The sequence below is a fragment of the Pseudopodoces humilis genome, chromosome 26, assembly GCF_049639895.1.
Source record: "Pseudopodoces humilis isolate 2021_Gansu_Grassland_sample_001 chromosome 26, ASM4963989v1, whole genome shotgun sequence".
NCBI classification, from domain to species: Eukaryota; Metazoa; Chordata; class Aves; order Passeriformes; family Paridae; genus Pseudopodoces; species Pseudopodoces humilis.
This window is the reverse complement of record NC_142225.1, coordinates 1,800,919-1,938,511: the sequence shown is the minus strand read 5'-3', so window position 1 is coordinate 1,938,511 and position 137,593 is coordinate 1,800,919. Positions and strand designations below refer to the sequence as shown.

Here is a 137,593-nt window from a genome sequence, read left to right as displayed (position 1 = left end):
GTTTTATGAATTATTGTGGGGGTTTTCCTGAATTTTTCCCTCTCTCTATTCCCATAGGATCCATGGGATGAAAGCCCTGAGAAAATCTTTGGCTCTCCTCCGAGGTTTCGGAGGGATATGTCTGAAATTAATTTTTGATTCCTCTGAAGCCCTTCCTTGTGTGAGCAGAAGGTGCAGCATCATTAAATCTTCTTCCTGGAGCATTAAATGGATGCAGGCACAGGGATGCTCGCTCCAAGGTCAGGATGCTGCTGCTGAACCCTCCTGGAGCAGGATGGCAGCAGCTCACTGTGCTAATCCCAGTGAGCTGGAGGTTCTCACCCAGCAGAAATCTCAGCTCTGGGGCAGCTCTGGGGGATCCACTCAGCTCCTCCTGGCTCGGCAGAGCCTTTCTGGCTCAGTTTGTGGCACTGTGGGGCGTCCTTGGCTTCCAAAGGGTGGGCAGGGGGCTCCACCCAGCTCCCAGCCACCACCCACAGCACCCCCGGGGCATCCCCAGTGTCCAAGGCCGGGCTGGATGGAGCTCAGAGCAACCTGGGCTGGTGGAAGATGTCCTGTCCATGGCAGGGGGTGGACCTGGGTGAGCTTTCAGGTCCCTTCTGACCCAACCAATCTGGAATTCATGATTTAGGATGGCGAGGAGAGCATTGCCAAAATAATTTAGAGGATGAAACCATCTAGTCCAGCTTGGGGACCACCAGGATCCTCACCCCAGATCCTCACGAGCCCTCAGCACCAACCTCCCCCTCCATGCCAGGGATGAAGAGATGCAGAGACCAACAGGTCTGGGGCTGGACTCCTGAGCAGTTCCCAGCCAGGAACAGACCCATTCTCTGTCCCAGCTGCCTCCTCATCTCCCTCAGCACTTTTTCCTTGGAATTCCCACTCCAGGAGCACTCAGCAGCGCTGGTGTCCCGGGATCAGCTGCACTCCCAGCCCCTGAGCCCTCCTCACTCAGGTTTGGAGGAGCTTCCCCCCATGTGAGGGGCTCTGGGCCCCCTCCCCAGGGCGGTGCCTTGAGGCTGGAGGGGGGCACTTGTCCCACTCCCACCCCAGGGGTGCAGAGGAGCAGCCACAGGCTCACAGCAGCTCCTGTGCTGCTCACAGAGCCTCGGATCCACAGAACCACGGATCCATAGAGCCATGGTTCCACGGATCCACAGAATAACAGATCCATGGAACCACAGATCCACAGAGCTTCAGATCCACAGAGCCTCGGATCTACAGAACCATGGATCCATAGAGCCACTGAGCCACGGATCCTCGGATCCACAGAATAACAGATCCATGGAACCACAGATCCACAGAGCCTCGGATCCATGGAACCACAGAGCCTTGGATCCACAGAGCCTTGAATCCACGGAACCACGGATCCACGGAACCACAGAGCCTCAGATCCACAGAATAACAGATCCACGGAACCACAGATCCACAGAGCCTCGGATCCACGGAACCACAGAGCCTTGGATCCACAGAGCCTTGAATCCACGGAACCACGGATCCACGGAACCACAGAGCCTCAGATCCACAGAATAACAGATCCACGGAACCACAGATCCACAGAGCCTCGGATCCACGGAACCACAGAGCCTTGGATCCACAGAGCCTTGAATCCACGGAACCATGGATCCACGGAACCACAGAGCCTCAGATCCACAGAATAACAGATCCACGGAACCACAGATCCACAGAGCCTCGGATCCACGGAACCACGGATCCTCTGATCCAAAGATCCATGGATCTACTGATCCACAGAGCCTAGGATCCATGGAATAACAGATCCACAGATCCAAGGAACCACAGAGCCACAGATCCACAGAATAACAGATTAATGGAACCACAGAGCCACAGAGCCTCAGATCCACGGAACCACGGATCCACAGAGCCACAGATCCATGGAACCAGAGTCATGGAATCATGGATCCATGGATCCACAGATCCACAGATCCACAGAATAATAGAACCACTGATCCACAGAACCACAGAGCCTCGGATCCACAGAATAAGAGATCCACAGAACCATGGATCCACAGATCCATAGAATCACAGATCCACAGACCCACAGAATCACCAGGTTGGAAGAGACCTTCAAGACCATCGAGTCCAACCCAGCCCAAACACCTCAACCAAACCGAGTGCCACATCTGTGGGCCTGATTTTCTGAGTCTGACAAGTTTTCAGCCTGCCAGTGAAAATTCCTCTTCCCAAGGGAAAATTTCTTGAGAAAGTTTCTCTCTTAAGGACTGTTTTTGTAAAGAGTTTATGGTTCTCAAAACAACACCGTACAGCTGTGTTGAGTGTTTTCTCTTGTTCCACAATGGGACTCGAGAGGTGTTGTTTCCTTTACCAAACATGTTAAACCTGTATGGGAACACTTTATAAAAGGGGCCAAAAAGTTCTAAATCAAACCCTTCTGATCTTCCTCTGGCTGCTGCATTGAACTCCTTATTTTGTGTCCAGCAGCAACAACAACCAGTCCTTTTCTAAACACCCCCAGGGATGGTGACTGCACCACCTCCCCAGGCAGACCATTCCAGTATTTTACCACTCTTTCAGTGAAGAACTTTTTCCTGATGTCCAACCCAAATTTCCCTTGGCACAGCTTGAGGCTGTGTCCTCTCGTTCTGCCAGCGCTGCCTGGGAGCAGAGACTGACCCCAGCTGCCCACAGGCACCTTCAGGAGCTTGTAGAGAGCCATGAGGTCACCTCTGAGTGTCCTTTTCTCCAGGCTGAACAACCCCAGCTCCCTCAGCCGTTCCTCACAAGGTTTGTGTTCCCAGCCCCTCACCAGCCTCGCTGCCTCCTCTGGACGCGCTCAAGCGTCACTGAGGGTCCCTCTCGCTGTCCCCCTGGGCAGGAGCAGCAGGGAAAGGCCTCGTTATCCCTCTTTTTGTGGGGTTAATGGAGGAATCAGCCCCGAGTTGCTGGGGGCACTCAGCCCCTCCTGGGAATGGAGCAGAAAGGATCCCAGCGTTCCCACTTTGGGTTAAGGGGGGCACGGTGGGGGCCGGGTTGGGGTGCTGGGGTTTGTGGGATGAAGGGGAAATCCCTCGTGGACACAGGGATGAGAGGGACAGAGGGAAAGTTTGCAGCTGCCCAACTTAAAGCCGTGCTGGTGCCGAGGGAGAGCAGAAACAGCGCGGGGGGAACGCAGTGTCTGTCCTCCCTGCAGGGATATCACCAGCTGAGCCGTGAAACCTGCTCAATATCCCACATTCCCAGCGCTTTTACTTCATTGTTAATGTGGGCAGAGGAATTCCAACAGCTTGGTCTCTCCCAGCCCAGGCAGATGGAGAACTCTGGGGGGCGGGAATGGGGAAACTGAGGCACAGATGCAAACGCTGCCCCAGCTCATAACCTCACCTGGAAAATGGAGATGCTGGGAAGAGGTGGGTGGGGGCACTCTGAGCATGAAGCAGGCCCTGTTCCTCCCCCCAGGATGACCAGAGGGGCTCCTGGCACCCCCAAACCCCTCTCTGACCCATCTGCCTGGTGCTGGGATGGCAACACAAGGGATCCCAAACCTTTGGGATTCCCCCGAACTCCCCCTGCTCAGGGCCTCTGTCCCAGGAGCTCCCAGCACAAACCCATCAGGGATGAAGAGCTCTGGGAATTACAGCTCAAAAAAAGCACCAAAACACAGCAGAAAGCAAAGTTTTTGGGGTGCAGCTCTAACAGGGTGGCAAAAATGGGATTTTACAGAGTTTTCCCTTTCCTGGATCCTCCTTGAGCATCCAAATCTCCTTGAAACCCCCAAATTCTGTTAAAAAACAGATCCCAGGAATGATGGACCCTCACTGGAAAGTGCACATCCAACCTCTTCCCCATGGTTACTCAGAAGGAGCCATTTCAGCCTGGGCAATAATAAAAATAAAAATAAAAATAAAAATAGAAATAGAAATAAAAATAAAAATAAAAAATAAAAATAAATAAAAATAATCCAGTTGCTGGATGTGTTTGGCCCTGGATGGAGGTGGATCCCACATCCCAGAGGGATCCAGCCAGAAACAGCCCAGGCTGGCAGGAAACAGCTCTGGCTGTCAGGGAAAAGAGGAGCTAAGAGCCAGCTGAAGTCAACAACAAAATTCCCACTCGCTGGGAAAAGCTGGGAGGCAGCAGGATGGAAAAGCCCTGCCTCGGTTTTAAACAGATTTTTCACTGCTAGAGGAAAAAGGGGGGTTCAGGCCTGCTGAGATCCTTTTGTGGCTCCTGAATCACCACAAAAAACTGGATTCTGCTCCCAAAATTCACTTTTAGCATCACCTCGATGGAATGCTCACTTGGGAACACCAAATCCATGGCCAGGGGGAGCAGCCACCTCCCCTTGGTATTCCAACAGATCCCACCTCTCTGAAATATTTAATTTGGGAGGGAGAAAGGAAATTTGAGGTGTTTGAGCCCTTGGCCCAGTTGGGAAGATGCTTGGGGAGCTGCCAGTAAAGATTTATTCAGTTTCCCCTGCTGGAAAACTTCCTGGAATCCCACATGTTCCCCAGGGGAGAAGCAGAACGAGCAGCTCCAGGGTGTGACTTCACCCTCCCGGGCTGGGACAGTCGGAAAAACGAGCAATAAACTGGGGAAAAAATAGGGGAAAAAATAAAAGAGAGAAAAGCACGAAGCAAAGAGCACAAGGCAACGACCCCCGCGTTCTTCCCGAAGCGAGGAGGTGAAAAAAGGTTCATGTATTTTTATACAGAATTAAAAAGTTTAATAGAAAGACAATTAGGAGATAAAAATAAAGTAAAATATGCAGATACAGGCAGGTGTGTCTGCATTCAGCCAAGGGAGCTCACCTTACTAAGGATTGTCCCTTAAAAACAGAACCCTATTGCACATTCAGAAATTCTCCTGCATAATTCAGAAATTCTTCTAAAGTTTTCCGTGTTCTTTTGTTTAGTTTTGAACTTGCCCCCTTCCCAATTGTCACCCTGGAAATAAAAGCCTTCTGATTCTCTGGAACATTGTTTGTTCTCTCTGTTATTTTCCTTTTCCTTTTTTTAAAGACAAAAAGGGTGAGATGTCACCCCGAAAATCAAGTTTTCTGACATTGTTTTAATAGTTTCTAAACAGTTTTCCAGCACAGTAACCATAAACAAAAATGTTTATACATTCCATTAAAGAGATATTAAATATTAAATATTATTCCCTTATATTAAATATATATAAATATATTACATATATATATTATATAATACATAGTATATCAGAAAATATATATAAATATTAAATATAATTCCATTTAACTATTAAATATGATTCCATAGTATTAAATATCTTAAAATATCTAATATATCTAATATGTTATATATAATATATCATATAATATAATTAAAAATTAAATATTATAATATTAAATATGTATTAAATATTAAATATCATTCCATTATATTAAATAAATGCAAATTTATAATATATATAAGCTTTAATATAAATAACATATAATTACATATTAAAGATTATCCTATTAAATATATATTAAATATGAAATATTATCCCATTATATTATATATGTAAATATATGTAATATATAATTAATTTTTAAATATTATGCCATTAAAGATGTATTGAATATTAAATATTATTCCATTATATTAAATATATAAAATAGATATAATATATATCACATATATGATATATAATATATAATATATAATTAAATATGAAATATTATCCCATTAAATGTATATTAAATATGATATGATATGATATGATATGATAATATTATATTATATTAGTTTATATTATATTAGTTTATATTAGTTTATATTATATTATATTATATTATATTAATATTATATTATATTAATATTATATTATATTATATTTATATTATATTATATTATATTATATTTATATTATATTATATTATATTATATTATATTATATTATATAATATTATATTATATTATATTATATTATATTATATTATATTATATTATATTATAATATAATATAATATAATATATTATATTAATAAAGCACCAAGAAGGGATAAAACCTCCCTCCCTCCCACACTTTGCTGGAGTCTGAGGCACAGAGAGCTGCCCTTATCTCTGATACCTGGCTCTGACATCCAAGAAAACTCGGAATTTCACAGAACACCATGAAAACAACAGTTAAAGTTAAATGGAAAAGCTAAAAGTGTGTGTAAATTAGAGTTTTCTTAATTCACTGGGTGAAAAAGTTAAAATTTAAACTAGCTTAGAGAACAGAAGACAAAATAAAAGATTTAAGGTGTTGCTTCTTGTCCTTGTTCTTTCTTCATCATCTTCTTCATCTTCTAGAAGTTTTTAATAAAAAAAAATTAATAAACTAATAATTTAAAATAAATAATTAGTAATTGAAATAATGATTTAATAATTTTTAATTTTAATAAATAATTAGAGAATGCTGCACTGCAGCACACAAGTGTTAAATCATTAAATCACTAAAAAAAAATTAAAAAAAATAATTTACCTGTCTATTGTTAATTAAGTATAAATTAGTATAAAAATAAAAAAGCTGCATATTTCAAAGCCATTTTGGGCCACTCAAACCAATTTAAACCAAACAATAGTAAATTAAACTTAAGCAAAAAATCTGAAGAATAATATAATATATTATAGTTTAATAATATATTATAGTTTAATAATAGTTTATAATAATATAAATATAAATATAAATATAAATATAAATATAAATATAAATATAAATATAAATATAAATATAATATAATAATAGTTAATAATTTAATAATACTATAGTTTAATAATATATTAATAATATATTAATAATTTAAATAATATAATATATTATAGTTTAATAATATATTATAGTTTAATAATAGTTTATAATAATATAAATATAAATATAAATATAAATATAAATATAAATATAAATATAAATATAAATATAAATATAAATATAAAATAATAATAGTTAATAATTTAATAATACTATAGTTTTATAATATATTAATAATATATTAATAATTTAAATAATATAATATATTATAGTTTAATAATACATTAACAACATATTATTAATTTTAATAATATAATACATTGTATTTTAATAATATATTTATATAATAGTCATAATTTTAATAATATAAATTTATTTATAATAATTTTATTATATTATTAGATTATTTATTATATTATATATTATATTAAATATTATGTATTATATAGTATATATTATATTATATTATATTATATTATATTATATTATATTATATTATATTATATTATATTATATTATATTATATTTATTATTTATTAATATTTATTATATTATATTATTAATAATTTTAATAATACATTAATAAACAAAAAAACCCAAAAACCTAATAAACCTTTAAAGTATTCTTCCTAACACAAAACCAAAATAAACAAAACTCCCATAAAAAAAAGAAAAAAAAAAAAAATTCAACCCTAAGAAAACCCGAACCCACCAACCCAAAAATCCCAGTGGGAATTTTCACCACATCTGGATTTTCCAAGCACGCCTGGATATCCATATTTATTCCTGACGGGTGTAGTGGAGAATTCCATGGAGAGTTTGTGGTTGTTTATCTGAAAGAAAAGCAAGGAATGAGGTTCAGTTGCTACTCCCGAGCCCAGCGTGTAAAAATGATGAATATCCCACAGAAAGAGAGGCTTGGCTGAGTTTATTTGGGAGCATGAAAGGAGGCAGGGAGGGGAGAACGAATTTTTTAATAACGAGGGTGTGTTTCAATTTGAATATAAAGTGTAAATGTGTTGATTTATGGCCTGAAGAACAACCCTGGGAACACAAGGGAATAAAAAAGGCTGGAAAACCTGGAAAAATTCAATTTATTATTTTTAAATTTGCTCATCCTGGGAGGTGCAAGGGAGAACAAACCCTGGAGTGCTTGAGGGGCCTCCAAAAACCCTCCCAGCGCTGCCCAAAGTCACATTCAGCAGCCATGGGGTCACTCCTCACCCCCTCCCCATCCCACAGAGCCCCTCAGCAACAAAAACAGCTCAAATCATTAAACTATAAAAATATAAATATATATTATATAAATACATAAAATATATAAAATACCCTTGCATGGACCTGGGTCTGGATCTGGCTGGGGCACAGATTGTACCTAAAAGCCTTTTCAGGAATATAAAACCTTTTTCAGGACATAAACCCCATTTTCAGATAAATAAACCCCATTTTCAGATAAATAAACCCCATTTTCAGATAAATAAACCCCATTTTCAGATAAATAAACCCCATTTTCAGATAAATAAACCCCATTTTCAGATAAATAAAACCCTTTTCAGGTACATCAAACTCCATTTTCCCCCAGCAAATGCAGCTGGGTTTGTGGTTCTGCCCCTGCAGGATGGATTTGTTTGTTTGATTTTGGTTCGAGTTTTTGCTTTCTTTTTTTTGTTGTTGTTGTTTTTTTGGGGGGGGGGTTTATTTTTTTTTTTTTAAATAAAGAATCTGGGACTAAATTAACAATTGAAGGAGTTTAAAGCAGCCCCAGCCCAGGTTTTGCTGTGGAGCTGCAACACTGAAATCTCCCCAGACCCGAGCCCGAATTTAATCAACCAGAAATCTCTCCCTGCAGAAATGCTGGGAGTGGCTCGGGAGTGGTTTTATTCGGGAGGTTTCCTTGCCGAGGGGCTGACAGGACAGAGAGGGTTCATCCCCCGCCTCCAGAGAGCGTTTGTATTTCTATTTTTATCCGTATTTCTATTTTTATCCGTATTTCTATTTCTAACCTGTATTTCTATTTTTACCTGTATTTCTATTTTTACCTGTATTTCTATCTGTATTTCTATTTTTACCTGTATTTCTATTTTTATCTGTATTTCTATTTTTACCTGTATTTCTATTTTTACCTGTATTTCTATCTGTATTTCTATTTTTACCTGTATTTCTATTTTTATCTGTATTTGTCCCCTGTGTTGCTTCCTAGGAGTGTAGAGGGGGAAAAACCCCACAAATAAAGGCAATTTCGGTCCAAAGCGTTCCCTTGGGATGGGATGCAGCAGGAAACCCCTGGAGATTGGGGATGAGGCTCTTTGTGCTCCCAGCTTGACCAAAGAGAAAGAAAATTCAAATTTAAAAAAATATTAAAAAATAAAAAAATCCCGTTGCACTTTTCTTCCCCCATCAATAACATTTTAATTTCCTGAGCCCAGATCCATGGCCAGGTGCAGCTGGGAGCGCTCGGCGGTGCTTCATTGCTGCCGCGAGCTCCAGATATTAATTATTGATTGATTAATTAATTAATCCCTGCTGCTCCAGAAACCCCCTCCCACCTCCAGCACCACGGGACTTTGGGGGGTTCTCCATGGAAAACCGCTCCTGGTGACACTTTGAATAACTCTGTGCCCCACGGGGGTCCCGACCCCGGCCGTGTCCTCGTGTTCTGCATCCCAAATCTGCATCCCAAACCTGATCCCCAAATCTGCATCCCAAATCTGCATCCCAAACCTGATCCCCAAATCTGCATCCCAAACCTGATCCCCAAATCTGCATCCCAAATCTGCATCCCAAACCTGATCCCCAAATCTGCATCCCAAACCTGATCCCCAACTCTGCATCCCAAATCTGCATCCCAAATCTGCATCCCAAACCTGATCCCCAACTCTGCATCCCAAATCTGCATCCCAAACCTGATCCCCAACTCTGCATCCCAACTCTGCATCCCAAACCTGATCCCCAACTCTGCATCCCAAACCTGATCCCCAACTCTGCATCCCAAATCTGCATCCCAAACCTGCATCCCAAATCTGCATCCCAAACCTGATCCCCAAATCTGCATCCCAAACCTGATCCCCAAATCTGCATCCCAAATCTGCATCCCAAACCTGATCCCCAAATCTGCATCCCAAACCTGATCCCCAACTCTGCATCCCAAACCTGATCCCCAAATCTGCATCCCAAACCTGATCCCCAACTCTGCATCCCAACTCTGCATCCCAACTCTGCATCCCAACTCTGCATCCCAACTCTGCATCCCAAACCTGCATCCCAACTCTGCATCCCAAACCTGCATCCCAACTCTGCATCCCAAACCTGCATCCCAACTCTGCATCCCAAACCTGATCCCCAAGTCTGCATCCCAACTCTGCATCCCAAACCTGATCACCAACTCTGCATCCCAAACCTGATCCCCAACTCTGCATCCCAAACCTGATCCCCAACTCTGCATCCCAAATCTGCATCCCAAACCTGATCCCCAACTCTGCATCCCAGATCTGCATCCCCGCCGTGCTCCAGCTGCCAGAGGATGCTCTGACCGCGGAGAGGTCAGGATTAAACCTCACTGAATTTCCTTCTGCTCTGCAAACCGTGTCCGGTGCTGCGGGGAGGGAGGGATCGACACCGAGCCACGCTCAGCAGGGTAAAGTGGAGAAAAAGAAAGAAAAAACCCAAATATCGCGACTGTGCCGCGTGTTCTGCGGGAAAACAGACCCCCGGGGAGGGCTGATTTGGGGGTGAGGGTTTGCTGCGAGTCCCCCCGGGCCCGGGCCCAGTACCGGGGGGAGGTGGCAGCGCCACAGGGGGTCGGAGAGGGTCCCGGCACCGGCGCATTTTGGGGTGTCCCCGGGGCACCCCCACCGAGCCGAACGCGCCCCGAGTGCTTTTGACCCTGCGGAGCCACCGTAGCGGGGGGTCACGTGGTTGACGGTGCTACCCGGAAGTGGCGGCGCGGGGCGATGGAGGGGACCCTGGAGCAGCACCTGGAGGAGACGTGCGGGACACGGGGGGACACCGGGGGGACACCGGGACACGGGGGGACACCGGGGGGACACCGGGACACGGGGGGACACCGGGGGGACGGGGCAGGGCCGGGGGGGAGGGGAGCTGGGCCTGGGCCGGGGTCCCGGCTGTGACCGGCGCTGTCTCCCCACAGCATGAAGAGCCCGGCCGTGGTGGGCGTGCTGTGCACCGACTCGCAGGGGCTCAACCTGGGCTGTGAGTGAGCGAGCGGGGCCGGGCCGGGCTCTCTGTGGGCTCCTGGGCTGGGGAACATCGCGTCTTGCCCGGGCCCTCCAGAGGCTCCCGGGGATGGGGGGCACCAGTCCGGGGGCTCCTGGCGCTGCCCGGTCCCTGCCGGGCCCCCTGGGGCTGGGGGCACCGCCCGGGTCCGGTAACGGCTTCCGAGGGTGGGGGGCGCCGCATTCGGGGACACCAAGCCCTGCCCAGCCCCTTTAGGGCTCCCCGGGGGTGGGGGGCGCTGCCCCACGGGGGTCCCTGGGCTGGGGGGCTCCAGACCCGGCCCTACCCGAACCCTCCCCGGCCTTGTCCTGCTGTCCTGCCCCCACCTCGGGCTGTCCCCAAGGGCCACCACCTGCCTGTGCCTCGGAGGAAACCGCAGCCAGCTCTCACTGACACATTTCTGTTGGATGGAGAGGAGACATTTGGGGAGGGAATTGGGCCGGGGCAGGACCAACCCCCCGTGGCCTGGGGGAGGCAGACGGGCCTTTCCCAGAGCACTGCCCTGCACACGGGCCTTCACCATCCCCTCCCACCTCTGCAGGCAGAGGGACCCTGTCGGACGAGCACGCCGGCATCATCTCTGTGCTGGCCCAGCAGGCGGCCAAGCTCACCTCCGACCCCACCGACACGCCCGTGGTGTGCCTGGAGTCGGATAACGGGTGAGTTCCCAGCCCCGAGCTGCCGCTGGCCCTTCCCCCAGCCCTGCGAGCCCCCTGGAGTCATCCCTGGAGCAGCTCCTCGTCTGGAGGAGGAGGGGGAGGCGGGCACAGCCAGAGGCAGAGTAATTGTATTAAGGGGATTTGAAGAGGCAGGAGGTGCAAAAGCAGTGGGAAACCTTTCGGGGGATGGTGGTTACTGCAGCTCGGTAACTCCTCCCCCCTTGGGATCCCTGTGGATATCCAGGGATGGATCCCTGTGGATATCCAGGGCTGGATCCCTGTGGATATCCAGGGCTGGATCCCTGTGGATATCCAGGGCTGGATCCCTGTGGATATCCAGGGCTGGGATCCCTGTGGATATCCAGGGCTGGATCCCTGTGGATATCCAGGGATGGATCCCTGTGGATATCCAGGGATGGGATCCCTGTGGATATCCAGGGCTGGATCCCTGTGGATATCCAGGGCTGGATCCCTGTGGATATCCAGGGATGGGATCCCTGTGGATATCCAGGGCTGGATCCCTGTGGATATCCAGGGCTGGGATCCCTGTGGATATCCAGGGATGGATCCCTGTGGATATCCAGGGATGGATCCCTGTGGATATCCAGGGATGGGATCCCTGTGGATATCCAGGGCTGGGATCCCTGTGGGTATCCAGGGATGGGATCCCTGTGGATATCCAGGGATGGATCCCTGTGGATATCCAGGGATGGATCCCTGTGGATATCCAGGGATGGATCCCTGTGGATATCCAGGGATGGGATCCCTGTGGATATCCAGGGCTGTCAGAATCAGTGGGGCACAGGGATGTCTCCATCGCTGCTCAAGGAGTGGGGAGAAGGAGCAGCCGAGGTCTGGGGTGGGGATGGGGCTTGTGGCTGCTCAGTGATTCCCCTGCCCATTTCCCACCCCCAGCAGCTTCTCCTGTCCCAGCTGCCCTCCCTCAGCACTTTCTCCTGTTCCTGCAGGAACATCATGATCCAGAAGCACGACAGCATCACCGTGGCAGTGCACAAGCTGCTGTCCTGAGCCCAGGGAAGCAGCTCCGCTCCCAGCTCCTCCTCCCTGCACTGCCACGCTCCCTTTGGAGCTCCACACCCAGGATGAAGGCTCTCCCTCCCCTCTCACCAGCTCCTGGGCAGCTCCCGGGTCTCCAGCTCACATTTTAGCCCTTGTGCTGCTGAGGGTGATCCGTGGGCACGGCCCCAGGCCCTGTAATGAGCAGATCCTCCCTGCTGTATGTGGGGGGCCTCGTTTGTCAGAGAAATCAATAAATGACCTGTAAAAAACCTTCCTTCCTTCTCTGTGCTCTGGCTGGGAGAGCTGGGCCTTGTGCTTCATTTCCAAAGGCAGGCAAGGTAACTGCTCCCACTCCCTTCATTAGCATTCCTCTGCAGAAAGACTGGAATTTGTGGAAGCTCCTCCAAGAGAAAAGGTACAAATGCTTTCGGAGGAATTTCTCCTAGGAAACATTTCACCTCCTCAAGTTAAACATTCTGTGGGAGTTACACGCTCACTGTGCCCTGGGTTGAAGTTCAGACCTGTGTGTGCTGGCCCTGCCAGGGCCCTGGGAGCTGGAGAGGGATCTTGGCAACATCCTCAAAAATCCAGGCCCCCTCTGCCTCCGGCAGGTTGGAAACGCTGCAGGGAAACAATCCTGCAGAAAGGTGGGAATTGCCACACCCCAAGTGGTTCCTGTGTGCTGGGGAGGGAAAAGGAGCTGGGCTGCAGCTGCAGGAAGGGGCAGTTTCAGAGCAGAGCATGAGGTAAAAGCTGGGCTGAGTCAGAGTGAAATGGCATTGCCACTGCTCAGACTTTACTCCTCGGAGCAGCTCTGCTGGGCAGTGACAGTCACAGGCTCACACAGGAGTAGCCCCTGCCTGGCCAGGCTCCACGCTCCCTTCCAGCTCAGTGTTCATCTGGGGTAAAGCCCTGATCTTGGCATGTCCTCTGTGCTGGCCCTGGGGAGTCCTTGTCCCTCCCCCTCCATCCCTGCAGGAGCAGCTGGAGCTGGAGTTTCCCCCCGGGCACCCAACAGCTCTGAGCGCTGGTGCCGCTGTTCCTCTGCCCCCTCCTGCAGCCCCTCAAAGCACACGCACTACAAATCTCATCCTGCTTCAATAAAGCTCAATGTACAGATGGAAATTCCTCCTGTAGGGAAAGCTCCTCCAGGGGCTCCCATAGATCCTGGGCTCCACGAGCAACGCAGCTCTTGTGTTCTTTGCCAAGGGAGAGCAGAGAGCACCGCTGTCCCTCACTGCTGCCGGTTTTCTGTGATGATTGGGGTGACAGGTCAGCCGGGGAGGGGAGGGAGCAGCAGGGCTGTGTTTACCCGGGAGTCTGGGCACATTTACAGGAGCCAGCGCCGCCCCGGGGCTGTGTCCAGCTGGAAATCACCGAGTTCTCCAGCCTGTCCCCTCCTCAGTGGTGCCGTTCCCCGGGCCGAGGGCCGTGCAGGATGGGCAGGGACAGGCCTGGCTCCAGTCCATCACTGCCACCCCAGCTCTGCTCTGGAGACATCCAGAGCTTTCCCCGGAGTTAGAACTTTGCAGGCTCCCCCTCCTTTTCCCTCCCAACAGGATTTCTGCTCTAAGCGCCCCTGGTTTCCTGTTCCCAGCTGGGGAAGGGGAGGGACTGCCGGCCTTGGGGCCTCAAGTCAAGCTCTGCCTCCAGAGAGGTGGAGGAGGAGGAGGAGGATGGGCTCCGTCCCCCCAGCGCTTGCCAGGCTCCATGTCCTGCTCAGGACAGACACCATCATCCTCAGCGGATGGGAATGAGGAGCAGACTCTGGCGTGCCAAGTCAGGAAGGGGGGATTTCATCTCTGGAGCAAATGAAGAGACTCTGAAGGGATTTCTCTTCGCTGTCGACTGCTCCGGGGAGGATTTTGCAGCATGCAGCAGCAAGGCGGTAAGGAAAAGTTCCAGGATCGTCATCCCCAGGTGCTGTAGGGTCCAGCTGCCCCCTCGGGCAGGATCCTGCCTCTGCCACAGGGTGGGTGGGTGAGAGGATGGAAGGGAGACAGGCAGAGAAAGATGGAGTGGGAAGAGCTTTCCGGAGAGCTCCGAGGTGGATCCAGACTGACACTGACCCCCGGGCTCTCGGCACAAGCCAAAGCGCTACAGCAGCACTAAGGCACCCGAAAAGCTGAAGTGGGCACAGTAATTTGGTGGGAATGAGAAAGAATATTAACCTGTTTGCAGACAGGGAGAAGGTAGAATTGTCAGAAAGGTTGGAGAAAGCATCACCCAGGTGAGTGCAGAGTGAGGTGCCTGCCCCACGGCAGCACTGTCCGCAGGGAATGGCTCGTGGGTGGAAGAGGAGCAGTGGAAGGTGTTGATGTGGCCTGACATTCTCACCAGCAGGGCACAGGAAGGAGGATGAAGAGGCTCCAGAGGCTCCGTCAGCCGGGAAGAGCCGAGGCACCGCAGCAGCAGCCGGAGGGTGGGCGTGGGGAGTGGTGTTTCACTTCTTCCTGGTGAGCAGGGGATGGAGCGAACCTTCCCGGAGCTGGGGCAGGGGGAAAGCTCCAGCCTCCCTCCGGACAGGACAGGCTGATCCCACCCACGGCAGGGCACGGTCCGGCCGCGCCATTCCCTGTGGAATGCCTCGGGCTCGGGGATGAGGAGGGTGCCCTTGCCAGGATAAATGACTTTTCCCTACTCAAACACTTCACCACGGCGGTGTCAAACCCCAAAGGGCTGTCCTGTCCCTTCGGCAAGGGCGTGATCCCACCCTGGGCAGGGAGCTGGGAGCCAGGGACCGACTGGGAGCAGCACAAACGCTCGGGTACTCTCTGGGAACCTCAGCACCAGTTAAAGGCACCAATTCTCTGTGGCCCAGGCTTTGTCTTCCCACCAGTGATCAATCAAGGAATTGTGAAGCTTGGAAATTACCTTTAAGGTTACTGAGTCCAACCTTAAAGAAAGCACCATCCCCCGAGCTGGGAAAGCTTTCCTCACTCCAAATCCACCCCGAGTAACTCCCTGCCAATCATTAAACACCAGGGAGACAACAGGAGTTAAAATTAAGGTCACAAACTGTCTGTCCTTTGCCCCTGTGGCAGACAAATCCTGGGAAACTGCCCCAGATGATGTCCACTCCTGCTGCCCTCATCCCCTCATCAACTCCCAGCCACCTGCGAAGGATCCATTTCCACTGCAGTACTAAAAAGTAACTTAAAAGGTGAAAAGTATCCTCCGAGAGTTGAGCTCCAGCGTTACTTTGTTCCTTTCCTTAGGAAAGGCAGTTTGGAGAGGGTTTCTGAGATCAAACTGCAGCATGGCCAGGACCCACCCTCCTGGTATTCCCCAACACCGGTTCAGGTGTCCCAGTTTGCTTCTCCCACACCACCACAAAAAGAAAAAAAAACAAAAAGCAGAAGGAAAAGCTTTTCTCCCTCCCGATCCCCTGTGGCACCTGACCTTCACCTCCTCTCAATCCAGGTCAATGTGCTCGTGATGGGGATGCTCAAGACCTTTGGGATTTTCTTTGTGGCTTTCCGAGAGGAGATGGGGGGATCATCTGAGCAGGTCAGCTGGATCGGCTCCATCATGTCCTCCCTGCGCTTCCTAGGAGGTGAGCTGGAGTTCCCGAGGCTTGGAGCACTGCTGCAGCCTCTCTCTGACCTGGGGGCACTGAGGATGCTCTGTGGACCCAATTCCCATCCCACACTGGACATGGCTGGCACCCACACGTGTCTGAGCAGGAATGGGCTCTAAACACAGGGCCCTTCAGATGGGATGGTGGCAAGAAATTGGAAATTGGGAAGAAATCCTTCCCTGTGAGGGTGGTGATGCCCTGGCACAGGTGCCCAGAGCAGCTGTGGCTGCCCCTGGAAATGTCCAAGGCCAGGCTGGACGGGGCTTGCAGCAGCCTGGGATGGTGGAAGGTGTCCCTGGCATGGCAGGGGGTTGGAACTGGATGAACTTTGAGGTCTCTTCCAACCCAGACCATTCTGGGATCCCCTGAACTTGACTGTAGGTTTCTTGTACAGATCCAGAGCAAACAACGCTCTTGTGCCAGCTGTGGAATAATTTGGAGCTGCTGGGCACGCTGTGACTGAGGAAGGAGAGCTGAATGTTTGGGCTTTGCCTCCTTCCCTGCCCCTTTCCCGAGCTCCCAGGGTACAGCAAAGCCCCTCTCCTGACCATGAGCCCATCCCAACCCCGCTGTCACCCCCTGCCTCCCAAGGACCACTTCCCAATGCTCCCACCCAGTCCCCAAGCCCTGCCAGAGCAGCTTTTGTCCCCCTCAGCCTGAGCTGTGTCTGTTTCCCTTGCAGCCCCGCTGGTGGCCGTGGTGTGCCGGCGCCTGGGAGAGAGGCCCACCTCCATCCTCGGGGCCGCGCTGGTGGCTGGGGGCTGCCTGCTCAGCACTCAGGCCACCAGTGTCCCCTTCCTCTGCTTCTCCATGGGATTCCTGCTGGGTGAGACAGCACCACCAGCTCCTTCAGCCTTAAACCTGGGAAGGGGCTGGAGAGGGAGCAGCCAAGGGTTTGTTCAGCTGGAGAAGAGGAGCCTGAGGTGATCAGGGACAGAACCAAAGGGAAGGGCTGGAGATGGGCCAGGGGAGTTTAGGTTGGATCTCAGGGAAGTTTCTTCCCCCAGAGGGTGCTGGCACTGCCCAGGCTCCCCAGGGAATGGTCACAGAGCTCCAGGAGCATTTGGACACTGCTCCAGGGACAGGGTGGGACTGTTGGGGTGTCTGTGCAGGGCAGGAGCTGGAGTGGATGATCCTGGTGGATCCCTTCCACCTCAGGATGTTCCGTGAACCTTCAGTGCCAAAGCATCCCCAGCTCCTTTCTGTGCGACACTGAACTCCCAAAGCTTCGTGCTCAGAATAAAACACCACTTTCAATATTCCAGTCCCAACTAGGGCTGATTTTTTCCCCGGACCCACACGGATCCTGGCCTTTAAAAATCCCTTATAAAAGGGCAGAGCCTCCAAGCCCCACCCACTGGGACAGCAGAAATCCCCTCCTTTCAGCCTGGGCACGCTGCAGAGCCAGGGACTGCGAGCTTGGGATAGCAGGACGTGGAATTGGGCACGGAATTCTTATTTTCACCCTTCCCACAGGGATGGGGTTTGCCTGTCTGTACCAGGCGGCCGCGGTGATGACGGCCAAGCGCTGCCGGGCACGCCTGGCCTTCTCCAACGCCCTGGCCCGCTCCGGGATGGGGCTGACATTCCTGATGGCTCCCTTCACTCAGCTCCTCATCGAGGTCTACGGCTGGCAAGGTGAGGCATCTCCTGCTCCTTCAAACTCCTCGGCTCTGAAAGGGCATTTGGGGAGATCTGGACAGGGTAAGAGGCTCTTTTTAAAAATTCAACACACTGAGGAACAGCTCTGCCTCTTTTACGATAGTTTGGGGATATCTTGTTAATAATTAAACACTTAATCATTCATTAAAATCAGAATCAAAGCACAGAGCTCAGAAATCCCTACTTTAACTGTAATGTTTCAGGACCATCTTGAAGGTCCATCATGACTTTAAATGAGGAAAAGCAAAACAAGCTCCAGATCCCAGAGGAAGCTGGGCATTTGTTCTGTGCCTCACAGCAAAATGAACTTCCAGCTAGAAAAACAGGAATATAAATCCCTGCTTTGTTAACTGCTCCATAAGGAGAAGGCAAACTCCCTTCTCACAGCAGAGCTTTCTCCATGGTCAGTGAAAACCACACCCTGCTCTACAAAGGCCATTGCCCGCTGCTCCTCCCTTTCCACTCCAAGAAGAAAACACCTTTTGCCTTCCCTCAGGTACCCTCCTGATTTTTGGAGGCATCATGTTGAACCTGGTGCCTTCCAGCATGCTGCTGTGGCCTGTCAGCGCCCAACCGCCTCAGAAATCTGCCAAAAATCAGCACCGGGGGTCAGAGGTGGCAAAGAAGGATCCAGAAACTCTGGGTGGATGTTTGGATGGAAGCACTGACAGGGAATTACAGCAGGCTTCCACCACAGGGAGACTCCTGATGGCCCATGGCAGAGATGGCTCTGACCCAGCCTTGGAAACGCTCCAGAAACCCAGCCCAGAGAGCTCCTCCTCAGAAACAGCCACCGAGGCCAGGAGAAGCCACAAAGCCCTTGCAGGCACCACAAAGGAACCTTCTCAGCCTCTCCTGGACTTCTCCCCGCTGAAGGATCCCGTTTTCTTCATTTTCACGTGGTCTTTCCTGTTCAGCCACTTGGCCTACTTCGTGCCCCTGTTCCACCTGGTGGCGAGGGCCAGGACGCTAGGCATGAGCAGCAGGGACGGCTCGTACCTCATCGCCGTGGCTGGTAGGCAAAGAAACAGCACACCAAAACACACCAAACACACCAAACCACAGCTCATGGGGCCCAGAAACGCTCCCAGACACGTCCTGGGATGGCTCCTCCTGGCACAGGTTTCACCCTGACCACTCTGTGCACACACAGTCGCCTCCTGCACCTCCCTGGGTGCTGGGTGATCCCAACAACCCCCAAATTTCCAGTTACACGGTGCTCTCTGTCCTTCTGGAGCCTTCCCACCACGATCCCAGCTGTGCTCAAAGCCACCAGAATCCACAGGGGAATCCAAAACCCTCCAGAGTGTGACCCAGGAGGGGAAAATTCAATATTGGAGGAAAACCCCCCATATTAATGTAGATCCAGGCATTTGGATTTGGATTTCCACCTCCAAGTGGGGAAAAAAAAAAACAAGGCCCACTCCCCAGAAACCAAACCCATGCCCGGTGATAAGCCAGGATTAACACTAAAACCATGCTGGGATAAGAAAGTGGCTCCAGCCTCAGTCAGCAGGAAATATTTTATTGTACAAAAATACATTTTATTTCTGCAGTGCTGGGGAATATTCAGCAGTGAGGGGGTGTCGAGGTGTGAGGAGAGCCCAGGAATTAACGGGACAGTTGGAATTGGGAGGGGAGGGACACAGGGGTCAGTGGGGCACGAGAGCTTCTGGATCTTTGCTTCATAAAAATGCACCAAGAAATGTAAAAAACAACTCTCAAAACCCCAATAACTGAACGGCTGCTGAGCCTCTGAAACGCCTGTGTTTCTGTGCTCTTTGGTTTTGTAGAAAAATTAAAATCTCAGGTGCATTTTTCTTCCTAACATTCAGCTTTTTTCTCCTTAGCAAGTTCATCTTTCCTGATTTAGGGCATTTCAGAGGTGTCTGGGCTGCAGAGCCCTGAAGGGAATTTTTCCAGAGCACTTTGGTGCCCTTGGGAACAGCAGCACAAGGGAAAAGGAGAAAAAAAACCCCAATCCAAGGATTTTGCAACAGCCTAAAAACACCTGGAACTTTTTGGCATTTTAGGCCTTTGTGGTGATGTCCTCACAATGAACAGGGAAATTGGGGTGTGACACAGGCAAATAATAGAAATAATATGGAATAATGGAAATAATTAATATTATAAAAAACAGTAATAAATAAGAAATACAATAATTTAAAACTATATAAATAAACATATATGAAAATAATGTATATGATAATAGAAAATAATACAAATAATTATAAACCAAAATAAATAAAAATATATTTATATAAATACAAAATAAATCTAAAAATAAATTATATTAGGGTTAATTTAAATAATGAAGTGTAATATGCATAATGTATAATAATATAAATCATATAACAACATTAGAATATATAATATGTAATAGCATACTGAATATATGAAAATATATTAATATATAGTAAAAATATAAAAATATTAAAAATATGCAAATACTAATTAATAAATATAGTAATCTGGAGATAAGAATAATTTAACTAAATGAAATAAAGTTAATTATATAAAATAATACAGACAATATGAAAATATCCTATGATGTAATATATTATAACATACTATACTATAATAACTGTTCAAAGAAAAGAGACTAAAGAATGAGAGAAATATGATACAATATATGATTATGATATATTATGAAATTATTTTATATTTTTTGTATTGTTTTCTATTATTTCTATAATATATAATATATAAATATATATAAATATAAATACATAAAAAATATAAATACATATAAATATATTAAAATATATAAAATATATAAAAATAAATATATAAAAATACATATAAACATATTAAAATATATTAAAATATATTAAAATATATATAAATATATATTTTATATATATTTTATATATAACATAAACACATAAAATATATAAATATATAAGAAAATATGTAAATATATAAAATATATATAAATACATATAATATATAAATATATAAATATAAAATACTATAAGTATCAATAGAATACATATGCTACAAATAATATAATCATAGAAAATATTATAAAATATAGCTAGATTTATAACATCCCATCTATTTACATGAAGTAATAATATAAAAAAATCTCTAGGAATAACAGAATTTAAATCTTACACAAAGACAAGTCTCCCCTGAGGCTCCTGTTCCCTCAGGCATCACGGAGATGCTGAGCCAGCTGCTCTCGGGCTGGGTGGCCGACCACAACTGGACCAAGAAGTACCATTTCCATGTCACCTACCTGCTCCTCAGCGGGGTCACCAACCTGCTGGGGCCGCTGGCCACCACCTTCCCCCTGCTGCTCGCCTACACCGTGGCCTTTGCCATCTTCTGTGGAGGCTTCATGGCTCTGGTGCTGCCCGTGCTGGTGAGTCCAGCGTGCTCAGCCAGGCCTGAGCTGGGGGTGAGGCTCCTGCTCCCAGCCCACCATCACCTGGATCACACAGAGAGCTCAGCAGGTCCTGCTGGAGAGCTCGGAGCTGCTGCCAGGGCTGGAGCCTCTCTGCTCTGCAGCCAGCCTGGGAGAGCTGGGAATGCTCACCTGGAGAGGGGAAGGATCCAGGGAGAGCTCAGAGCCCCTTGCACGGGCTCCAGGAGATCCAGGGGTCCAGGAGAGCTGGAGCTGAAGGAGGGATGGGACACAGGGAATGGCTCCCTCTGCCAGAGGGCAGGGATGGATGGGATACTGGGAAGGAATTGTTCCCTGTGAGGGTGGTGATGCCCTGGCACAGCGTGCCCAGAGCAGCTGTGGCTGCCCCTGGATCCCTGGAAGTGTCCAAGGCCAGGCTGGATGGGGCTTGGAGCAGCCTGGATTGATGGAAGGTGGGGTGGAAGAGATGTGCTTTGAGGTCCCTTCCAACCCAAACCATTCCAGGATTCTCTGATCCAGGTAGGGAAGCACCATTATAATTTGGCATTTCTTTCTGGAAGGCATTCAGAGTTTAAAACTCCTTCCCCAAAGTGTGGGCAGCTGGAAGGCAGGAAAAGCATCTCCCATCCCAGTAATTTCCATGCCTGCCTTAAGGAGGCTGGATCCGACCTACAGGGGCAAAGTCCTTCCAAAGCTGCAGCTGCAGAGGAAATTCCCCAGAAAAAGAATCCAATCATCTCTTGTGCTTAAAAAAAAAATAAATCTCTTGTTCCTATGCATTCCTATGAACCCAATCACTAATTACCCATTTTGGTTTCCAACCAGGTGGATCTGGTGGGTGTGGAAAAGCTCCACAGCTACCTGGGCTTTGCTGCCTTCTTCGCAGGGATAGCAGCCATGGGAGGACCCCCTTTAGCAGGTGAGTGATGCTGTATAAAACACACCCCCACCCCAGAAATCCAGGGATAAAACACACTGCTGGTTCACTCTCCTGAAGGGATCCATCCCAAGATGGGTTTTCTGTTCAAACAGATTTAAAAAAAAATCCTATTTCAGAAATGTACTTTTATGGACAGGCAACATTTTGCTTGGGAATTTGCAAAATTCAACAGTCAGCTTGGAAAATTCTGCCTGTAATATTTAGAAAATGCTGCCTGGAATATCTGGAAATGCAGGGAAGGCCCAGGTGCAGAGTTTAGCCCTGGCCACAGCAGGAGAACGAGCACATTACCACGGATTTTACTCCCAATGGTGTTTAAGTAACACTGAACTTGAACTGCAGGGGAAGCAAGGAGAGGAAGGGAAAGCAAGGACAGGCTCAGCACATTCCCACCAGGCAGAGGCACTGAAACATCAGGACTAGGCTCAGTAATCTCTTGTTTTGACAGAGATTACACAGCTCAGCCACCAGAGCTCTGGGCCCAGAGATAAGGAGCGTGAAAAGCCTTTGCTCTTCTCCCTCTGCCAGGAAACCAAGGCAGCTGTGAGGATTTGGGAGATTTCAAGTGCTTAGAAATGAGTGTCCAGCCTCTGCTCAGGAGCAGGGGACTTGTTCTCCTCTAAACAGCTTGGCCAGGACAAAGCTTTTCCTCCCTGCAGCCCAACTGTCCCCAGGCTGAGCCCCCAGTGTGGGCAGCAGGGCAGGGGAGATTCTGCTCTTGGCCCTGCTCAGGTGAGACCCCACCTGCAGAGCTGCCCTGGGGAACAACATCAGGACCTGGAGCTGCTGGAGCCAGCCCAGAGGAGCCACAGAGCTGCTGCCAGGGCTGGAGCCCCTCTGCTCTGGAGCCAGGCTCAGAGAGCTGGGGGGGCTCACCTGGAGAAGGGAAGGAACCAGGGAGAGCTCAGAGCCCCTGCCAGGGCCTAAAGGGGATCCAGGAGAGCTGGAAAGGGACCTGGGACAAGGGATGGAGGGACAGGAAAAGGGGAATGGCTTCCCACTGCCAGAGGACAGGGATGGATGGGATAATAGGAAGAAATCCTTCCCTGGGAGGGTGGTGATGCCCTGGCACAGGTGCCCAGAGCAGCTGTGGCTGCCCTTGGATCCTTGGAAGTGCCCAAGGCCAGGCTGGATGGGGCTTGGAGCAGCCTGGGATAGTGGAAGGTGTCCCTGCCCATGGCAGGGGGTGGAATGGGAGGAGCTTTTGGGTCCTTCCTAATCCAAACCATCATTTTTTGTTCCCTACCCTGAGCCTGCAGAGGCAGCTGGCTGGAAGCTGCCAAGGATTCTGTAAATTCCAGCTCCATTCAAAGTTTCAGCAACGCTGCTGTTCCACCAGCACAGGAGAACATTTATATTCCTAATCAATACCCCTGGGCTGGTTGTGCTGCTCTGCCTGTGGATGCAATTTCAAAGAGCAAAACACATTTCATTGACAGTGAGCTTTCCCCTGTCAGGGTGATGCCCAGCCTGGATTCCAGATCTCTGCTGCTGGTACAAGGTGTGCATTCAGCACAAAGCCATCCCTCAATCCCACTGGATCCCCTGACAGAAAACACAGCAGGAGCTGAACACCTTGGCTGTCTCATCCATGCTCACAGTGCAGTTACATTCCCATCCTCTTGCATTATATTTTCAGTAATGGGAAGCCTTTTTCTCTCTGCAGTGGGTTTGTAAAGCAAGCAGAAAAAGCTTTCCATAGAAATCAGGCTTAATGCAGGTGGGATAAATAAAGGCTAAATAAAGCCAAGAAGCAAAACACTTCCTGATCCATCTCCTTACAGGCAGAGCAAGATGGAAACAATCAGAGCTCAGGATCCAGGTTTGGGTCCATGATAAATTCTGCAATTTTCTCTTCCAATGCACTTTTAAGTGTGAAAACTGAGTGAGACCAGAAACTCCTGATGAAGTGTCCAAAACCATTTGCTCCTTGCAGAATTCAGGATTTAAATGGTCTGTGAGACCCTGGGATTTGGTGCTCTCAACCCCCCAAAAACCTTGAGTTTGAAAAACTGTAATTCTAAACTCAAGGCTTTTGGGAGGTGAGAGCACCAAATCCCAGGGTCTCACGGACCATTTAAATCCTGAATTCTGCTTTTACACAGTGGAAATAATGATGATGCATAATGAGAACTGCAAAGGTTAAAACTGCCTAATTTGCTTATTAGACCAAAGCCCAATGCAAGGAAAAGGTGACTTACCTGCAAATCTGTTCAGCTGAAAGCCCTGAAATCCAGGGGCAGCTTGGCAGGACCCAAAGGGGAAGTTTGGAGTTTCCTTCAGAGCTCCCCATCCACTGGCACCTCTGGATGCTGCCATGCTGAAAAAACCCAACCCAAACCAGAATAAACATTATTTTGGCAGCCAAGAGCAAGCTGAGGAGAGAAGGGCATAGTTTATTTCCACAAGCAGTACAAATCACTGACTCAAAAGTGCAAAAGAGCTGAACCAAAGCTTGTAACACAAATTCTAGAAGAGATTCCAGCCCCCAGAGCATGAATTTCAGTCCCAAGAAATTTGGGTGGTGAAAGGGGAGAGAATGGAGTCACCCAAAAGCTCTGCTGGCACATGTATTCAGACACTTTCTACATTTTATCTTCACCTTCCCATTGAATTTTGCTCCTCAGGGCATCAGGGATAAATAAAACTTCTGATTCAAGATCAGCAGCACCATTTAAAGAGCCTGACCCAGCCGGCAGCACCAGCAGTGCTGGGAATGTTTAGTCTGGATTACGTTGGTGCCTGGGATTTACCAGCATTCCTTACAAAACTGCTGCTTTGCTGGGGTTTGAACACCACAAGCTCCCAGTTCAGCTTTCTGCAGCAGATTTATTGTCCTGGGGGCACAGAGACTGGACTTGCTTTGAAAGTTTGGGGTGTGATGGAAGTTGATGGCTGTGCTGCCAGTGAGGCAATGCTGGTAAATCCCACTGCACCTAAATCCCACTCAGCACCAAAAAAAACAAACCAGGAAAATTGAAATAAATAAATAAATAAACAAATATCCTGAAGGATATTTTAAGAACTGCAATAAATCAGGGTTCAGCTGGAGCACTCTGTCCTGTTCCTCTCACAAATAACTACGTCATCCCTTCTCCTCTCCAAATCCCTGAGACTTCCAGGCAGCACAGAGAGATCTCAGCCCTGGGAATGAAGCACTCCACAAGAGCCCCAGGGTCATGGGAGAGTCCCCAGAGCAGCACCGAGGGGTGGCTCCTGTGCAGCTGAGCTCCCCCAGCACAGGGACGGTCCCTGGGCCAGCAGGAGCCAACAGAAACCGAAACTGGGCACAAGCAGCTTCTCCTCTGCTTTATAAAACCTTCCTGCAGCTGGGGAAATGTCAGTGCCTCCCTCCAGCACAGACCCCAAAGTTTTACCAGCACCCTTTCCCTCCGTGTGTCCGAGCCCAGGATCTCAGGGACTGCATCGTGTCCCTTCCTGGCTTTAAGAATCCCAGATTTGGGCCAGATTTGCTGTTTGTGTAAATCATGAATGTCTCCAGAGGAACTGCATTTCACAGCAGCAGATCTGCCCCACACCCACCCACACCACACTGGGGATCAGGGTTTTTATGTGCAGCAGCATCTCCCAGCACTTTGCAGATTTTAGATTCCAAGAGAGGAATTCTCCACCTTTCAAAGCACTGCCCAGACCCGAGATGATTTGCCAGGACCAAACCCAACGCTTAGAGGTCACTTTAAAAGGTGACCTGCATCCTCCAGAGATTCCTGAGGCTCGATGGAATCCAGCTTTTCCTTTTAAGTCCTCCCAGAGCTACTTTTATCAAGTTTACTTCCAGCTCCTGGCCTGGGGTCTCTCCTGTTAGACAAGAAGACAAGGCTGGAGAACAGGGGGGGTTTGCAGCCCAGATGTTGTAAATACCAGCACACACACAAGTCATCCCATGGATCCAACAGGATCGTCCATCAGCTACTTTTGGCCCACTTACTTAAACAGGAAAAAAATAAAAATAAAAATCAGGGATTAAATTCAATCAAATTAAACACCATGGTCACTACAAGGATCAAAGTTGGCTCTGGGAAAAACGAGCTAAATGTAATTTCCTGACAGGAAATGCTGCCCAGGAAGAGTTAAAATAATTTAAGGAAAATATCTGAGGAATTCTTAGATGAGAACACACATCCTTTGCCTCCCACCCACCTCCCCAAATGAATTTTCACTAAGAAAAACTGCACAGTTTTAATAACAACCTTCTCTCCTGCAGGGTGGCTCTATGATTACACCCAGACCTACGTCTGCTCCTTCCTCTTTGCTGGAGCCTGCGCTCTCATCTCACCTATTTCCTTCTTCTTCGAGCCTGCAGCCCAAAAATGGAAGCTAAAAAAAGCCAATTTGAGCAAGAGCCCCAGGCCTGGCTGAAGTTTTAAAGGCTGGGCTTTGATGGCATCAATGCTGGGAAAGCCATTGCCTGTACTGGGGATGTATCAACAGCAGCAACATTGAAAACTGCAATTTTTGGATGCCAGAATCAGTTTGTATACCTGAATATTTCTCCTGATTAAAGCCATCTGTGAAATGCTGTGAAAGCAATGTGAAATGCCACTGTGCCTTTGCTCCTGAGGATTTTCTGCCTCTCAGATTTCATCCCCAGCCCGGCAGCTCCGTCCCTCCCCACGCAGAGCTGACTCACTCACCTCGTGGGATGAGCAGCCAGGGAGCTGCAAGTGCCAGATTTCAGCTCATTCTACTCACACACAAACAGCTGCCCCGGGGAGGGATGCAAGGGCAGGGACAGGGGTTCAGGGTGATGCTTCCATGAGGATCAGCTGCTGCAGGAAGGGAGATCAGGGTGATGCTTCCATGAGGATCAGCTGCTGCAGGTCCCCTCTCTGAGGGAAGGATGCTGCACTGGGGCCATTCCACCTCCCAGGCACAGGTGCAGAGGACCTGGAGGCAAAACCAGTTTGAATTAAAGCCAGAACCACGACACAGCAAAGTGAGAGACCAAAGCCACCCCTTGGCCTCCCCTGCCCTTCTCCCCAGCTCCCCATCCAGAGGCTCCCAGGGATTCCATGCACACAGAAAGGCAGCCTGCATTCAACCAGCATCCCACAGATTTAATTTGGATGGGTAAGGCACAACACAGCAGCCCTGACTTTCTTTCCAGTAGTGAAGGTGCAATTTTTTGCATTATCACCAGGTATTTGAAATTATTAGGTCGACCTGGAATATCCATTCCAGCCAATGGCATTATCCTTTGTAGCTTTCCCTTTTAAAAATTATTAATTTATTTTATTATAAATGTTTCCCAATCTTTACTTTTATATAAATTATTAAATTATCATTATAAAGTTAGAATTATAAAATAATTATTTATTTTAATTCTTAAAAATATTTTATTAATTTTATCAAGCTATCATTTTATTATTTATATTATTAAAATTTTTAAATTATGAAGATTTAATTATCCTATTTTTCTCACCCCTTTTATTAATTTTATTAATTTATTATTTGAAATTATTAATATTTTTAAATTATTATGGAGATTTAATTATCCTATTTTTTTTTTCTCACCCCTTTTACTCCTCATCCTCTTTTTTAAAATTAAGGTGGCAAGAGAGTTGTTTCCCCTATAGGAACACTCCTTTAAACTGTGAAACAGGTTATTTTAAGCCCCAAATTAGGTGGTTTGTATTTAATAAAAAGCTACAGAATATTATAACAGCTTCAAGGAGCTCCAACAGTGTCACAGGTAAGAAAGTTCCCCACAGATGGAGGGCCAAATCCAGCAGTTACACAATTACGCAGTGCCAAAGAAACTGTCCTTAAATGAGGGAAAAATTACAGGGAATGGGGAATATCAGTGCTACAGAGCAGCTCATTTTTCATACTCTACTCCACAGCTTCTCCCAGGAATCTGGAGGCAGCAAGTGCCTTGGGAATGTTCCTTCCACACTGGAACCATCATCCCTTTACCCCCTAAACCCCAGCAGGCACCACTCGGATGGACCAGCTCACATCTGCATCCAGGACAGGATCCCCAGGGTTCCCAAGCCACCAGGATTCCTGGATAAGATTATTATTTCTGAAGTGTTTAAGGCACTGGGAGCTGAAGGGGATGAAGTGGTGCTGCACCCAGCCAATCCTGCACTGAGGCCTCAGCCAAGCCCTTCTGCAGCAGGGATGAAGCTTTCATTTAAAAAAAATGGAGTTTTCACCTCTTGAAATGAAGTTCCTCACTCTCACCAAATCAAACATTACCACAGCTTTGCTTTGCTGCTGTTACAGGAACCATGTGGGGGCCCTGGCTTCACGTTTTCCAACCCTAAAGCTTTAAATCCCCATTTATTCTGCATCCCCCTAAGAGCTGCTGTGCTTTTGGCTTTTAACAGAGTGGGACCAAAGCAATGTGGGGTTGGAAAGAGCCACTCCACCAGCTCCTCACCCTGCTGCTCCCACTTCACACAATTCCAACACCTTTCCCTGTAAATGAAGCCTCTGCTCAACACCTTCCTCCTTCCAACACAAGCCCTATGGTATTTTCACCTCTTCTGCCACCAAGAAACAACCTGGCAGCATGTGGTGCTCACACCTCCCATCCCATCTGCTGGAACAAAGCTCTTCTCCAGACTTGCAGGGTCTCAAGGCGAGTCCTGCCCTGTCTATGCCAGCAATGCCTTACCCTTATTTAGCAAAATGGGAGTGCTTGTCCCCCCTTCCTTTCCTTCTGCAGAGGAGCAAACAGCTCAGGAGCTCCCATTTCCCAAATCCCTGCCCATGGCACCACCAGCCTTTATTTGCCCCCAGAAGAACCCTGCACAAGCAAAGCACCGTTCTCCAGCCACAATTACCTCTTGTCTAGCCAGAATTGTTGAGGAAACCAATGCCCACAATGAGAAACTGCTCCCAGGAGCCCTGCACCATCCTGTCAGTGGGCTGGGAGCGGGGTGAAGACTCTTCAGACCTTTGTCCTTCCGTGGAGCAGGCCCAGGGTAAGGGCTGGTGGTCACTTCTCTGCTCACAGCTCGTGCTGGAAAGGCAAACACACAACAGAGGCTTCAGTTCCCCCGGCAGCTCCGAAAACCAAAGGCATTTATTTACTGCAGGACACAAGAGGTGCATGAGAGGAACCAGCAGTGAGCAGGATGGGAACATCTGCCCCCAGGAAGGTTCTCCCACCCCGCTCCCTGCAAATCACTTCCTAAAGCTGGTTTTGTAGTGCAGAACACGACAGGGTGTGGCCAGAAATGCGAGAGCAGGAGTTGCTGGGACACAAATGAGGTTAAAAGCTGCAATCTGAGGTGGACTAAAAAATCCCTTTTGTCCCTGCTCCCTTCACAGAATTCTGGAATCTATAAGGTTGGAAAAGCCCTCCTGGATCGTCGAGTTCAACCTATGCCTGGATCCCCACCTTGTCACCAGCCCAGAGCACTGAGTGCCACGTCCAGGCAGTCCCTGGGCACCTCCCCAGGGATGGGGACTCCAAACTTCCCTGGGCAGCCCCTGCCAAGGCCTGAGCACCCTTTCCATGCAGAAATTATTCCTGAAAATTTTTCCCTTACTCAAAGGAAATTCTTCCCTTACTCATCTGTAGTAGATGATTTTAGCAATGGCTAAAAATGACCCTCAGCATGAAAAATGCTTTGCTGAAAGGTGGTGCCCTCCCAGCCATCCCTGCTGGTCCTGGGAAGGCAGTGGAGAACCGGATCCCTCCTGCCTTCCAACCCTCGTGTACCTCACAGGCAGCATCTCCACACTTTGCATGGGAAAGAAATCACCAACGACCTCCTGGATCTTCCCAAGAAGAGAACTTCACCCACAATAAATCAAACCCCTTGGAGAACCAATGCCAATCTCAGCACTGTGCCCTGAGTCACCTGAGGGAACATTTTCCTGCCCAAGCTCATCCCCTGCACGTGGGATGTCATGGCCAGCTGGATCTGGATGGGAAACTGCATTTGGAAGCACTTTAACCAGGATTCTTTGGTTTAAAAACCTTCTAAAGTTCATGGTGCTGAGAAACCAAATGCTAAAGAATTCTCCAAAGATCCAGAGACCTGCAGGGAACCAGAGCTGGCTGGAAGGAATCTAAATGCCTGAAGGAAACCAAGAACTCAGCCTCCAATTTTCACTGTTCCCCAACAAAAACCTGCTACAACACCTGAGTCACTCTGGGAAAAAAAACTTCACAACTTCATTTAGATAATTAGTTTTCTGAGCACTGACAGACAGAGGACTGATACCCTGAAGCCTGATTAATTTTAGCACCAGAGGATTAAGAAAGCAAGAGGAAAACATGAACAAGACATGGCAGGTAAGGCTCACTCCTGGGTTTGTGTCATCCTTCCTGGGATGGAAACGCTTTTCCATTGCTAGCCAGTGATTTACTCCCAGGTGTAATCCTGAAGGAGGAGCCTGGGCAGCCTCCAGGACCTGCTCCCAGCGCTTGCCAGGCGCCTGGGCAGGATTGATTTATGGGGTGAGCACCTGCTGGTCTTAAACCAGCTTCAAGTGATGTTCCACATGCCGGGATAAAAAGCTGCTAAGACTCAGCTGGTGTCTATCAAAGCTATGGAAATCGGTGCACTTGGAGAACACATCAGGAAACTCACTGCAACCCTGTTCCCATTGGAATTATTTTATATTATTAATTTATACAGTCATTGTACACCCCTGAGTGTCCTGGCTACCAGCTGCTTCCTTCTTCTGTATTCTGGGGCATTGAAAGGCAGGACAGAGCTCCTAGGACATGGATTTAGGCATTTCAAAGTACACAATATAAACCCCTCCCTGGTCAGGCACTGCCCTTGATAAAAAACATAATCTACTAAAAAGCAAGGCTGTGAATTCCCAGCTCTCCTCAGATGCCAACAGCAGATAAACCCAGGCACTGGACACACAGGAAGCTGATCCTGATGTTTATCATGTAATAAGGAACAATCTTTATCTCGCAATGAAATCCCCTCCAGGGGCTGGGATGGGATTATTTCAGTTGTTTCCCCAACGTGCCTGAGCTCTGGGTTTGCTTGCAGAGCTGTCTGGGAATCCCACACCCCCTGAGAGGGCTGAGACCAGGGTGAGGGGCAAGAACTCTGGGTTTATCCCAGTCCCTGGGATCTCCCTTTGACCCTTCCCACGGCTCTTTGAACCCACACCCACTGCAAAGCTGCTCCCAGCACACTCATTAACCACAGGGGGGAAAATCTCCATAATTCCCATTTTAAAGGCGAACAAGAGGCTTTTTCACAGCTGTGGCAGCACAAAATACACCCTGACAAGGTGCTTCAGCTACCAACACTGCCGAGGCTCCTGTGTTTACCTTTAGCCACATGAAGAAAGCCAAAATTAATTTAAAATAGCTGGGTAAGGATATGACAACAGGGCCTTCCAGCAACAGGAAACGTGGCTGTTCTTCCCTAGCCGTGTTTGGCAGATACTGCGTGGTCTGGGCTGTTTACTCGCCCTCACACACACTGATAACAGGAACACTTTTTTTTGGTGCTGGTTTCCCCCTCCCTGGCCTGGAACATGTCCTGCAGCCGTGTTTAGCATGCAGAGCGTTATTAGGCTACAATTCAACAGAGCCTGAAGTAAAAAGTTTCACTTCTGAGGAGCTGAAAGCCTTCATGGAAGGTGGGAGTTGTTTGGAAAATAATAATAAAAATCTTTAAAGATATCATAATGTTTTTTACTGAATCTGTGGGAATTTATCAGCGACTCTAATGAACAAAAATTAAAGCAGATGTTGGAAACCCAGAAGTTTTAGCTTTAGCAGAGATCCTCATGGGAAAACTTTCCAGACTGCAGAAACCACAATGGGGATGGGAGCTCATGGCCACAGACAATTCCAGAAGTAATTAATGGGTCAAAGTCTCTTTTCCAAAGCAGACTTTGCCTCTGAAACCACCACCAAGCTTTGCAAAACTTTCCCCTACAGATATCACTGACGTGGGCAAGATAGAACCAGGATTGTACTCTGGAAGAAAGAGGCAAAGGGTGTTTTTACAACTGCCCAGGGACAGAGAGAACACCAATAAACTGAGCTCCAGCCCTTCAAGCCTTTGGACAAGCTGGAAAGGAGTCACAGCCACCCTGGCTGACACAAAGGTGGTCACAGGGCTGGGGAATCTGGGGCTGGGCTCCCCCAGCCTCAAGCTGCTGTTGGGATGCAGCTCTGAGTGCCACGAGGAACAGCAAAGGCATTTTCAGAGAGCTGAGAGCTCCGAACATGCTGTGCCTTAGTGCCAGAGGGGAAAGCTGGGCTGCCAGAGCTGGAACACAAGGTCTTAGAAGCACAGAGCCCTGGAATGCTTTGGGTTGGAAGGAACCTTAAAGCTCATCTTGTTCCTCTCCCTGCCATGGGCAGGGACACCTTCCCCTTGTCCAGGCTGCTCCAAGCTCCATCCAACCTGGCCTTGGACCCTGCCAGGGGTGTGGCAGCCACAGCTGCTCTGGACACCCTGTGCCAGGGCCTCCCCACCCTCACAGGGAAGGATTTCTTCCAACATCAAACCCAATTTCGCCTGTTTCAGTTGAATCCACTCCCTTTGTCACTCCAGTTCCTGGTGAAGGCTCTCTCCTGGATTCTTGTGCAGATTCTTGTTTTCACCCACCCGACAGGAGCGGCATGAGAAACACCAACATCCCCTTTTCTCACCGTGGGCTCCCCACGAGCCTCAGCGACAGCAGCTCAGGTGCTTCAGGACCTCATCCTGCCCTGAACCTCTGCCCAGGTCAGAGCTGGCTATGACCAAAGCAATCCCTTGGCCAAGGGGGCTGCAAACACCTCCACGGCCCAAAGGACATCTCCTCTCCACGGGCAAACAGCTCAACAAGCAGCCGGGGGGACCTCGCTGGCTTCCCTTCCCTCAAACCCTTCTGCACCCCTCCTGTGTCCTCACACACACGTTTGTGTCCTCACACACACATCTGTGTCCTCAGCCAAATCTGAAGTGTGCAATTGTACAGCCTGGAAATGCAGCAGATGCATCTGAGAGACCGGCTGGAGGATCCAAGTGCTGCACAAAGGGCAGAAACGCCAGGGAAAGCTGCCAGCTTGGGGCTGGGGCAAGCTGTGTGCACTGCTAAACCTTGGCCTGACCTGTCACTGGATCTGGGGACAGGAAATACTGAAGAGAGCTAAAAATCTCCAGCCTGATCTTCAGATGCAATTGCAGAATGAGGTATGAAGGTCAAGGCAGGCAGATAAGGAGATGAAATAGCTGCAACCCACAATTAATCTACAGCTCATCCACTCATCTGTGGAGCCAAGCACATCCCATCCCCATCCTGGGACATCACACACGAGCTCAAACCCAAGAGCCCGGGCACAGGAGCTGGGCTGGGAGGTGGCAGCTCATTAATGCACAGCAACAGCAGCGTGTTTGACAGCATCCACACCCCCGGGCTCCAGCGTTTAATTAATACATCCCTGCAGCGGGATACAAAGGGGGGAAAAAAGGCAACCTTTGTTGTCCACATTCTCTGCTCCTACTACAGGCACCTGCAGCCTGTGGACAAACAGGATGAACAGCAGGAGGCTCCTGTCAAACCCATCACAGCACGTGCAGCTGACCCGGTCCCTCAAAGCTCACTCTGCTGCAGGAGTTCACCTCACCCAGTTCTCAAGGCAGCTCTAATTACACTCAGGCACAGGGCTCCGAGCCAAGAACCGCAGGAGACACAACGGGAATCACAAAGCCATCAGCCCAAGAGCCTTTCCAGTGCTCTGCCTGTTTCACCAAACCCTTTTTGGTCTTTGCCCCAGACCTCGGGACACGAGATGGGAGCGGATCCTCCAAGAGCATTTGCCATTTCATAGTAAACCAGCAGCGTGAAGCCAACACAAGCTTGTTATTGGCCATGAGCAGAATCTGGGCCATCTGATGTTTTAAACTTATTAATTCAGCTGCAGCTGGTAAAAGCACAGTTCTAAAAAAATGTGTGAATTCAAATAACCGGCTCCCATCTAATCTGCTCGCACGGCTCTCTGCTGCAGTGCAGTTAATTAAATGGTTCTCGTTATAAATCCACTTTCCCCAGAAGTCTCATTAGCCAAATTAATATGATGCATATAGAGCACTTAACCCTTCCAAGAGACTGGTTTTAACAACAGCCTGGCTCTACCTGGCCACTGGAGCACCCCTCTAAGCCCTTCAGAAGGCAGAGGGGCAGACCCAGCACTGGAAAAACAACTCGCTAGTGCACAGCGACCGTAGGAGAACCATCCCACGATACCTCCGAGTCTCTGGAATAAAAAGATGATGTAAAGGAGACAGGGAACCATCTCCCAGTGAAACAGACAGTGAAATCTGACTCAGAGAGGCAGAACTCTCCTGGAATAGCCATGGACACTTGGAAGCACACCCAAAAAGTGGGACAGTGCCCAAGCCCTGGCACAAACACCTGAGCAGGTGACCAGCTTGCCAAAAAGATCCCCTGTTCTGGGGTACACTAACAGATCACCCATCTCCTGTCAGCATCAACCCCCCAGCCCAGGCAAAGGGGCTGAAACACATCTCCCATTATCGCTACCAGCCCCAGACCTATTGTACAACACTTCAAAGGAGATTAAGAGGTTGTATCTCAACAGCACAAGAAATGCATTGCAAAAATAGGAATTTTAACTACAAACACCAACTTCTAGAAGAAAAGGCATCTCCTGAGTCTCCTCTCTCTAATTCCCTTCCCTCATAACCAGCAATACCTACAATTGCTCCCATTTACAACAAAAAGCTTCATTTAAATTATTACACCAGCATCCCACAAACACAGCCAATTTGCCAAATCACTGGCTTGGCTTTCCTTATCAACACATACAAATTATACACACTACTCTGGGTTAATGCAGTGTTAATCCAAGCAGTTCATGAAGTCAAAATAACAGCTCCAGCTTGCCAAGCTGAGAACACGTAGCTTGATGTGCACGGCCCTGTCTCTTAACGGGGCCCCCCAATAAACAGGGAAGCACATCCAAGAGTCGGCTCCTTCGCTCCCATTCCCGAGCGGGTGGAGCGGCTCGGTGACTGAAGAAAACACAGTTAGCAAGCATTAATAAACTGGAGAATCAACACAACAAAAGGTGAACAACAATCTTCTTTTACATCACAACTCAGTCCAACCTCTTCCAGCCCCTTACCTGTTTTAGGGATTTACACAGCGCTTTGCCCCGGGAACAGACACCTTGCAGAGCACAACCACAGCATCCGTCGGCTGAGAGGCATCTGCAGCCTAGCACAGATCCTGCCCGGCTGCAGGGGGTTATCCACGGAGTTAATGTCAAGGCAAACAGGGCAAGCTGCCGTTCAAAGCTTGTCTTCGTGGCGCGTCACAAGAATTCTACCACGAGCACAAACGTGGGAGCTCCCGAAGCCGGCGATGCAGCAGTGGCAGCTTCCTCTCGACGGCCGCGGTCCTCAGGAAGTCTCCTGCAGCAAACACGGAGTTGTGCTCCTGCACGGGAACAGCCTTCCAAAGCTCAGGAGCCCCCGGGACAGGAGAACTACAGCACACAACGTTTTCGGGCCGCCTCCGGCTTTTTCTCTCCCCGTCTGTACTACACCGGGAGCGACTGCACGGAGCGCGCGGCGGGGCCGGGACGCGAGCAGGGCACATGCACATCCGAGGCGTGTGGAACCACTGGCTTCAAAACCGGTCAAAATAAGGCACTGAGACACCACGCAAAGGTTTAAATTACCGCCTCCAGCTCTCAGGAACTCTTCATCCATTCAGCACTAAACCCACAACTGCTGAAAAGCCCCTGGAGATGGAGGAGCGCCTCGCGTACGGCAGGAAAGGCTTTATTAACAGCATTTAAACACTTTTAAGGACTCATTTCTCTTTTTCTTTTGGCAATTTTGGTGCAAAGGTTTTACGTGCAAGATTCAAAGCAATTTCAAAACTTTTTTCTTCAAAATTAAAAAAAAAAACCAAGAATCAAAACTAAAGGCAAACACGTTGGGTGAACAAAATAAATCAGAAACTTAAAATTCAGGAACTCCAGCTCTTCCAACCAGCGAAGCCCCAGACTTGGCCACCGTTCCGAGGCGCAGGGCGGTGCTCCCCTGCTTCTTGTGTGCCAGCAGCAGCACGGCTGCCCCGTCCCGCTGAGGAGAAACGCAGCAAGTGACCCCTTTTTCACTGCAAACACGGGGGCCACAGCAGGGCCAGCAGGCACAATTCTTCCGACTGGTACCACAGGTCGATCAACGCCAAAGTGTCGGTGCTCTCCCTGCTTCTTGCTCAAGACCCACAACTATCAGCTCAATTGGGCAGCAGCAGCAGGAACCCCTCCGCTGCCAACACAGGGGCCAAACGTTTGTCGTCAATTCACTTCCAGGCAGAAAAACCATTTTCCTCAAAAGAAACAATTTATTTAGAATGAAACAAAATCAGCTCAACTGTGAGCGCATGTTTGAGTGACAGCTACTTTTAAGCTGTGTGAGCCATAAAAAGGGTATTCCTTTACTTTTCCAGCAATCTTGTGTACACAGCACAAAGCAAAGAGGTCATTTTTTTTTTCCACTTAAAACACGGGCATTGGCATCACAATAGCAGATACACAACTTTTTTTTTTTTTTTTTAAAGCTGCCATTTTAGTAAAATGCACAAATACTAAACAGATAAGCTTTCTTCCACCAGGAGGCCCATGTAAATTCCACATAAGCCACAGCTTCTCTTCCCAAAGGTCCATTAGAGCTTGGTATCCATTGCGGTTGTCTTCTGCAGTCCACCAGATTTGCTTGCAGGAGGAAAAAAAAATGTTATTTCAATACAAATGTGTACACCAGATCTGGGTTTCTCCCCTCCCTACATTATACAGATGAATGTAAAGAGCTACGAGGCCTTTCTGAATATTCTATTTGGACTTCAAAAAGCACCAAAACCACCCACGGGCATGAAACCTCGGAATGAAGTCGCCTTCTAGGGATAGATGCAAAACAAGTAGTGCAGGGCTTTTTTGGACCAGGATTAAACTAGGCTTACAGTACTGATGATTACTCAACTTGCAGTAACACATCAAAATCATTAACCAGGAGAAAAACCAACCTAATTCTTGCTAATTTGGTTGACTTTCCTCGCTGGGTATTTCCTGAAGGAAACTCATCAATAAAACCATGAAATGTAGTGTTACACAGCTCTTTTGCTCTCGTTTTGCTGCGCAGTTCTAACAGCAGACAGTGCCAATATTAAAAGGTCAAATCAAAGACACACCCAATATAATTTAAAATTGTTACTATTCAAGTCATAACTCCTAGCCATCGTTTTCACACAATCAGAACTGCAGGAAGATGAATATTCAATGAACCATTCTCTGCACCACCCGGTCTGCTTTAAGCCTGATACAAAAACCACCTCATCGTTCAGTCTATCGATCATTGGATTATCTGTCCTTCGGTGCTACAAAGAAATAAACAAGGGGACAAAAGGGAAAGAACCTCAAAAGTTCTAGAGCCATGTGGCAACCATTTCTTCCCCTCTGGGTACACAGCACTCCCCAGGAGCGCTGCTCTCAACACTGTTTTGCTTACAGCCAGGAACTACCATTTTCCAAGCCATTTTTCCCTGAGTCCTCAGAGTTTTTGAACTTGTCTTCACAATTTTGATTCACTCCTCCTCCCCATTAATACCTCAGGCCTTTCACCTCAGTTACCATCAACCAGAGGGTTCCCAAACTCACACGAGAAATTAAAACTCGTTCTTTGTAAAACTTGGCTCTCCAGAGAGGCCAAGAAAGTTGTCACCAAAATATTCCATCTTTAACATCTCTGTAGGAAACAAAAGAGAGAGAGGGCAAGGTTTGTCTGCCTGGCAATAATGCCCTTTTCTCTCTGTGAGGCTGACAAGGATGTGTCGGTATTTGTGCCCCTAAAACCTCTGGATTGAGGATAACCTCGGTGTTCCTGTGGGAGCAAACAAAGCCACTGGCCGGAGGCCAAGGGAGTTGCACAAAGTTTCCAATTGAAAGAAATAAAAACAACAAACTAAAATCTCAAACAAAACTACGAGTCATTTGAGGTTCTTTCCCCAAAGCACGAAGCATAAAGATGAAATGATTGAGGAAAAGGGCATTCTTTTTCCAGGCTAATTCAACACACTAATGAAATCATTAGTGAACATCAGCTGCACACGAGGTCGGGAGGGAATACTGAGCTCTCACCAGAGCAATGTAATGCCAGACACAAGGAGAGAGCCAACAACTGCTACATCTGGTTTGCTCTACACACAGTGGTATCACCCACAGGCTCCTAAACCTTCAGCCCTGGCCAAGCCAGCTTCAGTGGACAGTTACTCCAATGGGGAACACCTCAGACCAAGGAGGAAAGCCCAGCCCGCCCGGCTGCACCCGGGATGGCAGCACGGGAGTTCAGTGCCGGCAAAAAGAAAAGGCTGCCGAAGTTTTGCCACAAGAACCCTCAAAGGGTGTTAAAATCCTTGCTTACAAAACAGAGCAGCAACCACAAATAAACCAGATTCAAAGAAGCAGGTGCTCCATTAAATAAGGAACCAGAAAACCTGGAGTCAAACACAGCCTCGCCTGTTCCTTCTCGCCCTCCAGCACAGCACAACAGGCAGTGGCAGGTGGAACCACGGTGATTTTACAAGGAAAAGTGGAAGTGCACATAGCATGCTCTTCCCAAAAAGCTTCCCAAACCAAGCTGGCTTTCACAAGCTATGTTGACCCCAAGTTTTATGCATTTTTAAGCAGGTGCCTGCTGTGGATCAGCGGAACAAACGCTGCTCTCAGTGACTTTAAGTGTCCAACATAAACTTCAGTGCTTTTTTTTTTTCCCCCGGTTTTGGGCAGATTTAAATTCCCAGCTATTCAAGTCTCTTTCCTAGAAAACTCTTGCAAGTGATTTCTGTCAGATGAAATGAGAAATCTCCCTCTGAATGCAAGCATTGATCACCTGCTGACACACAACAGGCACCTGCTCCAATTAAAACATTCTTTGCATTAAGTGGTAAACGCGCTGTAGCTTCTTAAACACAGTGATTTGCATTTCTGGTGCCATTCCCAAAAATTCTCATTGTTAATAGTAAGCTGAACAGCTGAATTCTGCCATTTCTTACATTCACATTGAAGGACAACCCAGAAATCCTGGGTTTTACTCTCAAATTTAAGAGCATTAAATGACGCTTTCACCTTTTCATTTAGAAAGAAAAGTAACTATAAAAACTGTGTTTAAGAGATGCTGCCACATTGGAATTCTCAGTTCACCACGATGTTCGGGATTCTGGGTGCACTCAATTCTGGGCAGATAAAGGAATCAAAGCCCTCTTAAACCACAGCCCTCTCTGACAAGTGGTTCAGTAATAAAAATTCCTATTTTTGTGACAGAAACTCAAGCAAGTTCAGTTACACCCATGAAATACATTCAAAACATTTCCTCCTTCATCTCCTATTCGCATCCTATTTCACACCTTGAATTTGATTTTTGCCATGCAAGTTGTAACAGAAATCAACGCATGCCTGTATCAGTTATCCACGGAATCTATTGGAGCATGGACCTAGTGAGGCAGCGTCTCTTCTCCGTTGCCCAAATCCCTGAAAACGTGGCTAAGTGCAAGATTACATTCTGGGTTTAAGTGCAAGATTACAATTTTGGGGCCTGTAAAGAGATACAGTGAGATTTACACTTCAGTTTTAGAAGCTGCTGCAACATCCTTTTTGCTGGTAAACAGAGTATCATGGAATTAGATCCCATCAGGGATTGAGATCCCTTCTTGCCTCCTAAATGCCTGGATTACTAAGGTGGCTAAGACAGCTGGAGAAAAGTGCCCAATAATTGGGGAAAAATAAGAAAAAATTAACTATGTTCTTTGAAAAAAAAACAAAAAACAAACAACCTGCAAACCATTTCATCTTTGAATCACAAGAACAAGAGCTCAAACCTCAGTGTCTTGGAGGATTTTTAGTATTTCTCCAAGATGCTAAAACCACTTTACTCCAGGTGCCTGTGATAAACCTCATGTAATGCCCACTGCACACTGTACCTGAAAAGTCCCTAGCAGACAGCAGCTCCTTGCTATTAACAAAGAGGTAAAATGTTAATGAGAACTTTTATGTAATTAAATTATCACAGAATGAAAAGCATCTCTGGAGAGAAGCACTTCCTTGCTCAGTTTGCCCTGTGGAACCAGACCCCACTGAACCTGCAACTCTTGGGAAAAAAAACCCAAAAAACAAAACAAAACAAAAAAGGCAGTAAAACCAAAACCCCACAATATAACTCAAGTTCTCCTTAAAGCACCTCCTTGTTTCCTGCACATCAGAGTGAGCACAAGACATTCCTGGTTTGCAACAAAGTCCTCAGCTCTTCACCAAACCTCGTCACTGCTACAAACCCAAAGTGCACATATGGGATACAGCGGGAAATCAGGGAAATACACCTGTTAAAAAGCCCAGTTTCAGTGCATGCACCTGGGGGGCTGGATGAAAAAGGAACCCCTTTCCAAAAAGGAATTCAGTGTTCTGCTGTGTACCCGAGAGCAGCTGCTGCTCACCTGAAAAACGTCGACCTTGAGCCACGCGACTCAACGGGGAAACCACTGCAGCTCCCGAGGGAAGGGATCCCGCAGGCCAAAGGGCCGCTGGCCTGGGGCCAACACGGAATTTCAAGGACTCAAAAGAGGGGCTGACACCAGTCTGTTATTAAAGTGTGGTTTTCCATTTCCACTGAGTGCTTTAAATCTGGTCTGTTCTGTTTGGAGCTCTCTCGAGAACGAGCTCTTGGGACTTGCTTTAAAATACATGAAATGAAAAAAGGACATGAATCTAAATGAAGAAGACAGGAGTTTTTCTTCCCCCCCTCCCCCCCACCCTAGTTTTTCTTATTTTTTCTATTTTCTGTAAATCATAGCAGGCTGAGCCTCCCTGCCGTCCCCACTGATAGGGAATTCTCAAAATATTCTATTCACACTACTCCTAACCAACCTCTCTGGTTTCTACCTTTATAGAAAAATGTAGTAACAGAAAATCGGGCTGGGAAAGTCACCTACAAACAAAGATCTATTTAAAATAACGACAGGGCTGGCTAAGGCGGTATCCCATAGCACCTGGCACACGCTGGAGGGGCTGCATGGAGGAGTAGGTAGGGTTGGGAACAGAACAGGAGGGCCTTAGGATGCCCCACGGACAATGATCATGACCAGATAGTCGTCCTCTGATTTGGCCAACGCCTTGGCCGTGGAGTCCAGGAACTGCTGGGAGAAATCGCAGGGCGGAAAGGCGTGCAGGACCCCGCTGTTCTCCTTGTCTTTGTTCCCCCCCACAGGGAGGCTGATCACCCCAGCAGCCTGCTTTTGCTTTAGGTAGGACACCAGATTCCTGAGCGGCCTCTGCGTGGAGGTGGTGGCGGCCTCGGCAGCTCCGGCTGCGGAGCGGTTGTCTGAGGCGCCGGGCACGGCCAGAAGGATGGCGTATCCGTTGGGACCCGCCACCTTGATGCGCCGGTTGACCTCGTCCAACTTGGGCTGGTCCAGACGGAGACGTTGGGTGATCTTGAGCTGAGCCACTTTCCCCCCAGTCGCTCCCTCCACGAGGAGGCTGCTGGCGACTCCGAGGTCCCCCTGGAGCAGGTGCATGTTGGACGGGAAGTTGCTGTTCTTCAGCAGGAGCATCCCCTGCCAAGCCAGGCACAGCTTGGGCGCTGCCCCGGCCTGCGCTGCTCCGTCCTGCTGCTGTTTCTGGGGAGGAGGTTTGAGCCGGGAGCCTCCGCCACCTCCCTCCGCCGCCCGCTCGTCCTTTTTGGCCGGACTTTTGCACTCCTGGGCGGCGGCGGCGGCGCGATGCTTGCGCTCCCGCTCCGCAGAATTCTTGCGGTCTCGCTTTTCGTTCTGCCCCCGCTCCAGGCTGCCCCGGCGGGACTCCCGGATGGGGGAAGGCCGCTCCAGGAGGAGCAAGCGGGATGAGCGCTCAGGGTCACTACTGTAACGCTCCCGGCCTCCGAGGAGCTCGGGACTGCGGTCCGGGGGAGAGGTTGTGGCCAAGCAGTGGCGCTTTCGGGAGGAAGAGGAGCGCTCGCTGTCAGGGGAACGGTCCAAGTGCCGGCCTCCATCCTCCGCCAGTCTCCGTTTCCTAGGCTGATCCCTACTGCTACTGCCCAGCTCCCTCTCCCCGCGGTCCCGCTCCAAGGACCACCCATCCCGGCGGCGCTCCAGGCTTTCCAGTGGGTCATAGGCAGCTGCCCGATTACTCCGGTCCCGCACAGGGGGCGGCGGGGGCACCCACTCTGTCTCGGGATAAAGGTCTCTGTCACGGTCTCTATAGAGCAACGGTGGCGTCCTGTCCCGGGCCCCCCGGAGGGGGTCAGGGGGGGCTCCCCGGTGAGCCCCAAAAGCAGCCGCCTCTGCCACAAGCTCGTAATGAGCCGGGGGCGGCAAGGGCAGGGGCTGCAGGTAGGGCTGCTGGTACCGATGCTCTGTGTCGGCAAAGTCTACGCGGAGCCGGCGATCCGGCCCCCCCAGGGGGAACCCCCGCATGTGGGTGCAGGCTGCCTGTGCCGCGTCCAGGCTCTCGTACTGGATATAGGCCCAGGAATCCCCTTTGCGGTAATCGATCGTGCGGATGGTGCCAAACCGATCAAACTCCCTGGCCAGGGCGGCCAGGGGCACCCAGGGCCCCAGGCCACCCACCCAGAGCCGGGTGGTCGGGGTGGCTTTCCCGTACCCGATCTTGATGGGGTTGCGCAGCAGCACCTTCCCCGACATGGCCAACTTGGCCCGGTGCGCCATGTCCAGATTCTCAAACTTAAGAAACCCATAGGTGCTGGTCTGCCCACGCCCCGGCCTCTTGATGTCCACCTCAGTGATGACCCCAAAACGGTCAAACGCTCGCCGCAAGTCCGACTCGCTCACGGTGATGTCCAGGTTGCCCAGGAACAGCGTGCGGTTGGCTCTCTGGTCATCCTCGGGGCTGATCTCCTCCTCTCCGGCCGCTCCGGCACCTCCTCCTCCTCCTCCACGGAACCCCCCGGCCGCCGCCACGCCGGCCACGCGCTCCAGCCCGTAGGCCGGCCGCACCCGCGCCTCGTAGAAGCCGCCATAGTCCCGCTCCCTCTCCAGCTCCCTCGGCAGCGGCGGCGGCGGCGGGAGCCGGCCCAGGGCGAGCTGCTGCAGCCGGTAGTCCCGGTATCCCAAACCTCCGCCGCTGCCCGCGGGGGACAGCGCCCGCTGCGCGGCCCCGGCCGGCGGGGGCCGCACGGCCGCCGCCACCACCCCGACCGCCGCCGCGCCGTAGGGAGACTCCTTGTCCAGCAGCGCCGGGGAGCGGCTGCTGCGCCGGCGGCCGCTGCCTCCGCCGACATAGACGGCCTCGATCTTGAGCGGGCGGTCGTAGAGCACGAGGCGGCCGCGGGCGTGCTTGGCGGCGCGCGCGTCCTCGGGCCGCCGGAAGTTGACGAAGGCCACGCGCTCGTCGGCGGCGCCGGCGCCGGGCGGGAGCCGGCTGATCTTGACGCTCACGTCCCCGAAGCGCTTGAACTCGTGGAAAAGCCCGTCCTCCACGGCCTCGTCGCTCAGCGCCGAGCCCAGCTCGCTGATCTTCAGCGTCTTGTACTCCCCGCCGCCCGGCTCCGACGAGGAGGAGGAGGAGGAGGCGGCGGCCGCCCGCGATTCACCGCCGCGGCTGCTGCTGCTCCGCGGCGCCTCCGCGGGTTTTCCGCTGTAGCCGTGCCGGCTCCCGCCGCCCCCGGCCGCCGCCGAACCGGTCTCGTACTCGCGGCTGCCGGCGCGGCCGCCCTTGTCCGCGTGGGCGCTGCGCCGGCCGCTCCCGCTGTTGCTCTCGCCGGACGCCGCCGCCGCTTTCCCGCCGTTGGAGCCGCCGCCACCGCCGGGCGAGCCGCTAGGCTTCTTGCTGCCTCGCGGGGGGGAGGAGGGGGACGCCGAGTCCTCGCCGCCCCGGGAGCGCTTGGCCTTGGCGGGCGAGCGCTCCTTGCCCTTCATGGCGGCGTCGGCCGCGCTCCCGCCGGGCCTCCCCGACCGCCCCGCTCACGCACCCGCCGCCATCTTGGGAGCCGCGCCGGCAGCGCGCGCCGCCTCCCCCGCGCCCATTGGCTGCCCAGGGCGGCGCCCTCGCCCATTGGCTGCCGCCGCTGGGGCGCTCCGACCACCGCCTGGCGCTGCGCGTTCCCATTGGCCCGCCGCGCTGTCGGTCTGCCTGCCAGCCCCGTGCTCCCGCGGGGGGGGGCGGGAATTGCCGCTGTCGCGCGCCTCCCAGCCCCCCTCGCTCATTGGGCAGTTAGAAAGGGCGCGGTGACCTCATTGGACGGTCCTGCCTGTCAATCGCGGCAGTTCAACCATGGGAGGTTTTTCGCTACCCATTGGACACTGGGCCTAACTTACCTTCTCCTTCTGATTGGCTCTCCTAACTGCCAGTTACAATAATCGTCCTGCGGCCCCGCCCCGCCCTTTGCCATTGGCTCTCTCGCTTAGATGTGAGTTCCCGTCGTACCGCTCCAAATCTCGCGAGTTGCTCAGTCCCCGCCCTCTTCTCTCATTGGTCACTAGTCAAGCCATCGCTTTGCTCTGATTGGTCAGTCCCTACGCCGCTCACGAAGGAGTGCGCCCTCCCCCCAAACTCCACTCCTGGTTTATCATTGGCCGAGAAAATGTCCCCAGGCGTTTGATTGGGTGCAGACAGGCAGAGTGCTGATTGGCTTCGACAAAAATCAATCAGCTTTATTCGGTCTCTGATTGGTCATCGCGGGGAAGGGGGGCAGCCCCCGGCGGAGCTGGCGGTGCGGCTTTACCTGAGGGCTCAGAGTGAGGCGGGCTGTGGTGCAGAGCGGAGTTGCCTGTGCCTCTCCTTGGCTCTCCAGTGCACCCACCGGGCTGGGCTGAAGCCACTGCGGGGGAAGAGGCGGGAGCTCGGCTGTATTCAGTGCCTGTCTAACCCTCTCCGTTTCCCTGTGCATGTCCAGGGAATGCAGGGAAGCCCCCGCAGCTCTCTGGGGCTCCCCAGGGCCCGGCCCGCGCTCCTCTGCCGGGTTTGGAACCCTGCGTAGGTGCAGGGACTGTCTCGGGGCACGGCTACTCCTTGCTCAGCACCGCCAGACCGCTTGAAATATTTCCTGTTTAAAGCTTCACATCGCAGTGGTTTATCCTGATACATTCCTGCTTTCACCAGCGGTCCCACGTTTCCGTGGGGAGTTGGAGCTCGGAGATGGGGAAAAGGTTTGGGTTCGGTCTGAGGTGAAGGGGCCTTCACGTACTCAGAGTCAGGGAATACCGGCTCCCCTGGAGCAGGAACGCCTCTAATCCCTTTGTTTTGTGAGGATATCTCTCTAATCCCTGTATTTTGTGACGATCCAGCTGCCACCTGCGGCCCTGGGCGCATCCTCTGCTGTCCATGTGGGAAGTGGAGATGGGAAAAAGAAAGGTTCAAACGGGGAGAAACGTGGGGCAGGGCTGGGTCACACAACCCTGCTGGAACTGCTGCTCCTGCTTCCCACAGTCCCATAAATCATTCCCCTAAACCCTAATTTCCCCCAATAAAACAGTAATTTCAACACCCAAACTCCAATTTCACCCTCAACCCTCCAATTTCACCCTCAACCCTCCAATTTCACAACCAGACCTCAGCTGGATTCCCCCAACCCCCAATTTCGCACTCCAAACCCTCATTTCTCAGTCCAGGACTGAAATTCATGCCCCAGATATTATTTTCCCTCCCTAATCTCCAGTTTCATCTCCAAACCCTCATATCACCCCATCCTATTCCATCCTTCAAACCCCAATTTCATATTCCAACCACTCATTTCACCCCTGAAATCCTGATTTCATCCCCCCGAAACCTAATTTCACCCACCAAACCCTCATTTCATACACCCAAACCCTAATTCTGACATCCCAAATCCCAATTTCTTCCTCCTAGCATGAATCTCACCCCACCAGATCCTGAATTTATATCCTAATCCCTTATTTTCATCCCACTAAACATTAATTTTGTGCCAACAAACCCTAATTTCAACCCACAAACCATAATTTCACACCATCAAACTCCAATTTGATCCCCTCAAACCTGTTTCCCCCCCCAAAATCCAATTTCACGCTTACCAACTGCAATTTCAGTTCCAAATTCCAATTTCACCCTGTGAAACCCCTGCTTTATCCTCTCAAACCCCAATTTCACCCTCCAAACTCTTATTTTCACCTTCAGAACCCAGATTTCACCCCACCAAACCCCAGTTTGATTCCCTCAACCCCCATTTTCGCTCTCCTAATTGCTGTTTTCACTCCCCAGGGCTAACTGGAGAATTATCCAGTCGTTCTTCTTGTCTGCCATCCAAACACATCAAAATCCAGCAGTTCCTGAGGAGGAATTCCCTGGAGCTACACTGGTGTGGGAAGGACTTGTCTGTCTGGAAGGACTGTCGTCTTCTGATACAGGGACAGAGACTCCTGGAGTCGTGGGAGGGTTTCAGTGGTGGGTAAATGGCTGATTGTGAAATCCTTCAAGGCTGGAAAAGCCTTCCAAGACCATCGAGTCCAACTTGTGCCTGATCTCTGCCCTTGTCCCCAGCCCAGAGCACCGAGTGCCACCTCCAGGAGTTCACTGAACACTCCAGGGATGGGCTCTCCAAACCTCCCTGGTTTTGCCAAGGGAGCCAAGGCCTGAGCACCCTTTCCATGGGGAAATTCCTGCTGATGTCCACCCTGAGCCTGCCCTGGCCCAGCTGAGGCCGTTCCCTCTCCTCCTGTCCCTGTTCCCTGGCAGCACAGCCTGACCCCCCCGGCTGTCCCCTCCTGGCAGGGACTTGTGCAGAGCCACAAGGGCCCCCTGAGCCTCCTTTGCTCCAGGCTGAGCCCCTTTCCAGCTCCCTCAGCTGCTCCTGGGGCTCCAGACCCTTCCCCAGCTCCATTCCCTTCCCTGGACACGCTCCAGCCCCTCCATGTCCTTCTTGTCATGATGAACCCAAAACTGACCCCAGGATTGGAGGTGCAGCCTCAGCATCACCAAGAACAGAGGGACAATCGCTGTCCTGGGCCTGCTGGAACCTGTTCCTGATCCAAGCCACGTGCCTTTGGTCCCTTGGCCACCTGGGCACACCTGGGCTCGTGTCCAGCCGCTGTCAGCAGCACCCCCAGGTCCTTTTGCAGCTTTCCAGCCACTGTGCCCCTGGCCTGGAGTGTTCCATGGGGATGTTGTGACCCAAGGGCAGGACCCAGCACTTGGCCTTATTGACCCTCACACTGTTGGCCTCAGCCCATGGATCCAGCCTGTCCAGATCCCTCTGCAGAACCTTCCTGCCCTCCAGGAGATCCACACTCAACTTGGTGTTGTCTGGAAACCGAAAGGGGTGCCCTTGATCCCCTTATCCAGATCATGGGTAAAGAGACTAAACAGGACCAGCCCCACTCCTGAGGCCTGGTGAACCCCACTAGTGACTGCTGCAAGTGGATGTTGGATCTCAGATTGGTTTGGAAAGGACCTTCAAGCCCATCCAGTGCCACCCCCTGCCATGGGCAGGGACACTTCCCTTGCCCAGGTTGCTCCAAGCCCTGTCCAGCCTGACCTTGGACACTTCCAAGGATGGAGCAGCCACAGCTGCTCTGGGCAACCTGTGCCAGGGCCTCCCCATCCTCACAGAGAAGAATTTCTTCCCAATATCCCACCTAACCCTGCCCTCTGGCAATGGGAAGCCATTCCCTCTTATCCTGTCCTACCAGGCCCTTGTCCCAAGTCCCTTTCCAGCTCTTCTGGAGTCCCTTCAGGCCCTGGAAGGGGGTCTAAGTTCTCCCCAGAGCCTTCTCTAGGCTAAGCATTCCTATCTCTCCCAGCCTGGCTCTGTAGTGGAGGTGCTCCAGTTCCCTCAACAGCTTTCTGGACCCACTCCAACAGTTTCACATCTTTCTAATGCTGGGGGCAGCAGAACTGGATGCACCACAATATTTAAGTACAAACCTTGGAGTGACAGGAATTGTGTTTGGAACTGAGATTCTTCTGTGGAACAGCCTGAACCCAGCAGGTGTTTCAGAGGCAGCCCTGTGGTGACTCAGGAGCGTGTGTGGATCATCGTGGGGAAGCTGTGGAAGGCAGATCCAGTTGGGTGGATGTGATCAGATGAAGTGACACAGAGATGTGAGCGGGAGGAGCCGTGGCTGATCTGTGGATCTGTCACACAGGCTTGTCCCAGCCGCTGCTCCCGGTTGGATCCGGCTCCATCCTGCAGAGACACAGCTGAAGGATAAAGCTCAGGCATTACAATTTCCCTCTGGAAAAGTTGTTACTCTGTCAAGATGGTACCATTTTACAGCAATACCTCCCTTCCAGAGCTGCTAGAAAGGGTTTTGGAGGCTGGGTTGGAGTTGACTGAGGAATGAGACCCAGCATGTTTTAGGGAGCTGAATATCCCAGTGTACAATAAGAAAGCATCACTGCAGTCTGGATCAGATGCCCCCACATCCCATGCAGAGATCCCTCCCCTCCAGCTCCTCTCCTGCAAATCTCTGATTGTGACTACAGGATTATGGAACCCCAGGTGGGTTTGGGTTGGAGGAATCTTAAAGCTCATCTCCTTCCACCCCTGCTCTGGGCAGGGACGCCTTCCACTAGCCCAGGTTGCTCAGAGGAGCTGAGGAATCACTCAATGAGGTGAGAGAAAAGTGAACAGAAAACCACAATGTGCCATATTTCAGCTTCATCTGAAATTTTTTAGTTAGATCTGGTAAAACCTGGCACAGCGCTATGGCCGGAGAAGAAATGCATCACTTTAACAAGTGATAGAGACTTCTGTCTCCAAGGTCCTCTCTTCTTCCCAATGGAGCCTGGGGTTGGGAGAGAAAGATGGGGATTAAAATTCCTCAGCAGATGAGTCACAAGGTAAAAGACACCTTGAGGGGGAGCACTGGGCCACATCACTACAGGAATGGGCCCTCCTGATAGACATTTAATCTGATTTCATTCCTCCTGACCTGCTCCTTCCAAGGGGAGACTTCTCTTGGATTTTTCCACCTCTGCATCAGCTGCTGGTGATGTGGATCTCTGTGGATCTGTGTGGATCTCTGTTCAGCAGTGCTGGTGTGTTTTGGAGCAGGTTTGATGCTGGGAAAAGGCAGCGCAGCACTGGGAAAGGAGGTCTGGAGAGGATCACGTTTGTCAGGCCGTGAAAAACGATCTGGCACAAGCAGGAATCTTCCCCTGGGCCCAGGCTGGAGAAGGAGCGCTGTGTGCTGCTCTGCCTGTGCTTAGATAAAAGTGTATGAATAATTCAGGTGCCAGATGGCCCTTGAGCCCCCGGCCTAGATCTAGACATCTAATTACAGCTGGTGTCCCTGGGACTTGGGCATCCAGGTCCCTCTGCAGAGCTGGGCTCATCCCACAGGATACTTGGGTGCTGCAGAGCCACAGAAATTGGCTGTTTCCTGCAAAAAACCCCAAAACATTATCCTGGGGTTTCACTGTGTGCTTTCCTCTCCAAACCCAGATGGAGCAGATCGCAGAGGTGGGTCTGATGGAGGAGGAGATGCAGTGGGCTCCTTGGATGGATCCCAGAGCTCCCACTCCATCTCCACTGGTCCAGGCAGGATTACGAGCACCTCTGCTAGGGAGGCATTTGCGTGTTTGCAGTTTTGCATTCAGACGAGCTGCCGAGATGCGCTCGTATCCCAGCTGGCTGTTGGAGACATGGAAATCCATTAGCTCCACTTAGGCGAGGCCACGAGAGCCCTCCCGGGAGCGGAGCTGCCACGATCTCTTCCCCTGGAATGGTGGCTGCGATCCCCGCGGCGGCCCGGACCTCTCCTTGGCCAGCAGAGAAGAGCCTGGAGAACATCCACGCTGCCGGGAGGTTTGGCAGCGAGCAGCGGGCACCTCGAGGAAGGACGGGAGGGAGATGCGTGGGGGACGGTGCGTGGCGTGGGGACAGCTTCAGGATTCCTCACCCTCGCCCGTGCCGCTGCCGGCTTAAACCGCTGCTAAAGCCAGGCTCGTGTTGTCGTGAGCTCTGCTCAGCATCGTCCCCGAGGGCTTTGACAACAGCTTTGGGTCCCCAGGCAGCGACTTCTGCGGAGCATCCTCAGCACCAGCAGCCGCCGACACCCCGCGGCTCCCCAGGCTGGTGCTCCCGGGGATGCCGGGGCTCTGGCCGCAGAGCAGGGCCGGCAGGGCAGGGAAGAGCAGGGCAGGCAGCCCCTGCCCGTCCCGCTGCCGGCAGAGGGCAACGACAGCCCGTGAATTACCGGCTCTGATCCGGGCCCGCCGCCGCAGCCCAGCCCGAGACCCTCTGCCCTGGCTCCTCACCTCACTCCGCTCCCTTTTCTTCTCCATTTCGTCTCTTTTCCTCCGCTGCGTGAGGACGGCTCGAGTTTAATAAGTAATGAAGGAATTTATGGAGCCATTAGCACGGTAATTGTTCGCTTTCTACCTAATATTCAGAAATTATTGGAGAGGGAAGAATAAACCCCCAAAGTACAGGGAGAATTAAGGCAGGATCAGGGATTGCATTGCAGGGCCACATCCTTCTCTTAAGCCCTGTGTCCTGAGGAGACCTGGTGCAGGGACATGAACCCAGAATTCCAGAGCTTTGGACACCCAGGAAGCCTCCGTGCTCCTGGTCCCGTTTCCCTCCCAGGGACTTGCTGAGAGTGCCCCACTCGGGACGGTGATGTCTGTTCAGGATGGAGCCCCCTGATTTTGGGTGGTCGGATCCTGCGGCTCCTCCTGCAGGGATGCAGCCCGAGGAAGCCAAGCGGAGCTCCGGGGAGCTGCTCACATCCACGGCCTTCAGGTGCTTTGGCTCTGCTCTGTCTCCGGTCCATCTGCCCCCTGCAAGCTGCTGCCTTCGCCTTCCAAGCGTTACCTGTGCTCAGAGGAGCCCAAATTTCCATCCTGCTCCCTCACAGAGCCTTCCACCGAGAGGCACGGATCTGGTCCATGGCCACGCCGTGCCCCAGCTCCTCGCCGGGCTCGGGAGGAGCAGCAGGGCCCAGAAGGACCGGGTCCATCTGTGCTCCCGCAGCGATGCCGGCAGGAGGGCGCCTTTAATCGCTGGAGCCTTTCCATGTCAGCACAGGGTGACACGGCCGGGAATGACGGACGAGCTGGGCCTTGCTGGGCAGACACCAAACAGGTGGCAGCTCTGGAGGGGGGGACATCACATAACCACGAGTGCCAAAAACTACCCAAACACGAGACTTCGTCCCAGCCAGGGCTCTTGGCTGCCTTTGGCAAAGGATTCTCCTTGGATAGGGAGAGGGAGGGAAAATGGGGGAGACCCCCCCAGCCCTGCTCTGAGCTCCAGCGTCACCGCTGCGTGTGACAGGTCTGCAGGACGAGCGGCACTTGCTCCGGGAGGGAGAGGCAGCGCTAAGGATGCTCTGATGAGCCAGACAGTGAGAGAGACCAGCACCGAGACCTGCGCCCTTCCCTGTGTCCCAGCGGGGAGGAACAAGGACACAGCCTGCGGCAGAAGACATTTTCCAACCATTTGCACAAGCAGCCGGGAAGGGAGGCGCTGGGCAGGAGCCTGCGGAGCACCCGCCACTCACACAGAGAGACGAAGGAGATGGCCCCAGGAGACAGCTCCACGTGCCAGCCAGCTCCAGGCACCTCACACCTCTCTTCCACACCTCTAATGATCATCCCCACCTCCCTTGGTCTTCAGGGTGGTGTGTGTCACGTCTGGCAGCTCTTTCCTGTGACGGGCTCCAGCTGCGGGGGGAGTGGAGCATTCCATGCCAAGCAGCACGTCCTCCCCTGGCCCTGGCCCTTCAGGGCCTTGCCTACAGCCCTGGAGGAGAACAGACCAAATCTTCCTGACATCTTCCTTCTCCAACACCTTCCTCACTGCAAAAGGGGACGTGCTGAGATACCTCACCCCAGGGCACAGGTGAGAGCCCAGAGAAGGGGCCTGGAATCCCTCAGCTCTGAGGACGTGCTCACCACAAACTCCAGGAATTTTCCTACTTATCTGCCCTCCCCATCCCCTGTGATGCACAGGCAGCCCAAAACTGGATTCTCATCCCATTCACCTACAGACAATTTTCCAGCTCCTCCTAACCAGTTCCAGTGCCTCAGTTTCCCCACAGCCAGGGAGCAGTTTTTTCATACGTAGGGGCGGGGTGATGCCCCCACCAAGCTCCCAGCACATCCCATTTTGGGTGCTCCAGCATGGATTCATCACATCTTTATGTCACCAGAAGGGAAAAATGGCAATTAAAATAAATCAGAGGCTGGCAGCTCCATTTGTCATCCCGAGGGGAAGAGTTCCAGCCTGGATGGGGAGGGGAGTTGGGCAGGAGACAATCAATAATGCCTGTAGGTCTGTAAGGAGACACTCACCAACCTTCAGTCAGGGCCCCAAAGTCAAAACCTCGCCTGACTTTGCCGTTGGAGCGGCGCTGGACGTGGGGAAGGAATGTGCAAGTTCAATTCCCTCAAGATCTTGTGTTTCCAAGCCGACAGCCCTGGGCAAGGCTGTGCTGCTAAAGGAGACCCTTCTCCAGGTGTAAGGGGATCCTCTGCCCTATGGAGGAGCCGTGAATAATTCATGGTGCTGGCTGGTGGCACAGCTCCTGGGCAGACCTGGGTGCTGAGGGCGACTCTTCAGAGGGGATTTTAGCCCAGGATGCTCCGAGGAACAAGGGAATCTTCTCCTTCCCAGAGGACTGGGAGCTGGGAAATGCTTTGGGATCTCAATCCCAACTGATGCAAAGAGCACATGGTCACTCTGGGCTACCCTGGTGATTCACACCCACCAAGCTTCATCCCCGTGGTGACTCCATGCTCTTCATCCCATGGGACCATAGCTGCCACTCATGTCTCCTCATGGACGTTGCATTATGGATTTAATCCATACTTTTCCATCTCTCTAGGTGGCCCATCAGCAGTTCACTTCCAGAAGGACTGGAAATGGTGCTGGGCTCAGTCCAGCACCTCCTCATCTGCTCCCAGCCTCCATGGGGACAAGGGCCCAAGCTAGGCTGTGCTTGTCCAGGCAGAGGCACCAGGAACGGGAACACCCAGAGGAGAGCCATGAAGGACAGGGTGGTGTCACCACAAACCTGCCACAGGCAGGCTGCTGTGACCCACAGGGTCCCCACAGGTCCAGTCCTACACCTGCTGGGAGATCCTGATGGAAAAGGATCTTGTTTTAGAGACCCAAAGGGGTCAACATGCGGCTTTATGCAGAGTAGGGACAGTTCATAGGCACGGGAACAACCCTGCAGCTTCCCCCTGCCCTGGGATCTCCCTCATCTCCATCCCATCTCCATTCCTCCTTCTTCCCCTCTAAGCTGGGATAAATCCTGTGGCTCTTTATCAAGAACCACACTGTACATTTGGTGCCTGGAGCTCCTTCAGCCATGGACTATGAATTCTTGCTAAATATATATTTAAGGCAGTCGTGGGGATATTTTTAAATGACCCCTGAAGCTATTTCTGCTTAATTTCCCTCACTTTTTCTCCGTGTCTCTCCCTGATCTTCTCCTCCAGAGAGGACGAGAGCTCATTTTCATCTCTCCTGTCTGGGAGATGGGGTGCATGACTGGCTGAGGACAAAAATCAGCCCAAAAAAGAGCAGACAGGGCTGAGCAAGAATAGCAACAGGGCTGGCCCAGGGCAGAGCACAGCAGGGTCCGGCCCCCCTCCAACTTCAGGGTGCTCCTAATCACAATCAAGAGCACCCAGGGTGAAATATTCTCCTCTGCAGCCTCACCCAGGCACCAAACAGGGCTTTCAGAACCTTTGTAATCTTAAATTATATTAAACCTACATGGTGAGGATGAGATCTACTCCCGGTCCTGATGCTTGGGCCCAGCCCCTGCTCAGAGGCAAAGGCACATCCCAGCCTGCCGTGAGAAAAGAACAGGTCCAGCCCCAAACCCAATTTATTTTCCACCTTGGGCCAAGCTGTTTCTCTGCTTTACATCTCAATTTTCTCGTCTGACACCTGTGGAAAATCACCCATTCCTGGAGCTAATAAGGCCCCGCAGATGGAAGAGGTTATTTTCCAAGGCAGCCCTCAGGGGAAGGGCAGTGTGTGTGCACACATGGGTTAGAGCGCTGAAACACTGCCAGGGGAGAAATACAAACCAGTGCAAAACCCCGGGCTGGTGCTGAGGAGAAACCAGCTGATTGGTTTAACCCTTTCATCTCCTCCCAGTCTCCTGCCTGCCCTGATGCCCTTGAGAAGCCTTCATTCACCTCGAGCTCATTCATCTTCCCCGCAGGCGTGATCCGCCCTTCCAGCTCTGCCCCTCACCCTTCCCATCCATTCTTTTCAAGGGTGATTAATTCCCAGCCCTGCGTTTCATCCCACCACAGCAGCCTCCCCCTCATGCTGACTCCTTTGGTTTGGGCATTTCTCAGGTGTCTGTGGGGATTTTGTCTGGCTGCTTTGGATGGGCTGAGTGGGAAGAAGCAGGATTGCCTGCTGGCTTCCATAAGGAAAGGGGGAATGCTCCTTTGCTCCTGGCTTCTCCTCCAAGGCTTTCCATCTCTACCTTCCCCCAAATTTCCTTACCTCAACTTACCTTCAGCCTTTTTTTGGCACTTCCCCAGCTGCTCAGGCATCTCCATGCTTTGCAAAGTGTTGACTCAGTAGGGTCCAGCAGAAAATGCAGACGAGCACATCATAAACCACAAAATGGGGATCCCACTGAGGGAATAGATCCCTGACAAGGCTCTGCCTCCCAGGGAGCTCCCCCAGCCCCTCTGCCCACGGCAGGATTTTAACCTGCACCTGCACAGCGCTGCATGAGCAGCCCCAAGGTTTCACTGGTGAGATTTATGCACCAGAATCCAGCCTGGATTCCCATTAAAGCTTCTCCAAACTGTCCCACAAGCAGGTGGAGCAGCTCAGGTCCAGGAGAAAATCCCAGGGCCTGAAGATACTCAGAGCTTCTATTTTTCTTCAAATCTCTCCAAAACGCTTTAAGAGACCCTGGCTGCTCTTTTTTGGTGCAAAACAACCCCAGAGTAGAGGCTGCCAACAATCAGGTTCTGATCACAGTAACCACCACTGACACACTCTGAGCATTCCCAGCAAACCCAACTGGGTGAGCTGGTGCAGCCTCTTCCTCCCTGGGCTCTGCCTGCATGCTCAGCATTTGGCTTCTCACACCTCAGCCAAATGCTGTGAGGATTTGGCTGTTGTTGGAAAAGGTCTCCCCAAAATGGGAGATTTCTCCTGGCTGGGAGATGGGACAGAGGAATTGAGGAAGGAAACTGTGGCTCACTGTAAAACTTCTCAGCTGGGGTCCTTTGAAAGTCCTGTTGCACATTCAGTCCTGGAGATTCTCCATCAACTCCTGTATCTGTATTTCAGCACAGATCGATCTGGGATGGATCCAGGATCCTGGCCTGTCAGGGGCTCGGCAGCATCCATGAGCTTCAGGCAAACAAACAGAGCTACAGATGGGGTGAGACACCCAAAAATGCCCCTCAGAGGGGGACCCTGACCCCAGGAGACACCCAGGACACGGAGAGGAGACCCTAAATCTTCAGAAAACATTTTATCAGGTGAATGGGGAGTGCCACAACCTAGACTCTGGATCTAACCCCTTCCTCCCATGGCCAGGTCGGTCACTGGGACAGTCCCCACTGAGCCCTCAGACCAGCCAGCCTGCCTGCCAGGAGCTCTGGATTGCTTCCAGCTGCTCTTGGGGGAGGTCCAGGACACCCAGAGCTGCTGCAAGCCAGAGCCGGGCACGTGGCCCGGAGCAGAGCCAAGTCACAGCTCCTGCCGGTGTGAGAGGGGTGTGAGAGAGGAGAGCCCAAGGGAGGAGAGCAGGGAAGTGGCCTCGGTCACTGGTTACAGCATCACTGGCCAGGCCAGGCCAGGGATTGTCCTGCTCTGCACCAGGGCAGCCTCACCTCCGGTCCTGGGGCACTTCTGGGTGGCACAGTATAAAATAGATGTGAAGCCATTGGAGGGCATCCAGTGGAGGCCACGAGGATGGGGAAGGGTCTGGAGGGGCCTAATGTGGAGGGGCTGAGGTGACTTGCTCTGTTCAGCCTGAAGAAGGAGACGAGAGAAGACCTCATTGGTGTCTTCAACATCCTCCCAAAGGGCAGCAGAGGGACAGCTGTGGTCTCTGTCCTCTGTGCTCGCTGTGACAGGGACAGGACCCAGGGAAGGGCTGGATCTCAGGGAAGTTTCTTTCCCCAGAGGGTGCTGGCACTGCCCAGGCTCCCCAGGGAATGGGCACGGCCCCACCAGAGCTCCAGGAGCGTTTGGACACAGCTCAAGGGATGCCCAGGGTGGGATTTTGTGTTGTCCTGTGCAGGACCAGAGGTTGGACTGGATGATTCTCGTGGGTCCTTCTCACTCAGGATATTCTGTGATTCTACCACTTTTATCTTGGGCAAAGTGAGCGTCCTTTGCATGCCAGTGGGACCAGCGTGCCCAGAGCCACAGTGACCATTGCACAGCTGGACAGAGGCGCTCTCCAAGGGCACTGGGGGAGCTGCAGACACCACTGGGGCACTGGAGTGGGCAAGTTCTCCCTTGAGGACCAGCATCCATCCCTTCCCTGGCTTCCCAGGGAAGTTTTACCAGCACCCAGAGGCACTTTGGAGCCCTGAATGCCCTCTCTACCTCCTGTTGCTTTTTCTTCTCGCCCACTTCTTCCGCTCCAGTTGTTCCCCCCAGAGCTGATGGTCTCCCAGCCCTTCCCCTGGCAAACCACGGGGTCCCAGCCCTTCCCTCTCAGTGCTGCTGCCACTGAGGGTGCTGGTGGCACAGGGCACTTCCCAGTGAGCTGTGCCCACGGGCCTGGCACAGCCCTGCACAGACCTCACAGGTCCTGGCAGTGAGGATGAGCCAGGGCTCAGCGAGGAGCTGCCAGTGAGCACTGACAGCCCAGGTCCTCCCCAGGCCAGTGGGAAGGAGCTGGCTTTGGGGTGCTGGCTTTGTGGGGCTGGCTTTGGGGTGCTGGGTTTGGGTGCTGGGTTTGGGGTGCTGGGTTTGGGTGCTGGGTTTGGGTGCTGGGTTTGGGGGCTGGGTTTGGGGGGCTGGTTTTGGGGGCTGGGTTTGGGGGCTGGGTTTGGGTGCGGGTTTGGGGGGGCTGGGTTTGGGGGGCTGGGTTTGGGGGCTGGTTTTGGGGGGCTGGGTTGGGGGGCTGGGTTTGGGTGCTGGGTTTGGGGGTGCTGGGTTTGGGTGCTGGGTTTGGGTGCTGGTTTTGGGGGGCTGGTTTTGGGGGGCTGGGTTTGGGTGCTGGGTTTGGGTGCTGGGTTTGGGTGCTGGGTTTGGGTGCTGGTTTTGGGGGGCTGGTTTTGGGGGGCTGGGTTTGGGTGCTGGGTTTGGGTGCTGGTTTTGGGGGGCTGGTTTGGGGGCTGGGTTTGGGTGCTGGGTTGGGGGTGCGGGGTTGGGGTGCTGGGTTTGGGGGGCTGGGTTTGGGTGCTGGGTTTGGGGGGCTGGTTTTGGGTGCTGGTTTTGGGGGGCTGGTTTTGGGGGGCTGGTTTTGGGGGGCTGGTTTTGGGGGGCTGGGTTTGGGTGCTGGGTTTGGGGGGCTGGGTTTGGGGGGCTGGGTTTGGGGGGCTGGGTTTGGGTGCTGGGTTTGGGTGCTGGGTTTGGGTGCTGGTTTTGAGGGGCTGGGTTTGGGTGCTGGGTTTGGGTGCTGGGTTTGGGGGGCTGGTTTTGGGTGCTGGGTTTGGGGTGCTGGCTTTGTGGGGCTGGGTTTGGGTGCTGGGTTTGGGGGGCTGGGTTTGGGTGCTGAGCTTGGGTGCTGGGTTTGGGGGGCTGGGTTTGGGTGCTGGCTTTGCGGGGCTGGCTTTGGGGGGCTGGCACAGCATGGGATGCTGCACTGATGGAGAGGTGGCAGTTGTGTGTGTTGCTAAGTGTGACACAGGCTGAGAGAGCTGGGAATGTTCAGCCTGGAGAAGAGAGGGTTGTGTGGAGACCTCACAGCATCTTCCAGGCCTGAAGGGGCTACAGAGAAAGCTGGAGAGGGACATCTCATCAGGAACTGGAGGGACAGGACAAAGGAGAATGGGTTCAAACTGTCAGAGGACAGGAATACATGGATACTGGGAAGGAATTGTTCCCTGTGAGGGTGGTGAGGCCCTGGCACAGGTTGCCCAGAGCAGCTGTGGCTGCTCCATCCCTGGAAGTGTCCAAGGCCAGGCTGGACAGGCTTGGAGCAACCTGGGGTGGTGGGAGGTGTCCCTGCCATGGCAGGGGTGGAACAGGATGAGCTTTAAGGTCCATTTTAACCCAAACCATTCCCGTATTCCATGAGACTGGCACCCAGCGTGGCAGGGGCAGAGGGCATTCAGTGAAGCTCAGCCAGGGGCTGGCAGCCCACACTGAGGGGACCTGGCTGGGGACCCCCAGCAGGGTCTGGGTGCCCCCCACAACCACGGGTGCCCACCCAGGGCAGGCTGAAGACATCCCTGGGGAACCAGAAGAAAAAACAACAGGGGAATAGGCAGAAATGAAGGAAAATCCCACCCTGGGCTAATCTGGGTCCTGCTCCAGCCTCAGGCTGCTGTTCCCCGTGGCTGCTCCTGCCCCTGTATCCCGGTAAAACTGCCTCCCCTCCTTCCCTCGAGCCGCAGTGAGAGCTCTGAGGACTTGATCTGGCTGGCGCTGCTGCCCAGGAAAGGACTCCCAAGGACACCAGACAAGGAAGGGCACACCACGCTCAGCTTGATTAGATGGATTTGAGACCAGCTCTGAACCCTCCTGCAAGGCCAGTGGAGCAGGGCTGTGACCTTCCCAGGTGACTGGCTCCAGTTTGCTTGGGATACCGAAGGGGAGAGGACACCCATCCCCATGGCCAGGGATGCAGCCCTCCAGCATTCCCCCTCCCCTCTGGCCACTGTTCCCACAGGGAGAGGAGCAGCAGCTGAGATAATTTACCATTTAATGTGACCAGATGGCTTAATTTAAACCAAATCAGAGGGGAGAGAAGCCAGTCTGAATGTCTCCAGGAGTTCAGCCTCTCCCTCTCCCTGCACTGCCTTTCTCCAGCAGCACGGTGGGTCCTGCAGGACCTGCTGCAGGGCTGGATCCAGCCCCAGAGCTCCTCAGGTGGACATCCTTTCTCCTCCCCAGGCACCACAGTGCAGGAGGCAGGAAAAATATATCCAGCTGTAGCAGAAATTCCAGCTTCCCCCGAAGCCCTTTGCACAGAGTTTTGGTCTACAGAAGGCCTTGAGATGGTCACTTTGGGGGTTGTGCTGACAGGTACTGGTGTGGTTGGAGGTGGTGCCACTGTAGAGTGGTGCAGAAGCCTCAGAGGTGGGCACAGGGAGCAGAAGGACAAAGACCAAGGGCACTGTGGCTCCTGTGCCTGCATCCCACTCCTGTGCTGCTCCTCAGACACATCCCAGCAGCCAAGCTGTGCTGTCCCAACCCTGTGCCCATCACACTGCCAGCTCTCACAGAGCTCCAGAAGGGTGGGAAGGTTGGTCAGGCTTGGAAGGGCCGTCTGGACATCACCCAGCCCAACCCCACTGCCGAGGCAGACACAGGAATGCCCAGGTGGGTTTGGGATGCCTCCAGAGACAGGGGCTCCACAACTCCCTGGGCAGTCTGTTCCACTGCCCATCTCCAGCTCTTCCCCTGTCTCAGGGCTTCTCCTGGCTCTTGCCTTCCACCCAGAACCAAATCCCACTCTGGCTTTGGCCACGTGGGTCCCATTTTACGTCCATCAAGCCCCTCACACCGTGAGATCCTGCCCAGACTGGAGCTTTCGGTGCTAAAAATAAGCGTTGTCTGGGTCAGCAGGGGTGGAGGAGGCAGATCTGAGCCCAGACCATCCCCAGGGCACGGTGTGAAAGCAGAGGATGATCAGGGAAGGGTATGATCCAGAGTTCAGCGCTGCGTTTTCCTACCCAGGAATTACCCCAGCACGACACCCTGGGCCCACGAGGAGAGCCAGGCAGCCAGCCCTGCTCCTGGCAGGCATCACAGGAGCCAGCACAGCTCCTTGGGCTGCCAACCTCCACCATCCCCACCTGCACGAGGAAAACAACCCTCACATGGGGGGAAACACCTCCAACAGCCGTGCCGACCCCCCTAATTTCCAGAACAAACACACCAGGCTCTTCTCAGTCAAGAGAGGTTGATTTTCCTCTAATTACCCACATAACAAATCCATCCTGGTTATGCAGAGCTTTCATAACAGGTTGCATGGCCGTAGGTGATTGCTTTAAAAAGCTCCCCACCCATGGAGCTGCGCTCGCCGAGCCCGTTCCCTCCGCAGTAATAAATGCTAATAATAAGGCTCAGCACCACGCAGCATTTCATGGCCTGTCTAATGCAGGAAGTCAAAGTTACTGAACACAATGGGCTCCTCTAGCCACAAAAATGAGCAGAATCCAAGGGAAAAGCCAAAGCAGCCTTTAGGAAGCGGCAGAGCGCTCCAGCAGCCTCGATTTGGGCTATCAAAGCTGAGTCTGGGAGTTCAGTGATGCGCCCGAGGCTGGAAAATGCATCTGTGGCAGGAGCCGGGGCCGGCGATCTGCTCCTGTCCCACCCGTGTCCACGAGGCTGCCTCGGGCAGGGATGATCCCCATCCCCTCGCAGCAATTTCTCCCCCATCAGGTTAATTAAGCCCCAGCGCAGCAGATCTCGCTGGTTCCCAGCCCGATGTGCTCGCCCGGGGGTCCCGGGGGCTGCTCGCAGCAGCTGCTCGGCACGGATCGCCAGCCCAGCCGAATTTCCATCAGACCAGGCAAAACCCATCCACCCGCATCCTCCACGGGGGAAATCTGGAGGGGGAAACACGGAAAATGTTTCTTAGGAAGAGTGTGATGCCGTGGAAGTGCAGCAGCAGGGGGGTGTTGAGGTGGGAAGGGCAGATCCGGAGGTGATTTTTGTCCTGCAGGCTGAAAACATGGAGGGAAAAAGCAGCAATGAAATGTGGGGAGAGGAGCCAGGAGTAAAGACTGGGACTCACAAAGGATGGAGCTCACAAAGGAGGGGACTCACTAAGAAAATTCTCTTTTTTCCTCCCTCCTGGTGAGGTTTTGAGGACGGGCACAAACTACGGCCACCAGAGACAGGAGCCCTTCCCTCAAAAGCAGCTCCCTGCCCACTGTGGAAGTCGAGGATCCTTTGTTGCACCTCTTTTAGAATCTCTGGCAGCAACGAGCGGCTCGGGGGCCTCTGGAGTCCCGATTTACCCCTCGCTCCTGCCCTTCGCCCTCGGGGCGGTTCCGGCTCTGCAGCGCAGACAATGGGATTAGCATCGATCTGCCGAGAGCAGCATCCTGGCCATCCTGGCCGGGGCATCCAGCGCCCCTCGCTGCCGCAGAGCCCTCTGCGCTCCCTTGGCCCCCAGAAGCGGCTCCTGACCCAAATAAAGCATGACCCAGACAGGCGGTGCAGATTTGAGAGCTGAACCCTGCCGTGCATCACCTCCCTCCCGCTGGCTCGGCGTTTTGCTTACAGCTGTTTTAGGACAGTGGCCATACCCACCAGCAGCTGCTTTCTTACACACACAGGGAGGAAAACATCCCTGTTTTATCCCCAAATGCCTCTCTGGCTCCAGCAGTTTCAGAGGGAAATGGAGAGAGGGGCTGAACATGAAAATAAGACAATTCCTGCTGCATGCTGCATTTTGGGGTGGAGAACTCAACAGCCAAAGGAGCTCCTGCATTTATATTCCTTTTTTTTCCTAGGAGCTGGGTCCCTGTGTTGTTGCCTGGGGGCTGATGAGGAGGGGAAGGAGCAGCACAACCAAGGCTGTGTTTGGAATCGTGGAATCTTGGAATGGTTTAGGACAGAAGGGACCTAAAGCCCATCTTGTTCCAACCCCCTGCCATGGGCAGGGCCCTTTTCCACCAGACCAGGTTGCTCCAAGCCTGGTCATTGCCAGCAAATTTCAAAGAGGTGCTGAGGAATAAAAGCCCTTGAATATTTTTAATGATGGATCTTCCCTGTCGGCTCTGCACTGAACAAGGAGCCTTTAAAGTCGGCCCTTTGATTAGAAAATGGACCCAGGGAGAAAAAAGTGCTTCTCCTCCTCCTTATCTATCATCTGCCCTCCTCCATACCCATCCTGCCCCAAAAGGGCTAAATTTAGAAGTAAGAGCCCAAGAATTCCAAGCAAGGAGCAGTAGGGGCTGCCCGAGATCCGAGCACCAGCCCCACAAACAGAAGCTTTTAATCCACGCTGACTCCTGAGGGGTTTTAGCAGAGGCTGGGGCACATCAAGGGGGTTCCTCACCATCCATCCCCAATTTATCCCTATCATTTCCTGGGGTACAGGAGCTCTCATCCTGCTGCACAGAGCCAACACAACCCCCCCATCACAGCCACAGCCAAGACCAGAGAGGAGATCTCGCCCCTTCCCTGCTCCTCCTTAATCTCTTCCAAAGCACTGCTCCAGATGAGTTAAGAGCCCCAGCCTCTTTAAAGCCCATTTCTCCCCACAAATCCCAGCCCTGCCAAGCTCCTCAGCTCACGCTGCCTTTCAACACAACCAGCTGGCTCCAAGGACACTTAAACCAGTGACGGGAATGTGACGTCCTTCTCTGAGAGGGACAACACTTGGGAAGCACGAAGAGCCCCCAGCTGCAGCTGACTCACAATTATTCGGCTCTGAAACTGCTCTGTGGTATTTTTTGGAGCTGTTAACATCCCATTAAAAGTCCTGTTGAGCAGAGCTGGCTGGCAGGGAGCAGGGAGGGTGCAGGCCTGGAAGGAACCGCAGCTCTCCCGTTATGGTAAGTTTTCCAAAACCCACTAGTTGTGTCCCTAAATAGTTCCCTTCCATGAACAGTGAGATGGTGTCAGCTGCCTTTTTTAAATGAACAGCAGAAAACAACAAAAGAGCTGCAAGTGGCAGCTATAAATGCAAAGCAGGGGCTGGAGGGGGTTGGGGGCCCTGGAGAGGGGCTGGGGGGTTGCAGGGAAAGCAGAAATGCATTCAAAGGGAACAGTGCTGGGCTGACCCTGCAAGGACCTGCTGCAGCTCGGACACCACGACCTTCCCTTTGATGCCAGTTTGGGAGGGGATGGTGTCTCTTCCAGCTGGAAGCAGCCACCCATCCCTGGGAGTGCCCAAGGCCAGGCTGGACAGGGCTTGGAGCAACCTGGGCTAGTGGAAGGTGTCCCTGCCATGGCAGGGGGTGACACTGGGGGGTCTCGAAGGTCCCCTCCAACCCAAAGCATTCCATGATCCATAGTGAAAGGTGTTCCTTGGACTTCTCCCCTCTTCCCCTGGCCACGTCTCCTGCACCCTCCACGCTCAAGGGGGGACTCTGTGCTCCACTGCAAACACTTCCCACCAGGGCTTAAATGCATCGGGTTTCTCATCTGTGTCTGCCCACCCCTGTCTGGCCATCCCCGTTCCCATCAGTGCTGGGAACCACAGAATCATTCAGGTTGGAAAACTCCTCTAAGAACATTGAGTCCAACCTTTGAATGAAGCTGCAAAAATCCTCCTTTCTCCAGGAAGAGCCACGGAGAATTCAGCCAGGTTTCTGAAATAAAGTCAGTGGATGTCTGGAGCGCTACAGGTTGGGTTGGTTGGTTGTTTTCCTTGCAGGCTGTTCCACAAATGCCATTTCCTGGGAGCAGGAAGCAGAGCCAGGGTCTTGCTCTTGCTGGGAAAAAAACAAAGGCTGACAAGGGAGCAGTCCAGGCTCCATTAAGAGGGAATTCATTTGCATGCGTTTCATGCAGCCTCAGGCAGCACAAAATAAGCCCCTGGTTACCAGGGAGCTCCTGGCAGCGTTAGGAGGATGCCCTTGGCACGTGGTCCCCCAAGCCAGGGAGAAAGGGACTCCCTGGGACACTCCTGCTGTGGTGACAGCATTCCCAAGGGATGGGATCACACCTTGCATCCCAGAGGAATGTCCCCAGCAGCACAGGCAGGGCTGGTCCTTTCCTGACCTGTGCCAAACCTCGGCCAAATCCATGATCCAAGAGCTGAACCAAAACCCTCCAGCACCAAAGCGCCTCTGGTAGCACCCCCTTGACTCCAGGGGGAACAACACAGTTTCCAGGACTACAAAAAGCAAGGAGCTGGGCAGAAAAATGACATTTTTCCTCTTTTATTACCAAGAACAAGGAAAACAGCCCATTTTTCTGAGCACGGCCTGAATAGGAACAAGTCTGCCTAAATTCTCTGTGAATGGAGATGAAATCCCATCGTGTCAGCTGTTTCCAATCCTGGAAAAGAATCCTTGGAAAGGAACAGTTTCAGGCGTGCTGAGCACAGGACAGGGCTGGGGGAGCAGCTATTAGTGCCACTGGAAGTGGTTCTCAATTAAAAAAAGCCGATGACAACAGTTTTTAGATCAAAAGAAGCCTTTTTAACGGGATGCTTTCTTTGCTTGGGCAGAAATGTTAATCAATCAAGCTGAGAGGAGCTGCAGCAAAAATAATTTGGTTTGGAACAAGTTTGTGAGTTCGATTTGACTCGGAGGACACAGGGTGTTAAACATCCATTGCTCTTCTAATGAAAACACCTCTGAGAAAGCGAGGAGGCTTCTCCACAGATGGGATTTCAGGATTTTTCCCCAGGTAATGGATGGCAAGGCACAAACTCTGCTTTGAAAATGGAGCAATTTGTTCAGCCGCGGCTGCTCACGACTGGTTTGAAAAATCAAAATAATGAACTGTGCTGTGGACAAGGTGGCCTTGAGGTGCCTGGTTGCACCAGAGGTTTGGTGGCTCGTGTCTGTCTGCAGCCTTCCACATCTCCATGGACCCCAGCTGCCCTCACACCCGACTCCAGGACAGAGATCTCACCAGGAGGTCTGGGGAGCCTCCTGCTCCCAGGAGAAGCTCATCCCGCCAGAGATGGTCCATCCCCACCCAGAACCATTTCCACGTCACCCATGGACTGTCCCTGTGGATGCTGGGGCTGACTGAGAGCTGGCCTCTGCTTTGTCTGATCTCACCGTGCTTTTCACCTCCCTTGGGGCAGCTACAAGCGGCTCCAGGTTGGGTTTTCAAGGTTGGAATGCTGGATCACCACATGGAGCAATCTCACCATAGCAGGGGGAAAACAACCCAGGAAAGGCTGTGGCTCCAACTTGGATCTCAGCACTCTCGTTTGGGAAAATCATCCCCGGGCAAGACCCTGAACCTCCTGGTTCAGCATCTGACCCACGTCCACATCCCCAGCAAGCAGAGCCTCCAGGGGGCCACCAGACAAATCCCCAGGCCAATCATGCTGTGCTTACGGGGAAAACCAAACAATCTTCTCACTGCTGGGTCCCTCCTGCCAAATCTTCTCTGGTGCCACACTGGGAGCACTGGGCCTTCTCCCACTGACCCACCCAACCCCATCACTGCAGCAGCTGGGGTGAGTCCTGACCACAGTGCTGGGCACAGGCAGGAGAAGCTGGAGGAAAGTCCTGCAAGAATGGAGAGGTTTTCTTTTTTCCCTCCAAATTTCCAAGGAAGATGCAGCAGGAGCAGGGGGGAAAGGGGGAAATGTGCCAAGCTAGAAAATAACAGAGAACATTTTGGTCTCTTCTCCATGCTAGAGTCTTGTGCTTGGTGTCTCTACGTTGGCCACAAGGAAGCCAAGCCAAGCCACTCCTGTGGTGTGACCCTGGGCCACCACCTTCATCCTCGTGTCCTCTGAGGGCGTTTCTGCTCCCTCACGTTGGGCTGGAGACAAACCTGGAAAAGCCCTTCCAGAGATGCCTCGAGGCAGAAGAAGACAGATCCAACACAGGGAAGAGAATCTTCTGATTTAACTCATTTAGTTCCTGGAGATGTGGAGACAATCCCCGTTTCCACCACTCCAAGCCCATCCTTGGCATCACGTGTCCCCTTTCCTCCAGAGCAAAGCACCGAACCCACCCCCCATGAACCACACCCACCCCCCAAAACCCACCAAAGGGGCACGGGGTGGCTGGAGCAGCACAGCCCACACCAACCACCTTTACCAGCATTTCACAGCCACACCTCTGCTTCTGCCCCAGCATCCCAGCGGGAAGGGACTGGGATTTAGCACCCTCCTCCCGGAGCCATCCCATGGGCAGCCCCTGCGCTCTCTACCTGAGAGCTGCTGCCTTTTTCATTTTTTATTTTTATTTTTTTTTATTATCATTATTTTTGCAAGGAAAACGGGTTGCCCTGGAGCTGGGTCTCCATGGAAACTTGGGTTTTTCAGACACTCAATGGAAAACGCTGGCACGGAGACGCTTGTGCAGGAATACTGATTCAGCCCCAGCGTCTGTAACACTGACTGCATTTTAATCCTGCTCCGCTACCCGGAGAGCTAAAAATACCCTGTGAGCTGTCGCCTCCTGAACTCGAGTAAACAGCTTAAAGCAACACGCTGCTGCCAGAGCAGAAATTCCATGAATCAGCTAAAAAAAAAACGGATGGGGGAGGTAACGGTGGGGTCTCAGGCCTCGAGGAGCAGCAGCTTGGTGGGGAAGAGCAAATCCCCGCTCCAGGGATAGAGAAGGAGCAGCTGAAGGCAGCAGACAGGTCCTTGGGGCTTCGTTGCACCTCTCCAAGATGCCCTTTTCCCAGTGTAAAAGCAGGAGAACAAGGTTTTCCCCGGTCCCCAGCTGGCTGGGAGGAGCCCTGTGTTCCCTGCCATGCCAAGCTCAACGCGTGGCACTGCCATGAGCTGGCAAGGAGCCAGGTGTCCTCACCAAGGGGGCTGGGGACAATTGAGGGAGGGGTAACCTTGCTGCCACACTGGCACCCTGGTTTTCCCTCTCCCTCCTGTCATCTCTCCAAGTAAAAGACATCAAGGGCCGGCAAAAGGGGCCCTGGGGCTGTGGGCAGTGCCACCCCCTCGCTGTGCCTGCAGCCCCGTGCCAGCCCAGCCTTCCTGGCAAATAAAACCCAACTCTCCCCTCCCAGTTAGCTGGGACTGTCCTCAGCTGACTCCCAGAGCTGCTTTTTGCAGAATACACAAACACCTCCTTCATTTATTAATTTTTTTTTTTTTAAGAGACATTCCCCTGGCAGCTCAACATTCCCTGGGAGGGAACACCCAGATGGGGAAACTGAGGCACGAGCCTGCTTGCTGAAGAGCTCGCTGCAAGCTGGGAGTGAATCCAGGTTTCCCAGGTCTCCCCAGCTGTGCCAGGAGCTGGGATCAGGCATTGCCCTCCATCACCCCATCAAGGAAACTCTCCTACCCTAATTAGTGCTGCCTCCTAATTAAAAAGCTCTCAAAGGCCCCTGGCAAGGGCATGAACTCACATCCAAGTGGCTCCAGCAGCTGGATGGAGACTTGGGATTGATTTTTCTAGGGAAACTGCATTTATACATTTGTTTTTCTTCCAGCTGTGGGGAAAACAGGTGGCATTCCCAGGATTCTGCTTTAAACCTTCATTTCTACCAGGATCCAGAGAAGCAGGAAAAATGCCATCCCCAGCTCGCAGTCAGATGATTTAGGGTGGGTGATAAACGGGGTTTTGCAGTGGAAAATTCCCCCCTGCCCTGTGGGAAAAGCCATTTCAGGGCTCAGCCATTCCCAGCACCCCGGGCACCCCTCATAAGCCTCTCCCCAGCTTATCTGGCTTCTCAGCACATCTTACAGTGCTGCAAAGCAGGGATGAGGGAAAAAAGAACATCTCAGGTCAGTTTTTATGGGCTCTAAGATCTCCATCCAGCAGGGATGGGATTAAGGCCATGGGCTCTGAGTAGCCAGAGCAGTAAAATAAATCCGTGCAAGGCAGGCATGGCCTGGCCAAAACCAGACTGCAAGGCTTGTTCATTCCTTGATGATTAAAGAAACTCTGTTTGGGGCTTGAGGTATTTATTAGGCTGCATCTCGTTAGAAGAGTGGGAACTGAGCACACTGAACATCCCAGCCCTTCCCCTCCTGTGCCCCAGCACTAAAACTGGGAGCCTGGAGCATCCCTGGGGAGGGGACACGGCCGAGTTCAGCAGCTGTAAATGTCCCTGGGATTGGGGTGGGATCAGGGGGGATTCATCCTCAGCACCTGAGCATGGAGCAGTGTTTGCCAGGTGAGCTGGGATGGAGCTCAGAGCTCCCTGGGCATGGGAACACCACTTGGGAGAAAGCCTGAACCAAAGTGGTTCCAGTGGTAAAAGTGTGGGGATGCTCTGGTGGGAATAGGGATGGTGGGAATGGTGTGGGATGAGGCGCTGGAGATGCTGGAGTGAGTGCAGAGAGGCCCCAGAGTTCTGAGCCCCTCTGCTCTGGAGCCAGGCTGGGAGGGCTCAGCCTGGAAAGTCTCCAGGGAGAACTTAGAGTGCTCCCAGGGTCTAAAGGAGCTCCAGGGAGCTGGAGACAGCCTGGGGACAAGGACTGGGAAGGACAGGATAAGAGGGAATGGCTTCCCACTGCCAGAGGGCAGGGATGGATGGGATATTGGGAAGGAATTGTTCCCTGTGAGGGTGGGGAGGCCCTGGCACAGGGTGCCCAGAGCAGCTGTGGCTGCCCCATCCCTGGAAATGTCCAAGGCCAGGCTGGATGGGGCTTGGGATAGTGGAAGGTGTCCCTGCCATGGCAGGGCTGGGACTGGATGAGCTTTAAGGTCTCTTCCAACCCAAACAATTCCATGATTTTGATCCATGAATGAAGGTCCCAGGAAGCTGGAGAGAGGCTGGACTCAGGGGTCTCTGATCACACTGAGCTGGGGGAGGAGGCTGCACCTGATGCCCAGGTACATCCAGCACATGAGGCTGAGGCTGTGCAGGGGAAAGAGAGTTTTATAGGATCTCACTGATCCCAAACTGAACAGGGCAGCCCCTTGGATCCCATTCCTTACCTTCACCATGCTCACTCCGAGGCTGTGGCCAGTGACATCAAGTGCACCAGAGACTTGGGTGGGCTCAGGAGCTGCTCTGGGGTGGGCTCAGAACCCATCCAGTGCCCCCAGCCCCACCCCCTGCAGCCCCCCGGCTCCCCAGGCACAGGGATCCTCAGCTGAGAGCTGGGATTAGAGCCGGGAATCGGCCTCCTCATCTCTCCACAGGTGTGCAGGGGGAAGGAGGGGTCACACCTGGCTCCAGGGAACCTCCCCCATCCAAAATCCCCCGGCAATGTCCCAGAGGTGAGCGTGGTGTGAGGCCAAGGCAGCCTAACCCCACATGGGATGCAGGGAAGGGGCTGGTGGCAGTTTTGGGGCAGGGATCCAGGCACTCCCCTGCCCTGATGAGGATTTGGGGTGCTCCCCGTGGTTTGGCCCTTCCTGAGCCTCTGGAAACCCATCCTTGCCCAGAGCTGGTCCTTCCTGCTCACGGCTGCACGCTCAGCTCCCGCTGCCCCGCTCCCAGGCTTTGCTCCAGGTTTATCCAGCACATCCCAGTGCTGCCTCCACCCCTACCCTGCAACAGCCCCTCTTTACCTTCCCTGAACCTCCCCAGCTGCAAGGGGTGAGGAAACACTTCCACTTAGGAGCGGGGAAACTGAGGCACAGAGCAGCTGTGGAGAGCCCCAACAAAGCACCCATCCCATTCCCCGCAGCCACAGGGTGCCCTGGCTCCGGGAAAAGGCCCCTCGGTGTTCCCTGCCTGGATGCAGCTCCTTCCCAGCCTCATCCATGGCCGTTCCCTCCCAGCTTTTTCCCAGATTGAAACCCTGCTCCCACCCCAGAGCTTGGCACTCGTTTTTATTGACAGCCCCATCTTTTGTGGATTAAAATTCCTTCAGGAGCACCTGATCCCATTCCCGAGCCAGGGCTGCTGTCAGTGCCCGTTCCCCCCCGTGTTCCCGGGGGCTCCGCGCGTCTCCTCGGCTTCCAAAAGAACGGGAAGGAAAGGAAAGCGCTGCGGGGAAATGCAGATTCCTGTTTGGGAAGGGACACGCCAGGGTCTGTCCTCATCCCTCGTCTCCCTCTTGGCTGGGATTGCCATGCCGGGATGGAGAGCCAGGGAACGCGGGCCAGCAGCGGAGCCCTGCCAGCTCCGAGCCTCACGGAGCCGGGGAGGCACCGACACGATCCCCGCTGGAGCCGGGATCTGTCACCGGGAACACCCGGGAACAGCCGGGATCTGTCACCGGGAACACCCGGGAACAGCCGGGATCTGTCACCGGGAACACCCGGGAACAGCCGGGATCTGTCACCGGGATCACCTGGGAACAGCCGGGATCTGTCACCAGGAACACCCGGGAACAGCCGGGATCTGTCACCGGGATCACCTGGGAACAGCCGGGATCTGTCACCGGGATCAACCTGGAACATCTGGGATCTGTCACCGGGAACACCCGGGAACAGCCGGGATCTGTCACCAGGATCACCTGGGAACAGCCGGGATCTGTCACCGGGATCACCTGGGAACATCCGGGATCTGTCACTGGGATCACCCGGGAACAGCCGGGATCTGTCACTGGGATCACCCGGGAACAGCCGGGATCTGTCACCGGGATCACCCGGGAACATCCAGGATCTGTCACCGGGATCAACCTGGAACAGCCGGGATCTGTCACCGGGAACACCCGGGAACATCTGGGATCTGTCACCGGGAACACCCGGGAACATCTGGGATCTGTCACCGGGATCAACCTGGAACAGCCGGGATCTGTCACCGGGAACACCCGGGAACATCTGGGATCTGTCACCGGGATCAACCTGGAACAGCCGGGATCTGTCACCGGGATCACCCGGGAACAGCCGGGATCTGTCACCGGGATCACCCGGGAACAGCCGGGATCTGTCACCGGGATCACCCGGGAACAGCCGGGATCTGTCACCGGGAACACCCGGGAACAGCCGGGATCTGTCACCGGGATCACTCAGGATCACCGGGAGCGTCCCACGGCCCGGCCAGGGGCTCCAGAAAAGCTGCGGGAGACACCAAAAATCCGGGAATTCTGCTCCTCCTTGGGATTGCTGCTCCCTCCAGGGACTGTCACAGGTGTCACAGGGGTGTCACAGGGGTGTCTCACGGGTGTCACAGAGGTGTCACAGGGGTGTCACAGGGGTGTCACAGGGGTGTCACAGAGGTGTCTCAGGGGTGTCACAGGGGTGTCACAGGGGTGTCACAGGGGTGTCACAGGGGTGTCACAGAGGTGTCACAGAGGTGTCTCAGGGGTGTCACAGGGGTGTCACAGGGGTGTCACAGGGGTGTCACAGAGGTGTCACAGGGGTGTCACAGGGGTGTCACAGGGGTGTCACAGGGGTGTCACACGGGTGTCACACGGGTGTCACAGGGGTGTCACAGGGGTGTCACAGGGGTGTCACAGAGGTGTCACAGGGATGATTCTGCCCTGGGCTTTCCCACCTGGGCTCCACTCCAAGCGGATTCCAGAACAGAATTCCAGAATGGTTTTGGTGGGAAGGGACCTTAAGGTTCACTCAGTTTCACTCCCTGCCATGGCAGGGACACTTCCACTGTCCCAGGCTGCTCCAAGTCCCGTCCAGCCTGGCCCTGGACACTTCCAGGGATCCAGGGGCAGCCACAGCTTCTCTGGGCACCTGTGCCAGGGCATCATCACCTTCACAGGGAGGAATTTCTTCTCAATTTCAATCTTAAACTCCCCATTTTTGGCTTGAAGCCATTCCCCGTTGTTGTCACTGCGGTTCCTGCAGAGCAGCTCTCCTCTCTCCTCCCTGTAGACCCTTCAGACCCTGGAAGATGCTCTGAGGTCTTCACACAACCTTCCCTTCTCCAGGCTGAGCCGCCCCGAGCAGCCCGTCCTGTCTGCACTGGGAGCTGCTCCCGTTCCTTTATCTCACCTCCATGGCCCTCCTGGGATCGCTCCAGCACTTCCACATCCTTTTAATGCTGGGAGCACCAGAGCCGGATCCAGGCAATGCCAAAATCCCCGTTCCACTGCCAGGGACCCCCGTGGCTGGGACAGGGCTGTGTAGGCACCAAGAGAACGGCAGGAAAGGAGCCAGGGAGGCAGGAGGGCTCCGGGAGCTGCCTCAGCTCGTGGATGTCTTTATTGGGAGTCGGAACGTGGCACAGGCATGCGAACGGGACAGAGACAGGAGCGCTATTGTCTCGGTGACAGAGATATGGAACAGCGGCAGCAGGAGCCTGACCCCCCCAGGCCAGCCGGGATCCCCAAACCTCGGTCTCCTATTGCTTCCCATCCCCGGCCCCGAGCGCCCCGTGCCCGTGGGATCGGTGCCCGGAGAAGGGATCCCAGCGGCCGTGTGGAGGTGCAGGGGTGGGAGATGTCCCGGTGAGCGGCTGGATCTCCCCGGCTGGAGGTGAGGTGCAGCCAAAAGCGTGGGCGAGGCGAGGGGGCAGCCCAGGGGTGCTGGGGCAGCGTGGCCGTGGCAGGGCTGGCACCAGGAAGGGAAACGGGGCTGTCCCCAACATCCCTCCAGACCCCGCTGCTCTGCAGCACCTCTTGGGGAGACCCAGATGCCAACCCCACCCCCAGCGATGGAGCTGGAGCTCTGGGGAGAGAAAACTCCTTGGGAAGAGTTCCCTGGGCTCTGGGGGGAGCATCCCTGGGGGAATGCACATCCCAGCCTCGGGGAGAGCATCCCTGGGCTCTGGGGGGAGCATCCCTGGGGGAATGCACATCCCAGCCTCGGGGAGAGCATCCCAGCCTCGGGAGAACATCCCTGGGCTCTGGGGGGAGCATCCCTGGGGGAATGCATCCTTTAGCCTTAGGAAGAGCATCCTTGGCCCCTTCCAAAGCGTCCCTCGGGATCCACGTCCCTCCCCCTTGGAGAAGGCATCCCTTGGGGAGGGCACCCTGGCCAGGGCGCTGCCTGCATCCAGCTGGGGCTCAGGAGAAGGTGACCACCTCACCCTGGGGGTAACTGGAAGCGAGGGTGTCCTGGCAGGAATCTGCAATTAAAGACATAGACATTAAACACGCCATTAGTTTTTGCTTCCATGAACGTGGGGAGAAATAGGAGAGGGACACGGAGCTTCCAGGGGACCCCCAATTAGCAGGATGCAGAAAACAGAGTAACCACAAAGTGAAGTGGCCTTTTCCAGAGGGATAAATGCTGCTGTGGCATCGGTGAGTCGGGGGAAAATGGTTTAAAAAGGCCTCAGAATGGTGGCAGAGATGGAGACTTGGGAAATGATTCTCCAAGAGAAACCACACATGGCATCAGGGTGATTTTGAGGGTATAAATGAAAAGCAGGGGGAAAACATCACCCTCACCACATCCCTCTCATCCCTCTCCTCCCAAAAAGCTGCTCTTGCCCAAAACTTCCCAAGCCAACCCCAAGCCAGATGTCCCAAAGCCAAGGCTGGTGCATTAATCCCTCAGCGTTTTTTCTTCTCCCTCTCTCCCTCTCATTTGCTATCATTGAATTAATTATCATTGATTGGAGCTCTGAGTCACCCCAGCGCCTCTCCCCATGTGCCAGGGCCCAGGTTCCAGGCAGGGAGAGCGCCTGATCCACCCAATAAACCAAAAATTGTGCTTTGAACCTCACCCCCAGCTCCTGCTCATGAGTTTGACCCAGCTGCCTCCCCTGCAGACCCAAGAGAGCTCCAAAAACCCCTCCTTTCACACAAAATAAAGGTCTCTCTCTCCATGGAGCAATGAGCAATGCCCAGGCATGGAGGCTTTTCAAACCTCACATCCCAAAAACCCCCTGGGGATTAGAGGAGCTCTCCTCCCTCTGTGGGCAGGAGAGCTCCCCACCTCTGAAGACAAAAAGCTTTGAGGACCCAACAACATCCCCCTGCAGCAATTTGGGGACCAGCAGTGCCCAGGCACGCAGCAGCTGCTGAAAAATATCCCAGCTCTTGCTTCAGTCACTCCTGCAAGCAGCTAAAAGCTCTTGGCAGGGCTCATGTCCTGCTAGAAACATTCCCCATCAGGTCGATTGATTTACCAAGGGCACGACTTGGCTTTTAACTCCCATCTCCTCCTCCCCGTTCAAAGCCATTTTATGTGTTAGCTCGAGACCTGCTGCCCACAGCCTCCAGGGACCTGCCTTGGAAAGCAGCTTCCCAGCCTGGGACAAAAATTAGCACGACTAGAAATAAATAACAACAGCCCAGATTTTTATTTTTTTTTGTCCCCCAGACAAAGGCACCATGAGAAAACAGCCCTCCTGTCTTGGTGTATCAGCTCTCACCCTCACGGCCCCTCGGTGACCTCCAGCCCCTTCCTCCAGCCTAATTTGGGGTGCAGATCTGCCACCAGCCTCTGTAGGGAGCTGCCCTGGGCAAGGCAGGAGCCTTGGCACAGCCCCAAATATCCAAATACCCAAATACCCCCGAGGTTTGCTGCTCTGAGCCATCAGCCCCAGGTTTCCCCTCACGGGGAGTTCACATCCCCGACACCCAGCACAAGCTCTGGGTCAGCCCTGCACTGACCCTGCTCAGCCCGAGGAGGGTTTGGGGTGCTGGGGGATTGCCCAGCACTGCACCCAGAACCCCCAGGGCAGGGGGGGATTCTGCCCTGCTCAGGGGAGACCCCACAGGCAGAGCTGCCCCCAGCATCAGGAGCACCTGGAGCCCCTCTGCTCTGGAGCCAGGCTGAAGAGCTGGGGGGGTTCACCTGGGGAAGAGAAGGCTCTGGGGAGATCCTGGGGCTCCAGGAGAGCTGCAGAGGGACTTTGGAGAAGGAAGAACGGCTTCCCACTGCCAGAGGGCAGGGCTGGATGGGATATTGGGAAGGAATTCTTCCCTGTGAGGGTGATGATGCCCTGGCACAGCGTGCCCAGAGCAGCTGTGGCTGCCCCTGGATCCCTGGAAGTGTCCAAGGCCAGGCTGGATGGGCTTGGAGCAGCCTGGGATGGTGGAAGTGTCCCTGCCATGGCAGGGGGTGAAGTGGGATGGAATTTAAGGTGCCAATTCCCTGACTCTGTGATTACTTTTCCACAGGCACCAGGATGCATCCCCTGCCCTCGCCTGTCCCACACAGGAGGAAGCGTGACCCTCCTCCCAGAAGTTCACAGAATCCTTCCTGAGCCTCCATCCACCTTTTCCATGGGTAAAACATAAGGCTCAGTTGCCCGGGTGGAGGTAAGGAAGTAACAGGCTGGGAGCTGGGAGGCTCCTATTTATAAGCTCAACTGCATCCTATTTTGCATCTGCCTCTGCTCTCCCTGTTCCTCGTCAGCACGGGCAAGCCATGGGGTTGCTATTTATTTTCTGTTTTTCTTTATTGTCATCAAATAAGCAGCGAGGATTTTTCCTGGCAGTGCTGGGGAAGCCAGGAACAGGCTCCTTCTGGGTAGAGCAATTACTCTCTTGACATCTTCACCTCCTGCCCGGCTGCCTGACAGGCCTTTCTATTTTCTCAGCTCTCTCCGGCATCTCCTGAGAAACAGAGCAGTTGTTGCAACAATAAAAATTAATACTTCGCAAGCAACCCGGGATCGTGGTGCAGCCTCCACCCAGAGCCCGACTCCGAGTCTTCCAGGAGGAAAAGAGAAGGAAGGAGTTGATGCTGGAGTGGGGAACTGCTCCCAGATCCCCCTGATCCAAATGCTGCTCTGCTTTGGCTCCTTGCATGGGGGTGGCTGGTCACAGGGGATTGATCCTTGTCCCAGGGTTCTGATCCTTGTCCCAGGGTTCTGATCCTTGTCCCAAAGTTCTGATCCATGTCCCAGGGTTCTGATCCTTGTCCCAAAGTTCTGATCCTTGTCCCAGGGTTCTGATCCATGTCCCAGAGTTCTGATCCATATCCCAAAGTTCTGATCCTTGTCCCAGGGTTCTGATCCATATCCCAAAGTGCTGATCCATGTCCCAAAGTTCTGATCCATGTCCCAGAGTTCTGATCCTTGTCCCAAAGTGCTGATCCTTGTCCCAAAGTGCTGATCCATGTCCCAGGGTTCTGATCCATGTCCCAGAGCGGGCAGACACCGGCAGAGGAATGTGAGGAATGCAGCCCGGCGTCACCCAGCACCTCTGGAGTGCTCCGGGCTGGACAGAGCTTGGAGCAGCCTGGCCCAGCAGGAGCTGTCCCTGCCCATGGCCCTTCCATCCCAAACTGTTCCATGGCTCCGTGGGCTCTGGTCCCGTTCCCACTGTCCCACGGTGGGGAGAGGGACACGGGGCACTAAAGGCTTTGTGTGGTCCCTCCCTGCCGGGCATCCCGCTGTCCACAGGTGAGGACACATTCCTACAACACTCCCAGTGCTCCTCCCTGTATTCCAGCTCATCCCATCATCCCACCCAGCACTCCCATCCCATCCCCAGGGAACGTCTCCTCCCCGTGCTGCCGTGCGCCTGCACACCCCCTGATGTTTGGGGTTTTTTAATGCCATTTCAGGGCTTGGCCAGGGGCAGTTGGGCTCCTGTGGATTTATCCAGTTTCTCAGGAATAAATCCAACAGCTTGGCTTTCTCTCGCTGCCTTTTGCCTGGGCTGGAACGTGAGCTCCTACCAGATCCCTAAACACAGATAAGCCCTGCGAGGATATTCAGGGGAAGTATCGTATTCGTGCTCTATTCTTGTCCTATTCTCCAGGCAGCCAATTTTGGCCACTGTTTGAGATAAAAACCTGGGCTCCAGAGATATTTACAGGTCTGCTGTGATCCACTACAACTCCTCTTCTAATCTTACCTGGGGATTAACCCGTGCTAACTCGCCCCCAAAACCAACCCAGACCCCGCCTAAAAATAACAACAAGCTGTTTTCTCCTCCTGCATCCCCCAAATCCTGCTCAGAAGAAGGCGGGGAGGAAGAGGGAGAAGATGCGATGGGTTTTTCAGCAGTTTGGTGCCTCCCACTGAAATCCCTCCATCTCCCTTTCGGGGCTCAGTTGTTTTAGAGGAGCTTTTTGCACATTAGTCATCCCTTCTCCCGGGTTGCATAACGCCCCAGCTAAAAATTGCATCCTGCCGGCTCCGTGTCAGCTCATGCCCAACCCTCCTTGCTCGGGTGGGGATGAGATTTTGGGGGGTCCACCAAAGGTTTTCCACCCCGAGAAACCACTCTGGCGTTGGGATGAGCTGCTCTGGGAGCCTGAGGGGGCAAAGGCAAGGATGGGATCTCCTGGGATCTGCGGCTGCTCTGGATTTAACCCTCGACCTCCAAGAGACTCAGACCCCAAAGTTTGAGCATCTTGATGTGATTCTTCTGCAAGAGACAGGGTTTCACAGCCGGCTCATCCCCAAAGTCAGCGCGTGACCTTGGATAAATCACCTGTGATCCAAAGAACACTGGAGTCATGGAAGGTCACCTTCCCCCTGGCAGGGATATTCCAGCTCCTCCTGAGGAAGGAAGGAAGGAAGTGGCGGAAGGAAGGAAGTGGCGGAAGGAAGTGGCGGAAGTGGCGGAAGGAAGTGGCGGAAGGAAGGAAGGAAGAGGCGGAAGGAAGTGGCGGAAGGAAGGAAGGAAGGAAGTGGCGGAAGGAAGGAAGTGGCGGAAGGAAGGAAGTGGGGGAAGGAAGTGGCGGAAGGAAGGAAGGAAGGAAGGAAGGAAGGAAGGAAGGAAGGAAGGAAGTGGCGGAAGGAAGTGGCGGAAGGAAGGAAGGAAGGAAGGAAGGAAGGAAGGAAGGAAGGAAGGAAGGAAGGAAGGAAGTGGCGGAAGGAAGGAAGGAAGTGGCGGAAGGAAGTGGCGGAAGGAAGTGGCGGAAGGAAGTGGCGGAAGGAAGTGGCGGAAGGAAGGAAGGAAGGAAGGAAGTGGCGGAAGGAAGGAAGTGGCGGAAGGAAGGAAGGAAGGAAGGAAGGAAGGAAGGAAGGAAGGAAGGAAGGAAGGAAGGAAGGAAGGAAGGAAGGAAGGAAGGAAGGAAGGAAGGAAGGAAGGAAGGAAGTGGTGGAAGGAAGGAAGTGGCGGAAGGAAGTGGCGGAAGGAAGTGGCGGAAGGAAGTGGCGGAAGGAAGTGGCGGAAGGAAGTGGCGGAAGGAAGGAAGGAAGTGGCGGAAGGAAGTGGCGGAAGGAAGTGGCGGAAGGAAGGAAGGAAGGAAGGAAGGAAGGAAGGAAGGAAGGAAGGAAGGAAGGAAGGAAGGAAGGAAGGAAGGAAGGAAGGAAGGAAGGAAGGAAGGAAGGCTGGCTGATTTGGACATGTGCTGACTGCTCCTCCTGGCAGCTCCTTCTCCACACCAAGGGAAACTGATGAAGGGAAACCAGCAGGAGGGTCCTGGCTGTGGGATCTGCCATAATCCATCCCAGCTTCTTGCAGATGCAGGGACTGTGGAATCAGAATCCTCAAAGCTGGAAAAGTCCTCCAAGATGATCAAGTCCAGGCTGTGACCAGCCTTGCCCCACAGGCATCCTCCTCCTCCTCACTGAGCACCAACCTCAGTTTGCCCACGATGGAGGGGAAGGGTCTGACCCCAGAAAACTCTTGTGGCTCTTTGTTTTTTAAAGACACCCAAATCTAAGCTCTCCTCCCCGGAGGCTCCAGCCCTGACTTGCTCAGAGTGAGGAAAGAGGCCAAGAGAGCACCAAGGAGGACTCAGGGCCAGGGCTGGGCCCCCCAAACCATCCCCTTGCAGCCACCCAAACACCTCCAGGGAGGCTGAGCTGGACAGAACCGAAATGAGCCACAGGTCAGGGGCTGAAGGGTTTGTTCTAGTACAGGAAGACACCTGGGATCATCCAAAATCACCCCAAATCCGATACACGTGAGCCAAAGCCAGCAGTGCAAGAGGGAGTTTGACTCTCCAGCCTCATCCTCCTGGGGATGGGGAGAGTCTGCTTCAAACCCAGCTCCCCATGGGAATGTTCTGCTCCACCCTCACATCCATTGCAAACAAAGATTCATCCCCCATTTATTTAGGCATCATTCTGCCTCAAATCTCTCTCTGGCCCAATATTCAGCACCAGCAGCTTTCCCTTTATTCCTCTTCCCACCACTTCCCAGCTCTTCATGGGAGTGTCCATAGCTTTTGTCCCAGCCTCTGTGTGCCCCCTGCACCCTCTCCCAGGGCCCTCCAGCCTCCACCAGGTCTCAGGGCTGGTTTCCAAGGCCTTCAGGCCCATCCCTGAGGCTGGAAGGAGAAGCAGACACAATCTGGGAAAGAACAAGTAGGATTTAGGCGGAAAAAGGCACAAAAAAGAGGGGAACCACTGCTGGGCAGGGAATAGAGGTTTATTCATCTGTTGCCTCCAGAAACTTGAGACTGGTTTTAAAACAAACCAAACAAAATAAAAGCTAAAAATATATGAATTCAGCCATTTCCAGCACAATGAGATATAATTTTATGAGTCAACTTGTCCTCCTCGTGTTTCCACCAGCCTTTAGCCCAAAGCAGACGGCCCACGGGAGGGAGGGCTCGACACCAGAGGGAATTGCAGGGTTTATTTGGGATGAATAAGGTCTCAAGGAGGGGAAAAGTCCCCCAACACCTACTCCAGGGACTGTCCGTACACGTGGACATGAGACAAGCTCAGTGGAGGCGTTACAGGTCCTGCGGCCGGGGCAGGGGGAGCTGGAGAGGGTCAGAACCAGCTCCTGGGGATGGAGAAATCCCAGCTGGGGCTGCTCTGGGCTCTGGAGACGCGGTGGGGCCGGGGGGACACACGGGGCACAGCGAGGTCCTTTTAGAGGATGGAGGGGACGGGGGAGCAGGGGCGCTGCAGGGAGCAGGGGGAGCTGCAGCGGGACGCCAGCGGAGCCAGGCCCACCGCGGATCCTGCCACACCATCTATGCTGCTCAGGCTCCGGGATTTTCCATAGCCTCGGTGAAGAAAACAGACAGGTTAGAGCCCAGCAGCCTCCTGCCCGAGGCTCGGGAAGCTGAGAGCGCCAGGCTGAGCCCCACACCCCGAGCAACCCCCTAGAAAAATTCAGGAAGGGATTTTTGAGGACAACCAGGCTCCCGTGGATCCTCCAGACCTTCCCACTCCCTTCATCGAGCAGCGCCGGCCAAATCCAGGACTCGAGAGTCATCAATGAGGAGACCAAATTGCTCTTGTAGGGTGTTGGGTTTTGTTTCCCAAATTGCTCTGAATGAGGAATGAGTCTGGGGATTTTGTGGGCTGAAGCAGACGGGGAAAAGCAGCAGAACTCAAACAAATATGGGATTTGGAAGGAGTGATTCCCCCAGCTCTGGTTTTTACACCCCTGTAGCAGCAAGCTGCTGCTGACACCTTCCTGTGTGGAAAGGAGCAGGTAGATGTGCTTATTATTTCCATAAGAAGTTGCATTAAAGAGCAGATATTTCTATTTCTTTAAGCATGGGGACCTTTCACACTCCCCCAAAGAGCCAGGAATTTCTCCAGCTTTTATTGAAAAAGCAACAGCCAGAAGAAATCTCCTCACAGGTCAAAAACCACTTTTCTTGCTGGAAAGACACAAAGCCTTTGCACTGAAAACTGCATTTGGAGCTCCACAGAGCACCACTGCTAAGGATGAGGCTGTTCCCTGGGTCTGGTGCCAAAAGATGGAAAATTGATGATGCTCCCAGCCGTGCTGAGCCCAATCTCCCCAGGCCTGGATCTTCCCTGAGGGCACCCGGGTGAGCAAACCCAGCCAAGCCTGGGCCTTCCCAAGGCACCAGCGAGTTCCAGGGAAAGCAAAGCCAGGGAAGCAGCGTGGGGGGGGTGGGGAGCAGAGGGAGGCAGCTCCTGACAGCAGAAAAACAAGGTGATGGATGGCCCCTTCGGCAGTGCCAGGCTTGGAACCCCTCCCCGTGTCCTGCCCCAGGAGCTCGTGGCACACCTTTGGGTTCTGCTTTGGTGCTGGTTGGGGCTTGGACCAGGGGTGTCACAGCAGGCCAGTCACAGCATCACCCTCACACACCCGCTCCGGGGGATGCCGAGACAGGAGCATCCCCTGGAAAGGCTCCAGGGCACCACCTCATCAAATCTGGGGGTTGACCCCTTCTGACACTTCTTTCCCAGCCCCAGCAGCCAGCAGGGATCCTTCAACCCCTCCCCACCTCTCAGCCCCCCAGGAGACACAGCTCCTCCAGCTGCCCAGCGGGGGCAGGTCCAGGGGACAGAGGGACACCTGCCCAAAGCTGCTGCTGACTCCAGCAAAGCTCTCCCCATCCCCACAGTGGAACAGAACAGGAGCAGGCCTGAGGAGAAGAGCAATTTCCTTATTTCTTGGCACGGATCCACACAGCGAGCGAGGAGGGAAGCGAGCACAGCCCTGAGCTGGGGGGAGCTGAGAGCTGCCCACCCACAGCAGCTGATGCAAAGACCCCTCTGCTCCCCACAACACTCCCAAAAAACCACACTGGGCTCATCCCTCCTTGCCTTGCTCTTTTCCCTGGGTGTGCTGAGGCTCTTTGAGGAGCTCAGGCGTTTCCTGCCGCCCCGAGCCGTGTGGGGGAAGCAGCCGTGCTGAGATCCCAGCGGTCCCTGAAAGCTTGGGGCAAGCCTGGGTGCAGCACCCAAACAGCAGCAGGAGGTGTTATGGGGTCGGGGTTTGCAGTGCAGGAAGCTGCTGCTGGGGCTTGTGGGGGTGATCTTTGCCTCTCATCCCAAACTGAATAGGAAATGGTGCAAACAGGTGCAGAAACAGGGTCAAAACCACGCTGCTCACTGATAAAGTCTCAAGCATCACATTTTGGGACAGGATTTCATAAAGATGTTTGATTTCCCCAGGGACCCTCTGCTAACCTGCCCCGAGCCCAACGCTTTGTTCTCTCCATCAGTTTATCCCAAGCCACGCTTGCAGGAGCACCTGGAAGGAGCTCAAGACTCGGTCCCTCAAGGCTTTCCCACCACACCCAGGGCCAGGTGTCACCAGAGTGAAGCCACAAGGCACACGGAGCTTGTGCTCTGCCAATTGCCACAGCTGATGAACAGAGCCGCTGTCCCAGGAACTTGCCCCAGGGCTACCTGGGGTCACCAGGACTGCTTTAGGATCAGCTGCCCATAAAAGAGCCCTGGTGGCCCCCGGGGCTCCTCCCGGACCGTGGCTCTGCTTGAACAGGCACAGGCTGGGAGCTGGTGGCAGCTGGGGTGGGGTAAAACAGGGAGGCAGCAAAGCCCAGGAATGTCCTGCTGTTGGGGACAGGGTGCCCCTCCTGTGGGGTCGTGTACCCGTGCAAATGTGGGCTGGTCCTCGGTTTCCCCCAGCCAGGCAACTCCAGGGGATGCTCCCGTGAGCATTCCCAGCTTGATCCCAGCCTGCATGCTCAGGCCATGGGAGTCGTGGCCCTGCACTGACTGCAAGAAACAGAGGGAAAATCAGCTGCACGATGCTCTGTGGAGCCAGAAATTGCTGTTAATGTGCTGATAAAGGAGGTGGAGATTTTTAAGAGACACAGAGATGTGGCACATGGGGACGTGGGTCAGTGGCTGAGTGCTGGGGGCAGGTTGGGCTCGTAGAGCTCTTTTCCAACCAAGTGATCCCGTGGTTCCATCCTAACCAGTCTCACTGGCTGGACTCATCCTGCCTCCCTATCCCTCCATCCGAGCACTGGACAGGGCCAGGACAACCCCGTGCCAAGGTGTCTGCACCCAGCAGGACACATTTTTGGGAACTGCTGAGCTGGACCCCAGTGCTGAGGGGAGATAAAGGGTCTGGAGCCATCCCTGGCAGCCAGGGAGCAAAGCAATACCACTGGAAACAGCCAGAGGAACCAGAAACACATTCCAGATAGGAGCCCACAGCAATCCAGCTTAATCTGCTGCAGGCTCAGGTCCAGAGGCAGGAGCAGCTCTTCTCTCTGAGCTGCCCCAACAAGACCAAGAGCTGGAGTCGGGGTTAAGCCACAATGGATGTTGAGATCTGCAGCTCATTCCCAAACCAGCTCCCTCTCCTGATTTCCACAGCTTGTACAGACACCAGTACCTGTCCCAGGATCTGACAGATGGCCATCACTGAGTCGGGCTCAGAACCAAGCTCATCACAATTTGCAGAGCTGCCAACATCCCAGTACCAGAACAAACAGCCTCAGCAGGAGATAAATCAAGACCAAGGGAAGAGGCACCGCTGCGGCTCCCAGCGGCTTTCAGCAGGAGGCTGCTTGGCCCCCTGGTCACCTCTGGTCACGTCTGGTCACCTCTGGTCACCTCTGGTCACCTCTGGTCATCTCTGGTCACCCCTGACCCCTGAACATTTCACTAGGCCAGCCCTGACCTCCCAGGACAGCCTCCCACCCGTCTGTCCCACAGCCCAAGCAGAACACGGGTGCTGAGGTTCCCTATTCCCAAAAGGTCTCAGGCACAACTGGAGCCCCTCTGGACACCAGCCCCAGCTTTCTCCAGGCACAACATCATTCCAGCAACATGGGGATGAGTGACCCGTGCACACCTTCTGTTTTAAAGTGTAAAAGGCTCTCTGAAATTTGCAGGGAGTACACCAGAACACCCCAAGAGCCATCACCACAGTGCCCTTTCAAAGAGCTGCTGCTGCCACCACACGAGGACAGAAATCTCCTGGTCTCCTGTGATGCAGTGATGGGATTTGGGAGTGAGTGAAAGCAGCTCTGGATCCTCAGCTCTTAGAGCTGCTCCTTCTCCTGTCTTCAGTGGGACCAGATTCAAATGCTTCAGCTGAAGCCTGACTTCAGCATTTTCTAAGGGGGAAAATCAGCACTGGCTTTCATCCCTCTCCTCCATCCCTTCCAGTTCAGCATTCCAGTCTGAAATGGGACTAAACCTCTCTCCCTTCTCCACACAAACAGGCAGTAAGAGACCAACTTCACAGGAAAAGGCACTCACAGGGAAAAAACATCAGGCTTTTCAAGCAGATATTTGATGGTACCCCGAGGATGAGCGAAGCTTTTCCTCTCTGTCCTCTTCCTGAGGCTGAGCAGCAATGCCAAAGGGAATCCTTGATTTCCCAGGAGGAAACAACCAATTCGCTTGTACTACTGATCAATGTGATTGTCCCAAACACCTCCTTGCTTCCCACCCCAGCAGTTCCAAAAGGAACAAACCCTGGAGGCTCTCCAAAGCACGAACAGCTCTTGGGGAGCGGCTCAGAGACCAGCACATCATCCCTTCTCCTGCTGGTCCCAGCTCCCAGGCACCATTCCCTGACAGCGACGGGCACCACTTGGTACCAGGGAGGTAGAAGTAGGTCAGCCCTGCAGCTGCAGCATCCCACGCCACCCTGGACACACAAAACACTGCACAACTGGAAAACTGAGCTGTGCCCTAAGAGTTATCCCAGCAACTGAGGGTGCAGCTTGATTTTGGGGCACTGTTTTTATCCTCTCTGGGGCTGGAGTGGTGGGAGATGGGTAGAGGAGCAAAGAAGCTTGAGACCAGGTTGGAGAAGATTTTGTTTTGTCATGGGAAGAAGAGTTGTATGTTTTCCTGACTCATCTCCCCCTCAGTTTCCCATGGAAAACCTCAACACTTAGCACAGCTCCTGTTCCAAACCCAGAGGAGCCTTTCTGGCAGCCCGGAGCTGCTGGCAAGGCAGCACTTGACACATCTCCCCACGCTCGAACCCACTGAAAGCCACCGGAGGGGAGAGGAAGGGAAAAGCCTCTGGATTCTTTTTTCCCTACTGAAAACCTTTTGGTCACCTTCAGTCACAACCTCAGCACGTCCCCAGGAGAGATGTCCCACTCACAGCATCCAGAGACGAGTGGACCCAGGGAGAGGAGCTGGGTTGGAGCACTCTGTCCCCAGGGAGGGCAGTGCAGCCAGCACGGGGTCACAGACCCCAGGTGGGGACAACAGGGGAAGAGAAAACAAAACGTGGAGCCAGCACGGAGAGATGTGTTGGACGGAGGTGAAGCAGATGGAGAGGCAGGAAGACGCGGATTTGGGGAGCAGAAAACAGCCAGGCAGGCGGATGGAGATGAACCAGTCTTGGATCGGCTCAACAGAACTCAGCCTCCACCTCTCCCTCCCCACCCGGGTCCTGCTCACACCTCCAGCCGTACCTTTCTGGATGCCTCCGTCCGCCGCACAGGAGAAGTCCCCCGTGGCCAGCAGGAAGCACGTGGAGGATTTCTTGTTCTTGTCCCGGGTGCTGGAGCGCCGCATTGGCCGCTTCTCCTCGTCCGTCGGGGACAGCGGCTGCTCCTCGTCCGACAGCACCACGTTGGCCTCACCGTTCTGCTTGGAGTCTGCAAGGAGGTGGCAGAGACCCATCAGCAGCTGACAAACCCACGGGAGAAAGCGCTCAGGGCAGCCAGAAGGGGCTGGTCAGGCCGGGCAAGGAAGCAGAAGAGCAGGTTGCAGGTGGCCCAGAGCAACATTCACCAATTCGGGTGCTGGACCTGGACACGCTCATTTAGAGCAGCCAGGGGAGAAGGACAAAGACAGACGTAATTCCAAGCAGCTCTAGTCCTGCTGAGGGTTATAAAACCTGCATGAAGCCAAAGCTGGGGATGAAACACCCCAGGTTTTTGAGATCCACCCACCTAATTGGAGGGAATTAGCTCTCCAAAATTCACACTGCTGAGGAACGGGCTGCTCAGGGTAGTGGGAAGTGCTAATTTATGTCCCCTGGCTCCCTGGTTCATTGGCTGGGAGGATGCTCTGCCACGTGAGGGCCTGGCCTGGGCTCCTGGCTCTAACTGTTCCCTGCTGCCAGGGCTCCTGGGGCAGATCCTCAGGCATGTGGGAAAAGGAGATTTATAAAGGAAAAGAACAGTTTGGGGCAGCTGGAGCTCCCTGTTTCCCCACCAGGGGAAGGCCCATCACTGTTGAACACGTGTGGCCAGATGTGCATCTGCCCAGGGCTGACCCCAGTGTTGGTGCAGGACACAGCCCCACCATGGGAACTCCTGTTCCAGACACCCCAGAGGTGCCACTGGCAGCAAACCAAGACAAAAAGGGCCAGAGCAGCCAGCATGGCCAGCACTGGCAGCGGGGCAGGGCTCGCACAGACCCCCAGAGTTAGCCCAAGGGATGGTCCCCACAGCTACCCACAGCTGGGCTGTGCCTTCTCCTCATCCAAAGGGAAGACTGCCCAACCCTCAAACTTCAGCTCAGTGTGTGAGACAAAAAAAAGAAACATCCAGGGGCTGGTTTTGCTCAGGATATGGTGCAGCAGGGCAGGGATTCAGTCTAGCAGCAGATGAATGAGGAGGTGGGGTCGAGCCCCAGGGAATGTCCATGGATTGATCAATGGACAATCAAAGTTACCCTGATTTATGGTGGGAGGAAGCAAAGGAAAAATCTGTCCCAAAGGCATGACCAGGCTAACATGGGAGTAGGGCAAGCGGCCTTAGCTCTGTCACTGTGAGGGAGAGGCAGGCTAGGTGGGGACACCTTGAAACCCACCGTGGTGACTTGATGTGTGCCATCAGGAGGAGAGGATGTAGCCCTTGGGGAAGCAGGATACGGCCCTTGGGGAAGCAGGATATGGCCTTTGGGGAAGCAGGGTGTGACCTTTGGGGAAGCAGGATATGGCCTTTCCCCCCTGCCTGGATGGGGAATTTGACCTGCAGTGCCCTGGTCCACCAGCATAGCCCCCAACCCTCACACCCAAAGGGCCCAGCCCTTTCTGCCCCAGCCCAGAGCTGGGGCCACGTCCTGCCTGCACAGGGGAGCAAAGGCATCGCCTTGAGGGCTCCTGGAGGTCTCCCCCTCCCTCGGCCCCACCTTTGGGGTCTCACCTGACCGTTTCCGCTCAGTCGCCCCCTCCTCTACTGCCAATGGGCAAGTGTCGCTCTGGGTGCTGTTCCGGGGGGAGTTTTCCTCGGATTTGCCGTAGGTGGGGGAGTCCAGCGGGGCCGGACGGGGTATATGCTTTTTCTTCTTCTTTGGCAGCTTCTGCTTGGCCATGGCCAATGAATAGTACATCCCAAAGTTATTGACGATGACGGGCACGGGCATGGCAATGGTCAGCACCCCGGCCAGGGCGCACAGGGCCCCCACCACCATCCCCGACCAGGTCTTGGGGTACATGTCACCATAGCCCAGGGTCGTCATCGTGACCACGGCCCACCAGAACCCGATGGGGATGTTCTTAAAGTGAGTGTGGTCGCTCCCGGTGGGGTCGGACGTCTTGGCTCCAATCCGCTCGGCGTAGTAGATCATGGTGGCGAAAATCAACACCCCCAAGGCGAGGAAGATGATGAGGAGCAGGAATTCGTTGGTGCTGGCTCGGAGCGTGTGGCCCAGCACCCGGAGACCCACAAAGTGCCGCGTCAACTTGAAGATCCGGAGGATGCGGACGAAGCGCACCACCCGTAGGAAGCCCAGCACGTCCCGGGCAGCTTTGGAGGACAGGCCACTGAGACCCACCTCCAGGTAGAAGGGCAAGATGGCCACGAAGTCAATGATGTTGAGCAGGTTTTTAATGAAGAGAAGCTTATCTGGGCAGCAGATGATGCGAACCAGGAACTCGAGGGTAAACCACAGCACGCACACCCCTTCGATGTAGGTGAGGATGGGCTCCGTCTCCACTTTGTGCGTCAGCAGCACCGTCGTGGTGTTGCCAACCACCAGGGTCTCCGTCACGTTGACGTCGATGTTGAAGGCCTCGTGCGTCTCCAGGCAGAAGGTTGTGATGGAGACCAGGATGAAGAAAAGCGAGGCGAAAGCAACCACCTGTGAAAGTCAAAATTACACGGGCTGTGAGCTGATGTGGGACAACCTCTTCTGTTTGGAGGTCAAAACTCTCCAGGTGCTGCCACCCACTGCCCCAGGACCAAGGGTGGAGAATGAGGACGGATCTCTGGACCTCTCCCATGAGCTGGCAGCAAACCTCAGTGCTTGGGGCCATCAGTCCAGGACCTTTCTCCAAGTGCTACGATCTGTACAGGAGAAGGAGTGCTGGAGGTGTGCCAGGAATGGCAGTGGTGGGGATGAGGGAGAACTGGGACAGGCTGGGACTGGAACAATCCTCCAGTGGGAGCAGACATGGAAAGGGAATTTTGACAGGACAAATTCAAAGAGCTTTCCCCCACACCCATCACTAACCCCTCCAGAAGCCAGGTTCATACTTCACAAATGTGAGCTTTGGGGTCTGGATGTGTCAGAGATGTCCTTTGCCCTCTCCCTGGGGGTCCATGGTGGGTGACGGGCCCACAGAAGGTCCAGGACTGGGAGGGCAGCACAAGGAGAGGAGCAGGCAGAGCTCAGCCTCCTGCTGATGCCTGGACCTGGTGACACCCAGATGTTCCCATTTCTCCATTGCTCTGCCCAAGCAGGGAGATCATTGCCCCCTCCATGTCTCCTCCTCTCGGATGTGAGCGAGGAGGGGCTGGCAGCACGCATTGGAAGTCACAGGCTGTGTCACAAAGTACCACCTTGTTGTGCTCCCATCAGTCCTGGGATGGGATCACATCAGGATCCCAATCCATCATGATTCTGCTCCCTCCCTCATGGCAATCCCATGACCTGGAGCATCTGTTTCCAAGAGCCACGCCCCCATCCCCCCCACCAAAAAAAAAGCTTCAGAGCAGAAGAACTCTTGTTCTACCTTCCTCCAGCACAGAAGCACGGTGGTTTTGGCTCCCAGGGAGCAGGTCCTGCTGCAGCCCCTTCGCTGCACCTGCAGCAAGCAGGACGTGACCTCTTGCTGTCAAACCCACCCAAGCGGCTGTGCTGGCAGAGCCGCACTGTGAGGCTGCTCCAGGCGACAGCCCGGATCCTCGGCTGGAGTGAATCAGCAGCAGAGACAGCCTGAGTCACGCTAGAGAAACACCCGGCCCCGGACAGCGGCAGGGCCGGCAGCCCCGAGCCTGCCAGAGCATCCCTGAGGGGTGTCCCCAAGGGCAGACCCGCGTGGGTCCGCCACAGAGAGCAGCAGCCCCACTAGAGTTTGGTGTGAAGTTTAAATCAGGCATTAAATGATGGAGAAACCTCTGGAAGATGATCCTCCTGCCCCAGTGGGAGACACCTGCTTGGGGATGGAGCGAGATGCTCCTCACCCCTCAGTCAGATCCCTTTGGACCCTGCATGGGGATTCAGCTCTGAAGGCTGATCAGCCGTGTGCGGTTTGGGAAACAAATCCAACAAAACTGGGATCTTAAAGCAAGGCCAGCTTAACCAGACAAGTGTCTCTACACAGCGGTGGCACAGCCAAAATAATCCGCTTTGCAGCTGAGGGCTGAGTCACGTTCCTGAGCTTCCCCATATGGGGAATCTTGGGAAAACCTGAGGAGTAAAAATTTAGACTTAAAGCAAAGTAGAAAGAAAAAAATCACCCAGGAAGGTAGTGAGACCATGCAAACACTTGAGTAATAAAGCAACCCTGCTGCTGGGTGTGAGGTGAGACCTGATTTAGCCCAAGGAGCAAAATCAGCCTTTAAAAATAGCAGAGTTGGATTCACAGCCGGTGCCAACCATAGTGTCCCCCCCAGAGTGCTGCTCCAGTTCTGTGTCTGACCCAAGATGTCTCACCTCAGCTTCAGTCTCTGCTCCAAGTTCTTTTCCAAAAATGTCTTTAAAACAAATTCTATGTATAAACCCAGTACTACCAGTACACAGCAGAACTCCCTCCAGAACATGCTGATGTTCTACACAATCTTGACCTGCACTCAACAGCTTGAGATAGGTGTTCCCAAAAGATCCATGAGCCTACAGAGCCTGGAAGTCCCCATGAAAGTGAGGTCAGGACTCCCCAAGCTGGGCTGCAAAGGGAAAAAATAATGAGGAGCTTCATGTAAGAAGAGTTTGGACGTAGAGGCAAAATCCCAGCCAGGGCAGGTTCCCATGGGGAAGAAGAATGTTGAGCTCCAGATGGGACAGCAGTTGCACCAGGGACCAAATATTCCCTGGGTGGATTAGACTGAGGAGCCAGGGACGCATGGCCATGGATGGTGCATGGAAAAGAGGCTGAAACATGGCAGAGATCTCTAACCACGTACTCACAGTCGCCAGCTCAGGAGGAGAAATGCTGGAGGGAGGGAGGGAAAGACAGAAATAACAAGGAGCCAACTGAGTCAGGGCCCGAGGGGCTGCTCCATGGAGAGGAGCGAGGACCGGAGAAATTCAGCCCTTGAGACTCTTAGTCACAGCTGCCACACAGAGAGGGAGAGGGTTTACATGGACAGCCCGGGACTGCTGCTTCCCAAGGTTTGGCAACGTGCTGTTCAGCGCTCCAGCACATTCCCTGCAGCCAGCAGCACCCCTTTGGCTCTGGAGAGAAAGGAGGACACCCCAAAATGAGGCATTAAAGAAATCCCAACCACCGCAAACCTCATCCACCACAAAAGCCAGGGCAGTGCCAGGAATGTTGTACCCACAGGGATGCTCAGGAATCCTGCAGTACTGGATGGTGACTCCAGCCAGGAACTGGGTGCACTCGCTTGGGCTGGTTGCCTTGCTCTGTGCCTCAGTTTCCCCTCTTGCCAGAGCAGTTCTCCTAAGCTATGGCAAAACGATACTGGTATTTATTCCTGTTGCCTCTGGAAGTTGATGGTTCCCATGGCACTGCTGAGCTGAACATTCATCTCGAGCAGTGAGAAGGAAGCAGGGAGATCCCAGTACCAACTGGTCCCACTCCAGCCCCAGTCGGGCCTCAATCACAACCATCACTGCTCCCTCCAATACATTCCTCCTGCTAAAGCCTTTCCAGGAGCAGCTCAGCACACAGGAAAAGCAGAACCAAATGACACCAGGGGGAAAAAGACTAGTTGAATTATTCTGCTTGGGTTTATTTTTAATTTTGTTTAATTTTTTATTTGGAGCTTTACACCACTCAGAGCATCTCTCCAAGGTGAAGAGTCCTCAGAGATGGGCAAAGGAGGGGGTACCCTTTTAAAACGGGTTCAGATCTTGCTGCCCGAGCACTCTCTGCCTGTGTGTGTTGCTCTAACATTTGCTGCAAAAACACCTCCTTGCCAAACTGACCCCTGCCCCGCGCGCTGCTCGTGGGTGTGAAATGCCTGCAGAATTTCTTACCATTGATGGGGTTTTTTTACACCTCTAAATGCATCCAGAATTCATCTCCATCCCAACTGCCTGCCTGTGTGTGTGTGCAGATTTATAAGCTGGGCGTGCCAGGGGCTGGGTGGGTACGGGTGGGTGTCGGGGGGTCGGTGGGCAGCGATTTGGGGATGATCCACGAGGAGCTGGGAGAGGAGACGGAGCGCAGGGAGCGCCGGCTGGGAGCCCGCAGACGCGCCTGGTTTGGGGGGACACATCCCGGGTGTGTTGGTGCCCGTGGGCAGGGAGCGGCTGCGTGCCCAGGGAGGGTGGAAAGGTCTCTGGTGTGTGTGCTCAGGTGTGCACACACTCGGTACCGGGACCACGCGTGGTGAGGGGACTGCGGGGCAGTGCTGGGTGTCATGGGCTCGGTGTGCTGTGGTGGGGACAGCGAGCAGGGGGGGCATGGCCACGGGGTGTCCCCTGGGGCTGCAGTTCCTGCACAGGAGGAGCGTGTGCTTGGGGACAACCACCAGAATCCCGTTTGCTGCAGGAGCTGACCCCCAGCCCTGAGCTCCACGCCACACCTGGGCTGTTAAATGTGGGATTTGGCATCATGCAGCCCAGCAAGAGGAACCCAAACATCCTATCCTAGAGCATCCCGAAACTCTGCCAGGAGTCAGCCCTGCCAAGGACAATCCCTCATCTCCGTGTGCCCAGGAGGTGCCCAGGGAACACTCGAGGGCACAAAGGGAACAGGGATTGTACTTGGCCCCGGTTTCAGCCCAGCTCTCCCCGATGTGAAGTGTTGGGAGGGCACTGGGAGACAAGGGAAGAGGTGTCCTGTAGGATGGGAGATGGCTCCCGTGCCCCACAGTAGGAGGGGACAGTTATGGGGTGGCCTCATGTAACCCACCAGGAAAGTCAGTCTTGCCCTCGAGGAGGGGCAGGTGAAGACACAACCCCGGCACGGCCCCACGCCACGTCCCGGCGCGTTTCGGGAGCTTACCCTTGCGGCCTTGGACGAGTAGGGATCCTCAAAGAGCGCCCACATCTTGGGCTGCCAGTTCCGGCAGCAGCCACCCCCTCCGGCAGCCCCTGCCGCCCCTGGGGGCCTGTCATCCATGCCCAGGCGCTGAAGGGCCATCTCCCTACCCCCTTCCTCTTCGGGCTCCTCTCCGCCAGCCCCTCCACCAGGCTCAGGACTCTCAAAGATGTCCAGGGCCTCTTCGGCGTCGCGGTGCTGGCGGTAGGTCATCCAGCAGCAGGGCTCCACGTCGGTCTCGTCGATGCCCCAGTAGGTCAGCTCCTCCTCGAAGAGGGGCCCGCAGATGTCCGCGGGGCAGTGCAGCTTCCCCGTGCGGTAGTAGTTGAGCACGTAGGAGAAGATCCCGGGGTGACGGTCGAAGAAGAACTCATTGCTTTTACCATCAAAGTCAAAGTTGCTCTGGGCGTCGGGGTCAGCCAGCCAGGCCAGGCGGGTGCCCGGCAAAGTCCGAAGGGTGCTCTTGTAGGTCTCATGCCGGGTGCCCCCTACATTGATGGTGATCTTGTCCGACTCTTCCCCTTTGCCCATCTCTTCCTTCAGGCATGTTTTGGAGGGTGGTTTATTCCCAGACTTGCGTCCACGGTAGGAGGAGACACACACCGAGCTGATCATAGATTTCGGTGGATGGGAGATGCCCACAGCGTGCACCCTTCCTCCGGGCGAGGATCTGGGGTTCAGCGAAGGCGGGAGGGGAGGACAGAGCTGGGACTGGGGAGGGGAAAAGGGGGGGCTCAGGCTCGGCTCTGGCCTCGGGGGGAGCAAGCTGGAGCCGCGCCGGACACCGCGGGCTGCTGGGGGACAGCAGGGGAGGCTGCAACCCCCACCCCCTCCAAAGCCACCCCCCCAAATAAAACCGCCCTAAACCGGGAGTCAGCCCAGCCCTGCCGGGCAGCAACAAGTGCGGGATGGAGGGGGCCAGGGGCGAGCAGGGGGTGCGGCAGCCGGGGGGGGATGCGGGCCCGGCCGGGAGGACGCTGGGGAAGGGATGGGGGGATGCTGAGCCCGGCCGGGCGGTGCGTCCCCCCCCTCCCGGTACCTGCAGCGCCAGGCGCGGGGGGGCCCCGCCGCCCGCCCCTCCCGCTCCGGCGGCTCCGCGCTCCCTCCGCCCCCCCCGGGCCGGGCTCGGGGAGGAGGGGGCGGCCGGGGGGCCCTTCCCCGCTTCCAGCGGGGAGAAGGGGGGATGGATGAGCCCTCTCCGCCTCCCCTCCCGCTCCCCCTCCCCGGGGGTCCCCGTTCATGCGTGGCCAGGCCGGGGGGGCCTGTTGCGCCCCGGCGGTGCCTCCCTACGGCGGCGGGAGCGGCTGCGGGGCTCGCCGGGGCTTTTATAGGGCTGGGAGCGAGCGGTGGGGTTACGGGAACCGGCGCCGCCCCGCCGGGGGGCCGGGGACCCCCAGCGCCCAGCCCCGCAGCCCGCCCGGTGCCCCCCCGGCGCTGCCCTCCCTCTCATCCCCGCATCCATCCCTCCCTCCATCCTCCATCCATCCCTTCATCCCCTCCACCCCCAGCCCAACCCTCCTCCTACCCCCGGGTCCCCCGCACCCCCCGGCACCGGCTCACCTCCCCGCGGGGCCCGACGTGCCGGTGAGGGTCTCGGGGGGTCGGTGTCAGCGAGGAGTGAACCCCGGACACCCCAGCTCCTCTTCGCGCCGGAGGGGAAATGCAGCCCAGAGCTGCCTGCGGATCTGGAGCCAGCTCTTGGCAGAGGCTCCCGCAGATCCCATCCCTCCCTGGCTCGCAATCCCTCGCTCACCGAGAGGTCAGGAGAGACCGACCCCGGGGCCGGTGGGGAGCTGGGAGGCTGCACTCAGACCTGAGCCCCCTTCCCTCCCACCACCCTCCCCGAGCATCTCTCCTCCCTGTTTCTGCTCCTGCGTGTGAGATGCCCCTTTCCCGCAGCGGCTGCCGGGGCTCGGGGTACCAACCACCCCAGCCCCGGGGCCCTTCCCCTAAGCCCCCTCCCCGGGGGGCTCCGACCCCCCCGGGATGCTGGTGATGCTCAGCCCCAGCTCCTGGGGCTGGCGAGGAGGTGAAGAGCTGCGGTGCCCCGGGGCCGGGGCTGTCACCCAGGTGAAGACCCGAGGGACTCATCCTGCCAGCGCTGTTTACTTCTGCACCGGCACTGCTGGTGCTGCTGCACCGAGGGGTGGGGGATGTTTTGGGGTCAATGGAGGGGTCCAGGCCCAGCACAGGCCTGTTGTTGGGGTGAGGCTCTCATCCAGGAGGGTCAGCACTTGGATAAGGGAGTTCTTGGTGCAGGGCGAGGGGACGTGGAGTGGGGGATGCTGCCTCAGCACCCCTCTCTGCACCTCCCTGGGCTGTGCTGTGCATTGTCACCCCGCCAGGGCCCCTCCTCACCCCTGCCCAGGTTTGTCCCCTCGGTGATGTGTCCCCAAAATCCGGGGGGCATGGAGGGGGCAGCTGGGGAAAGCGCTCCACCCAAAAAAATCCACGAGGCACGAGAGCCACGCTCGAATCTTACCACCAAGAAAGCCCTGCTCCAAGTGTGACTGCAACTCCACAGCTTCCAGGGCCGGATCCTGAGCGGGTGGAGGCTGGCGGAGCTCCACACCCAGAGCACCCGGAGCTGCACCAGCGGGAGAGCCTGGAGCCCGAGGGAAAACCGTGCTGGAAAAATCGAGCCTTGCATCACCGGCCAGGCATCGCAGCTCAGCTCCTCATCGTCGTAATGCGAGTTTGGCCAGGAGGAAGGAATGCTGCGACCTGATGCTAATATTTTATCTGTCCACTTTCATCCCGCCAGGAAGAGCTTCGTGCACCCAAGCGCGGCCGTTCCTGGGGTGGGAGGAGGTGGCCAAGCAGACAAATGAGTTGTTTCTGGGGAAGGAAGAGATCTTTTAACCAGCAACACCCGCCCAAAGCTGTCTGCTCTCTAAATATGCCTTCTGATTTTTAATGTCCATGGGAAAAAAAAAGAAAAAAAAAAAGAGAGAGAGAGAAGGAGAGAAAATGGAAAGAGCTGGATGAATAAGGGCCTTTTCAGAGCAAGGAGTTCTGCAGGGATGTCCTGCAAGGCTCAAGGCATCTCAGATAACATCCAGACAGAGGATGGAATAAAGAGCAGGACCTGGAAGATCTCAAGGAGGATCAGCTGTAACCTGGAAAGCCATGGGTGGGTTCTGAGGACATGGTAAGGGGTCTCTGGACCTCCTGACCCATGGCCTCTTCCCCTGAGCCAGCACAGTGCCCTGAGCCTGGCCCATGGTCCAGCACATCAGGCACATCCCCAGAGGTGGGGAGAGACCAGCAGGAGACAGCTCAGGATGCTCAGGGGGCTGAGGGGCCTCACACAGAGGCTGAGGTCCCTCGAGGTCTCTGTCCACGGGAGGACAGAGGAGGAGGGTGGACTGCAGCAGTTTAGGGAGAGACAATCCTGTTTTGGTGTAGAAACAGCCAAACCAACCTCTCCAGGTCCTTCCAGCCCAGAGTCCTGTTAATGAAAGGTGTGTTTTCCTCAGGAACCCTGGATGCCCCAGACAAGGTCTCTGCCCTCCCGTTTCTGGTGGGACAGATTCACCTCTGGTCTGTGTGTGGTGGCACCCAGGGCACTCCCCTCCCCAGGGCGGGATCCCCAAGAAACCCTTCCAGGCTCTCTGGTGGAGGTGCTTCTTCCCTAAAAAAGCTGTCACAAGCCGTGGACAAGCTCGGTCTCCTCTTTCTGCCAGGCGAATGTTTGAGCTACAGCTGCTCATTTTAGCAGCGCAGGTTCCATTAAACACCGGCAGAGTTTGCGGCCCCATCCCTCCCTGAGCTCCGCCTGGCAGGGGATGGAGCTCGCCCATGCCGATGGTTCCCGGGCGGGGAGCGCTCCCCGAGCTCCGGTGTGGCCGTGCTCTGGCACACAGTGCCACCTCGTGTCTCCCGGAGCCCCGACAGCCAAAGCACGGCCTGTGCCGGGCTCTGGGCAGGATCTGCCTCCATCCGCGGCAGCGCTGACGCAATTTCGCTCCATAAAAGCGACTTGGGAACGGGAGGGGGCTGGGCTGGGGACAGCGGTGGGGATTGTCAGCCTTTGGAATGAGCGAGAGCGGTTCGGGAGGTGGTGCTGTGACTCGGTTTCCCTGACTTTAAGCACCAGGATGTCCTTTTCCTTTCCGAGGTGCTCAGGGAATCGCAGCAGATGTTGCTGTAGCGGCTCCACCTCGTGTCCGAACCCACCTCGTGCTCAAAGCCTGGTCCAGAGTTGTTTTGAGATGGGACACCCAAAACCCACCCCCACATCCGACAGCATCATCCTTCACCTCCCACCAGGCTCCAAAACCTCTCTCACTGTCACAGGAAGTTCAATATTTATGGAGTTTTTAAAATAGAATGTATTTGGCTTAAGTTCCACATTTGGGCCCGTTTCTGCATTGCTTTTGCAGCCCCCAAGGGCCAGAATTGCCTTTTTCTGTTTGTTTCTCTCACCTGTTTTCAGGAAGCCCGTGGCACTGGGATTTTCTGGCCCCTGCAGACCCTCTCTCACCCCTGGGAGCACAGGATGGGCTGAGTTAGGCTGGCTCAGCACAAATCGAGCACTTGGCATTGCCCTGAGCTGGGATCTCCATCCCTCCTCCCACAGAGCTGGGCTGTGTTGGGGACAGAACTGCCCTACGTGTCCCATTGTCCTGGTCATCACTCCTGAGGGATGTTTACCCCCAGAGCTGGGTCCTGGGTGTCCTCTGGGACACAAATAACCCTGGGCCCCCTCCTGTCCCCTCCCTGGGCAGTGCTGCTCCTCCAGCTGTGTCAGACACTTGTCCCAGTCCTGCACCAGCATCTCCAGTGCCCAAAAGGCCTTCCCTGCCTCCCCACAGCTGTCCCTGTGTGGGGACAGGTTGAGCTCATGGCCATGGCAGCGGCCCCAGGGCATCCCCAGGGCGGGGGTCTCATCTGGATCCATCTCTCCCGATTTCTTCACTCCTCCCTCCTGAAACAGCCCTGGAGAAGCCAAAGAAGCTACCAGAGATGGAAGAGGCAGCCCCACTGCCCAGCTAATCTAAGTTAATTCCCAGCATCTGGGACTGCTGGAAACCCTTTTCTTTCTCCAGGAAGGGTCTCCAGACTCCCAGCACTCAGGAAAAGCCACCAGCAGTGTTAGGAGGGCACTGTGCAGAGGAGCAGACGCTGCACCGGTCCCTGTGCCCTGGCAAGCCAAGTGTACTGGTTAAACTGGGCCAGGGTGGAGAACAACCTCCACACGCTCCTCAAGCAGCTGCAGTTCCCTCTGAGCAAGGCCCTTGCAGAGGCTGATGCTGGTGGAGGAAGGGATGAGGGGAGACAGAAGGACAGGGAAGGACAGACCTCAGCACCCGCGGGCATTTTGCTTTCTGTCTCTGCCACCCTAAACCTCAGAGAAACCCCAAAGCCCACCCAAGAAAGGAAACAGAGGCACAGAGGAGACTCGGTGAGGAGAGGTTTGGTAAGAAGAGACTTTTAATCAGACTCCGATACAGCTCTTACAGGGTTTCTCTCGATGGCCGAGGAGCCCGGCGGCGCAGCCCGGCCCGCCCGGCGCACGGGGAGCTACTGCGGCTACGAGGGGACACGGACGCGTCACTACGAGCTCTGTGCTTTACCTGTACAGGAGGGTTTCGCCAGTGTTGTGCTTGTCCCAGGGGAAGCAGCCGCATCCTGCGTGCTCCCGTGGCTGTGCCATGTCCCTCCCGGCCACCAAGGCCACCCGGCCCCGCTCCTGCCAGCGAGACCCACGCTCGGGAAGGGTTGGGGCCATTAGAAGGCAGTGGGAGTTGCTTCTGGGGGGTGCTGGGGCTTAATGTGACCTGTCAGGGTCTGGGCAGGAGCTGAGAGGTGAGGAAGGGGCTGTTTTGGAGGGAATGAGGGGAAGGAGCCGTGGGACACCCTGGGCTCCCAGCTCCAGCCATCCCCTCTGCCTCGCACCGGGGTCGAGGTCCCCTGCAGCAGAGGCCGATGTGGGACAGAGCTCACAACTGCAGCCCTACAGGCTGGACCTGCAGCTCCAGCACCGCAGGGTGTTCCTCTCTAGAAACTTCCTTTTTCCCTGTTCAGACCCACTGAGCACCCTCCCCCTAGAGAGGGAACAGGGTTTGGACCCCTCCTGACCTCCCCAGCGCCTCCTCGTCCCCCAGCCGGGGACACCACACTGCTCTGAGCAGCAGGGTCAGGGCTGGGAACCCCTCAGGGAGCTGATGTGGGGGGACAGGGATATCGGCAGTGGTTCCCCCCTCTTTGTCCCACTGCCTGAAGGAAAATGGAAAAGTGCCTGTGCTCACAACTAGCAGCTATTCCCTGTGCCTCTGTGCAGAAAAAGAGGAGAAGTGATTTCTAGGGCTAAAAGCCACTGGGGGTCGGCCCTTTCCACAGCCTGGGACCCCAAGAAGGTGTGTGGAGGGAGAACCTGCCCCGGCGAGCGGGAGAAACCCCCACGCAGGCTCCAAAAGTGAGCGAGTACAGCCAGAAGTGAATCCTAAAGCCACCCACGCACACGGACACGCGCACACCCCACACACGGCATCTACGGACGAACACGCGCACGCTCCCACGGCGACAACACGGAGCTCCTAAAACCTAACACACACACACTCCCCCCCAACACCCCGTGTCTAACACCGAGCAAATGCCACGACAAAATACAGTATTTCCACGGATAAAAGTAAAGGTGTCGTCCCTCTTCCTCCTCCTCCTCCTCCTCCTCCTCCTCCTCTTCCTCCTCCTCCTCCTCCTCCTCCTCCTCCTCTCTGCTGGATCCCCGGGGCAGCTGGACACCCTGGGGCTGGGGGGAGAAGGGGACGTGCACCCACCACGCACAAGAAATAAAAAGGTAAAAATACGCCCTGCTATAGAATGAGAATTGATCTGTACAGCACTGGGAATGAAAATAGGTCATGGGCCACTTTGGAATACGATTTGTCATTTAACAGCATTTACAGTGACATTTACAGAATAAATATACAATAGAAATAGAGAATCTCTAGGTTATTATTCCATCTCCTCTCTCTGTATGTATTTTATATATATATCTATATATATATAATATAGCTTCTTTGTTTCCTTCTTATTGACTTGGCCTCCTATTGATGCTGCAAGAGGAGAGGAAAGCGAGCCCCTCCCCGGCTGGTTTGGGAACGGGGGTGGGAGAGATGGAGGGCCGGATCCTTCACCCCGGGGTTCAAGGAGCATCATGCCATGGGAGCACTCGGGACTGAGCCATGGGAGGTGTCCTGCTCCATTAACTCCATGGGAGCTACGGTGGGAATCCGGCCCCCAGGCTTGGGGGAGCCGGGGAGGTGATGCTGGGCAAGGATTTGACTGATCCTCTGTTCTGCTGGTCAGGTGAGGATGGACCCCATTGGAAATGTTGCCTAATGATGGGGAAATGGATTTGGGCTTCTCCCTTCCAGAGATGATGCCATAGGGACGTTTCTGTGTCCCTCTTGCATGGCAAAGGAAGGGGAAAGACTTGGGAGCGATGAGGAAGGGGGAACTTCTGGAGGAGAGTGGTGGCTGACCCTGACTCACAGATCTGGTGCCTCTTGGAACCATCACCGAGCTGCTTTGGTTCAGTCCTCTCCTCCATCTTCCCCCCAGAAAAACAGTTAACGAAGGGCTTGAGCTAATTATCCAGGAAGAGTGTCCACCTCACCAGCCAAGTCCATGGAGAAGACTGTGAATAAAGAATCACACTCACAAGAGATGTCACTGTGGGAACCTCCTGGCCCCAGGGATGCTGAGAGCCAGGAATGCTGAAAGTCAGGGGTGTGGTGAATGGACCAGCTGCTTTCTGCCTTCACCTCCAGCCAAAAGGAGAGCCAAGGCAAGAGAAAAGCCATTGACAGGAAAGCGGAGGAGAGAAGGGCTCATGAACCAGCACCCACAAACGTGGCCTTCAGAGCGTCCTGAAAGATCTTCATGCACAGCCCAAGCCCAGCAGGACCCAGGATGAGGCACTCCCCAGACTTTGGAGGCAACAGAGTGTGCAAGGAGGCTGCTGCTTCCATGTCCCCAAGGAAAAGGGGGATGATGCCAGGTTATCCTGATACCCTCAGCAGAATTGCTTGGTTACACGTAGGATTCAGGGAAATTTTCCCCAAGGAAAAGGGGGATGATGCCAGGTTATCCCGATACCCTCGGCAGAAGTGCTTGGTTACACGTAGGATTCAGGGAAATTACCCCAGTCCCAGCAGGAGAGACTCAGAGCTAGAAAATCCCACCCTTTCCTAAACAGCCTGGGGAGAAACAACATAAGGTCACGTCAGTCTGATCCCCCAAAAACATGGATGGGCACAGTAGAGGCCCCTGGATTTTCACAGGGGCTCCCCAACCTGGATCAAGAGCTAGTGGGGACCTGGCACCGGCTCCCAAGAGCTGCTGCTCCTTGGGTGCCTGCGGTCCCCAAGAGCTGGGCACCCCCATCCAAAGCCTGGTGAGCTCCTGTGGGTGTGACAGGAGGCAATGCCAAACCCCTGGCTCGGAGGGGACACGAGGAGAAGTGAGGAGGCACATCCAGAGGGAACCACTGCCCAGCTCACCTTGGCAGAGGGACAAGGGAGGGAAGTCAGGGGGTGATTTCCTGAGAGCTGAACCAGGAGTGTGGTAGGACTGGATGTCCCACAGCTCCTCTGCTTGTCTCTGTGGGACATCAAAAGAGAGCAGTGAGAAGAGATGATCACCACGCCAGGGATTTTGGTTTGGCAGAGCATCCCACACATCAGGAGTAGTTCCAGGAGAGCTCTCCTGACTCCCATCACACCAACCCCATCCAGACCCCAACACAGGCTCACACACCCAAACCACTGTCACTTCAGGGGTCCTCCTGCCACTCAGCACCACCACCACCACCCCATGGAGCATCCCAGCCACTCCATCCTTTGGCTGTGACATCTCTGTGCCTCCAAACAACTCCCGGCCACCGTCCCTGTGCTGGTGGCAACAAAGATTCCAGGGATGCACCATGCATCTCACACCCCAGCATCTCAGCCAGCCCCATGCTGCTCCCTGCAAACCCTGGTCAGAATTTGGGGGTATTTGGGTGTGTCCACAGCTATAAAAACCTACAGGAGATACAACAACAACAACGATGGTGACAACAACAGCACCTTTTTGTGCTATGAACATCGATGATTAATTGTGCTCGTTGGAATAAGGCCTTGACTCCTCCCAGCTAAAGGACAACAGACAGGGAGGGAAGAGTGCTGGGTGACAGGAGGAAGTATGATTGGCTTCCCACCTGCTGCCAGGTCCTTGTTCCAACCATCAGCTGCTTAGAAAAGAGAGATTCTTTGCTTCAGATCTGAGCTGTGTGAGAACAACTCTTGGAAAGATATTGCAGCGTTTCTTACTCCTCCTCCCTTCCCCGGAGATGAGTCCAGGGGTCCTGCCTTTCCACCGAGGGTTGTCAGAGGAGTCCTGCCCCTCCTGCAATCCCTTCTTCCCAATGTCATCGTAGAAATGGCTGCTTTGCTTACATTTTTAAGAGGGGTTTCTTCTTCATCTTCCTTAGTAATTAATTTTCCTGTTGCCTGGACAGGATCCACTCCCCAGTGCCCTCCTCTCCCGATGGGGGTGGTGGGCAGGCAGCCATCACAGTTCGGATTCGGGGGTGCTGGCCAGGAGGTAGCCGCTCCCGTATCGTCCGTTGGGAGCGCTGCTCATTTCCATGGGGGAGTTGCTCCCGGGGCCCAGGTAGGAGCGGTGCGTGGGCATGGGGGACGGCGTCTCGCTGGGCACTTTGCTCAGGATGAAGCGGGTCTCATCGTTGTCTTCCAAGTTGGAGATGTCCTTCATCATCCGACCCTTCTTGTAGGTGACAGAGAGGGCGTTGGAGCCGTCCGACACGAGGTGGAACTGCCGGAGGATGAAGACCAGAGGCAGAGGGAGGGATGCCAGGAGGATCAGGGAGATGAGGATCGCCATGGCCCAGGTTGGGTAGAACAGGAACTTTTCGGCAGCCTGGAAGAGACAGAAATTAACGTCACGGGGCTGTTGCAGCAGCGGTGATGCTTGTAGACATGAATTTCTGAACCTGAGAGAATTTCAAGCTCTCAGGGGCTGATTGTTCCCAAGAGAAAGTCTTTGGGAACTTTTTTCTTCTCTCAAAGACTGTGAAAATAAGGTTTGGTTCCCAAAACATGACACAGATGTTCTGAGAGTGTTTCCTCTCTTGTCCCACCAATGGGATGAGGGAAGTGTTGTTCCTTCTACCAATCAGGATAATCTGCAATCAGAACACCTTATAAAAGAGTTAAAAAACCCCAAAATAAAGGCTTTTCTGCCTCATGAAAAAACCTCTGTTGTGGTTCTCAGAACCTTCTCTCTATACTTCATGTCCTCTAGTGACAGATGCCCACCACGTAGCACATCTCCAACGTGCCAGACAGCTCCTGCTGCCCTACTGCCAGACTCAGGGACACCACACCAAGGTGGGCTCAGGTTGAGGGAAAGGATCCTCACACAGGATGCTGGGCACAGAGTGGAGTTGTGGGACCCAACCAAAATCAACACAAACTTCAGAGCTAGCTGGAGATACCTGGGCAGCGTGAACAAACCTGACTGCTCGCAGGGGATGAGCAGGGCAGGAATGTCACCCAGCAGGAGAGGAAGGAGGAATGAGCAGAGCTGGGATGAACAGAGTGCTCTGCAGCTCTGAGCTGCCCCTGCTGTGCTGGGGAAGGGCAGGGAGCTGCGCTCACCTCCTCTCTGATCCATGCGCTGTATCCCGGGGGGCTGACTCCCAGCTGGATGATGCTGGCGGTCATGAGCACGGCCATGCAGATGGGAGACACGTACTTCCAGGTGTAGTAGTAGAACTGGTAGGGCCGGAAACCCAGCATTTCCGTCAGCTCCTGCATGAACCTGCCCAGGAAAGACATGGAACTGTGATATCCCCACCTTTCAGAGAGAAACAACCTCCCAGGAGCACCATGGATGCCCAAGGTAGAACCTGAAGAAGAACCCAGCTGACCATCTCAGCATCCCTCAAGCCTGAAGAACTCATGGAAAACTCCTCAGGACAAGATCATCAGAGTGCTATCCAGAGCTGCCATTGCTCTGGACAACTTCTGAACAAAGAGCACTTGTGGGGAACAGCCTCCCCTTCCAGAAGGACCTGGAAACCTCAGGAAAAAGGGTCATTGCAAGAAACTGAGCATCACAACCAACAGGAGATACCCAGGAGAAGGACCTGCCCCTGGGGCTGCATTACACCAGGGCAGGAGGATCAAAGTGAACTGAATTCCTGCCTCTGCAACTGCCCTTGGAATATTTTCTGGAGCAAAAACCATATGGAAAAGAGATGGAAGGAGAGTTTTCAGTCAGGAATTACAGCACAGTTATTCTTTTTACTGTAGAAGTTCCTTACTTCTTGGTGCCATAAATCCAGGCCACAGCGATGTTCTCCAGGATGACCACGACGGTGAGCGGCAGCGTGGCTGAGTAATCGTCAAACATGGTGACAAAGTAGTTTCCAGAACGCTGCACAAAGATCAGCCCCACTACGAAGGCAAAGATGCAGCAACCAACTGTGGGGAGCAAACAGGCCTGGTCAGCAGAGCCCCCCGAGGGACACCAACACTTCCACAATGTTCACTCCCTGCACCAGCATGGTCAGCAGAGCCTATTGAGGGACACCAAGATCTCCACAAGGTCCAGTCCCTGCATGAGCATGGTCAGCAGCGATCCCTGAGGGACACCAAGACCTCCACAATGTTCACTCCCTGCACCAGCATGGTCAGCAGAGGTCCCTGAGGGACACCAAGATCTCCACAAGGTCCATTCCCTGCATGAGCACGGCCCAGTTCACCCCCCACTATGTCCACACTCTTCTGGAGTGACTCCTCAAGGCAGTGGGGACCCCCCCACCCCTTCCCAAGGAGGTTGCAGGAGAAGAGACCTCACCTGTGAACACTTCCTTCCGCACCTTGAAGGTGTCGATGATGGGCGTGGTGATGCCTGACATGGTCCCGATCATGCTCCCCAAGCCCAGGTTGATCAGCATCAAGAAGAACATGACGGACCAGAAGGGTGAGGCGGGGAAGTGGGTCATGGCTTCTGTGAAGGCAATGAAGGCCAGGCCAGTCCCTTGCACTGACTGTTGAGGTGGAGAGAGGACAAAAAGATGAGAAGAAACTTGTCAGGGACACAGACTTCGAGCCTGATGTCTCAGGTCTCCCTCACCAAACCCTCTTCAAGGAAAGAAAATCCCAGTCCAGTCCATTCCAGTCTGGTACTGGAGATGAACTGGTAGATGGAGATGAACCCTGCTACTGGACAAAGCTTCTCCCACCCCAGGAGGACCCTTGTGTGCTGGGTAAAACTGCAGGGATTTGGATTCCCCATCCCTGGAGGGTCACTTAAAGTTGTTTTTCCAGATCCATGTGCCCAGGATTGACACGGGGAGAGGCAATGGGGCAGGTGACCTGCTGCTCCTGCCAGGAGTGCCACCAGGTACCTTGTTGAGCTCATCCTCCAACAGGCAGGCATCCAGGCCCAGCTCTTTGAAGTGTCCCTCCTTCACCGTCATGATCACCCTGTACATCTCGTTGTAGTCCTTGGCAGTGAGGTGGGAGAAGTTCACGTGCGGTGGGATGAGGTCATGGCTCAGCACATTGGTGTTCAGGTAGCCCAAGATCTTCTCAGCATTCCTAAGGGAGAGCAGAGCCTCTCAGGAGATGCAGGGCACCTGAGACACACTGGATTCATGCTCAATCTGCAGATTAAGAGCCTGCCTTGGGGCTGGATTTTAGGTGGGAGGAACCAACCTACCCAAGTCCCTCAGCTACAGTGGTACAACTCTGGAAATCCAGGTCTTGACCATCAGGAGCTTGGGTTCACCAAACCCCAGGATCATCCAGCCCCAGAGCACTTTTCTGCCTCCAGACCCACCACAAGTGGCAGCAGCAAAGACCTACCCACCCAAAACAGACAGAAAGCAAATCTTACTCCACCACGCATTTCTCGTTCATGATGTTGGCCTTGAAGCCCAGCACAGCAAACACCACCAGGGTGGCCAGCACAGACGTGAAGAAGTTGATGAAGGAGACAAGGGTGGCATCGAAGTGGCAGTTGTTGTCCTGCTTGTTGTAGCTGGAGAAGGCAATGACCCCCCCAAAACCCAGGCCCAAGGCGAAGAAAACCTGTGTGGCAGCTTCACGCCACACCTGGGGGTCCAGCATCTTGTCCAGCTTGGGAGGAAGACAGAAGAAGAAGGTAGGTGACCTGGTGACCCCACAAGCCATCCCAGAGCTGCATTAGAAGGGCTGAGCTGCTTTTGGAGCAGCTGTGGGCTGCTTTGGTGTGGTGGTGGAAGGAAATGATCTCCAGGGCCTCTTCCAACCCAAACCGTTCCGTAATTCCATGATCTGCCATGGTCAGGTCTGGCTTTACAGGTCCTTCTCATTCATGCAGAGGGGGAAACTGAGGCATGAAGAGGTCAGGACAAGGTTTAACCTGACCACATCTCTCTGCTCCACCCTAGCTGGGGGTTCCATCTCTCTTCTGTGCAGCTTCCCAGGCTATGTCCCCCAGCCCAGGGAGCCACCAGACGCTCAGTGATGGTCTCCATGCTCCCCTGGCCATCTCCTTCCAGAGCACCTGAAGCACTGAAGTCAAACATCCTGCCTGGGGGGTTGTTTTAACCCCTGATCCCCCCCAAGCCTCATTCCCCCTCTCCTGGGAGCCAGAGCTGCAGCCTGGAGGCCTCCCAGCATCATTCATCAAGGGACCATAATTAATGTCTTCTAACAGCCTCGCTGGCTGAGCCAATTCATCTACATCTCTGCCTAATTATTTAATTAGCTGGTTAATTAATAAGTGCATACCACCAGTAGAGGTTTTGCTGCCAGCCAGCATTTCTGCATTAAATCTTTATATTTCTATATTCCCTTGGGCACCTCTGTGCCCCCCACCCTGGCATCTGGGTAGCTGAGGATGGTGGATTTGTGAGGCTTGTGGCTGTCCTGGCCACACCCTGAATTTTGGGATCCACTCCACCTCCTGATGGTCTATCAGGATCCCCAAGCTTGGGGCTGGCACTCTGAATTTTGGGGTGGGGAGGACAATGAAGGGATAATAAGAGAATAAGGGAAAATAGGGCATGAGCAGCCAGAGGAAGGGAAACCTGCTTGGAGTCTGCTGGGCTTGGAACTCTCACCTTGGGTGTGAACATGTGCATGATCCCATCCACTGCCCCACGCAGCAGAAGCCCCCGCACCAAGAAGCAAACGAGCACCAGGTATGGGAAGAGGGAGCTGAAGTACATCACCTGGAGCAAGAGGGATGAACACAGCCTCAATCCCTGTCCCCTGGGCCCAGCCACCCTCCCACCCAACCTACGGACAGCTCACAGCGGGGACAAGGGAGCATTTCCCTCCCCAGGGTGGGGTTGGCTCCTCAGGGCTTACTGTGGGACCCCTCGGAGTGGGATGGCACAGGTGGCTGGACAGTGGCCAGGCCAAAAGGGGCCTGGGGGCATGATGGACAGCAGGCTGGACACGAGCCAGCAGTGTGCTCAGGTGGCCGCTGGCACCTGGCCAGGATCAGGAATGGTGTGGCCAGCAGGAGCAGGGCAGGGATTCTTCCCCTGTGCTCGGCACTGGTGAGGCCACACCTCGAGTGCTGAGTCCAGTCCTGGGCTCCCCAACTCAGGAAAGATGTTGAGGTACTGGGGCGTGTCCAGAGGAGGGCAGCAAGGCTGGGGAAGGCTCTGGAGCACAAGTCCTGGGAAGAGTGGCTGAGGGAGCTGGGGGTGCTCAGCCTGCAGAAGAGGAGGCCCAGGGGGGACCTCATCGCTCTCTACAGCTCCCTGACAGGAGGGACAGAACAAGAGGAAACAGCCTTAAGCAGCCCCAGGGGAGGTTTAGGCTGGACATTAAGAATTTCTTCACAGAATGAGTGACTGGGCATTGGAATGGGCTGTCCAGGGAGGTGGGTGAGTCACCATCCCAGGAGGTGCTTGAGGAAAGCCTGGGTGTGGTGCTCAGTGCCATGGTCTGGGTGACGGGTTGGTGTTGGGTCACAGGTTGGACTCCATGACCTCAAAGGTGTTTCCCAACCTTTCATTCTGCAAATCTGTGAAGTGCTGGAGCTCAGGGGGATTCTCTGTGCTGGTGTGGCTGAGCCCTGGCTGCACGTGCCAATTGAACTGAACCTCTTCCCTCCACCCTCTTTTGTTCTTATTCTGGATCCCTCCAGAGGTGACCCCAACTGTGGAGAGGGTGTGAGCATCCCAGGGGACACAGCATTCCACTGGCACCCCAGAGCACGCCAGGGGAGTGTGGTCCAGGCAGGTTCCTGCTTCCAGGACAGAGCCCAGCCAGGCTCATGTGTCCACCAATACCCACCTTCCCTGAGGACTGGATGCCTTTGATCATGGCCAAGCCAACAAGGCTCCAGGCCACCAGCAGACACAGGGTCATCTTCCAGTTAAGCCCCCCACTCTCAGAGATGGAGTTGGAGATGTCCAGGGTCTCCCGGTACCAGAAGTAGGTGGTGGCTGAGCTCCTCTCGCATTCAGTCTCCACAACTGCAACAGAGCAGAGGCAGGAGAGCATCAGCAGGAGCGTCATCCACTGTCTCCTGGGCTGATCAGATGTCAAAGACCCACGGGAGCCAGCCAGGGACAGGAGACAGCCCTGGAAACTGAGGGGCAGAAATTAATGGGGCTCATTCTTAGCAGGGAAGGACATCAAACCACTGCCAGGTGAAAATGAGATGTTAAATATGGGGAAAGACAGTTTCATCTGCCATAAAACCTCAGAGGGTCTCATGTTGATGCTCAGATGTTACTAAACACCATGAGCTCCATCTGTGTCTCAGTCGGGCAGTGGAGCAGCCCCTGCCTGATGCTCGCTGCCTCCCTCCCTGGTCCTGGGTCAGATCCTGGCCTTGAGCACCGAGGCAGCCTGAAAATCCCATCAGGGGGACTCTGGACTCCCAAACTGGCATCAAATCCCATCAGGGGGGACTCTGAATTCCCAAACTGGCATCAAATCCCATCAGGGGGGACTCTGAATTCCCAAACTGGCATCAAATCCCATCAGGGGGGAGAGAGCACTGGAGACACTCATCCAGCCCAAGGGGAAGCTCTCCATTCAGCCAGAGCAGCTGGGCCAGAGAGGATCCAGTGCTCCAGGAGACACCTGTACCTCCTGTGGCCCCACTTCTGTTGGGGGTGATCAAGTGTCCCACAGTGTCCCACAGTGTCCCACAGTGTCCCACAGTCCCCCTTCCCTGGGAAGTGCTCCCTCCCAGCCGAGCTCCTCACCGGCCACCGAGCCGTTCTTCACGATGGGGCACTCGCTCCAGGGCAGGGGGTACTGGAAGGACTTGAAGAAGTAAAAGATGCTCCAGCCGATGATGACGTTGTAATAGAGACCAACAAAAAAACAGACCTGGGGGGGAGGAAGGAGGAAGACATCAAACCACAGGGCAGTGACACCGTCCCCAGGGCACCTCCTGCTGCGTAGGGAGCGGAGGGAAGCGGGGCTGCTGGGATCAGGGGATGGCCACATCCCCAAACCAGCCCTAGAGCCATGAGTGGAGCTGCAAAAACTCCACTTAACCTCCCCAACCTCCCCACGGGGCTCCTCGAGGGTGGCCTCAGCCCACACACCCCGAGGTGGGGCTGGAGGGTCCCCGGGGGGCACTCACGAGGCAGCTGGCGTAGCCGATGCCTCCCAGGCGGGGACAGATGTAATTCCAGACGCCGATGCTGCCCCGGCGGATCCGCTGCCCCACTGCCAGCTCCAGGAAGAACAGGGGCAGCCCGATGATGATGAGCAGGACCAGGTAAGGGACCAGGTAGGCACCTGGAAGGGGAGAGAAAGGTCATTCTAGATCTCCCTGCTCCAGGGCAGCCAAGGACAGATGGACATGGGTGGACGAGCAGGGCAGAGCTGGGATGGGCTCCATCGGTCCATTTGCAAACAGCCTCAAGTTCTACCAGAGGAGGCTGAGGTTGGATATTAGGACAAATTTATTCATGGAGAAGATGGTCAGGCAGTGGCACAGGCTGTCCAGGGATGTCCCCATCTGTGTGGGTGTGCCACTTGAGGACACGTGCTAGTGGTGGCCTTGTGCTGGGTTAATGGTTGGACTCAATGATCTTAGAGGGTTTTTCCAGCCTAAATGTTTCCCTGATTTTGTGATCCAGGAATGCAGAGAGGAGCTGCAGAGAGGAGCAAACGTGTGTGGAAGGAAACGTGCAGCATCCCCTGCCAGTGTGGATGGTGTGGGATAGACCCCAAGGCCCCCAAGGACTCCCCAGATCCACACAGACAAATGTTCCTGTGCAAGGAGCCCCCTCCACAAGCTGAGCCCGGGGGACACCGGCACATTCCCGGCCATCTCGGACACACAGGAGCCATCCTGCTCCCCCAGGCACGGCCAAACTCCCTGTCCCAGCACATCCCCCTGCACATCCCACACTCCCAGCAGCAGCACCGTGCCGTGTGCCACCCCACACAGCCTGAGGAGGAGAAATAACTCAGATTAAAATCTCGGTTAATGTGTGTCTGACGGCTGAGGCTGGAGAGGAGCCGGTGGTTCCCGAAGCAGAACCGATGACCGTAAAGGATGCAATGACTCACGCTGCAGCGGAGGAATGACTCCAGCTCCTGCCAGGAGCTCAGGAATGGGCTCAGAAGAATGTGCCTGGCTCCTGCAGGGTAGCAGACGGTCCAAAGACAACCGAAATTCCCGCCTGGATTGACACCCCAGTGACAGCCACCACTCCCCAGGCCCAGGCAGCACCTGGGGCAGGGGCTGCTGCTCCAAGCAGGAACTCTGCAAAGCAGATCAGCCCTGGCATGGCTGGGGATGGTGTGTTAAAAATGTGGGTACGGAGAGAAATTGAGGTGCAGCAGCCCGGGGTGATTGGGAGGGTAAAAGGAGAGGCAGAGAGCAGAGCTGCAGCTCAGGGAAATTCAGGAAGGAACACGAGCATCCCATCTCTGCAACACTCTCCTGGGTATCTCAACCTACAGATAGGTGGAGATGAGACAGATTGACAGATTCAGATGCAAATTTGTCCAGTACTGGAGATTTTTTCCCTGTGGTGCCTGGAAAGCTCACGCCTGTGCAGCACCAGGGCAGCCAGCACTGGATCCCAGCACTCCGAGTCCTGGGAATTTGGCTCCAGCCCATCCTGCTGCCAGCACGCAGCCTCTCACCCCCGCAGACACCTGCTCAGGGAGCAGGAGAGAAAGCAGCCGCCCCCACAGCATCCTGGAGCTGCTCAGAGCGACCAGGAAGGGTCTGTCCATCCCTCCTGAGCCTCGGCCTGCTGGGAATGCCAGCCAAGAGCGTTAGACAGGGCAGGAGGAGAAGGCAGAGAATTGGTGCCTGCCCCATGGGACAGACAGGTGATGCCACTCAGGCAAAAGAAAAAACCTCTGCAAATTCCAGCAATCTGCTGCTCACGCCAGTTCCCAGCTCCGTGCCTCAGTTTCCCCATCCATGGAACAGTGGAAATGGCTGGGGCAGCTTGGAAAGCCTTTAATTTTCAGTCCTGCTGCAGAAAGATGTTCTGTCTCAGCAAGGAGCTCCTAAAAGCAGCTGCTGGTGCCAGTCCCTGCCTGGCTCGGTGCCCACCACAGGACAGGTCAGACCCGTGTCCATCTCCTCTGCTGCAGCAGTGTTGGGGCTGTTCCCATCCAGTCTGGCATCCAAAACCAGTTCTTTAACGCTCCCCACATACAGACTGCCAGTTCAGCCCCGGATTTTAGGAATACACCAGGAGCAATCCCAGCCTGGGGACACCAGTTGTACCTCCTGTGGCCCAGCAGCTGCACAGCTGAGGCCAAAGCCCCAGAGATACCCAGGAGAGCAGAGAGCTCTGTGTAAGCTGAGGGTTGTTCGTTTATTCACTAATTACGGTTACTTAAGGATTGCTATGGCCATGGGGAAACTGAGGCACAGCTGGGTTAATCCTTGTAGAGAAGGATGCTGGTTCTCCAACCTCTGGGCCTGAGCCGGTTCTAAATCTCATTTAATGGGGAAAACTTTCTTGCCAACCAGAGGCCAGATGTGGAGAGCTGTGTAATGAAACCAGCGGGGCTGTACCGACCTCTCCTAGACCTGAATTTGGGGTGAACACACCGGGCAGAGCTGGGCTGTGCCAAAACCGAGCCGAGCCAAACCAGGGGGAGGGGAGGGGAGGGGAGGGGAGGGGAGGGGGGGGGGAGGGGAGGGGAGGGGGGGGGGGGGGGGGGGAGGGGGGGGGGAGGGGGGGGGGGGGGGGGGAGGGGGGGGGAGGGGAGGGGAGGGGAAGGGGAGGGAGGGGAGGGGAAGGGAGGGGAAGGGAAGGGAAGGGAAGGGAAGGGAAGGGAAGGGAAGGGAAGGGAAGGGAAGGGAAGGGAAGGGAAGGGAAGGGAAGGGAAGAGAGGGGAAGGGAAGGGAAGGGAAGGGAAGGGAAGGGAAGGGAAGGGAAGGGAAGGGAAGGGAAGGGAAGGGAAGGGAAGGGAAGGGAAGGGAAGGGAAGGGAAGGGAAGGGAAGGGAAGGGAAGGGAAGGGAAGGGAAGGGAAGGGAAGGGAAGGGAAGGGAAGGGAAGGGAAGGGAAGGGAAGGGAAGGGAAGGGAAGGGAAGGGAAGGGAAGGGAAGGGAAGGGAAGGGAAGGGAAGGGAAGGGAAGGGAAGGGAAGGGAAGGGAAGGGAAGGGAAGGGAAGGGAAGGGAAGGGAAGGGAAGGGAAGGGAGGGAAGGGAAGGGAAGGGAAGGGAAGGGAAGGGAAGGGAAGGGAAGGGAAGGGAAGGGAAGGGAAGGGAAGGGAAGGGAAGGGAAGGGAAGGGAAGGGAAGGGAAGGGAGCAGCCCCGGGAGGGGAGTGCTGACTGCACAGGTCTCTGTTTGGCACAATGACTCATCCTGACGATGACACCGGAGATGTTTGAATTATTGAGAGCGCTGCAGGTTCAGCAGCTGCAGGGCTGGGGCCACGGCAAAGGATGCAGCGCTGGGAGCACGGAGAGCTCGGGGGGATGGGGCCACTGGGCTGGTCCTGGCTCCCTCCAGCAAGGCTGGGAAGGGGCTGGGTTTGGATTAATGATGAGGAACCCACGCTGCCATCAGTGTCATGAAGGACCTGGACAGCTGGAAGGACCTGGCACTCTGAAAGCCCAAGGAGGAGGCGTGGAGTGGGATGAGAGAATGGGCTGGCTGGAAGGAGGATTTGGGAATGGGGTAGAACCACAAAATGTGGCTTCCAGGACCCAGGGAAATTGAGAGACTCTTCCCTTTTTAGCCCTCATTTCCAAATTGCCCCAACAGGAATCGGAAATCCTGGCTCCCAGCCTGGGATTCACCATGACTTTGGAGTGGGCAGGTGGTTCCTGAAGAGGAAGAGCCCATCTCAGCACAGCTTCTGGCAGCCCTTTCCCCCTTCAGAGCCCAAACAACACACTTTAGAGCCCCAAAAACCCATTTCAGAGCCCAAATTAGCCCTGGGATCCTCACCCCAACATGCAGCGAGGCAGGATTGGGTCACACCCCCTTCTCCAAGGGCTGATCCCATCCCTGCCCCATCTCTCACCTCCTCCATTCTTCTGGCAGAGGTAGGGGAAGCGCCAGACGTTGCCCAGCCCCACGGAGTAGCCGATTTGTGCCAGGATGTACTGCAGCTTGCTGTTCCACGCCGGCCTCTCCGCATCCAGGTCCTCATCTCCCTCCTTCTGCTTGTCCCAGGTCTCCCCCGTCACGTTAAGGGTGCTGCGTTTGTAGTCCACGGGCTCCTGGTGGGCCAGCAGGTCGGCCACCGACTCGGTGACATGCTCGCTGCTGTGCTCCCGCTGCGTCACCTTGCTGTTCTTCGGCATCGGGACGGCTCCAGGCGGCCCCGGGGGCGGGATGGGGTCAGGGATGAACGTCCCACAGGAACAGCACAGAGCGTGAGCTACGGCTCGGGCCTCACCTCCTCTTCATCAGCAGGACCTGGGTGGGGAAGGGGTCAGCTGGGGTCATTGGTTTTGTCTTATCCCCAGGTGACCTGGTGGCACCGGGAGAGGAGGGGGTCCATCCCCCCGTGCCTTGAGGACCTTCATCTGAACCTGGAGGGTCTCCTGCTCCAGGAATGATGGACCAGGAGCAGCGCTCTGGATGAGAATTACAGAATGCCAGGATGGTTTGGGTGGGAAGGGGCCTTAAAGCTCATCCAACCCCACCTCTGCCATGGTCAGGGACAGCTTCCATAGACCAGGCTGCTCCAAGCCCCACCCAACCTGGCCTTGGACACTTCCAGGGATGGGGCAGCCACAGCTGCTCTCACTCATGGAGAGTGAGGAGAGCCTCCTGTGTCCCAGAGAGAGGAATTTCTGGGCTCCAGGGGACAGTGACAGGGGATGGAGCCGGTCACATTGCTGTGACACCTCTTCTCCCCTCTAACTCCTCTGGCCCAGCAGCTGAACCGCACAAAGCCTGACACCAAATCCAGCCCTGGCCAAGGCTCTGCCCTCCCTGTCCTGCTCCTTCCCCTCCTGACCATCAGCACAGCCCAGGCTTCGCTCCACGACAGCTTGGAAGCACTCAGGGGACAGTGACAAATGCCCAGGCTATCTCTGCATCCCAGGAAGTTATCAGGAGTGACTTAAAAGCCTTGGAGCCTGATGCTAAATCTCCCCTGGCAGCTTTACAACAGATAACGGCTGCAAAAACAGCAGCAGCCAAGGCAAAGCCATCAACCCTGGCCCCTTCTCTTTCCCAGCCTTCAGAGCGGGTCAGGAGGAGCGATCCTGCACAGAAGCACCTCAGAAGTTGCCCAGAGCCCAGCCCAGCCCTGCAGGTTTCTCACCTGCCTCAAAAATCTTGGTGTCATCATGAAAATCTGCTCCACTGGGCCAGGGATCCCCAAACTGGGAAAGAACCACATCCCTCCTCTCCATGCTGGGAGAGCTGGGGTCAGATGGGCAGTTCCCTCCTGGATTGGACCATGGTGCACAGAACTCCCATAACAAATCCCTCAGCTTGGAAAAGTGATCCTCCCGAAGAGCTACACTTCCTTTTTCCTGTCCTCTCCCTCTCTGCTCCCAGGGGACACCCGGCTGGGCCGTGAGAGAGCGATGCTGCTGTGCTCGGACACCTGACCCACCCCAGCTGGGCAGCAGCGCCACCTCCTCCCACCCTGGGGGCTTTTCCAGAGCCATCCCCAGCTCTTCTCTCCCTCGAGCATTTTTAATCCAATTCAGCCCACAATCCCAACCCATTTCAGGGCAGTGGGCTCAGCCCAGGCAGCAAATCCCATCCCAAGCACGGGGTCCCAGCCCAAGAGCAAAGCACTGGGAGCAGGAAACCTCCCCCTCACCCACCCTCACCTTGGTGTTTTCTCACCCCTGACAGAAGTTCCCCCTTTGCCAGGCCCTCTTCCTATAAGAAAAAAATCTATTTTCAACTGTCGGCTGCATCCGTTGCCAGGCAACCATCTCAGCTCCACATCTTTCCTGGATCCGGCTCCTCCGGAGAAGCCGCTGGAGTTATTTTTTCAAGCCTAGGCCAGCGATGTTTAATTTCCTAACGAGGGCTCATTCACATAAACCGCTCACGGCTCAATCGTGGCAATTACCGGCACGTGGCTGCCCGGGGCTGGAGCAGCCTCAGCCGGGCTGGGATGGGCACAGAGCAGGGGAACGGCCTCATCCAAGGAATTCCAGCAGCTTTGGCTCGGGCTCTGGGTGGATTTGTGCAGACCTGGCTGAGTCACCCGCGGGTTGACACTGCTCCCTGCCTGCTCAGCAGCTTCTCCAGAGCGCCAGGAGGACTCTTGGGGCCCAAGTGTCTCTCAGGATGAGGGAGAGAGACAAGAAGGTCCAGGATGTACTGGCCAAACCCAAGATTTCAGTGGCCCAGGGTGAGGGCACCCAAACAGTTCTCCTGGGACAGCCCAACCCCTTGGAAGTGCTGAGCTCCAGGGCAGGTGGTGCTGATCCAGGCCAGCACCGTGGAGTCAGGACAACATCCCTCTGGATCTCAGCCTCTCCCTCTCCTCAGTTTAGGGTCTCCCCGAGCTGTTCTGAGGAGCTGAGAGGCACCAGGACACAGATCCTGGAGGAGCCGAGTCCTCCCAGCACCTACAAAGCCCCAGAGGCTCTCAGAGCCTTGGAACACACTCCAGACAGCAACATTCCCAAAGGACCTGGGCAATCAGCGGGGCTGCTTGGCTGCTCTAATGGCACAGGGAAGGGCTCTCTGAACATTGGCATCAGGGTGAAGGATGGAGGTACAAGTCTTCCTGCCCGTGGGAGATGTGCCCGAGCTAAACTAGAGGGGAAAACCATAGCAGGGATCCAAATCTTGATCCTGGAATGGCTCTGGCAGTGTCCCCATGGCTGCTTTGGGGAGCTCCTGCTGTCTCCCAGTGGCTCAGCCCCAGCCTGGGCATGGTGGTGGTGCCTGGCAGAGATCCAGGCCTGAAGGAGAGAGGATCATTCCCAGCAGTGATTCCATGAGCACACCCAGCCCTCGCCATCCCCATCTCTGCCGGAACTGGGAGATGAGCCCAGCCAGAACCTGCATGAAGCCACCAGCCCACACAGCACAGGAACATGATCCAGGGAAAGCGAGGTCAGCAGGGCTCTTCCTGTTAATTTCCCCAGCCTTTTGCATCAGCCCCAAGATCTGCACCCTCAAATGAAAAAGCACAGTCCAAATCCATCTGAGAAAGGTATTTCCGTGCGTTTCTTTGGCTGAAAAGGGAATTTAATCAAAAATTCATCTGCCAAAAATAACAACCACCCTGTGAGAAAGACAAGGCAGATCAGCTGACAACCAGGAGCTTTCCGGGCTGGAGAGAGATAGAAAACCCTTGTCACCGACAGATGGAGATTCAGCTTGTTTACTTAGTCCCCATGACCTTAATTTTCTTAAATGTGCATTTTTTCTCTCTCTTTAGAAGACAGATTAGGGTCTTTCAGAGCCCACAGATTGCAAGAACCTCACTCATGCTGCCAGACCGGGGCTGCCTTTGCACCCACAGCTTTGCCCAGGTAAAACCAGTGCTGGTGCCACCCACCTGGAGAGGGAACACGGCTTTTCCCACAGGGGACCCTGGAAAGGAGCAGTTTGTGCTGTGGTCAGTGCTGGTGTCCCTGAACAGGCGTTACGAGAGGAGGACTCACCTCGTCCTGCTCCATGTCCCTGGGGGTGTCCTTGAACAGGATTCCCACTACAAGATCCCTTCATATTTAACTCCTCAGGAAGCAGCCACCACTCCCAGGCCAGTCCCCTGGGCACAGAGTGAAGGTCCCTCCTCCATGTCCTCCTGTCCAGGTGACACGGGGTGACCCTGAGCACCGCACCCCTTTGGGCTGGCGTGGGAACCAGCGCTGCGGTGGCTCTGAGGCACGTGGAACTGGTTTGCCATGGGATCCAAACTGGATCCAACCCACCAGGGAAAGGGCAGGGATGGAGGAGCTGCTGCCTTGTTACACCCAGGGGGTTTAATCCCTGCTCACAGGCTCCCGCCAATCCCAAAAGCAGCCACTGGGGAAAAGCTGCAATTTGGGATGAGTGAAGACCCCCCACATCCCCCAGCAGCATCACCGAGGGGTCAGGGGAGGAGGGAGCCTCCGAGCCACGTGTCCTGTCTCAGCCCATCCTTGCTTCCTTGGGAAGGCAGCTGGGGAGCAATAAACAGGCTGGAAATGTGTCAGCAAAGCTTTCAGCTGGGCCTGGGAGCGCAGGGGAAGGCAGGGAGGAGATGGGGATTTACAGCAGAACCCAAGGAGAGCAGCAAACGTGCTCTGGGTCCAAATGATGGGGCGCAGGGGAACTTCTGTGTCCAAATTCTACATTTATCCCTTGTTTGGGTCGAGAAAAGAGAAACTGAGGCAGGAAAAGCCACAAGATGAGATTGGGTGAATTAAAAATTAACATTTCAGCTTCCACACAAACCCCCCACAGCTCCTAAAGGAGAGGGGGAAGATGTTCCTGGTGAAGCATCCAGCTCACCAGGCCAGCTCGCCCCATCAAGGTCACAGAGCAGGGAAAGGAGGGAGGAGTGGGGACAGAGGAATTGAGGGATTTCAGGAGGTGGAAATCTACTCTCAGCTTCGGGCTGGGAAATCTGAGCATCAGTTTGCAGCTGCTCATCCTTCCTGGCACACACAGAGCCAGGGGAACCTTGCACCCAGAGCCAGGCTGCTCGGTGCAGCTGGGGGGACTGGAACAGGGAGGAGAAGGGACACATCCAAGGTCAGCCAGGAGCCGCGAGCCCCGGAAGCAGAGGGAAGGAGAACGGATCCCTCCTGTCCCTCCCAAGAGCCAAGGGAAGGAGGCCTGGCTGTACAGCCCACTCTGAGCCCAAGTCATGAGAAAACCAGCTCCAGGCCCCTTCCTGCTGCTCCCTGAGGTCAGGAGAGCCTCTGTGATGGGATGGGGATTGCCCTGGTCCTTCAGGAAGCATCCCGCTCTTCCCAGCCGCAGGAAACCAAGGGCAGGACCCTCCCAGCAGCATCCCAACTTCTCTCCAAAGCCTTAAGAAGAGATTTGTGCCCAAGGCAGAGTTTTTGCAGCTCTGCCCTCCCCTGCCCAGCTCACAGGACCTTCCCCCAGCCTCTGCCACACAAACCTCCCTTTTCCACCAGTCAAGGCTGGTCCAAGACACCTCCATCTTAAATCTGCTCCATGCTGGGGTTTGCTCCTCCCTGCTCGGCCTCTGGCTCCACAGGGAAGGGTTTCACCATCTGGGGTCCTTAGGGCTGCTCCCGTTCTCCCCTCGTTAGAATGAGCCCCGTTAATGAGCACCCGGCTCCCACCCCCTGGGAAAGGCCAGGGGTGACCCAGTGCCACCAGGGCTGTCCCCTCCTCACACCCACCCCGGGGAGGCACAAAGCTCACACGGGGTCAGCGTGAGCAGGTGACAGAGCACGGGGACACCTGCCAGAAGCTTCCCAGGGCTGTTGGGGCTGGAGGGAATGCTGGGGCAGCATTTCCCTGCCAGGGGCTGGAGCCGCTCCTTGTCCTTCCCGTGCAAACCCCGTCCCGCTTTAGCATCGTGACACAGGAGAGCTGATGAATCAGAGCTGCCCCCGCTTCTGCCTTCCACCCACCCCAGCGGCTTCCTCCAGCGCCCAGGTGTTAAAAATAACCCCAATTCCTCTACAGGAAAGCAGAGCTGGGGCTACACCAGCCCCCTGCTCCAGCCAGGGTGGGTCCCACCTCAGAGGGGCACGGCTGGGACAGGACAGCGCCTCTTGTCCCCAGCAGGAGCCTGGAAGCCTCCGGAAGCATCACGAGATGGACACGGGCGGAGGAGCAGCCCTGGCACCTGGGTTTGTCACGAAGCGTATGAGCCCGTTGATTCATCGCCTTTGGGCTCCTTTCACGTCTCCTTCGGCGGCATGAAAACACACACAGCTGCAACAACGTGACACCAGAGCAAAGCCAACCATCATATGATTCCTTCAGGGCTCTGTTTGATTCACCAGATGATCGTTTGCCACTTAGACCTCAGTGATCCACTGTAACTCACCCACTCCAGCCAAAGGCTCCTGGCAGAACCCCAAACCAGCCAAGATTTATCCTAAAAAGCAGCAAACGGGCAGCACCCAAACCCCGCCGTAAGCGCTGCTTTTCCCTGTTGTAATTCATCAAGCTGCTGCTACGTTTGTAAACAAACAAGTCCAAACCCAGCCCGGGAAGGGGTAAAAGCAGGGCCTTGCCTCCCGAGGCGATGGTTTCACCTGGACGTGCGCAGGTCAGCGTCTGATTTGGGGTAAATTTGATCCTCGTGACTCCAGCTCTGGTGTAACTCCAGATTCCCTGCTCTGAATCCCTGCTCGGTGCAAGCCTGAGGTAGCAGTGGAGTCACTCCAGATTTAAACTGAACCATTTTATTCCTACTGATTTTAGCAGAGCCATCTCCAGTTCATCCCAGCGGACTGCTCAGACCCACATTTTATTTCCCTTGGAGCAGTCACACCCCCAGCCAGGTTCCTTGACCTAGTCCTGACACCTCTGGAGAAATATTCACAAGGAGCTCTCTGCCCTGCCGAGAATAGCTCAGCTGCCGCGCTGCTCCAGGTTTTTTTCCTACCAGGACCAGGAATAGTTACATCAGCTCCTGACGGATTCAAACCTCAGGTGCTTCAGACCCAAGGCGTGATCCAGGAAGCAGGATTTCACCTTCTGGGTCCTCTACAAAGAGCTGGGAGCAGATTTCTCAGCTGGTTTGAGCCCCACATTCCTGGGGTGATGGAAATTTGGACCTGGCCAAGAGGCCAGCCCGAAAAACACACCTCTGGGTGTATCCAGCGGTGCACAGAACGGGCCAAGGGCTCCCCACACCCAATACCAGGAATTTCACAAAACCAGGACCCCAAGCCCCATTTTCTACCTCAAACCCAACCATCCACACTCAGGGAGCAGCATAAAAATAAAAAAGGGGAAAATAAAACCCCATCACTCCAGGGGCCAGGACTGAAATATTCATTGCAGCCGAACGCTTTCTCCTCTCCCAATGTTATCGTCAAGGTCAACCTGGAGGCTGCATTCCCACCCATCCTGGAGCGGGATGAGCCCCCCACCAGCACGAGCCGGGCAGGAGCCCCCGGCCACCCCCGGCGGTGACCCCCCCACCCCTGGAGTGGCTTCAGCGGTCTCTAAACGTCCCCCCAGCCCTGGGTGCCACCACCCAGAGGGCCACGCCTGCTGCCTCCAGGCCGGGGTGTCCCCTCGGTGAACCTCACCCCGGCCCTGAGCATCTCCCCCCGCAAGAGACCCCGGTGGGGAGGGGGCTCCCAGAGCCCCCAGCGAGGCGGGGAGACCCCGGCAGCGAGAGCGGGGATGGGGGAGCATCCTTACCTCGGCTCTGCGGCGCCTCCCTGGGAGGATGGAACCGACCCGATTCCAGGAGAAACTGGCCCGGTCCCGGAGGAAACGGCGCAAATTCCCGGTAGAAATCAGCCAGGTCCCCCCCGGGGCTGCGGGGAGCCGGGCGAGCGGCAGCGGCCGGGGAAGGCGGGCAGTGCCCGGGAGCGGCTCCGCCGTGGTGGTCCGAGGTCCCGGTGGCTCCGCTCCGGGTCCCCCCGCCCCGCTCCGGGTCCCGGTGGCTCCGCTCCGGGTCCCCCCGCCCCGCTCCGGGTCCCCCGCCCCGCTCCGGGTCCCCCGCCCCGCTCCGGGTCCCCCGCCCCGCTCCGGGTCCCCCGCCCCGCCACCGCCCGGTGGATGCGCGCTGGGCTCGCCCGGCCCCGCTCGCCTTCACCGGAGGGAGGTAACTCCGCTCGGCTCCCGGGAAATAAAGAAAGAAAGGGAAAAGCGATTTAAAAAAAAAAAAAAAAAAAAAAAAAATCCACGCGAAGGGACACGCAGCCCCTGACGCAGGCTTGAGTCACCAGGGCTGCGCGTCAAAGCTGGGGTGCCGGGCCACCCCCCCTGCTCCGAGGGAGGCTCTCGCGTTCAAATAAAAGTAGCATCGAGTCCTGACACAAGGGGTGGGTTTGGTTTTGCTGTGGGGGAAATAAAACCGCCTTAAGACGCCCCTAAAGAGCAGCCCCAGGGGTGCCCTCCCGGCTGCTGCTTCCCCCGGGGGAGGGAGGGTTTGGGCACCCCTTTCCCCTGATTTATGAGCAGAGATTTGTAGGATGGTTTGCACTGGAAGGGAGTTTGATGAGCACCTCGTCCCACCCCTGCCATGGCAGGGACACCTTCCACCATCCCAGGCTGCTCCAAGCCCTGTCCAGCCTGGCCTTGGGCACTGCCAGGGATCCAGGGGCAGCCACAGCTGCTCTGGGCACCTGTGCCAGGGGCTCAGTACCCTCACAGGGAAGGATATTTTCCCTAAAATCTAATCTAAACCCACTATATTTCGTTATTTGAGGGAGGTATTTCATATCTCCTTCATTGTTTGGGATTTCAGAGGACTTTCCTTGGCTGGGACCACACAGGAGGGGACACAGGAGGAGTGGCCAGGCCCCAAATTCTGCTCCCCCTCACTCAGGTGTGGATCCCTAACCTGCCCCAGTGCTGGTGGCACTCGGGGACCCCGGGGCCAGCACTGGGCTCAGAGGACAGCACAGCTCTGGCCACACAGGTTCCCTCTGCCAGAAGGGCCCAGGAGCAGCCCTGACCAGAGAGGGCCGAGCTGGGGTGTCAGCCAGCTTTGAGATATTTGAGATATTTGCATCTATTATAGAATGGTTTGGGTTGGAAGAGACCTTCAAGCTCATCCCATTCCACCCCTGCCATGGCAGGGACACCTCCCACTGTCCCAGGCTGCTCCAAGCCCCATCCAGCCTGGCCCTGAACACTGCCAGGGATCCAGGGGCAGCCACAGCTGCTCTGGGCACCTGTGCCAGGGCTCCTCCACCCTCACAGAGTAGGATTTTTTCCTAATTTCTAAGCAAAATTCCCTTTCTTTCAGTGCAAACCCATTCCCCCTTGTCCAGTTTCTCTCTGGCTCCCTTGCAGGCCCCTTCAGCTCCTGGCAGGCTGCTCTGAGGTCTCCAATTTTAACCCACCTGTAATGCAGATGATGAAATTCAGATTAAAGGACACAACTTTCCTTCCCAACAGGACATGGGATACAGCAGCACATTCAGTCTGGCAAAGGCAGAAATACCTTGCACAAACCCCAAATCCAGCTTTTTAGGCCCAATTCCCCACGGCTTCTCGGTGTGGGGAGCAGAGCACAGGACACCTGGAGGGCTCAGCCTTCCCCGTCTGCTCAGTGCTGCCCTCAGAAAAGCTCTAATCAGATTAATCAGGAAAAGCACAGGGCTGTTAGGTTGGTTCATTGCAGGGAAAAGAGGGAAAAAGTTCTCAGAGGAGTTCATTTCTGGTTCAGTATCTCATAGAAAAGTCTCCTGGCCCTGAAAAAACACCTTCAGCTCTTCCACCCCAGCGAGGGGGCCTGGATGCATTTTCCCAAGCAGTGTATCTCTGGTGCTGGGGATGCTGGAAACCCTGACAGGAGGAAAAGCACGTTTGGAAGAGACAAACTCCCTTGGATTCAAAGCTCCAGCCCCAAAGCACACTCCCTCAGCTCCTGGATTGCAGTGTTTATCCACATTCCTGGCCTTTGGACCCGTTTCCCTTTCCAGCCTATTAGGCACAGAGCGATCAATTCTCCCGGGTACTCGGGAGCTCGGCCAGGGCTGGTGGCCACAGCTCTGGGGAAGGAGCGAGGCCACACTCCATTACCTGAGCCTTCCCCAGCCTGGCGTGGGGAGAGCAGCTCAGCACTGGAAAGGGATTGGACCCAGCACACTCAGGGTTTAAAAATCAAAGGTCCAGGGAGCCACGGGTGACGCAAAGCAGCCTGGAGGAGGTGGGATGTGGTCAGAGCCTGCCAGGGCTGCTCTGCTCTGTGGTCAGGCCTCGTGACCTCTCCAAAGACTTGGGATTCCTGTGCTTGGAATGAGGCATCTCGGCACAGCCCTGCCTGTGGAACGTTCCTTTTGCTCGGTGGGGAAGCCGAGGATGAGATGGCCAGGCTGGGAAAGGGAGACTCGGGCAGGACAGACAGCCAGGAGCTCAGTGGGGACACGCAGGGGACGGGAGGTGAGGCCCTGGCACAGGCTGTGGCTGCCCCTGGATCCCTGGCAGTGTCCAAGGCCAGGCTGGACAGGGCTTGGAGCAGCCTGGGATGGTGGAAGGTGTCCCTGCCGTGGCAGGATGAGCTTTAAGGTCCCTTCAACCCAAAGCACTCGGTGATTCCCTAATTTCTGAAGATGGGGATCTTCGGTGCATCCCAGCCCTGCCTCCATGGGAAGATGGGCCTGAGCCTGGGGGGCTGGGGAAGGGGAGCTGCAGATCCCATGGGCTGCAAGTGCCAGCAGCAGCAAACTCTGCACACCCAGATTAACTGAAAGAAGATCAGGCGGGTGATTAGGGGGTCTTAAGCAAAGAGAAATCAAGGATCCTTATGAAGGAGGGGCTGAACCAGCCATTCAGCTTCCTGCTCCTGTACATCTCATCAGGGAGCAGGGATAACCCTGCTGGAGATGGGGAGGGCTGGCTCAATGACACCTTGAGGTGGCATAAATCCTTCCTTGTGGGTTGAAAATCTCCCTTTGGCTCCCCACACGTCACCAAAGCGTGTTGTGGTTGGTAAACTGAGGCACGGAAATACACCCAGATGTATCAGAGCTAAAATCAGATGAGACAAAGCTGGATTTGGGCTCTGCCACCAACATTTTCAGGACCAAAAATTCAGTTTGTGGCCCAGGCTGTCACACTGCAGCGACCAGCACAGGAGATGCCACGGGCAGATGCAGGAAGGTTACAGCTGCATTTGGCTGAGGCTGATTCAGAGAGATTCGGGCTCGGAAAAAAATAAACCAGACCCTCTGCCCGGTACTTTTCCGACACCAGCCTGAGCAGCAGGAACAGTCTGGATTAAAGCAGAGCATGAGTAATGTCTCTCCTGGAAGAGCAGTGCCCCGGAGAGCCGGCGAAGGGCTGATACCACGGTCGAAGGCAGACGCATTTCCATAAACGCTGGAGCAGCAGCCTATAAATAACTGCCTGAATTTACCGCTGCTCTCATGTGACCCTGATCCCCGCATTTCCCGCTGCCATCTGTCACCATGGAAATGGCATCACAGGGCCACCAGCCATTCATTCATAGCACTGGGCCAGGGGAGGGGGTCCGGCGTGGGGGAGGCTTTTTTAGAGGATGGAAGTTGTGATTTCGGGAGGAAAAATACAGGGAGGAGGTTTTGAGGGAGCGAGGATGGAGCGGTGCCTCCCAGGAGGGATGCGGCAGAGCCGGCGTTTCCAAACACGCCGCAGCCAGGCAGAGCTGTGGGGAGGGAGGGACGGACAGACAAACCGGGATGGACAGAAAGCAGGGATGAATGGACACCTTCCAGGAGCACAGGGATAAGTGAATCTCTCCCCAGGCATTTTGGAGCATCTTCCCATCTCCTCTACCCCCAGCCCCCTCCTGTGCCTTTGGGAGGAGACAGCCACCTTTAAAATCCACCTTAGTGCCTCCTGCGCTGGGGAAACAGCTCCCAAACCCAGCTTTCTCCCCCAAAACCAAGTGGGAACAGGATGGGGATTAACAGGACAGGGAGTCCAGAGTGCTGGAACACTCTGAAGATGATTTTCCACCTAAGCTGTCAAGCCGACCTACATTCAAGTGATAATAATTGCAGGGGATAAAGCCCTCTGGTTTCTAAATACGTATTTGCCTGCAAAGCCAGGGCCTGTCGTGGCTCATTCGGGGCCAGCGCTGCAGACAAGGAGGGAAAGGAGCAGACCCGGGGAAAGGAGAGCCCAGCCTGACTCAGAGCAGAGGAATTTCTGGCTCTTGTGGAGCATTTTCCACCCAAGAATCCGAATCCCAGCTCTCTCTGCCAGGATGTTTCTCTCATCCCATGAGGCAGAGATGAGCCCAAGAGTGGGAGAGGCTGCAGCAGGGCTGGGATCCCGAGCAGGGCATTCCCTTTGGATTTGCCTTCCCCATGGCAGAGATGGGGACACCCTCAGCCTGTGGCCATCGAGCACACGCAGGCCTGGTGGCACTTCCAAGTGCTCCCAAACCTCTTGGGCCACTCAAAGGTGGGATGACAACACCACAGGGCAGAGTGTCCCCAAAAAAGTAGTTGATGTCAGTCAGCCCCAGCTGGAAAGTTCAGGAATCAGAGAAAATTATCTTTAAAAGCATCATCTCCCTTTATCAGGAATTCAAACCAAGCCAGCCCAGTGGCCCTCCATGCACTCACCTGCTGGCTGTCTGTCTCCAGTGCTTGAAGGAGCAGGGATCATCTATTTTTGCCCTTGAGATCACGTCTGAAAGACAAAAGGGTGGCTGGGAGGAGGCAGCAAGCCATGTCTGAGCACAAGAAAACCACACTGCTTCCCCGGCCCCTGGGGATGGGCATGCAGGGAATAAAGGGGACTCTGCACAATAGAGGGAAAATAATAAACCCCAGCCCAGGAATGAGAACCACGTCCCATGGCCCCTGGGAAGGGCTCCAAGCAGTGGGACATGCTTTAAAGAGCTGCTGCTCCACAGTTCTGGTCTCAATTTTCTTCACATGCCGAGCTGCTGGTGGGGCAGACGTGACCGAGGCGACGTTGTGCAACGGGGAGACTCCAGGAGCACCAGGGCTGGGTGGCACCGCTCCAGCTCAGGCTGTCACAGCATTTCCAGGTGGTTTTGGTGGCCTGGATGGATCTTTGGAAGGGATTTGGGTGATCTCAGAGGTTTTTGTAAGGTTTTTCCCATAGTTTGGACGATATTGTTCCCCACACCAGACCGCCAGTGCTGCCCCTCACTGTCTGCAGGGCCCACCCGAGCCAGCTCCATCTCCATGGAGGGTTCCCAGTGGGATAGACCCCCAAATCCCTCTCTCACAGCTGGATCCAGCTCTCTCTGCCCTGCACAGAGCCCTGAGTTGGGATCTGGGATGGCCTCAGTGCCTGGACCCACTCTGGGCAGCTGCATGTTCCTTGGACATTTTGCCCTTGGAAATGAAAATAAAACTCTTTCAAAGGCTGCTCAGCCTCAGATCTCCTTGCACAGGCACTGTGCTGCCTGTTCCTGGAGGAGTAAAGAGAGATGTCAGCCTGACTTGGGGCCGGTTTCTCTGAGTGGGACCTGTGTCCCCTCCCCAAGGCCCGGAGGGAGGACACAACCCTGCAGGGAGGGAGTTTGCTCTGCCTCTGTCTGATGCTGCCCAAACCAGCACTTGGCTTGCTCCTACAGTGCTCACCCTGACTGTGCAAACCCGCCTGGTGGGCTCAACAGCGCCCAAAGTGCCAAAACCTGAGGATTTTCACCCCAAGCTGCATCTTCTGTGTGGAAAAAGCACATCCTGGGCTCCTGAGCCAGCCCTTCCAAGCTGCCACCAGCCCTGTCCCTCTGGGGAGGTGACCCTCACTCAGAAGCTTGGCACCCAGCGTCATTTTCTACCCAGCTAAGGAGAAGCAGCCAAACACCATCCAGCCAGTCCCCATCAGTAGCTGTTTCCAACAGAAGTCACCCAAAAAACGCCTCAGGGCCGTGCAGCCCCGGCTGCTGGGAGCAGATGGCAACCAGGCGGCCACCTGCAGTCCCCAGCCCTCCCTGCTGTCTCCCAGCCCTCCCTGCTGACCCCGGCCCTCCCTGCTGACCCCGGCCCTCCCTGCTGACCCCCAGCCCTCCCTGCTGTCCCCAGCCCTCCCTGCTGTCCCCCAGCCCTCCCTGATGTCCCCCACCCCTCCCTGATGACCCCAGCCCTCCCTGCTGTCCCCAGCCTGCCCCGATGTCCCCAGCCCTCCCTGCTGTCTCCCAGCCCTCCCTGCTATGTCCCCAGCCCTCCCTGCTGTCTCCCAGCCCTCCCTGCTATCCCCCAGCCCTCCCTGATGACCCCACCCCTCCCTGATGTCCCCCAGCCCCGCTGCTGTCCCCCAGCCCCCTCTGCTATCCCCCAGCCCCCTCTGCTGTCCCCAGCCCTCCCTGATGTCCCCCAGCCCTCCCTGCTGTCTCCCAGCCCTCCCTGTTGTCCCCGGCCCTCCCTGATGTCCCCAGCCCAGCAGAGCAGCTCCCTGCTCATGGCAAGGGCTGGGGAGCAGTCTCAGGATGGATCCCCAAGGCTCCCTCGGGACTCGGAGCCCGGCAGCTCCTGTTTCAGCAGCTGCCATGTGATTTTGCCCTGGGTATATTTTAAGCGCTGCAGTTGACATCACACCTTCTTCCCCATGATGCTGCTTTCTATAAGTTTCCAGGCAAAACCATTCCCAAATCTCCCTTTCAGCTTCTCCCCACCAGGCACGGAGCTGCCCTGGCCTGAATTTCCCCCATTCCCTGCAGCATTGTCTCACCACAGCCAGGTCACCCCTCGGCAGCTGAAGGGGGCTGAGGAGCAGGCAGGTGATATTAATGATCCCCCTTGAAAAAACAAGGGAAAAGTGGGGGAAATCACAGGCTGTGAGATGCCCAGCTCAGCCAGCAATCAGACTGGGGTGGGATTGGTCCATCGGCCCCACAGGGTGGGTGTGGAGAGCAAGGCAACAGGGATGGATCCATGCAGGATGGTTCATCAGGGTTCATCCTGCTCCCTTCTTCTTTTCGGAGCTTGGCACAAATGAAAAATCCTTCTTGTGTCCCGACAGACCACCTCGAAAAGCCCCATCAAACCAGACCCTACTCCATCCCAGCTGCACTCCTGGATCAAATGAAATGCTGCATCCTGCCCCAAACCAGCATCGAGCCTCCAAATCCCAGGCTGGAGCTCCCCGGCCTCCTGAGGCAAAGGGCCCGGGCAGGGGCGGAGCAGCACGGCTGCTGTGCTGGTTCTGGTGGCAGCACAAACTGAGCTTGGAGCCCGCATGGCTCATCCCAGGAACACCCTCCGTGTTCCCAGAGACCTTCACCCGAGCCTCCCCCACCTCTGATCCAGCAGTTCGGGCTGAGCCGTGTCTGATGGGGAGCAGCAGAGGGCAGTGATCCAACCCGCTTTTCCCTCCTCCTGGGAATTCTCACCTGCGGTTCTGTCTCAGCACGTCCCGCTGGATCTCAGTGCCAGCACCAGGCACACAAGTGCTCTTTGTCCTTCCTCGGTGTCCCCAGAGCCAGGAGAGGCTGTAGGAATGCCCCACATGGCACAAACCCACCCTTCAGTGCCCTGAGAGCACCCCGGTCCCAAATAACCAAAACATCCGGCCAAGGGACTGATTCCTGACCCTGAACCCGGCCCAGGTTCTTCTGTTTGGATCCTCTGGCTGTGACCGAGCCAGGTGTTTGCACAGGCTGTCCTGTAAAGGAACAGTCGGTCTGAGATCCAGCCCCCACTGGAGCTGTACAGGCACAGGGGAAAGCCTGGGAGAGGTCACTGGGAGGACTAAAGCTGCTGATGAAAAAGAAAACCAACCCCATGGCAGCATTTCTGCTGGAAACGATCATCCACGTGAAGACAGGCGGGTTGGGATGAGCTGCCCTCCCTCCTTGGTGCCCCTCAACCCTCCAAGGCTCTCAACGAGCTTTAAGGACAGAAAAAAGCCCCAAGGAATGTGCAGCGCTGCTGGAGAGAAGAGCCTGGATGCCATCCCTGCTCACCCTCCCATCCAGCGGGAAGAGGCTGGCACCAGCCCCGGGGCTGATTCTTCTCTCCCATCCAGCTCACGGCCCCAGCCCGACTGCAACAGGACCGGGAGAGGGAATCGGAGTCGGGAGAGCTTTGGGGAGCGTTCCTGCCCGAGCAGCAGCTCCTGGGATGAGCTCCGTGTCCTGCTCACACCAGAGGTGCGGGACCGTGCCTTGAGCATCCTGCACCGAGGAGCTTGGCAAGATGTCAGGGCAGGGGGATGTTTCAGGCCAGGAGAGATTTCCTGCAGCTTTGCAAGGAGCTGAGAGAGGGATTTTCATCCTTAAGGCTCCTTGCCCGGCCGGGGGTGACAGCAGGAGGTGGCTCGGCTGAGGGGATGTGACGGGAGCTGCTCCCAAGCCTCCCGGGAAGAGCAGGCTGTGGTTTAGGGGCTGCTTTGTACCTGCTCCATCCTCCCTTGTTCCTGCTCGCTCCTCCTTTCTCCCCAGAGCTTTCTGAGCCGTCTCCAAGGGAAGGATCCTCTGCCTTCATCCCTTTCCCCGAGGCTCCGGCACCACCTGGAGCCAAGGGAAGCTGGAGCCAGCGCTGAGATCAAGCAACTTTTGATGGGATTTTTTATTTTAGGGGAAGGATTTATTCAGGGCCTCAGCAAACACGACTTTACTCGCTATCCGAGATCCTTTAGAGCTTCAGGATCCCCCCTGGAACCCCGTCAGGGGCATCCCCCAGCTCCTCCAACCCGGCCATTCAGCGACCTCCCGGGGCATCTTCCAGTGGAAACGCCCACCCAGATCAGCCTTTGGAGGGAAACCATCCAGACAGAGTCCGTCTGTCCGTCCCCATCCCCTCCCCCGCAGCATCCCCCGGCGCAGGGAGGGGGATATTTTATCCCAGTAAAGCCAGGACAGCAGCACGTCCCATTGTCCGGCTCGGGATCAACCGCTGCCACCCGGGAGGAGCTTCGGGCATCCAACAAAACTGGCACGGCCAAAGAGAGCCCGGAGGAGGCGCAGAGACAAACAGCAGGAGAAATCAACCCCTCCAAGAAACAATGCAGCTTCTTCTGAGGCCGGGATCGTCCCCGCTGCAGGGCTCGACCTCGGCTGAGTCCCCGCTGAGAAAGGGACCGAGGAGGAATGCGGCCACACGGGGGTCCCCAGGGCTGGGGGGGCACGGGGGGAGATCGTGTTTGGGAGAGGGGATTGAAAAGCCCGTGGCCTTCGCAGAGACCTGGGGCTCCGTTTTGGCTGCGCCTGAAAAATTAAATTTAAATTTCCACCTGAAAATTTAACCCCTGGGGCCAAATACAAGCCAGGATCTGGGGAAGGAGGCTGTGAGTCAAGGGAAGAGTTTGGGAGTGCGGAGGGAGCCGGGATAAATCATTCAATCAGGCTGATTTTTACGGCTGTTTTATCCTTCCCTTCTCTTTGGTACCTAGAATTTACAGCTCCTCCAAAAAGATGCTCCAAGCTGAAGCCAAGGGCACAGAACACGTGGCAGCATCTCTGCAGCTGCGAGAGGAGAGTCGGGTGGCACCCGCAGGTCCCAGCCTCCTCCGTGCCTCAGTTTCCCCTCGTACGGAGCTGTGTCCTCATCTGAATTCCTCAGCAGCTGAAGGGGCTGGGGGTGCAGGAGAATGCGGGGCTCCCGCTTGGCTGGGAAGTCCTGGGGGGGATAAATCAGCAAAATAGAAGAATAAGAGGAGTCAGGAGAGAGAATGAGAGGAAGAGCGAGGAGGCGGTGGCGGGGAGACAGACGGCACCGACCATCTGCTGCGGGTGCTTTTAATTGCTCGGGCTCGCTTCAGCTCCGCTGCCTCGGCTCCTCTGCAGGGGAAGCGGTCCCAGCAGCAGCCTGGGCCGCAGGGAGCACTCTGCGGTGGGGCAGGATGAGCCCGAGCAGCCCAGGAGCGATGGGAGAGCCGCGTTTTGCGGGGCTGAGCTGCGAGAGCGGCGTCTGCCAGGGCCGGCTCCAGCACCGAACCACTCCCGGGGCCGGGGAATCTCCGGCAGCCGACCCCGGCAGAGCCACGCTGGAGCAGGGGAAGGAAAAGCTGCCTGGAGCAGCTGCAGAGGCTCCAGCAGGCAGATGCCCGATCCCTCGCAGCGTTTTTGGGATGCCTCAATTCGAGGGCTTGACGTGCACCTGGGGCTGCTGAGCTCTGCTCCAGGCTATAAATACCCCTCTGCTCCCTCCAGCAGCTTCTTCTGATCCATCGGCATCCCCAGTATCTCTCTCGTGCTCCCCATTGCTGTCCTGGCACCTGTGACCCCCTAAAAACCCTCCCCCAGGGTCCCCATTCCTGCAGCATTGCTGTCCCCACACCCCAAAATCACCTTTGCCAACGGGCAGGAGCAGGAATGAATATCAAAATATAAAATAAAAATTTGGGCATCCTTCTGAGTGTGAGCTCTCCCACTGGACCAGGAACCTCCCCCTTGCCAGGCTGCACCACGCTGGGTGGGTTTGGAGGTCCCCCCCAGCACAAGGGCTGCAGCCCATGAGGTGTTTGTGTCGGCCCAACCATAAAACAAACAATAACAACGAGACCCCGTTTCCCCCAGAGCCCTTCTATCCCTTCTTGGGGTTGGGGGGAGCACAAGCTGTTAATTATTCCTTCACCACAAGAAGCCATGGGCTCCTCAGCTGGGCTCACAGCACGGAGCACCCGCTCTCCCGGGGCTGGTGTTGATTTAGAGCTGGGCCCGGGGAGTCCCCAGGCTCCCCAAGGCCCCCCAAGCCTTCCTGGGCTGGAGCTGCCGAGCCCCATCACGGACCCCATTAGGCAGAGCCTGTGAACTGTGCACAGCAGGGACGGTCCCGGCAGGAAAACGCACAGCCCAGGAAAATCCAGCAGGGGCTGTGGACCCTGGCACCCCTGGGGCATTCCCTGAGAATCCACACTGGGAGCACTGAGCTGCCTGTGCTCCCCATCACAGGGGACACCTGTTATCCTGCAAAACTTCTGCCTTTGGGATTCAGGGGGAAAGGCAGCCAGAGATGGGAGCTGGCAGGAGGGATCCGGTTGGGAAGCCCAGGGGTTCGGACAAGCAGCAGAGCTGCACATCCCTCACCAGAGTGTTCACAAACATCGGTGCTGCCAGCAGAACAAACGTGCCGTGCCTGGGGTTCAAATTCCTTCCTTAGAAGAGGCTGATGCTGAAATCCAAAGCTCCAGAGAGCTGCTCTCACCCAGTGCTGGGTGCCAGGAGCTGCTTGGGCCTCTGTTAGTGCCCAGTGGGGAGAATTATCCCAATAAAGCCAAAAGAAGAGGATGGACCTGCAGGGCAGCAGTGAAGGTGAGAGCCCAAAGGCAGTGAAGAGGATGTGGAGGTGAAAACGTGTCCTGTGCTTGGGACGAGCCAGAGGGTCCCTGATGGACCAAAATGAAAGCTGGCCTGAAGGATTCCCAGGCAAAACTGGGAAAATGCATCCAAAGAAATCACTCACTCAAATCACTCAACACGACCAGCTGAGAGCACCGACAGGGAAAAGCTGCGGGTGAAAGAAGTCAGATCCTCAATCTTGGATCAAATCCTGCTCCCAGTCCTCCCCTCCCAGCCTCATCCTTCCCTTTGGAACTTCCCGCTGGTTGTCCCAGGGAGGTTTATCCGAGGTGGATCACGGGGAGCAGGGTTGGAGCTCATGGGACACGGGCGGTCCTGCGGCTCAGGAGGGGTCTGGCACCTCCAGGGGGGCTGGAAACGCAGCGCTGTTCCCGAGGGAGCCGCCACCACCGGGATAAAACCCGAGGATCAGACAAGCATTAAAAGGTGGGGAGGAAAGGGCCACGGGAAAAGCAGAGGGTGCCTCTGCCTGATGCTCCTCAGGGCCAGGGAGGGATCTCGGGAAGAGCCAGCCCCTCTGCTCAAGTCGCTTCCCCGCCTAATTGCCGCTCCGAATGACACAATTAGCATGTGCAAAGGTAATTACAGACTGTACAGATCAGTATCATCCTCACCGCGATTCCCGTGGAAAACTGAGGAGTGAGAGCAAAAAACAAATCGCCTCCAAAACGCAGGGAACGGGACAACACTCCAGCCTCGCACACAGCTTTGCACCGAGAGCCGCTCTGCATTACCGGGGTAAATCGGGGATTCAGCAGCCTCCGAGCAATGCGGGATTGCGGTGGATGAGTTGTGTTAATCCACACGAGCCCTCTGCCCTGCTCCTTCCTTTTCCTGCAGAGCAGGGCTGGGATTTGTGGCCTTTTCCTGCTTTATAATCGCCCGGAGGGAGGCATTAATGGGCAGCTGGAAGGAGAAATCGCGGGGCTGGGCAGCTGCTCGCAGTTTAGGATTGCGACGTGTTAATTATGTTAAATGCATTAAGTAATTTAACTGCATTAATGAGGAAGAGAAGGGATGCTCTGGGAGTCCGAGTTGTCGAAGGAAATATGACACCTACAGCCAAAGCCGCACAGACACCTCGTTCCCATCGGTTCCTTTGGAAGAAAACAGTTTTTAAGATTTTACAGCCCGGTTCGGAGATGTTTAGGTTGTGTTTGGACGCTCCGTCCCTGCAGGGAAGGAATGAAATTCCTTTTCCTCCGGAGATCGCTGCAGCCCCCGGGAGCTGCGCAGGCCGGGAGGAGCAGGGAGGACCCGGCGGGCTCAGCCGGGTCCCGATGTCACTAGATGGCACTGGAGCATCTCGGTGAGGCTCGGGGGGCGTCCGCAGCCTCGGGGGACCCTCCGAGCCTCTCCCAGCCCCGCCGAGCAGAGCCCGCAGCCACCCCAGCCCAGGGCTGCTCCGGAGGGATCCCAGATGCCATCCCAGCACACCCGAGCTCCGAGGCATCGCCGTTGCCCTGGATACCGCCCGTTTTCTGGCTGAGACTTTATTTGGGCGGAAAAACTGAAGATCTTGGCTGCTTAGCCAGGATTTCTCCCGCAGCGGGCTCGGCTCTGGGCCCGGCCCACGTCTGGGCTCTGTCGGGCAGCAGCACGAGCCTGATGCAGATCCCAAATATTCCTCTCTAGGGGCTGCAAATTCCCCTCCAGACCCTGTGCAGACCCCAGCTGTCCCCTCGGAATGGGGGATCACGTTCTCCAGGCTATAAAGGGAAGAGGTGAACAAACCCTGGAGTTTCTCTGGGATAAAACCCAGCTCGTAAACCCAGGCACAATCACAAGGGAACAGCCATCCCAGGGAGGTTAAACTGCCCCCGTGGACTGGCAGCAGAGCAGGGGATTCCAGCACTCCCAAACAAGGAATTCACCAAGAAAATCAGTTTATTTCAATTGCTGCAGTGGCTGGCACAGGGATGAACCAATCTAGAAACCAGCTCCATTAAATTACTGCAATTTCTGGGTGTGGATCAGATCTGGATTTACAGACCTCCAAGCAGAGCAGATTTTCAGAGAGGTCTGGTTTCCCTACCTCAGGACCTTCCCTTGGCCCTCCAGGACCAGCAGCCCTGGAGCTGAATCAATCCCTGCTTGGGAAAGAGACAGCAGAACCTGGAGATGTGTTCAGCTCAGGTCAGAATGCACGTGGGTACCTGAAATGGGAGAAATCCACCCCAAATTCAAGACTGGCTGGGAGGACAAAGTCCCCAGGGCCAGCAGAGCAGAGGGATGACACAGGGCAGGCAGAGGACCCCCAGGATGAGAAAACAGGGCAGTGAATGAACTGGAATTATCCCAGTCCTCGCTGGGCAGAGAGCATTGCTGCAGGGCTGCTGTAGCAAGAGACATCCCCTCCAGGTCCAGTAAAACCAGTATCCCTCCAGTCCCTTCATCAGACAAAACCCACAGACCCACCACCTGCCCAGGAGGTGCCCCCAGAGCAGATTGGGAGGGAGATTTTGGGGTTCACTTCCTCCTTTGGGGCACGGCCGGGACACACCTCAAAGGAAGGGAGAGCTGGGAACTGACTCACCTTCCCAGACAGCAGCTGGGATCCACGAGTCCCTGGGATTCAGCAACCACAGCACAGCCTGAAAAGAGATGACATTAATTCACAGTGAGCACCCAGTTATTTTTGGGGTCCTTCAGTGGGTGTTGGTGCACCTGGAAGCTTTTAACCCACAGAATCCAGCACTGCCAGCACAGATCAGGGGGATGAAGCCCAGGACAATCCTGGTGAGGGGCACTAAGACCCCATTCATCCTCCAAAGGGATTTTTTTGCAATGGGAAGGAGGGAAAGCAGCGGGATCTGCTCATTCTCAGCCGGATTTCCCCGGTCCCCCAGGAGCTGTGTTCCCTGACACCAGGGCATCAGATTTCCATGGCTGAGGATCAGCCTCTTATCACCGGGGTCTGCAGGAAATTGGGGCTGATGGGAGGCCCTGGGAGCCAGGATGGGGTTGGGAGGTTGGATCAGCAGCTGCCAGGACAGTCACAGAGCCCAGGGCCCTCTGAGCTCCCCTACCTGGACGGAACATATCGGGGTGCACTCCAGGGGGGAATTTAGGGGATGACCCCAGGGATTGCTTGTTTGGGGAAGGCACAGCACTCACCTCCCACCTTCTGTCATCACCACACCTGGGATGGGGACATGGAGTAGGGTAACGGGGAGAACATGAGCCTCTGCTGGGCTCTGGAGCCATGGCAGGGAGAAATCCTCATCCTCTTCTACAGGCTGCTATGACAGGACACAGAAGGAAAGATGTTTGTAAGAGCACCCAAGACCCCCCCAAAGTCCCAATCCCGTGTCCTGTTACCCTCAGCCTCTGCTCTGAGCTAAGAACCGAGCAGGAGGAGCAGCAATTTTCCAGGAGCCAGGGAGTGGCAGCACCTCAGGATGGGGCTGAGCTCCTTCTGTTGGGGTCTCCTCAGCCCACCCAGCTCCTCCAGAGAGAGCTGCTCCCCACCACACCTGTCTGCTCCATATTTATTAAAACAACAATCAGGGGCTCTGCCTCCAGGTGCCAGCAGAAGCCTTGGAAAAAAGCACCACCCCAAAGGCCAAGTTTGGTGAGGAGCAAAGGGCCAGGGATGGGATGGGGGCCCCCCGTGGGAAGAGGGGGCTGCAGCACGTGGAGCCCCATCAAGGTGTCCCAGCTGTCTCCAGGGTGGGGTGATGGATCTCAGAGCAGTGCACGGCTCCTGCACCTGGTTCCAGATGGATTTTTCTTCCTCTAACAAATGCTTTCTCCCCCACCCAGGAAGGGCAAATCCCTCTTTTGGGGCTGGATAGAACCTTCACTCCTTCCCAGGAAAAACCTGTCCAGCTGTGAGCTGCTGTGCCCTTGCCCAGAAGTGGTTTTCATGGGAAAAGGTGAACTGACAATTCCAGGGAATTGGCTGGGCTGGGAGCCAGCCCTGCTGGAATCAGAGGATGGATCTCAGCCTGGAACACCGCACAGCCCCCACAGGGTCAGTGAATCCTGGTGCAGAGCCTCTAATTAAAGGAGTTAATGAAATTACTGCGAGCTGGAGGGACACAGAGCCACCTTTGCGTCTTCCCCCTCAGGAAAGCGCTCCCCGGGGATGCTCCAAAATCCAAAATCCACTGCCGGTACCCCTGTGCTGCTGCTGCTGCTCAGACGGGCAGTGCCGGAGGGATGGAGAGCAAAACAAAGATGCTGCAGCAACCTCCTCGCTCCTGCTGCCAATTAACCTTCCTCCTGCAACTTTATCCTCCTGCCGGTCCCCAGGCGTGGCTCCAGCTGGGCTGAGGGGCTGGGATCAGCCTTGCGGCTCCTCGGGGAGCACGGGCACACAGAGGGACGCTCTGCTGCCCTAACAGCCGTGACTCCTGCTGCGGGAGGGGGGCAGCGCCGGGACAGCCTCGCTGGGCTCATGCCCGGGGCAAGGTCACTGGCTTTAGTTCCCCCCGTGAGCTGAAGGGAAGGGGCAGCGAGAGCCGTGCCTGGGACCCATTAAATCCCATCCCAGCGGTCACACGTGGCCCCGGCAGCAGGGGGGACTCTGTTTTCTCTTCCCCGAGCAATGTCATCCCAAAAAGAGAGCCAGGAGAGCAGGGGAGGATGGGGGGGCTCGGCACAGATGCTGTTGGGAGGGAAGGAGGGTTGTTGGTGCAGGTCAGATCCTGCTCGTGGAGTGATTCCATCAGCCTGGGAGAAGATGTGCTGGGATCTCTGTTACCCAAATTAGCAGTGCCAAACCCAAATACGGTGCTTCCTGAAGGCTGAAATTTGGTGTCTGTGCTCTGAGAACCTCTGCCCCAAGGAAAACACCTCTTACAACCCCCCCCACCCCACAGGATCCCCCAAGACCCCAAACCCAGAGTCCCGTGTCCCTCCCACGTGCTCAGCACCAGGGGTTCCATCCCCAGCTCCCTCCACCAGGTTCCAGCTCCTCCCTCCAGCTCTTGGGTACTGCACAGCCGAGCTGGGGTGGGGAACCCCCACTGAAGATGTTCAGAAAGAGGAGAAACAAAAAAGAAAATCACAAGTCAACACTTTTCACCCAGAATGGCCCATTCTGCCCATTTCCCACAGGGAAGGTGGTGCCCAAACCACAACATAATTTTTTCCCAGACCCACCTCTCTAAAACACTCATTTGCCCCCAAATTACCTGAGTTGATGACTTTCCAATAGGCTTCAAATCCTGGGCTCTGGGTTCTCTGAGTGATCCCCGCAGGAACACCCTCTCCCAGGTGTAGGGTTGGCTGCTGAGCCCTCACCCCCAGACCCAGAAGGTTTTCACCCTGGTTCCATGCAGGAGGGGCTGCTCCTGGCTCTTTCTTCTTCCCCAATAACTCTGGGCACTGAGGTTTAATGGGAAAATGCTGTGGGCTGTTTGGGCAGCAGGAGGAAGGCAAGTCTTGCTCCAATTTGGCAGAGGTCGCCTCCACTTATTGCTCTGAGCTTTCCCCCCTGCTGCTGTGGAGGCTTTGAACCAGCTCAGATCCCATTAATGGGGTTAAGCAACAAAACACAGAGTTAGTAACAGAGGTAATATAGGGAACCTGCTGGTGTCTGAGGCCTGTTCCCTCGGGATTTGAGCTCTCCATCAGCTGGGGAGTTGTTCTTGATAAACACCCCGGAAAAGACCAAGTCATGGAAAGATGTGGGATGTGTTTGGGGAAAGCTTCAGGGCACACAGCTCTCCTCCAGCCCAAGTGAGGGACGTGTGGTCCCAAGAACCTTCATCCACTCACCTGGGCCAAACATCCCCTGGGACACGGGAGCGCTGCCCCATCCCCTTGGAGCCGAGCACAATCCCTTTGCCGAGCCACCACATCTCCTGTGTTGTGTTTCTACCAATTAGCTTGCTCAAGGCAATTAAGGAGCTCCAACACCTCCAGCCATCAGCTTCCTATCACAGTGTGACCCAGAGGGTGTGAGCAGGGAACAGGGAATGTCCTGGAGCTGGACTGTGCCACTTTGGGATGGGAAGGAAAGGGAAGATCGAGCATGTCGTGTATCTGCCGCAATTACAGAATCACAGAGTGGTTTGGGTTGGAAGGGACATCAAAAACCACCCGGCTGCACCCCCCTGCCTTGGACAGGGACACCGAGGGCTCTGAGGTAAAAACCTCAGCATCATCGAGGTCTCTCACTCTCAGAGAAGAGCAAAGGAGGTGCCAAGTGTCCCAAAATCTTTTCCACCCCACCAGTGGGTGTCCAGAGGTGAGCACAGCAGCCCACAGGGAAGGAGAGATGGGAAAGAAAAGGGGAGGAAGCACAGGACCGACACTCCAGACAAGTGATCAGCCTCTTACACACCACACGTGCCAGCCCTGCTCCTCAGCAGGGTTAAACCCACCCCATGATCCTCGGGGGGGCTTTTTTTGGGTGCTTTAGACATTTTTAGGGGTGAAATTCCTTAAAAGTTCAGCAGCACAGAGGTTTTGTTTCCTATCAAGGAGCCTTTGAGATGTGGAACAGCTTGGGCTCCTCACAGGGGGATTTGTGGTTGAAAGGTCAAAGCTGTTTCTGGTTCCCCTTATCAGCCTTGGCCGAGCACGGAGGAAGCGAAGGAAACCTTTGGGTCGGGTCAGGGAGGTCACGCCGGGGACGGAGCACAGGGGCACCGGGGATCCGGAGACCAGGCGCCGCTGGCAGAAGGTGTGGAGAAAGGCAGGAGTCGGGAATTCTGTGTCCCTCCAGGCCCCCACAGAGCCGGGGGATGGAGGGACACAGCGGCTTGGGGCACGGGGCCCAGCGTGGATTTGGCCACTACGATTA

General features: G+C 54.7%; 5 protein-coding genes, 4 long non-coding RNA genes and 1 other non-coding gene across 24 annotated transcripts; 4 read left to right on the top strand and 6 right to left on the bottom strand.

Moving 5' to 3' along the window:
• Positions 1 to 10,631: 10,631 nt before the first annotated feature.
• LAMTOR5 (late endosomal/lysosomal adaptor, MAPK and MTOR activator 5) lies at positions 10,632 to 12,909 on the top strand. Its single transcript, XM_005530164.3, has 4 exons — positions 10,632 to 10,708; positions 10,871 to 10,932; positions 11,498 to 11,615; positions 12,584 to 12,909. Exons 1-4 carry the CDS (start codon positions 10,674 to 10,676, stop codon positions 12,642 to 12,644), a joined length of 276 nt encoding a protein of 91 aa, XP_005530221.1. The 5' UTR covers positions 10,632 to 10,673; the 3' UTR covers positions 12,645 to 12,909.
• A 1,117-nt stretch (positions 12,910 to 14,026) lies between these two features.
• On the top strand, positions 14,027 to 26,734 carry SLC16A4 (solute carrier family 16 member 4). Of its 7 annotated transcripts, none has more exons than XM_005530221.3 (9): positions 14,032 to 14,523; positions 14,976 to 15,091; positions 16,059 to 16,191; positions 16,898 to 17,041; positions 17,692 to 17,853; positions 18,374 to 18,892; positions 21,033 to 21,244; positions 22,073 to 22,166; positions 26,413 to 26,734. In XM_005530221.3, exons 1-9 carry the CDS (start codon positions 14,508 to 14,510, stop codon positions 26,565 to 26,567), a joined length of 1,551 nt encoding a protein of 516 aa, XP_005530278.2. In that variant the 5' UTR covers positions 14,032 to 14,507; the 3' UTR covers positions 26,568 to 26,734. The 7 variants fall into 7 exon arrangements, with proteins under 7 accessions (XP_087923290.1, XP_087923289.1, XP_087923288.1 ...); XM_088067165.1 differs by having other exon boundaries at positions 14,033 to 14,523; positions 14,979 to 15,091; XM_014258949.2 differs by lacking the exon at positions 14,976 to 15,091 and having other exon boundaries at positions 14,034 to 14,523.
• A 148-nt stretch (positions 26,735 to 26,882) lies between these two features.
• LOC102114315 (uncharacterized) lies at positions 26,883 to 31,853 on the bottom strand. The gene is made up of 3 exons (XR_015774550.1): positions 30,474 to 31,853; positions 29,000 to 29,178; positions 26,883 to 27,095 (listed from the first exon to the last, which is right to left on the bottom strand). It is a non-coding gene; the product is annotated as an uncharacterized LOC102114315 (transcript).
• A 4,735-nt stretch (positions 31,854 to 36,588) lies between these two features.
• Positions 36,589 to 44,093, bottom strand: RBM15 (RNA binding motif protein 15). Of its 3 annotated transcripts, none has more exons than XM_088067159.1 (2): positions 40,656 to 44,093; positions 36,589 to 36,888 (listed from the first exon to the last, which is right to left on the bottom strand). In XM_088067159.1, exon 1 carries the CDS (start codon positions 44,091 to 44,093, stop codon positions 41,271 to 41,273), a length of 2,823 nt encoding a protein of 940 aa, XP_087923285.1. In that variant the 3' UTR covers positions 36,589 to 36,888; positions 40,656 to 41,270. The 3 variants fall into 3 exon arrangements, with proteins under 3 accessions (XP_087923285.1, XP_087923286.1, XP_087923287.1); XM_088067160.1 differs by having other exon boundaries at positions 36,589 to 40,891; positions 41,208 to 44,093; XM_088067161.1 differs by having other exon boundaries at positions 41,208 to 44,093.
• A 23,066-nt stretch (positions 44,094 to 67,159) lies between these two features.
• LOC148182555 (uncharacterized) lies at positions 67,160 to 70,464 on the top strand. Its single transcript, XR_015774552.1, has 4 exons — positions 67,160 to 67,427; positions 68,583 to 68,664; positions 68,977 to 69,054; positions 69,654 to 70,464. It is a non-coding gene; the product is annotated as an uncharacterized LOC148182555 (long non-coding RNA).
• Positions 70,465 to 70,587: 123 nt separating this feature from the next.
• Positions 70,588 to 77,132, top strand: LOC148182554 (uncharacterized). Its single transcript, XR_015774551.1, has 3 exons — positions 70,588 to 70,858; positions 74,760 to 74,900; positions 75,182 to 77,132. It is a non-coding gene; the product is annotated as an uncharacterized LOC148182554 (long non-coding RNA).
• Positions 71,098 to 94,206, bottom strand: KCNC4 (potassium voltage-gated channel subfamily C member 4). 3 transcript variants are annotated; one of them, XM_088067183.1, is made up of 5 exons: positions 93,117 to 93,242; positions 91,521 to 92,267; positions 86,311 to 87,247; positions 84,628 to 84,813; positions 71,098 to 72,754 (listed from the first exon to the last, which is right to left on the bottom strand). In XM_088067183.1, exons 2-5 carry the CDS (start codon positions 92,169 to 92,171, stop codon positions 72,693 to 72,695), a joined length of 1,836 nt encoding a protein of 611 aa, XP_087923309.1. In that variant the 5' UTR covers positions 92,172 to 92,267; positions 93,117 to 93,242; the 3' UTR covers positions 71,098 to 72,692. The 3 variants fall into 3 exon arrangements, with proteins under 3 accessions (XP_087923309.1, XP_005530223.2, XP_087923308.1); XM_005530166.3 differs by lacking the exons at positions 71,098 to 72,754; positions 93,117 to 93,242 and adding exons at positions 79,247 to 79,506; positions 94,039 to 94,206; XM_088067182.1 differs by lacking the exon at positions 71,098 to 72,754 and adding an exon at positions 79,247 to 79,506.
• A 4,163-nt stretch (positions 94,207 to 98,369) lies between these two features.
• On the bottom strand, positions 98,370 to 119,523 carry SLC6A17 (solute carrier family 6 member 17). The gene is made up of 12 exons (XM_014258922.2): positions 119,316 to 119,523; positions 112,057 to 112,454; positions 108,183 to 108,340; positions 107,797 to 107,923; positions 106,874 to 107,055; positions 105,685 to 105,795; positions 104,475 to 104,716; positions 103,984 to 104,176; positions 103,431 to 103,623; positions 102,895 to 103,054; positions 102,227 to 102,389; positions 98,370 to 101,486 (listed from the first exon to the last, which is right to left on the bottom strand). Exons 2-12 carry the CDS (start codon positions 112,337 to 112,339, stop codon positions 101,118 to 101,120), a joined length of 2,181 nt encoding a protein of 726 aa, XP_014114397.1. The 5' UTR covers positions 112,340 to 112,454; positions 119,316 to 119,523; the 3' UTR covers positions 98,370 to 101,117.
• Positions 119,524 to 127,713: 8,190 nt separating this feature from the next.
• LOC148182553 (uncharacterized) lies at positions 127,714 to 132,083 on the bottom strand. The gene is made up of 2 exons (XR_015774548.1): positions 131,451 to 132,083; positions 127,714 to 129,154 (listed from the first exon to the last, which is right to left on the bottom strand). It is a non-coding gene; the product is annotated as an uncharacterized LOC148182553 (long non-coding RNA).
• A 110-nt stretch (positions 132,084 to 132,193) lies between these two features.
• Positions 132,194 to 136,192, bottom strand: LOC148182552 (uncharacterized). 5 transcript variants are annotated; one of them, XR_015774546.1, is made up of 4 exons: positions 135,978 to 136,192; positions 133,954 to 134,078; positions 133,373 to 133,430; positions 132,194 to 132,992 (listed from the first exon to the last, which is right to left on the bottom strand). It is a non-coding gene; the product is annotated as an uncharacterized LOC148182552 (long non-coding RNA). The 5 variants fall into 5 exon arrangements; XR_015774544.1 differs by having other exon boundaries at positions 133,954 to 134,075; positions 135,978 to 136,191; XR_015774545.1 differs by lacking the exon at positions 135,978 to 136,192 and adding an exon at positions 134,890 to 135,401.
• Positions 136,193 to 137,593: the final 1,401 nt, after the last annotated feature.

Coding starts and splice junctions, on each gene's coding strand:
- LAMTOR5 (XM_005530164.3), top strand. CDS start 10,674: ATGGAGGGGACCCTGGAGCAGCACCTGGAGGAGAC. Junction 10,709..10,870: donor GAGCAGCACCTGGAGGAGAC/GTGCGGGACACG, acceptor GTCTCCCCACAG/CATGAAGAGCCCGGCCGTGG. Junction 10,933..11,497: donor GCAGGGGCTCAACCTGGGCT/GTGAGTGAGCGA, acceptor CCACCTCTGCAG/GCAGAGGGACCCTGTCGGAC.
- SLC16A4 (XM_088067162.1), top strand. CDS start 14,383: ATGGGAATGAGGAGCAGACTCTGGCGTGCCAAGTCAGGAAGGGGGGAT. Junction 16,192..16,897: donor CTCCCTGCGCTTCCTAGGAG/GTGAGCTGGAGT, acceptor TTTCCCTTGCAG/CCCCGCTGGTGGCCGTGGTG. Junction 18,893..21,032: donor GTACCTCATCGCCGTGGCTG/GTAGGCAAAGAA, acceptor CTGTTCCCTCAG/GCATCACGGAGATGCTGAGC.
- RBM15 (XM_088067159.1), bottom strand. CDS start 44,093: ATGAAGGGCAAGGAGCGCTCGCCCGCCAAGGCCAAGCGCTCCCGGGGC.
- KCNC4 (XM_005530166.3), bottom strand. CDS start 94,206: ATGCAAGGCTCGATTTTTCCAGCACGGTTTTCCCTCGGGCTCCAGGCT. Junction 92,268..94,038: donor GGAGCAGGGCTTTCTTGGTG/GTAAGATTCGAG, acceptor TCCCCTCCCCAG/TCCCAGCTCTGTCCTCCCCT. Junction 87,248..91,520: donor ACTCGTCCAAGGCCGCAAGG/GTAAGCTCCCGA, acceptor TGACTTTCACAG/GTGGTTGCTTTCGCCTCGCT.
- SLC6A17 (XM_014258922.2), bottom strand. CDS start 112,339: ATGCCGAAGAACAGCAAGGTGACGCAGCGGGAGCACAGCAGCGAGCAT. Junction 104,717..105,684: donor TGCACATGTTCACACCCAAG/GTGAGAGTTCCA, acceptor CTTCCTCCCAAG/CTGGACAAGATGCTGGACCC. Junction 102,390..102,894: donor TGGATTTATGGCACCAAGAA/GTAAGGAACTTC, acceptor TTTCCTGGGCAG/GTTCATGCAGGAGCTGACGG.